We start from the raw sequence: 123,998 nt of genomic DNA on the forward strand, positions 1-123,998 counted from the left end.
ACAACGAAAGCAAAACATTAGATTATGTTAGGAGAGTACATCGACAAAAATAACCACACAGACATTTTCCAAGCAACTAGCATGCATCACAAATACCCAAAACACAGCTAAATGCAGCACTAACCTTTGACGATCTTCATCAGATGACACTCCTAGGACAACATGTTACACAATTCATGCATTTTTTTTGTTCGATAAAGTTCATATTTATATATAAAAACAGCATTTTACATCGGCGTGTGACGTTCAGAAAATATTTTCCCTCAAATACTGCCGGTGAATCAGCGCCACAATTGACAAAAATACTTGTCATAAACGTTGATACAAAATTAAACTGTCATTCAAAGAATTATAGATGAACATCTCCTTTATGCAAACGCTATGAAAGATTTCAAAAAAGCTTCACGAGGAAAGCACTCTGCAATAATCTGAGTACTGAGCTCATAAAAATACACTAGGCAATACAGATAGCCGCCATCTTGGAGTCATCTAAAATCATAAATTGCATTAGAAATATTCCCTTACCTTTGATGATCTTCATCAGAAGGCACTTCCAGGAATCCCAGGTCCACAGCAAATGTTGTTTTGTTCGATAAAGTCCATAATTTATGTCCAAATAACTCCTTGTTGTTCGCGCGTTCAGTAAGCTACTCCAAATGTAGGAAGCGCGCGGACGATGTCACGACGAAAAGTTTAAAAAAAAGTTGTATTTACGTTCGTTCAAACGTTGTAAAACATCAATCTTTAGGGCCTTCAGAACGTGAAGTTCAGTAATATTTCAACCGGATGGTTCCTGTGTCTTGAAAAAGGTTTTGGAACAGAGGATCCACCCTCATGAACGCGCGCCAAGAAGTGATGTCATTCCTTGCCTCAACAAGTTCCCCTCCTTCTCATTCGGTGTCTGTTCATCGTAGATGCTTCAAACAACTTTGTAAAGACTGTTGACATCTAATGGAAGCCGTAGGAAGTGCACAATTATTACTACGTCACTGTGTATTCAAAAGGAAACGACTTGAAGAGAGCCCATGCATTCAGATTTCCACTTCCTGGTAGGATTTCTCTCAGGTTTTTGCTTGCCATATGAGTTATGTTATACTCGGACACCATTCAAACGGTTTTAGAAACTTCAGAGTGTTTTCTATCCAAATCTACTAATAATATGCATATCCTAGCTTCTGAGTTTGAGTAGGAGGCAGTTTAATATGGGCACACATTTTTTTCCGAAATTGTCAATACTGCCCCCTATCCTTAAGTAGCTGGAAGAGGTTTTAACTGAAGTTCAATTTCAATAGGCGAACAACAAGTTGCTACCTAGCTAATACTTACAAGGATTCCTAAATCATTGCTAAGAATAATTAAAATGACTGCAGTTTCTACTGGTCATTGTTTCAGGCTGGTTGTATTGGTGCTAGCTAGGTACCAAGCGAAAGCTAGCTAGCTACCCCAGAAGTTGCGGTGAACAGATAATGCTTTATTACCAACGCTGTATTGTAAACACATCGTGGGTGGCCGGTGTTTGCAGAATTTTTTGTAAAGCTTTGACAGTGCTACTGATGGTAGTGGTGGCGCTTGGCTTGCACGTGCAAATTCAGAACACACAACATTCTATAATATAACTGTGTTATTTGACGTGTCAATTTAAAAGCTAATTTAGCGCGTCAAATTGTGTTATTTGGTGTGTATTTTTTTTGGACACGCAAAGACCCAAACGGCGTTCCATAAAATACATAGCAAAACGACAATCTGTTTCAGTAGTTATAGTTAACTAGCTAACTATCTAGCTAGGTGTCATCATCTAAAATAACCCTAATTTATAAGACAGTTTTTATTTGATTAATGGTCGGACCCATCTGTGTGAAGCTAGCCACAATAAGGATTAGACACAATAGTGGAATTTGCGGTTAGACTTCAAAATAAAAGTATGTAATTGACTGTGATGCAAATGAATACAAATAGTGGAATTATGTCATTATTTAATAGATCATGCTAAAACGAGGTTAGAATGTTGTTATGTGAAGTCAACAAAAGACAATTTGTTAATTTGACAAATCTGTTTTAATCACACTGGATGTATTAGACTTTAGAATTGCATTTGGGGCATATTTATTTCACTGTACAGCCTTACCTATGGATTGTGGATCAATGACATGGGGTATCAGTCTACTCAGTGACACCCAGAGAACATTAGTGTCGTAGCTCTTATTGTGGGACTCAAACCACTGTGAATTGAGCCACATTTAATGTACCAGTCAACCAACTATGTGTATTGAACACTATTCCATAGGAAAAACAATGCAATGGGGATGTTGGAGTCTAAGAACTCTGAACTCTTATCTTGAAAGCAAACCGCAAATTCCACTATTGTGGCTAGCTTCACAACACATAACCCGGTAGTTTTTTTTTCATGAACTGAAGTTCAATTTCAATAGCCTTGCAGAAGCACCCCCAGATCATCACTGATCCTCCACAAAATTTCACAGTGGGTGCGAGACACTGGCTTATAGGCCTCTCCAGGTCTCGCACACACTGTGAAATTTGGTGGAGGATCGGTGATGATCTGGGGGTGCTTCAGCAAGGCTGGAATCGAGCAGATTTGTCTTTGTGAAGGACGCATGAATCATGCCACATACAAGGTTGTCCTGGAAGAACTTGCTTCCTTCTGCTCTGACAATGTTCCCCAACTATGAGGATTGGTTTTTCCCGCAGGACAATCAAGGTGTGGATGGAGGACTACCAGATCAAGACCCTGTCAGGGCCAGCCCAATCTCCAGACCTGAACCACATTGAAAACCTCTGGAATGTGATCTACAGGAAGATGGATGGTCACAAGCCATCAAACAAAGCCGAGCTGCTTGAATATTTGCACCAGGAGTGGCATAAAGTCACCCAACATCAATGTGAAAGACTGGTGGAGAGAATGCCAAGACGCATGTAAGATGTCATTGAAAATCTGGGTTATTCCACCAAATATTGATTTCCAAACTCTTCATAAGTTAAAACATTAGTATTGTGTTGTTTAAAAATTTATATGAACTTGTTTTCTTTGCATTACTCGAGGTCTGACAACACTGCATCTTTTTTGTTATTTTGACCAGTTGTCATTTTCTGCAAATAAATGCTCTAAATGAGAATAGTTTTATTTGGAATTTGGGAGAAATGTTGTCAGTAGTTTATAGAATAAAACAAAAATGTAAATTTTACCCAAACACATACCTATAAATAGTAAAACCAGAGAAACTGATAATTTTGCACTGGCCTCTTAATTTTTTCCAGAGCTGTATGTATTGTTACACCATGTAGGAGCAGTATAGACCTAGTCTGTTCATTATATACATCTACATGATGTATTGTTACACCATGTAGGAGCAGTATAGACCTAGTCTGTTCATTATATACATCTACATGATGTATTGTTACACCATGCAGGAGCAGTAGGCTGTTTACAAAGGCAGACCATTTCAGATATTTTGGGGGGACCTAACAGATCAGCTCTGAAAAATATCTAATGTTAAAATATTACATGCCACTGGTCAAAAGACCAACATGAAAAATTAAATAAATATTTCCTTAAACTGCATTACCCGTCCCACTCCAGTGAGCCAGATGGCGATATGCGTTTTACAGGCGATGCTGCCAGAGTGTGACGTGGCATTAAATGTAGTGGACGAGACGCTTCTTCAACAACAGCTAATCAGCCATCTCAGGTATCTTGGCTAGCCAACATAGCCGAAACATTGGAGCGCTTTAGACGTTTTCGGTGTATATTAGTCATTGTGTTTTAAACATACGTCTGTCGTATCTACTAGTTAACCATTTCACCCCCCCCCCCCCCCCGTATTTACGTTGTTAGTCAGCTAGCTGACTGGTTAAGTTAGCACAAGGCTAGTCGCTTATGCTAACAAGCTAGCTAAAATCCCTGACCATGAGCTCACCAAGGTACTCCCCGCCTGTTAAAGAAGAGGATGTCTGCTGGACCGAGAAACAGGGTCTGTGGCTTAATGTTGTCGTGAAAGAAGAAGAGGAAGAGGAGGATGTCACAGTGAAAGGCAACGAGACTGGAGATCTGATTAACACCAGTGAGTACTATTTTAAAAACAGTAGCAAAACCTTGTCAAACAACAACAAAATGGCCGCCATGACGCTTAAAAAAGAAGTGTCATTTAGCAGACGCTCTTATCCAGAACGACTTACAGGAGCAATTATGGTTACGTGACTTGCGCAAGGGCACATCGACAGATGTTTCACCTAGTTGGCTCAGGGATTCGAACCAGCGACGTTTCAGTTACTGGCCCAAAGCTTGTTTTGGTAAACAGCTAAGGGATGGGGGCTGGACTCACCGGTATGTAACCACTCTCAAATTCTATATAAAAAAAAAGCTATGAATACAATGACTCACCATCCATAAGATAAATTATAGTTTTAACCAGGTTTTCCAACTATATAGTGTTTGTTTACAAAAACTCATTAAACAAGATATCAGCCTAATCGAGGACTCCAATCAAGTTGTACAAACATCAAGGATGATCAATGGAAACAGGATGCACCTGAGCTCAATTGAGTCTCAAAGCAAAGGGTCTGAATACTTATGTAAATAAGGTATTTCTGTATGATTTTTTAAAAATTTTAATTTGCATAAAAATCTAAAACCATTTTCACTTTCATTATGGATATTTAACCTTTATTAAAAACAAATTATTATTTACAATGATGGCCTAGGAAGAGTGGGTTAACTGTTCAGGGGCAGAAGTACAGATTTTTACCTTATCATCTAGCAACCTTTCGGTTACTGGCACAACGCTCTAAACACCTGCCGCCCCTGATTGATGGAAAAACACATATATATATATATATATATATATATATAAAAAATAAGCCTGTAACATAACAAAATATGGAAAAAGTCAAGGTCTAAATACTTCCAGAATGCCCTGAATTATAAAGTTAATTTCTCAGAACATTAAGAAAAATGTCCATTTCAACAAAAAACAAATGTTCAAAGAACATACTTAAAATGTTATTTAAAAACATACATTCCGTTCTCAGTGTCAACAAAACATTCTCTACCCTGTATCTTGTTAAGTGTGTTGGCCACACCTGATCTTAATGAGTGCTTGTTTCCTTTGAAATGGGGTCTGTGTGAGTAGACTGAAAATTAACAGCTTTGAATGACTTTTAAAATAATAAAAATATAGAACGTTGCATGCTAGCTCCATCCTGGTGGCGCAGTGGACGAATCTCACTAGACATTTAGTTGCCTGCTATAGGGTGCGTTTTCCATTGAACTATCTCCTGTCGATTTATATTTTTTTAAACACGTAATGACATCACACCTAAAATAAAAAGCATTTTTGGAAAAACACGGTGTCTAATAAGAATGTAGGAACAGTGGGTTAACTGCCTTGTTCAGGGGCAGAATGACAGATCTTTTTTTTTTTTTTTTTAAGTGTTTCCTATACTCATTTAGGCAAATTGTGCGTTAATACATTTGCGACAGCCTGTATGCCCTCCCAGCTATTGGTTTCATGTCACAGCCCAGCCTGTATGCCCTCCCAGCTATCGGTTTCATGTCTCAGCCCAGCCTGTATGCCCTCCCAGCTATTGGTTTCATGTCTCAGCCCAGCCTGTATGCCCTCCCAGCTATCGGTTTCATGTCTCAGCATAGCCTGTATGCCCTCCCAGCTATCGGTTTCATGTCTCAGCATAGCCTGTATGCCCTCCCAGCTATCGGTTTCATGTCTCAGCCCAGCCTGTATGCCCTCCCAGCTATCGGTTTCATGTCTCAGCCCAGCCTGTATGCCCTCCCAGCTATCGGTTTCATGTCTCAGCCCAGCCTGTATGCCCTCCCAGCTATCGGTTTCATGTCTCAGCATAGCCTGTATGCCCTCCCAGCTATCGGTTTCATGTCTCAGCCCAGCCTGTATGCCCTCCCAGCTATCGGTTTCATGTCTCAGCCCAGCCTGTATGCCCTCCCAGCTATCGGTTTCATGTCTCAGCCCAGCCTGTATGCCCTCCCAGCTATCGGTTTCATGTCTCAGCCCAGCCTGTATGCCCTCCCAGCTATCGGTTTCATGTCTCAGCCCAGCCTGTATGCCCTCCCAGCTATCGGTTTCATGTCTCAGCCCAGCCTGTATGCCCTCCCAGCTATCGGTTTCATGTCTCAGCCCAGCCTGTATGCCCTCCCAGCTATCGGTTTCATGTCTCAGCCCAGCCTGTATGCCCTCCCAGCTATCGGTTTCATGTCTCAGCCCAGCCTGTATGCCCTCCCAGCTATCGGTTTCATGTCTCAGCCCAGCCTGTATGCCCTCCCAGCTATCGGTTTCATGTCTCAGCCCAGCCTGTATGCCCTCCCAGCTATCGGTTTCATGTCTAATTGCCCAACATCAGTGCCCGACCTCGCTAATGCTTTTGTGGCAGAATAGAAGCAAGTCCCCGCAGCAATGTGCCAACATCTAGTAGAAAGCCTTCCCAGAAGAGTGGAGGCTGTAATAGCAGCAAAGGGGGACCAACTCCATATTAATGCCCATGATTTTGGTATTTATTACTTGATCATTTATGGATCTGTATTTCTCCCCAAATGCATAATTTCAATAGATATCCTGACATGACATAGCAGCAAAGGGGAAAAAAACTCCATATTAATGGCCATGAGTTTGGAATTAGACATTCGACAAGCTGGTGTCGACATACATTTGGTCATGTAGTGCACCTTCATTTATTTTGTATTGTTTTTTAAAGTAGGGGCGTGGATCAGAAAACCAGTCAGTATCTGTTGTGACCACCATTTGCCTCATGCAGCACGACACATCTCCTTCGCATATGATCAGGCTGTTGATTGTGGCCTGTGAAATGTTGCCCCAGTCCTTTTCAAAGTTTCTGGATATTGGCGGGAACTGGAACACTCTGTTGTACACGTCGAGCCAGAGCATCCCAAACATGCTCAATGGGTGACATGTATGGGAGTATGCAGGCCATGGAAGAACAGACATTTTCAGCTTCCAAGAACTGTGTCCAGATCCTTGCGACATTGTTATGTGCATTATATTCAAACATAAGGTGATGGCGGCGGATGAATGGCATGACGATGTACATTCAAATTGCCGTTGATGAAATGCAATTGTTCGTTGTGTGTATCTGATGCTTGCCCATATCATAACCCCACTGCCACCATGGGGCACTCTGTCCACAACGTTGACATCAGCAAACCGCTCGCTCACACGATGCCATACACACTTTCTGCCATCTGCCTGGTACAGTTGAAACCAGGATTCAAACATTGAGCACACTTCCCCAGAGTGCCAGTGGCCTTCAAAGGTGAGCATTTGCCCACTGAAGTCTGTTACAACACCGAACTACAGTCAGGTCAAGACCATGGTGAGGACGATGCACACACAGATGAGCTTCTCTGCGACTGTTTCCGTAATTGTTCGGTTGTACAAAACCACAGTTTCAACAGCTGTCCGGGTGGCTGGCCTCAGACAATCACGCTGGTGATGAAGCTGGATGTGGAGATCCTGGGCTGGCTTGGTTACACATGGTCTGCGGCTGTGGGGCCGGTTGGACACAATGCCACATTTTCTAAAATGACGCTGGAGGTGGCTTATTGTAGAGAAATGAACATTTAATTCTCTAAAAGCTGTTATGGGCTGTTCTGCAGTCATCATGCCAATTGCATGCTCCCTCAACTTGAAACATCTGTGGCATTGTTGTGATACATCTGCACATTTTAGTGACCTTTTATTGTCCCCAGCACAAGGCTCACCTGTGTAATGGTCATGCTGTTTAATCAGCTTCTTGATATGCCACACCTGTCAGGTGGATGGATTATGTTGCATTTTTTATATTTTTGTTCAAACAGCTTAAAGGCAAATACGGCTACTTTTCTGTTATTCTGGATACATTGTTTGATGTGACAGTGTTAGCTGTAGATGGCTAGCTAGCAAACAAGGGGATAAGAGGGTTGCCAGCCAGCATGGCAACAGGACCTTTTCAAATGAACGACTGGGTTGTGTCCATAGATGGAGAACAAAAAGATTTCACGATTGGGGCGCATCTCTAGTAACCGAACTGCCATGGGTAGCAACCCTAGATTTGTGTCGGGACTATAATAGCTCATGGAAGGATGAAATGGTATGAAATAATACATTCTTTAAAATAACATTTTTAAGGAATATATGTCAGTCATTATTTGAATATGTTGCTAACCCGTCGTTAGGAAGTGATAACGTCTTGGAAGCCAGTGTCTGGAGGATATATTGGCACAGTTGGGTGGCCCGAGGCAGAACACCTAAAATATATCCTCCAAACACCGGCTACTCTGGTATTATCACTTAAATATCATACCCCCAAGACATGCTAACATCTCACCATTACAAGAACAGGAGAGGTTAGCATTATATGTCATAGCCCCAAGACATGCTAACCTCTCACCATTACAATAACAGGAGAGGTTAGTATTATATATATATATATATCATACCCCCAAGACATGCTAAACTCACCATTACAATAACAGGAGAGGTTAGCATTATATATCATAGCCCCAAGACATACTAACCTCTCACCATTACAATAACAGGAGAGGTTAGCATTTGGTATTATCATTTTAACACTACAGTCACTCTGTGATGACGCACTCTGCTGTTCTACATTTACATTTCAGCCATTTAGCAGACACTCTTATCCAGAGAGATGTACGTTACTGAGTCATTTAGCAGATGCTCTTATCCAGAGACGCTTACAGTACTGCGTCATTTAGCAGACGCTCTTATCCAGAGAGACTTACATAGCTAGGTGAGACAACAACCTACCACAATGAAGTAGTTATCAGCGAAGTCAGTGCTCATATTAAGACTGCAAGTGTGTGTGTGTGGGGGGGAGATGTTTAAAATACTCTTTAAAAAGGTTGGTTTTCAGAAGATGGGTAGGGACTCTGCTGTCCTGACATTAGGGGGAAGATTGTTCCACCAATAGGGTGCCAGGACAGAAAAGAGCTTTGACAGGGCTGAGCGGGAGCTGCCCTCCAGTAGGGGTGGGAGGGACAAAACACCAGAGGTGGCGGAACAGAGTTTTCTGGTTGGGTTAAGAACACTATTCTTATTACACTGCTCAAAAAAATAAAGGGAACACTTAAACAACCCATCCTAGATCTGAATAAAAGAAATAATCTTATTAAATACTTTTTTCTTTACATAGTTGAATGTGCTGACAACAAAATCACACAAAAATAATCAATGGAAATCCAATTTATCAACCCATGGAGGTCTGGATTTGGAGTCACACTCAAAATTAAAGTGGAAAACCACACTACAGGCTGATCCAACTTTGATGTAATGTCCTTAAAACAAGTCAAAATGAGGCTCAGTAGTGTGTGTGGCCTCCACTTGCCTGTATGACCTCCCTACAACGCCTGGGCATGCTCCTGATGACGTGGCGGATGGTCTCCTGAGGGATCTCCTCCCAGACCTGGACTAAAGCATCCGCCAACTCCTGGACAGTCTGTGGTGCAACGTGGCGTTGGTGGATGGAGCGAGACATGATGTCCCAGATGTGCTCAATTGGATTCAGGTCTGGGGAACGGGCGGGCCAGTCCATAGCATCAATGCCTTCCTCTTGCAGGAACTGCTGACACACTCCAGCCACATGAGGTCTAGCATTGTCTTGCATTAGGAGGAACCCAGGGCCAACCGCACCAGCATATGGTCTCACAAGGGGTCTGAGGATCTCATCTCGGTACCTAATGGCAGTCAGGCTACCTCTGGCGAGCACATGGAGGGCTGTGCGGCCCCCCAAAGAAATGCCACCCCACACCATGACTGACCCACTGCCAAACCGGTCATGCTGGAGGATGTTGCAGGCAGCAGAACGTTCTCCACGGCGTCTCCAGACTCTGTCACGTCTGTCACGTGCTCAGTGTGAACCTGCTTTCATCTGTGAAGAGCACAGGGCGCCAGTGGGGAATTTGCCAATCTTGGTGTTCTCTGGCAAATGCCAAACGTCCTGCACGGTGTTGGGTTGTAAGAACAACCCCCACCTGTGGACGTCGGGCCCTCATACCACCCTCATGGAGTCTGTTTCTGACCGTTTGAGCAGACGCATGCACATTTGTGGCCTGCTGGAGGTCCTGCGGTGCTCCTGCTCCTCCTTGCACAAAGGCGGAGGTAGCGGTCCTGCTGCTGGGTTGTTGCCCTCCTATGGCCTCCTCCACGTCTCCTGATGTACTGGCCTGTCTCCTGGTAGCGCCTCCATGCTCTGGACACTACGCTGACAGACACAGCAAACCTTCTTGCCACAGCTCGCATTGATGTGCCATCCTGGATGAGCTGCACTACCTGAGCCACTTGTGTGGGTTGTAGACTCCGTCTCATGCTACCACTAGAGTGAAAGCACCGCCAGCATTCAAAAGTGACCAAAACATCAGCCAGGAAGCATAGGAACTGAGAAGTGGTCTGTGGTCACCACCTGCTGAACCACTCCTTTATTGGGGGTGTCTTGCTTATTGCCTATAATTTCCACCTGTTGTCTATTCCATTTGCACAACAGCATCTGAAATTTATTGTCAATCAGTGTTGCTTCCTAAGTGGACAGTTTGATTTCACAGAAGTGTGATTGACTTGGAGTTACATTGTGTTGTTTAAGTGTTCCCTTTATTTTTTTGAGCAGTGTATAATCCCCTATTGGAATTTGGCCTCCAGGTATCCTCTATAAGGTCAGAGGTCACCATAAAGCAGGTCTTAGTGATTGGTACATCAACCCATGGGTGTCCTGAAGTGATTCAAATGTAAAGTCTATTCAACCCCCAAGTCAGCCTTGATTTAACCTGTTCAGTATTTTCACGGCCGGATAAAAAATGTACCCGATTTAATCTGGTTATTACTCCTGCCCAGAAACTAGAATATGCATATAATTGTTTGATTTGGATAGAAAACACCCTAAAGTTTCTAAAACTGTTTGAATGGTGTCTGTGAGTATAACAGAACTCATATGGCAGACCAAAACCTGAGAAGATTCTAAACAGGAAGCGCCCTCTCTGACCATTTCTTGGCCTTCTATAGCCTCTTTATCGAAAACAGAGGATCTCTGCTGTAATGTGATATTTTCTAAGACTCCCATAGGCTCTCAGAAGGCGCCAGAAAGTGGAATGATGACTCTGCAGTCCCTGGCTGAAAAACAGTAGCGCATTTGGATAGTGGTCGATCTGAGATCAATGAAACGGGTGCGCGTGTGCACGTGAAGAGTCCATTTTACATTTGTCTTTGAACGAAAACAACGTCGCCCGGTCGGAATATTATCGCTATTTTACGAGAAAAATCGCATAAAAATTGATTTTAAACAGCGTTTGACATGCTTCGAAGTACGGTAATGGAATATTTTGAATTTTTTTGTCACGATGCGCGCCGGCGCGTCACCCTTCAGATAGTGTCTTGAACGCAAGAACAAACGCAGCTATTTGGATATAACTATGGATTATTTGGAACCAAACCAACATTTGTTGAAGTAGAAGTCCTGGGAGTGCATTCTGATGAAGAACAGCAAAGGTAATCCAATTTTTCTTCTAGTAAATCTGAGTTTGGTGAGTGCCAAACTTGGTGGGTGTCAAAATAGCTAGCCATGATGGCCGGCTATCTACTCAGAATATTGCAAAATGTGCTTTCACCGAAAAGCTATTTTAAAATCTGACACCGCGATTGCATAAAGGAGTTCTGTATCTATAATTCTTAAAATAATTTATGTTTTTTGTGAACGTTTATCGTGAGTAATTTAGTAAATTCACCGGAAGTGTTCGGTGGGTATGCTAGTTCTGAACGTCACATGCTAATGTAAAAAGCTGTTTTTTGATATAAATATGAACTTGATTGAACAAAACATGCATGTATTGTATAACATAATGTCCTAGGAGTGTCATCTGATGAAGATCATCAAAGGTTAGTGCTGCATTAAGCTGTGGTTTTGGTTTTTGTGACATTATATGCTAGCTTGAAAAATGGGTGTCTGATTATTTCTGGCTGGGTACTCTCCTGACATAATCTAATGTTTTACTTTCGTTGTAAAGCCTTTTTGAAATCGGACAATGTGGTTAGATAAAGGAGAGTCTTGTCTTTAAAATGGTGTAAAATAGTCATATGTTTGAAAAATTGAAGTTTTGGGATTTTTGAGGAGTTTGTAATTCGTGCCACGCCCTATAATTGGATATTGGAGCGGTGTTCCGCTAGCGGAACATCTAGATGTAAGAGGTTAATGTTTTGACCCAGGGAAGGATGAAACAAGGAACAGTTAAGGCCAGAGTATTTAGGTCTGCCCTCCCTCCAGGAGGGTGGCACAGTGTTACAACCATGTAGAAGAGTCATTTAGTCTCTGCGGTCTCCCTGTGCACATCTAGGTTTAATACAACTCTTAAATATACAAGTTGTTCAGTAAAACTCTTAAATATACAAGTTGTTCAGCTAATTTCTTGCATCCATCATAGCCTGGAGGAAGGGGAGGAGCAGTTCCCCTTAATGCTCCATAACCAAGCACCAGGGTCTTGAAGATGAATCATTTTATTGAGGGATCTAGTCTAGATTAAACCTTGTAGAAATACAGTTTTGTCATGTAGAGCAGTTATTCCCCCCAGGGGTATGCCAAATAAAAATGTGATTCACATTGTATGTATGTATGTATGTATGTATGTATGTATGGTATGTATGTATGTATGTATGTATGTATGTATGGTCTTCACATTTTTCCAACGGGGCTATAGATTTCGGTGAGTTTTTTTTATCACCTTAGTAGTCTCGTTTCATTACCAAAAATAAAATTAAACCATCTAGTGTTCAGCGAAATAACAACACAATGTCAAATACAGGTAGCCCAGTCAAATAATTAACATCCAATCATATTAACCATTACTCTCTTGCGGGAATTCAACTAACAGTCCGTAGGTAGCCAAACGTAGCTGCTGCTCATTCCGTTTTTAAAAAAATTGAGAAATGGTTAAAAAAAGTAAGGCCCTCGTGCAGAGACACATACCAGCTCTACTGGTAGTACTGCTACTACCAGCAGTACAACACCTGCACCTGTCGACGACACAAGTTGTTCTGCTTCCACGAGCACATCCAATGCTATCATCAGTAATTCTACATGTGTTGTTAGCCCAGCTAGCATGGACACTGACAGTTGTGAATCTGATGCAGCCGAAGAGCTACTGCCCCCTTACCCGGGAAAGCACGGAACAACAGAAAGGGATGTTGGACCATTGAAGAGGCGCAAATATAATAACTACATTGATTTGGGGTTCACTTATATTGGGATTAGTGCCTTTCCTCAGTCACAGTGTTATGTGCAAAAGTACCATCTCACAACTCGATGAAACCTTCTCTCTTGCACAGACATTTAGAAACAAAACATGCCAGTTTGAAAAACAAGGCTATGCGTTATGCAATGATATGGGCAGCGACCATGTAACGCTTTTACAACATACCCAGTGTCATGACGTTGGCCTGTGGGTAAGGTTTATGACCCCCCATAAATACCTTTCTCCCTTCCCCTCTCTCTCTGACCCTACTAAAGGACTTTTGAATAGCGTTTGTTAAATATAGAGAGTCTGGGAACATCAAACAAGTGGGGGGAAAGGAACCATATTTCGGTAATAGAACCAGTTGGAAATATGCGTTGGAACTTAATGAGTATGGATGTCAGCTCGGTTGTCATCTGAGACATTATGACTGATGACAGGACGACATAAACTGTACCTGGGAAAGTATACACCCTCTAGTTATCAGAGTAACATGGAATTGTTATGCAATTTAAATGTTTGATATTGAAACTGTTTGTTAGAAGATTAAATGTAATTTTAGCTTCCAAATGAGAGAATTGGGTTTTCATAAGGAAAGTGCCCTGCTTAATCATTGACCCATCCCTGTGAAGAGACATGGGTTATAAACGATGAAACACACCCTTCTCCCTCTCCACTATATAAGCCTTTGACGAAAAGGTAACCAGCCTGTTCCGGGTCCGTGAGGTCTGCAGCCTCTGCTTTAAAAGGACTAACATTTTAAGTACAGAACTAAGCCAACCTCAGCGTGAGCTTTGGTTGCGAATGGTATGAACCTTGAACTCTTATTCACTACAGAAGTAATACTTCCTAGCCGTTGAGTTAGCAGCGGCCACTGTAAACGTGGGCTAGGAAAGGACGGACGACGTATCCAGTCTAACACACAACAAAGATACTACAACGTATCCAATTTACCACCAGTGACATTCTTCCGAGGACAGGAAGATCTCTGTTGGCCAACATGGACCAGCATCTACGACCAACCTACCGAAGCGCAGCTCAGAGTAAATATTTATTGCATTTTCCTTTTCCAAATGGGCGGTCATTTAGAATGCATAAGATTCTGTATTTACGATAGCACAGCTTCTCCCTTTGTTCCTCAGTCTTCCCGCTCTTTCATTCAAGCCCAACCCCCTCTCTTTGTGTAACAAAGCCTCATACAGGTTCCGTCCACCAGGGACGTTTTCTGTATGACATAATTTGTATTCTGTGTATATGTAATTCTGTGTGATTAGTTTAGGTATTTGGTAAATAAATAATTAAACCCAATTTTGTATTGCTGATTCAACTTGTTAGCCAGGGTTCGTGAAGATAACCATATGAGACTGAAAATAAGGTGACGATTAATGTGGACTGCTATTGATGTAAAAGATTACTAGGTCTTTAAGAGTTTATTCGGAAGATAACAGCTCTATAAACGTTCTTCCATGGTGCCCCGACTTTCTAGTTAATTACATTTACATGATTAGCTCAATCAGGTAATATTACTTACAGAGAAAGGATTTTTTAGAATAGCATGTCATATCACTTAATCCGGCATAGCTGAAGACACGACACCAGTGTGCTGGTTATCAATGGGCAAAATATTGACTTTTTTTTTTTTCTTTACATTGGGGGACGAGCTTAAAGTTCTTTACTGACCATCATTTTCACTTGTCTGACTGCTTGCACGATGACGAGTTTCTCACACGACTGGCCTATCTGAGTGATGTTTTTTCTCACTGGAATGATCTGAATCTAGGATTACAGGGACTCTCCGCAACTATATTCAATTGTGCGGGACAAAATTGAGGCAATGATTAAGAAGTTGGAGCTCTTCTCTGTCTGCGTTATCAAGGACAACATACTGGTCTTTCCATTATTGTATGAATTCTTTTTTTATGTGCAAATTAACTCAAGCTTACAGACAATGTCGAATGTGCTATAGCGAAGCACCTGAGGTGAGTTGGGTGCGCAATTACGCAGGTACTTTCCTGAAACGGATAACACAAACAACTGGATTCGTTATCCCTTTCATGCCCTGCCTCCAGTCCACTGAACGAGAGAGCCTCATTGAAATTGCAACAAGCGGTTCTGTGAAAATTGAATTGAATCAGAAGCCACTGCCATATTTCTGGATTGGGCTGTGCTCAGAGTATCCTGCCTTGGCAAATCGAGCTGTTAAGACACTGATGCCCTTTGGAAACACGTACCTATGTGAGAGTGGATTCTCAGCCCTCACTAGCATGACAACTAAATACTGGCACAGACTTTGTGTGGAAAATGATTTTAAGACTGTGACTCTCTCCAATACAACCAACCATTGCAGAGTTATGCGCATCCTTTCAAGCACACCCTTCTCATTAATCTGTGGTGACTTACTCACAATTTTCGATTAACAAATAAAGTTTTATATGTGAGATGGTTAAATAAAGAGCAAAATTATTGATTATTATTATTTGTGCCCTGGTACTATAACAGCTCTTTGTCGCAACCCGGCTCGTAGGAAGCGACAAACTCATTCTTATGTTAAATAAATGTATTGCATAGTGTGTGTGGCAGGCTTACAATGATTTGAGAGTTTGAAAAACATTTGAGAGTGCACTGACCCTGGTGCTAGAGGGGGTACGCAGCTGGAGGTTGAATGTTTGAAGGGATACGGGACTATAAAACGTTTGGGAACCACTGATGTAGAGGTTTCTTTCAGGTCTCTCTGTTTAACCAAATATTCTGTTTGTCTTCAGCAGGTGAAAGACCAGACTCTCACAGCGGGAAAAGTCATTCAGGGGAACCTGACCCACAGAAGACCAAACCAGCAAGACCACACCACTGCTCCCAGTGTGGAAAGGGTTTTAGACTCTCAGGGCATCTAAAAGTGCATGAAAGAACACACACTGGAGAAAAGCCATATCTATGCTCCCAGTGTGGAAAGGCTTTTGGACACTCAGGCAATCTAAAACTGCATGAACGAACACACACTGGAAAGAAGCCATATCAATGCTCCCAGTGTGGAAATACATTTTTCTCATCTGGGGACCTGAAAAAACATGAGAGAACACACTTAGTAGAGAGGACTTTCCAATGCGCCCAATGTGGAAAGAGATTTATTCAGTTAGCGCATCTGAAAGATCATGAGAGAATACACCCAGGAGAACAACCATTCCAATGCTCCTTGTGTGGCAAAAGTTTTACCCATTCATGGAACCTGAAAATGCATGAGATGACACACACAGGAGGGAAGACTTTCCGCTGCTCCCAGTGTGGAAAAAGTTTTACCCAGTTAGGGGCCTTGAAAACACATGAAATGACACACACATATGAGAAGGAGAGAAGCCTTTCTACTGCTCCCAGTGCGGAGAGTTTTACTTGGTTAGGGAATCTGAAAACGCATGAGAGAACACACACAGGGGAGAAGCCCTACCACTGCTCAGACTGGAAATAGATTTACCCAGCTAGGCTACCTGAAATCACATGAGTGGACACACTCTGTGGAAAAGTTTTACCTAGTTAGGGAACTTAAATGCATGAGATGACACACACAGGAGAGATGCCTTTCCACTGCTCTCAGTGTGGAAAGAGTTTTAGAAATGCAGGGAACCTGAAAGTGCATGAAAGAAGACACTATGGAGAGAAGCCTTTCCAATCTTCTCATTGTGGAAATACATTTTCCCTGTCAGAGGACCTGAAATCACATGAGAGAATACAGGCGCTGTGTTCTGACTTATATTTTTGACTTAAGAAATTGTGATTTGGTTTATGCCACATCAAATCAATGTATATGAAAGCTTACTCAAAAACAGGGTTACTTTTGTTTTTCTTTAAGACATGATCATATCTCAAATCAAAATATATATTTTTAAATCTGTATTTTGATTATGAAGTATAGATTTGAATATTGGTATTTAAAAATAAATTATTATATAGATTAATAGAATGTGCATTTCTAGATTCTATCCTTGAAACCTCTTGGATTTGGATATTACTAAAGAAATTTGATTGGATGCATGATTTGGATATTGCAAAGTGTAAATGATTAGATCAGGATCAAAATTGGTGGAGAAACAAAAATAGCATAAATAGCTAAGTATACCAGTTTTATTTGAGTACCAGGATGTTGACAGAGGTTTTTCGGGGGAGGACTGTGTCTGGGTCTTGGATGGTTGGTGGCCTGGCGTTTGGGAGCGTGGGCCGGTGGCCCGAGTGGTCGCTGGTTTGGGTCCCCGATTCGACTGTGTGTGAGATCTGTCGATTTTCCCCTTGGCGTGGCGCTTGACCCTAGTTACTATTGTGGGTCGCTTTGGATGGGAATGGCTGCTAGATGACTGAATGCAATGTAAATATTGAGCAGCTTCACTGCAGGTAGATTGTATGATTTTTCAAATTCAATAAAATAAAATGTAACGTGCATTAATTACATTTTTCCATTTCACATGTTTGTCATTCAGCAGACGCTTCTTATCAAATCACATTTTATTGGTCACATACACATATTCAGCAGATGTTATTGCAGGTGTAGCAAAATGCGTGTGTTCCTAGCTCCAACAGTGCAGTAGTATCTAACAATTCACATCAATACACATATCTAAAAGAATGGAATATATAAATATTAGGACGAGCAATGTCAGTGGCATTGACTAAATACAGTAGAATACAGTATATACATATGAGATGAGTAAAGCAGTATGTAAACATTAAAGTGGCCAGTGATTCCATCTCTATGTACATAGGGCAGCAGCCTCTAAGGTGAGGGTTGAGTAGCTGACTAGTGATGGCTATTTAACAGTCTGATGGCCTTGAGCTAGAAGCTGGTTTTCAGTCTCTCGGTCCCAGCTTTAATGCATCTGTACTGACATCGACATTCTGGATGATAGCGGGGTGAACAGGCCGTGGTCCGGGTGGTTGATGGCCTTGATGATCTTTTTGGCCTTCCTGTGACATCAAGTGCTGTAGGTGTCCTGGAGGGCAGGCAGTGTGCCCCCTGTGATGCGTTGGGTAAACCATAACACCCTCTAGAGAGCTCTGCGATTGAAGGGCGGTGCAGTTGCTGTACCAGGCGGTGCTACAGCCCGACAGGATGCTCTCAATTGTACATCTGTAAAAGTTTGAGAGTCTTAGGGTCAAGCCGAATTTCTTCAGCCTCCTGAGGTTGAAGAGGCGCTGCTATGCCTTCACCACACTGTGTTTTGTTGACGTTGAGGAAGAGGTTATTTTCCTGGCACTACTCTGCCAGGGCCCTCACTTCCTCCCTGAAGGCTGTCTTGTCATTGTTGGTAATCAGGCCTACTACTGTTGTGTCGTCTGCAAACTTGATGATTTGAGTTAGAGGCGTGCATGGCCACGCAGTCATGGGTGAACAGGGAGTACAGGAGGTGGCTGAGCACACACCCTTGTGGGGCCCCTGTGTTGAGGGTCAGCGGTGGAGGTGTTGTTTCCTACCTTCACCACCTGGGGGGCGGCCTGTCAGGAAGTCCAGGACCAGTTGCACAGGGCGAGGTTCAGACCCAGGGCCTCGAGTTTAGTGATGAGCTTGGAGGGTACTATGGTGTTGAATGCTGAGCTATAGTCAATGAACAGCATTCTGACATAGGTATTCCTCTTGTGCAGATGGGATAAGGCAGTGTGATGGCGATTGCATCGTCTGTGGATCTAGTGGGGCGGTATCCAGATCCACTTACAGTACTGAGTGCATACATTTTTGTACTGGTCCCCCGTGGGAAACCCATAACCCGGGCGTTGCAAGCACCACGATCTACCAACTGAGCCCCATGGGACCTTGGATTCTAACTTTGAAACCTCTTGAATTGTCATTGAGTTAATTCCTGTACTAGTCTTCAAGTTAAAGGAGTATAAAAATGTGATGATGTTGTTCTGATGACATTGATAAGATGTTGACATGAAAAACATTCACCACCACATGAATGTTTACATTAGTATTATTACACCTTGTTGATTAATGCAACATTTTTATCTAAAAAAAATACAGTGAATACATAAAATATTCACCTGGAATTTGAAAAAGTATTCCAGGTGAAAAAGCATTCCAGGTGAAGCTGGTTGAGAGAATGCAAAGAGTTTGCAAAGCTGTCATCAAGACAAAGGGTGGCTACTTGGAAAAATCTCAAATATATTTTGATTTGTTTAACACTTTTGGTTACTAGATGATTCCATATGTGTTATTTCATAGTTTTGATGTCTTCACAATTATTCTACAATGTAGAAAATAGTACAAAATAAAGAAAAACCCTTGAATGATGTGTGTCCAAACTTTTGACTATTACTGTACATATTACTTCAATCACCTCAACTACCTGGTACCTCAGCACATTGACCCGGTACCAGTACTCCTTGTATATAGCCTCGTTACTACCTGGTACCTCAGCACATTGACCCGGTACTGGTACTCCTTGTATATAGCCTCGTTACTACCTGGTACCTCAGCACATTGACCCGGTACTGGTACTCCTTGTATATAGCCTCGTTACTACCTGGTACCTCAGCACATTGACCCGGTACTCCTTGTATATAGCCTCGTTACTACCTGGTACCTCAGCACGTTGACCCGGTACTGGTACTCCTTGTATATAGCCTCGTTACTACCTGGTACCTCAGCACGTTGACCCGGTACTCCTTGTATATAGCCTCGTTACTACCTGGTACCTCAGCACGTTGACCCGGTACTGGTACTCCTTGTATATAGCCTCGTTACTACCTGGTACCTCAGCACGTTGACCCGGTACTCCTTGTATATAGCCTCGTTACTACCTGGTACCTCAGCACGTTGACCCGGTACTGGTACTCCTTGTATATAGCCTCGTTACTACCTGGTACCTCAGCACGTTGACCCGGTACTCCTTGTATATAGCCTCGTTACTACCTGGTACCTCAGCACGTTGACCCGGTACTGGTACTCCTTGTATATAGCCTCGTTACTACCTGGTACCTCAGCACGTTGACCCGGTACTCCTTGTATATAGCCTCGTTACTACCTGGTACCTCAGCACGTTGACCCGGTACTGGTACTCCTTGTATATAGCCTCGTTACTACCTGGTACCTCAGCACGTTGACCCGGTACTCCTTGTATATAGCCTCGTTACTACCTGGTACCTCAGCACGTTGACCCGGTACTGGTACTCCTTGTATATAGCCTCGTTACTACCTGGTACCTCAGCACGTTGACCCGGTACTCCTTGTATATAGCCTCGTTACTACCTGGTACCTCAGCACGTTGACCCGGTACTGGTACTCCTTGTATATAGCCTCGTTACTACCTGGTACCTCAGCACGTTGACCCGGTACCGGTACTCCTTGTATATAGCCTCGTTACTACCTGGTACCTCAGCACGTTGACCCGGTACTGGTACTCCTTGTATATAGCCTCGTTACTACCTGGTACCTCAGCACGTTGACCCGGTACTGGTACTCCTTGTATATAGCCTCGTTACTACCTGGTACCTCAGCACGTTGACCCGGTACCGGTACTCCTTGTATATAGCCTCGTTACTACCTGGTACCTCAGCACGTTGACCCGGTACTCCTTGTATATAGCCTCGTTACTACCTGGTACCTCAGCACGTTGACCCGGTACCGGTACTCCTTGTATATAGCCTCGTTACTACCTGGTACCTCAGCACGTTGACCCGGTACCGGTACTCCTTGTATATAGCCTCGTTACTACCTGGTACCTCAGCACGTTGACCCGGTACCGGTACTCCTTGTATATAGCCTCGTTACTACTTGGTACCTCAGCACGTTGACCCGGTACTCCTTGTATATAGCCTCGTTACTACCTGGTACCTCAGCACGTTGACCCGGTACCGGTACTCCTTGTATATAGCCTCGTTACTACCTGGTACCTCAGCACGTTGACCCGGTACCGGTACTCCTTGTATATAGCCTCGTTACTACCTGGTACCTCAGCACGTTGACCCGGTACCGGTACTCCTTGTATATAGCCTCGTTACTACCTGGTACCTCAGCGCGTTGACCCGGTACTCCTTGTATATAGCCTCGTTACTACCTGGTACCTCAGCGCGTTGACCCGGTACTCCTTGTATATAGCCTCGTTGCTACCTGGTACCTCAGCGCGTTGACCCGGTACTCCTTGTATATAGCCTCGTTGCTACCTGGTACCTCAGCGCGTTGACCCGGTACTCCTTGTATATAGCCTCGTTGCTACCTGGTACCTCAGCGCGTTGACCCGGTACTCCTTGTATATAGCCTCGTTGCTACCTGGTACCTCAGCGCGTTGACCCGGTACTCCTTGTATATAGCCTCGTTACTACCTGGTACCTCAGCGCGTTGACCCGGTACCGGTACTCCTTGTATATAGCCTCGTTACTACCTGGTACCTCAGCACGTTGACCCGGTACTCCTTGTATATAGCCTCGTTACTACCTGGTACCTCAGCACGTTGACCCGGTACCGGTACTCCTTGTATATAGCCTCGTTACTACCTGGTACCTCAGCACGTTGACCCGGTACTCCTTGTATATAGCCTCGTTACTACCTGGTACCTCAGCACGTTGACCCGGTACTCCTTGTATATAGCCTCGTTACTACCTGGTACCTCAGCACGTTGACCCGGTACCGGTACTCCTTGTATATAGCCTCGTTACTACCTGGTACCTCAGCACGTTGACCCGGTACCGGTACTCCTTGTATATAGCCTCGTTACTACCTGGTACCTCAGCACGTTGACCCGGTACTGGTACTCCTTGTATATAGCCTCGTTACTACCTGGTACCTCAGCATGTTGACCCGGTACCGGTAATCCTTGTATATAGCCTCGTTACTACCTGGTACCTCAGCACGTTGACCCGGTACCGGTACTCCTTGTATATAGCCTCGTTACTACCTGGTACCTCAGCACGTTGACCCGGTACCGGTACTCCTTGTATATAGCCTCTTTACTACCTGGTACCTCAGCACGTTGACCCGGTACTCCTTGTATATAGCCTCGTTACTACCTGGTACCTCAGCACGTTGACCCGGTACTCCTTGTATATAGCCTCGTTACTACCTGGTACCTCAGCACGTTGACCCGGTACCGGTACTCCTTGTATATAGCCTCGTTACTACCTGGTACCTCAGCACGTTGACCCGGTACCGGTACTCCTTGTATATAGCCTCGTTACTACCTGGTACCTCAGCACGTTGACCCGGTACCGGTACTCCTTGTATATAGCCTCGTTACTACCTGGTACCTCAGCGCGTTGACCCGGTACTCCTTGTATATAGCCTCGTTACTACCTGGTACCTCAGCGCGTTGACCCGGTACTCCTTGTATATAGCCTCGTTGCTACCTGGTACCTCAGCGCGTTGACCCGGTACTCCTTGTCTATAGCCTCGTTGCTACCTGGTACCTCAGCGCGTTGACCCGGTACTCCTTGTATATAGCTTCGTTGCTACCTGGTACCTCAGCGCGTTGACCCGGTACTCCTTGTATATAGCCTCGTTGCTACCTGGTACCTCAGCGCGTTGACCCGGTACTCCTTGTATATAGCCTCGTTGCTACCTGGTACCTCAGCGCGTTGACCCGGTACTCCTTGTATATAGCCTCGTTGCTACCTGGTACCTCAGCGCGTTGACCCGGTACTCCTTGTATATAGCCTCGTTGCTACCTGGTACCTCAGCGCGTTGACCCGGTACTCCTTGTATATAGCCTCGTTACTACCTGGTACCTCAGCGCGTTGACCCGGTACCGGTACTCCTTGTATATAGCCTCGTTACTACCTGGTACCTCAGCACGTTGACCCGGTACCGGTACTCCTTGTATATAGCCTCGTTACTACCTGGTACCTCAGCACGTTGACCCGGTACCGGTAATCCTTGTATATAGCCTCGTTACTACCTGGTACCTCAGCACGTTGACCCGGTACCGGTACTCCTTGTATATAGCCTCGTTACTACCTGGTACCTCAGCACGTTGACCCGGTACCGGTACTCCTTGTATATAGCCTCTTTACTACCTGGTACCTCAGCACGTTGACCCGGTACTCCTTGTATATAGCCTCGTTACTACCTGGTACCTCAGCACGTTGACCCGGTACTCCTTGTATATAGCCTCGTTACTACCTGGTACCTCAGCACGTTGACCCGGTACTCCTTGTATATAGCCTCGTTACTACCTGGTACCTCAGCACGTTGACCCGGTACCGGTACTCCTTGTATATAGCCTCGTTACTACCTGGTACCTCAGCACGTTGACCCGGTACCGGTACTCCTTGTATATAGCCTCGTTACTACCTGGTACCTCAGCACGTTGACCCGGTACCGGTACTCCTTGTATATAGCCTCGTTACTACCTGGTACCTCAGCGCGTTGACCCGGTACTCCTTGTATATAGCCTCGTTACTACCTGGTACCTCAGCGCGTTGACCCGGTACTCCTTGTATATAGCCTCGTTGCTACCTGGTACCTCAGCGCGTTGACCCGGTACTCCTTGTCTATAGCCTCGTTGCTACCTGGTACCTCAGCGCGTTGACCCGGTACTCCTTGTATATAGCCTCGTTGCTACCTGGTACCTCAGCGCGTTGACCCGGTACTCCTTGTATATAGCCTCGTTGCTACCTGGTACCTCAGCGCGTTGACCCGGTACTCCTTGTATATAGCCTCGTTGCTACCTGGTACCTCAGCGCGTTGACCCGGTACTCCTTGTATATAGCCTCGTTGCTACCTGGTACCTCAGCGCGTTGACCCGGTACTCCTTGTATATAGCCTCGTTGCTACCTGGTACCTCAGCGCGTTGACCCGGTACTCCTTGTATATAGCCTCGTTACTACCTGGTACCTCAGCGCGTTGACCCGGTACTCCTTGTATATAGCCTCGTTACTACCTGGTACCTCAGCGCGTTGACCCGGTACCGGTACTCCTTGTATATAGCCTCGTTACTACCTGGTACCTCAGCGCGTTGACCCGGTACTCCTTGTATATAGCCTCGTTACTACCTGGTACCTCAGCGCGTTGACCCGGTACTCCTTGTATATAGCCTCGTTGCTACCTGGTACCTCAGCGCGTTGACCCGGTACTCCTTGTATATAGCCTCGTTGCTACCTGGTACCTCAGCGCGTTGACCCGGTACTCCTTGTATATAGCCTCGTTGCTACCTGGTACCTCAGCGCGTTGACCCGGTACTCCTTGTATATAGCCTCGTTGCTACCTGGTACCTCAGCGCGTTGACCCGGTACTCCTTGTATATAGCCTCGTTGCTACCTGGTACCTCAGCGCGTTGACCCGGTACTCCTTGTATATAGCCTCGTTGCTACCTGGTACCTCAGCGCGTTGACCCGGTACTCCTTGTATATAGCCTCGTTGCTACCTGGTACCTCAGCGCGTTGACCCGGTACTCCTTGTATATAGCCTCGTTGCTACCTGGTACCTCAGCGCGTTGACCCGGTACTCCTTGTATATAGCCTCGTTGCTACCTGGTACCTCAGCGCGTTGACCCGGTACTCCTTGTATATAGCCTCGTTGCTACCTGGTACCTCAGCGCGTTGACCCGGTACTCCTTGTATATAGCCTCGTTGCTACCTGGTACCTCAGCGCGTTGACCCGGTACTCCTTGTATATAGCCTCGTTGCTACCTGGTACCTCAGCGCGTTGACCCGGTACTCCTTGTATATAGCCTCGTTGCTACCTGGTACCTCAGCGCGTTGACCCGGTACTCCTTGTATATAGCCTCGTTGCTACCTGGTACCTCAGCGCGTTGACCCGGTACTCCTTGTATATAGCCTCGTTGCTACCTGGTACCTCAGCGCGTTGACCCGGTACTCCTTGTATATAGCCTCGTTGCTACCTGGTACCTCAGCGCGTTGACCCGGTACTCCTTGTATATAGCCTCGTTGCTACCTGGTACCTCAGCGCGTTGACCCGGTACTCCTTGTATATAGCCTCGTTGCTACCTGGTACCTCAGCGCGTTGACCCGGTACTCCTTGTATATAGCCTCGTTGCTACCTGGTACCTCAGCGCGTTGACCCGGTACTCCTTGTATATAGCCTCGTTGCTACCTGGTACCTCAGCGCGTTGACCCGGTACTCCTTGTATATAGCCTCGTTGCTACCTGGTACCTCAGCGCGTTGACCCGGTACTCCTTGTATATAGCCTCGTTGCTACCTGGTACCTCAGCGCGTTGACCCGGTACTCCTTGTATATAGCCTCGTTGCTACCTGGTACCTCAGCGCGTTGACCCGGTACTCCTTGTATATAGCCTCGTTGCTACCTGGTACCTCAGCGCGTTGACCCGGTACTCCTTGTATATAGCCTCGTTGCTACCTGGTACCTCAGCGCGTTGACCCGGTACTCCTTGTATATAGCCTCGTTGCTACCTGGTACCTCAGCGCGTTGACCCGGTACTCCTTGTATATAGCCTCGTTGCTACCTGGTACCTCAGCGCGTTGACCCGGTACTCCTTGTATATAGCCTCGTTGCTACCTGGTACCTCAGCGCGTTGACCCGGTACTCCTTGTATATAGCCTCGTTGCTACCTGGTACCTCAGCGCGTTGACCCGGTACTCCTTGTATATAGCCTCGTTGCTACCTGGTACCTCAGCGCGTTGACCCGGTACTCCTTGTATATAGCCTCGTTGCTACCTGGTACCTCAGCGCGTTGACCCGGTACTCCTTGTATATAGCCTCGTTGCTACCTGGTACCTCAGCGCGTTGACCCGGTACTCCTTGTATATAGCCTCGTTGCTACCTGGTACCTCAGCGCGTTGACCCGGTACTCCTTGTATATAGCCTCGTTGCTACCTGGTACCTCAGCGCGTTGACCCGGTACTCCTTGTATATAGCCTCGTTGCTACCTGGTACCTCAGCGCGTTGACCCGGTACTCCTTGTATATAGCCTCGTTGCTACCTGGTACCTCAGCGCGTTGACCCGGTACTCCTTGTATATAGCCTCGTTGCTACCTGGTACCTCAGCGCGTTGACCCGGTACTCCTTGTATATAGCCTCGTTGCTACCTGGTACCTCAGCGCGTTGACCCGGTACTCCTTGTATATAGCCTCGTTGCTACCTGGTACCTCAGCGCGTTGACCCGGTACTCCTTGTATATAGCCTCGTTGCTACCTGGTACCTCAGCGCGTTGACCCGGTACTCCTTGTATATAGCCTCGTTGCTACCTGGTACCTCAGCGCGTTGACCCGGTACTCCTTGTATATAGCCTCGTTGCTACCTGGTACCTCAGCGCGTTGACCCGGTACTCCTTGTATATAGCCTCGTTACTACCTGGTACCTCAGCGCGTTGACCCGGTACTCCTTGTATATAGCCTCGTTACTACCTGGTACCTCAGCGCGTTGACCCGGTACTCCTTGTATATAGCCTCGTTACTACCTGGTACCTCAGCGCGTTGACCCGGTACTCCTTGTATATAGCCTCGTTACTACCTGGTACCTCAGCGCGTTGACCCGGTACTCCTTGTATATAGCCTCGTTACTACCTGGTACCTCAGCGCGTTGACCCGGTACTCCTTGTATATAGCCTCGTTACTACCTGGTACCTCAGCGCGTTGACCCGGTACTCCTTGTATATAGCCTCGTTACTACCTGGTACCTCAGCGCGTTGACCCGGTACTCCTTGTATATAGCCTCGTTACTACCTGGTACCTCAGCGCGTTGACCCGGTACTCCTTGTATATAGCCTCGTTACTACCTGGTACCTCAGCACGTTGACCCGGTACTCCTTGTATATAGCCTCGTTATTCCTTTTAAATTGTTACTTTTTTCTTTTTTTTCTCCTTACTTTATAAATCTGCATTGTTGGGAAAAGGCTTGTAATTAACCATTTCACAATAAAACCTGTTGTATTCGCGCGCATGTGACATACATTTTATTTGAAAACCCATTGGATGAGAAGGTCAGACGTCCCTCCCCTTTCACCTTCTTATCCAATGGGTTTTTGAAAGAGACAAGGAGAGAGGACCTGAGGAATCAAGGAAATGAAATTGAGATTCTCCCCATGTTTCCTCCATTCCTCACCTCCCGTTCAAAGCACAAATGCACTTTCAAAACAGGAGTGTAGGAAACAAGGACAGAGGAAGCAAGCATTTGAGGGCTAGTTTTCAGACACTCACTAACACACACACACACACACTGCTTTAAAAGAGTAAGACTGTATTTCATTAGTTATTATTGTCAATGATTTTCTTGATAGAACCCATTGTATTATATTATTATATTCTATTTATTTTATTTATTTATTTCACCTTTATTTAACCAGGTAGGCAAGTTGAGAACAAGTTCTCATTTACAATTGCGACCTGGCCAAGATAAAGCAAAGCAGTTCGATTAACAATATAGAAATGCTGTAGTTGATATTTTTCCGTTTAACACGGCTAGAAATGAGAGAGACGTTGACTAAACACAAACCGATCTGGCTACTGAGCATGACAAAAACACGCGGTGTTATTTTGAATGGCATGTAAACGTTGTGTTGTTGCTAGGTGGAGTCACGGTCTCATTGTGCCTACCAAGACTTTTATTCCTGTAACTTGTCATCCGATAAAGTCTGAGGGTTAATACGCCATGAATTAGAGGGACTGATCGGTCTAAGAAACTCGAGGGTCATAATAATGAGGAGTATGGTTTGAAATCACAATGGCCTCATATGAACATGCCTGGAGGTTGGGTAGGTGTTGATGTGAACATGCCTGGAGGTTGGGTAGGAGGTGTTGATGTGAACATGCCTGGAGGTTGGGTAGGAGGTGTTGATGTGAACATGCCTGGAGGTTGGGTAGGAGGTGTTGATATGAACATGCCTGGAGGTTGGGTAGGTGGTGTTGATATGAACATGCCTGGAGGTTGGGTAGGAGGTGTTGATGTGAACATGCCTGGAGGTTGGGTAGGAGGTGTTGATATGAACTTGCCTGGAGGTTGGGTAGGAGTTGATATGAACATGCCTGTAGGTTGGGTAGGAGTGATTGTCACTGATTTTCCTCTTCCACTCATTATGACTCGCCAGTCGTTGTCCAATCAGATTCGGAGTGTAGGAATGGTCTAATATTCCTTCCGATGTGTTGTCCAATCAGATTCGGTGTGGAGGAATGGTCTAATATTCCTTCCAGTGTGTTCTCCAATATCATAAAACATTTTGGCTCAGTGCCATTATCCTTGCCAGGTGAGGTACTGAAAACAGGGGTGCCAATAATTTTGACCCTTATCTTTTTTAGATAAAAAATAATAATTGTTGAAAAAAAATCTTCATCTGAGCAATTGTATTAGTAGAAAATAAAAGAATGACCCCATTATTTTGAGCATACAATATAATTTTGGACCCCACTGAAAATGTAATATCCGTGTTATCAATAATTGTGGACCTGACTGTACATCTATGCATTGTTACACCATGTAGGAGCAGTGTAGACCTAGCTTCTTCCTGTGATATCTATTTGTTTGACTAAATATCTGTTTGTTGGACTATACTACAGATGTGCAGTAGTTTGGTTTGTTTTGAATTCTCACGTATAGAAACAACACATGTTTCTATATGTACGTTTCCATAAAATATTATTTAATGAAATAGATTAAGAATACGCTTTTTGTATGGAATAAACGTTTTCCCAACTGCGCTACGCACTCTAGTCAGCAGATTGCAGAGTGCGTATTTCAAGTGACGCTACAAGAGTGACGTATAATCTAGTGGACGGGACGCTTCTTCAATAACAAAAACAGCTAGCTTGTCAGCCACCTCCGTAGCTTTTTAGCCAACATAGCGAAACATTGGAGCTCTTTAGACGTTTTTGGTGTATATTAGTCATTGTGTTTTAAACACACGTCTGTCGTATCTACTATTTCCATATTTACGTTGTTGTTAGTCAGGTTGCTGGCTGGTTAAATTAAATTAGCAATTGCACTAGGCTAGCTAACGTCCCCGACCATGAGTTCACTAAGCTACCCCCCCCCCCCCCCCCCCCCCGCTAAAGAAGACGGGGTCTGCTGGACGTGGAAAGAAGCTCTCGTGAAAGAGAAGGAGGAAACGGTTGTCACAGTTAAACAAGAAGTCGAGGATGAGGCTGTTACAGTGAAAGAAGAAGACGTTTCAATGGAAGAAGAGGAAGAAACTTTCAGAGTCAAAAAAAAAGGAGGAAGAGAAAGAGGATACCAAATTACCTCGGTTGCAAAGGTCCGGATGGATATCGTCCTTTATCGGGCGCTGTGGTACAGCATAGTAACAAACATATTCGTCTACGACTTAGGAAACATGTTGTTAAATAAAATGTCCATTAAATGAGACTAAGAACATGAATGAATTGCAACTTCTTTCGAACATTACTGAAGAACAAAAGTGGTTGCATATGCAAAAAGTGCACTATGAACTATTAGACATGGGCTGTTAAATTAAGCTTTAAGCCATCAGCTTCTGGATGAAATTTACGTGGTTGGGAGCATCTTTGTCTCCCTGCGTTTGCACGAGAAGATTGGGGAAGTGGACAATTGCTAATAAGCCTGTACCTTGGTTCTAACCCCAGGTACTGCTAATAAGCCAGTACCTTGGTTCTAACTATAGGTATCAAATCAAATGTATTTGTCACATACACATGGTTAGCAGATGTTAATGCGAGTGTAGCGAAATGCTTGTGCTTCTAGTTCCGACCATGCAGTAATATCGTTTTTGGTGACAAGCCGAATTTCTTCAGCCTCCTGAGGTTGAAGAGGCACTGCTGCGCCTTCTTTACCATACTGTCTGTGTGGGTGGACCATTTCAGTTTGTCCGTGATGTGTACGCCGAGGAACTTAAAACTCTCCACCCTCTCCACTACTGTCCCGTCAATGTAGATAGGGGGCTGCTCCCTCTGCTGTTTCCTGAAGTCCACGATCATCTCCTTTGTTTTGTTGACATTGTGTGAGGTTACTTTCCTGACACCACACTCCGAGGGCCTCACCTCCTCCCTGTAGGCCGTCTCGTCGTTGTTGGTAATCAAGCCTACCACTGCAGTGTCGTCTGCAAACTTGATGATTGAGTTGGAGGCGTGCATGGCCACGCAGTCGTGGGTGAACAGGGAGTACAGGAGGGGGCTGAGAATGCACCCTTGTGGGGACCCAGTGTTGAGGATCAGCGGGGTGGAGATGTTGTTACCTACCCTCACCACCTGGGGGCGGCCCGTCAGGAAGTCCAGGACCCAGTTGCACAGGGCAGGGTCGAGACCCAGGGTCTCGAGCTTAATGATGAGTTTGGAGGATACTATGGTGTTAAATGCTGAGCTGTAATCGATGAACAGAATTCTTACATAGATATTCCTCTTGTCCAGATGGGTTAGGGCAGTGTGATGGCGATTGCATCGTCTGTGGAGCTATTGGGACGGTAAGCAAATTGAAGTGGGTCTAGGGTGTCAGGTAGGGTGGAGGTGATATGGTCCTTGACTAGTCTCTCAAAGCACTTCATGATGACGGAAGTGAGTGCTACAGGGCGGTAGTCATTTAGCTCAGTTACCTTAGCTTTCTTGGGAACAGGAACAATGGTGGCCCTCTTGAAGCATGTGGGGACAGCAGACTGGGATAAGGATTGATTGAATATGTCTGTAAACACACCAGCCAGCTGGTCTGCGCATGCTCTGAGGACGCGGCCGGGAATGCCGTCTGGGCCTGCAGCCTTGCGAGGGTTAACACGTTGAAATGTTAAACTCACGTTGGCTACAGTGAAGGTACAGGTATTGCTAATAAGCCTGTACCTTGGTTCTAACACTAGGTACTGCTAATAAGCCTGTACCTTGGTTCTAACCCTAGGTACTGCTAATAAGCCTGTACCTTGGTTCTAACCCTAGGTACTGCTAATAAGCCTGTACCTTGGTTCTAACTATAGGTATTGCTAATAAGCCTGTACCTTGCTAATAAGCCATCTTATTTCTGATGACTTTAGAACTCCTATCCAACCAAAATATGACCAGTTTATAACTTCCCAATAATAATAATAATGTAATGCTGTGCTCAAGCATCTCACCACAGCAATGGATGCAAATCAATCTATATATATTATACAGTACTTTACACTGCTAATTCACAATATTTAAAATAACTAAAATATCCTCAGGTCCCATTAGCTTTAACTGTTGAACATTTAGTTTGTATCTAAAAATCGCATTAGTAAAGAAATACAATTTCTAGGTCAAATAACGTATTTTATTAACTGGGAGATGGGGGAGATTATATTATGAATACAACCAAACAAGAAATAATTAGTGTCTGTCCTCCATTACCGCATCTGTCTGGAGCATACTTTATCACCAGTCTGAGGTCCCTTTTCCTGTAACTGTGGTCTGTCTGGAGCATACTTTATCACCAGTCTGAGGTCCCTTTTCCTGTGACTGTGGTCTGTCTGGAGCATACTTTATCACCAGTCTGAGGTCCCTTTTCCTGTAACTGTGGTCTGTCTGGAGCATACTTTAGCACCAGTCTGAGGTCCCTTTTCCTGTAACTGTGGTCTGTCTGGAGCATACTTTATCACCAGTCTGAGGTCCCTTTTCCTGTGACTGTGGTCTGTCTGGAGCATACTTTAGCACCAGTCTGAGGTCCCTTTTCCTGTAACTGTGGTCTGTCTGGAGCATACTTTAGCACCAGTCTGAGGTCCCTTTTCCTGTGACTGTGGTCTGTCTGGAGCATACTTTAGCACCAGTCTGAGGTCCCTTTTCCTGTAACTGTGGTCTGTCTGGAGCATACTTTAGCACCAGTCTGAGGTCCCTTTTCCTGTAACTGTGGTCTGTCTGGAGCATACTTTATCACCAGTCTGAGGTCCCTTTTCCTGTGACTGCGGTCTGTCTGGAGCATACTTTAGCACCAGTCTGAGGTCCCTTTTCCTGTAACTGTGGTCTGTCTGGAGCATACTTTAGCACCAGTCTGAGGTCCCTTTTCCTGTAACTGTGGTCTGTCTGGAGCATACTTTATCACCAGTCTGAGGTCCCTTTTCCTGTAACTGTGGTCTGTCTGGAGCATACTTTATCACCAGTCTGAGGTCCCTTTTCCTGTGACTGTGGTCTGTCTGGAGCATACTTTATCACCAGTCTGAGGTCCCTTTTCCTGTGACTGTGGTCTGTCTGGAGCATACTTTAGCACCAGTCTGAGGTCCCTTTTCCTGTGACTGTGGTCTGTCTGGAGCATACTTTAGCACCAGTCTGAGGTCCCTTTTCCTGTAACTGTGGTCTGTCTGGAGCATACTTTATCACCAGTCTGAGGTCCCTTTTCCTGTAACTGTGGTCTGTCTGGAGCATACTTTATCACCAGTTGGTCTGTCCGGTACATACTTTAGGACAAGTTCTTTCTGGTCACTAATCTGGATAATGGCGCTAGCCTTTGCGTCCCAGTGCTAACGATTTGGATATTGACTGATAATCAAGACGCGCGGCGCAACTTTTCGGTTCTGAAGCATAGATGAGAATTTAATGAAGACTTGCAAGCAATGGATTCAGAAAAACGACAAAAAATGTTATACAGAAAACAATTCGTGGGTGAAATTATGCCACCACCCAAAAGGACACTTTAGAGACAGGCAGGGCAAATGTGCATGTGCTCTACACTGGTAGAGTCTTATCTGTGCATGTGACAAAGAAAATTCACTATTTTAAGATTTGTTTTAAATAACGAATGCCATGAGAGCTGACGTCTGGTTTGAGTCATTTGGGAAGATGTTAGGCAAAATGCGTATTTTTTTGGTCATAATAAAGACTTATAAAACAAGATGATGTCGTGACCAGAATATACCCAGAATAAGATGTCAAAATGACTTTGTGTGCCCGCTGGGATAGCAGCTAACCGCTACACACGGTCTACATCGTTATCACCATATTAGCTAACGTCAAGTCAACATAGCTACTAGAACGAATGTGTTAGTAAACCCACTACAAGCAGTTTAGCAGCTACACCAGCTGCAATAAATGTATAAAACCAAAAGCTTACCTTGCCTTGGAAGAGTTCCAGTGTTGGATAGCCAGCTAGGTAAGCGTCACTCTCTGTCTGGCCGGTCAGGAAATGTATTGCTTCATTCTCGATGGGAAACCAAAAACACATGTTCCCACAACTTTCAAGGACCCGAATGTGCTTGTTGGGTTCATTCTGTAAGTAAAAAATATAATTTGACCCCAACAGTAACCTCTTATCTAACCAATGGAAAAGCATTGGCACTAAACCTGTATTTGGCACCTTTATTTGTAAATGTCACTTTAAATAATACCACTTTAATAATGTTTACATATCTTGCGTTACTCATCTCATATGTATATACTGTATATTATACCATCTATTGCATCTAGCCTATGCCGCTCTGTCATTGCTGATCCATATATTTATGGGCGGCAGGTAGCTTAGTGCTTAGAGCGTTGGACTAGTAACCGAAAGGTTGCAAGATCGAATCCCCTGAAGCCCCTGAACAAGGCAACCCACTGTTCCTTGGTCGTCATTGAAAATAAGAATTTGTTCTTAACTGATTTGCCTAGTTAAATAAAGGTGAAAGAAGTTTATATATTCCTTTACTTAGATTTGGGTGTATTGGGTAGTTGTGGAATTGTTAGATATTACTGCACTGTCGGAACTAGTTGCACAAGCATTTTCGCTACACTCGCAATAACATCTGCTAAACATGTGTATGTGACCAATACAATTAGATTAGAATTTCTTTGGCTTTTATTATTATTTATTTTTTTTATCTAGGAACCTTTAGCCACTACAGTACTAGTCATCAAAGCTGTTGACATTAAAAACAGTCACTACCTCATGAATGTTCCATCAGTATTATTCCACCGTTTCAGAGAATATAGGTGCTGATTGTAAAAAGGATCATGTAACATATGTTTATCTGAGTAAAAATGAATGACATTGTGTAGTAGATGTTCTAACTTCTCACTCATCATTTTTGTTATTTTTTTTGAACTAATCAATCAACACATGTTTTCCTTTGTACTTCTTTACGTAATATTATTCTTTAATGAATTAAATGAAAAATAAACATTTTCCTCTACTGCTTTACCAACTCCAATCAACAGATGGCGATATGCGTCTTTCATGCGCTGTTGCTAGTGTGACGTCTATTCTAGTGGACGGGACGCTTCTTCAACGAGAACAACACGGCTACTGATCCAACCAGCTAACTGTTAGGTAGTTTGCTAGCCAACATACAACCGGAACATTGACGGTTTTTTAGACCGTTTCGGGGAGTTAAAAATACATGTATGTCGTATCCACTAGTTACCCCTTAATTTTCATATTTACATTTTTATTAGTCAACTAGCTGTCTGGTTAAGTTAGCAGTAGCCTAGTCGCTAATGATATTTAGCTAACGTTACCTCGCTAACAACCTTGACCATGAGCTCACTAAGCTACTCCCTCCCTGTTGAAGAAGAAGAGGTCTGCAGGACAGAGAAAGATGAGGAAGATGAGGCTGTTACGGTGAAAGAAGAAGACGTTTTTGTGAAAGAGGAGGAGGATGTTACTGTGAAGGAAGAGGAGGAAGATAACAATGACGATGCTGTGTTGGGCGTGAAAGAGGAAGAGGAGGAGATGACTATCACAGTGAAAGAAGAGGAAGACGTTTTTGATGTGAAGGAGGGGGAGATTACTGTCACATTGGAGGAGGAAGAGGAGGTTGGAGATCTGATTAACACCCGTGAGTACTATCTATCAGTGACACAAACTCTGCAGTCTTTGAACAATGTGTGGTTTTAAATGGGGCATTCTACTGAAGTTCAACACTTGAATATTTTGTTCAGTACTGTAGGAATTGTTCAACTACACTGTAATATTAACTAGGGAAATTGTGTCACTTCTCTTGCGATCAGTGCAAGCAGAGTCAGGGTATATGCAGCAGTTTGGACCGCCTGGCTCGTTGCGAACTGTGTGAAGACCATTTCTTCCTAACAAAGACCGTAATTAATTTGCCAGAATTTTACATAATTACGACATAACATTGAAGGTTGTGCAATGTAACAGCAATATTTAGACTTAGGGATGCCACCTGTTCGATGAAATACGGAAAGGTTCCATATTTCACTGAAAGAATAAACATTTTGTTTTCGAAATGATAGTTTCCTGATTTTACCATATTAATGACCAAAGGCTCGTATTTCTGTGTTTATTATAAGTCTATGATTTGATAGAGCAGTCTGACTGAGCGGTGGTAGGCAGCAGTAGGCTCGTAAGCATTCATTCAAACAGCACTTTACTGCGTTTTTCAGGCAGCTCTTAGCAATGCTTGAAGCACAGCGCTGTTTATGACTTCAAGCCTATCAACTCCCGAGATAAGTGCCTATTAGAACATCCAATAGTCAAAGGTATATGAAATACAAATGGTATAGAGATAAATAGTCAACGCATCATAATTCCTATAATAACTACAACCTAAAACTTCTTAACTGGGAATATTGAAGAACTGGGAATATTGAACCACCAGCTTTCATATGTTCTGATCAAGGAACTTAAACGTTAGCTTTTTTACATGGCACATATTGCACTTTTACTTTCTTCTCCAACACTGTTGTTGTATTATTTAAACCAAATTGAACATGTTTCATTATTTATTTGAGACTAAATAGTTTTTATTTATGTATTATATTAAGTTTAAATAAAAGTGTTCATTCAGTATTGTTGTCATTATTCCAAATGTATATATAAAAATCGGCCAATTAATCGGTATCACTTTTTGGCCCTACAAATAATCGGCATCGGGTCTTTTTGGTCCTCCAATAATCGGTATTGGTATTGGTGTTTAAAAATCATAATCGGTCGACCTCTACCAGGTAGCCTATAGGCCTACTTTTATGCATGCGCATCCTTACTCAACATTGACAGGAGCGCTCCAAACAAAAGACAATGACTAAATTGCCAAAACTCAGAAATGAAATGAAATAAACCAAAACTTGTTTCTCACAAGTGTTTCATAGGTCGTGCAAACAATGTCTGACAATGATAACGGGAAGACTGGAATAATAATATTGAATGCATTCTCAAACATTACTGCAACCAGAGTAACACATTTTGTAGATTAGAAATGATAGGAATTAACAGCACATTGTCTACTGGTGGTACTTGTAATGGGGAATTGATAGGCACTAAAACTCAAACTATTCACAGAATGAAGTTATGGAACAATGTGCACAAATTGGCAGGAGAGAGTGCGTTCTGGAGAGAGAAGTGCGTCTGGGCACATGGTCAATCCAACGTCTGTATTGACCGTGCAGTTTTACGGTGATACGACCTCAGCAGAAGTCAGGGCATTCATACTTCTTTGCTTCGCGGAGCAGTGCTGAGCTGTTGTGAAGGAAGTGAGTTTGTGTTTATACAGGATGTACCGCCCCCACCTACCGTCAACCAATCATGTCAATGCAGAGCTATACAGAGCCATGGCGATGCGGTACAGAGCTCGATTTGGCCTCTGCATGCCTCCGGAGGCTTCATAATTGCGTCACACCCTCCATATGGAGCCACCAACCACATTTTCAGATCAAGCATACATTTGCTTTTAGTCTAGGCCTCCGCAATGGATTAGTTCATTGAGATGGGCGCAAATATACATGTGTTACTGCTTGACTAAAACCATCTCGGTCAACCAACAGCCTAATGACCAAACAATTGACCAGTCAACTAATTGGGGTCAGCCCTAACTGAAATAATGTAGTCCTCATTATCTATTATTATAGAGCTCTGTTCAGCCTGTAAACATGATATTATCTATTATTATAGAGCTCTGCTCAGCCTATAAACATGACATTATCTATTATTATTGAGCTCTGTTCAGCCTATTAACATGACATTATCTATTATTATAGAGCTCTGATCAGCCTGTAAACATGACATTATCTATTATTATAGAGCTCTGGACAGCCTATAAACATGACATTCCATGAGAGCCAGATTATAGCGGTCTGCTCAACCTCTGCAGATCCTCTCAAGCTCTGTCAGGTTAGATGGGGAGCATCGCTGCACAGCTATTTCAGGTCTCTCCAGAGATGTTCAATCGGTTTCAAGTCTGGGCTCTGGCTGGGCCACTCAAGGACATTCAGAGACTTGTCCCGAAGCCACTCCTGCGTTGTCTTGGCTGTGTGCTTAGGGTCGTTGTCCTGTTGGAAGGTGAACAGTCTGAGGTCCTTATCAAGGATCTCTCTGTACTTTGCTCCGTTCATCTTTCCCTCGATCCTGACTAGTTTCCCAGTCCCTGCCGCTGAACAACATCCCCACAGCATGATGGCACCACCACCATGCTTCACACTAGGGATTGTTGTGGACATTCTTATATAGGACACTAAAAGTCAATATTAAATGAATCACTTTTTATTGTCAGCGAGCTGGAGAGGTCACAGTCAAACTTAGATGCGTAAGTACCGGTCTGAAGTGAGCTGTGAAAGGGCCTTCCTTACATAGAGCCTTATATACTGATATCTAAACCTACATAAACATGATTCATTGGATCGGTTCACATGTGACTGGCTCCGTCTATCTTAACATAAAGAACATATTCTGGGCGTTCTGACAGATGTTCCTCTGGAGGGGCCCCTCCCCCTCATCTCTTGGCCAGACACAGACAGGAACCAAGGATTGTTTATGACACCAAAGATAAGATGCACAAAGTAAATTTAATCTGTTACATTCCATCCTTTTGTCACTTGTGTGATAACAATAATTACATGTTAAAGTAAGCATTTAGATTTTAGCTTCTATCAAAAGGAGTTTCTAGAACATGATATTATAATAAATAAACAAAACATTTAACCGTTATTTAACTAGACAAGTTAAATCAAGCTAAAAACCTACAATCAGAAAGTTCTAACCAATGTGAGTGAGTATATGACAAAGAATACACACATACATACACAAGGCATCTGTAGATTCAGAGGTGAATAACTCTCTCAATGTTATCCATTGTTTCCATACCTCTTTCCACAGTCAGGTTGGATTGACCTGTGTTTTTCACTAACTGTCCCTGGGACATAAACCTAAAACCCTGTTGTTTAACAATTCTGCTAAGACCTTCAAATGGTTGGTGCTCATCAGCTCAGTGTCCCACATAATGTAAAACGGGTTTAAGGGTTTAGATGACCTCACCCTCAACCAAAGAAAACAACCTTCAACCATTAATCATCGTCTGCATCTACAGGGGGAAATGGGACTCTCATCCAGAGTTGGCAGCTCAATAGTTTCACTGTTCTCTGTAGGAGCAGAAAACATGATAGCTGCTGAAATCTTACAAGCCAGAGAGGCACAAATCACCTTAAAGCATGTTAATAACACAATTAAACAAACTAAACAAAAAACACACACTGCAGCCCACTGGGCAATTTGGGATCCACAATTTCCAAGCAGGGATTCAAACCAAGTTGCAAGCGTCCAATCTGGTTTTGGATAATTATTTTTAGCAACAGTGGCAATGTATTCAGCAAGATCAGTCACATTAGAAGAGTGATCTGGGACAAAAGTACAACATTGATCAATGATTGCATATGTGCCCCCTTGACCTGCCATAATATAGTCAAGGACCTCTCTGTTTTGCAGAGCTAACTTACGCAATTCTTTCATTTCCCCATTTAATTCTTCCAGGGCATTTCGAGTAGCATTGCCAATTTTCTCTGCGGCTAGAGATGTCTCAAATTTGATTTAACTCACATGCAACTCCATACCCAGGAAAAAAACACCCCCAAAGAACCTGGAGGCATGTGCCTGAATGTGAGTGATGCCTGCCAGAGATCTCTTATCTCTCATCATTCCAGGAGGTCTGTAGTCTTTAAACAAAGCCTTCAGATCCCTCTCATTATTCTGAACGGTTCTCATAGCTGTCACCACAAACCCTACAGTACATGTCCCTCCCCAGTTCCATGGAATGCTATTGTAAGCCCTTTTTCCACACAACCAATAGTTTCCATTTGGAGCTCCTCTGAAAGAACACTCTTCTGATGATAATTTCCTATTGGAATTTGACCTCTAAGTACCCTCTATAAGGTCAGAGGTCACCATAAAGCAGGTCTTAGTGATTGGTACATCAACCCATGGGTGTCCTGAAGTGATTCAAATGTAAAGTCTATTCAACCCACAAGTCAGCCTTGATTTAATGTTTTAACCCAGGGAAGGATGAAACAAGGAACAGTTAAGGCCAGAGTATTTAGGTCTGCCCTCCCTCCAGGAGGGTGGCACAGTGTTACAACCATGTAGAAGAGTCATTTAGTCTCTGCGGTCTCCCTGTGCACATCTTTGTTTAATAAAACAATACAGAAGTTGTTCAGCTAATCTCTTGCATCCATCATAGAATGAAGGAACGGAGGAGCAGTTCCCTTTACTGCTCCGTAACCAAGCACCAGGGTCTTGAAGATTATGCATTTTATTGAGGGATCTAGTCCAGATGAAACCTTGTAGAAAGACAGTTGTATCATGTAGAGGTTTCATTTAGATCTCTCTGTTTAACCACATACTCTTTTTGCCTTCAGCAGGTGAAAGACCAGACTCTCACAACAGGAAGAGTCCTTCAGACTCAGAGAAGACCAAACCAGCAAAACCACACCACTGCTCCCAGTGTGGAAAGAGTTTTACCTGGTTAGGGAATCTGAAATCACATAAGCGCACACACACAGGAGATAAGCCTTTCAATTGCTCCCAGTGTGGAAAGAGTTTTACCGAGTTAGGGACACTAAAAAAGCATGAGAGGACACACACAGGAGAGAAGCCTTTCCAGTGCTCCCAATGTGGAAAGAGATTTACCCAGTTAGCGAACATGAAAAGGCATGAAGGAACACACACTGGAGAGAAGCCATGTCAATGCTCCCAGTGTGAAAATAAATTTTCCTCATCAGGGGAATTGAAAAAACATGAGAGAACACACTTAGTAGAGAGGCCTTTCCAATGCTCTCAGTGTGGAAAGAGCTTTACCCTGTTAGGGAGTCTACAAACGCATGAGAGAACACACACAGGGGAGAAGCCCTTCTGCTGCTCAGACTGTGGAAAGTGTTTTACCTGGTTAGGGAATCTGAAATTACATGAGCGGACACACACAGGAGATAAGCCTTTCAACTGCTCCCAGTGTGAAAAAAGTTTTACCCAGTTAGGGAACTTGAAAACACATGAGATGACACACACAGGAGAGAAACCTTTCCACTGTTCCCAGTGTGGAAAGGGTTTTAGACATGCAGGGAACCTGAAAGTGCATGAAAGACGACACACTGGAGAGAAGCCATATAAATGCTCACAGTGTGAAATAACATTTTCCTCATCCGGGGACCTGAAAAAACATGAGAGAACACACTCTATAAAGAGGCCTTTCCAATGCTCTCAGTGTGGAAAGAGTTTTACCCAGTTAGAGAATCTAAAAAAGCATGAGAGAACGCACACAGGGGAGAAGCCCTACCATTGCTCAGACTGTGGAAAGAGATTTACCCAGATTGGGGACCTGAAATCACATGAACTGACACACACAGGAGATAAGCCTTTCCAATGCGCCCAGTGTGGAAAAAGTTTTCCCCGGTTAGGGAACTTGAAAATGCATGAGAGAATACACACTGGAGAGAAGCCTTTCCACTGCTTCCTGTGTGGAAAGAGTTTTACAGAGTTAGGGACACTGAAAAAGCATGAGAGGACACACACAGGTGAGAAGCCTTTCCAATGTTCCCAATGTGAAAAGAGTTTTACCCAGTTAGCAAACATGAAAAGGCATGAAGGAACACACACTGGAGAGAAACCATATCAATGTTCCCAGTGTGAAAATGCATTTTCCTCATCGGGGGACCTGAAAACACATGAGACAACACACTTAGTAGAGAGGCCTTTCCAATGCTTTCAGTGTGGAAAGAGTTTTACCTGGTTAGGGAATCTGAAATCACATGAGCGCACACACACAGGAGATAAACCTTTCCACTGCTCCCAGTGTGGAAAAAGTTTTACCCAGTTAGGGAACTTGAAAACGCATGAAATGACACACACAGGAGAGAAGCCTTTCCACTGCTCCCAGTGTGGAAAGGGGTTTAGACACGCAGGGAACTTGAAAGTCCATGAAAGAATACACACTGGAGAGAAGCCATATAAATGCTCCCAGTGTGAAATGAGATTTTTCTCATCAGGGGACCTGAAAAAACATGAGAGAACACACTCTGTAGATAGGCCTTTCCAATGCTCCCACTGTGGAAAGAGTTTTACCCAGTTAAGGAATCTACAAACACATGAGAGAATGCACACAGGGGAGAAGCCCCACCACTGCTCAGACTGTGGAAAAAGATTTACCCAGATTGGGGACCTGAAAACACATGAGCTGACACACACAGGAGATAAGCCTTTCCAATGCTCCCTGTGTGGAAAAGGTTTTCCCCGGTTAGGGAACTTGAAAATGCATGAGAGAATACACACAGGAGAGAAGCCTTTCCACTGCTTCCTGTGTGGAAAGAGTTTTGCTGAGTTAGGGACACTGAAAAAGCACGAGAGGACACACACAGGAGAGAAGCCTTTCCAATGCTCCCAATGTGAAAAGAGTTTTACCCAGTTAGCGAACATGAAAAGGCATGAAGGAACACACACTGGAGAGAAGCCATATCAATGCCCCCAGTGTGAAAATACATTTTCCTCATTAGGGGACCTGAAAGCACATGAGAGAACACACTTAGTAGAAAGGCCTTCCCAATGCTCTCAGTGTGGAAAAAGTTTTCCCCGGTTAGGGAACTTGAAAATGCATGAGAGAATGCACACAGGAGAGAAGCCTTTCCAATGCTCCCATTGTGGAATTTTTTTTGCCCGGTCAGGGACATTGAAAATGCATGAGAGATTACACACAGGAGAGAAGCCTTTCCAATGCTCCCTGTGTGGAAAGAGTTTTACAGAGTTAGGGACACTGAAAAAGCATGAGAGGACACACACAGGAGATAAGCCTTTCCAATGCTCCCAATGTGGAAAGAGTTTTACCCAGTTAGCAAACATGAAAAGGCATGAAGGAACACACACAGGATAGAAGCCTTTCCAATAATGTCATTGTGGAAGGACATTTTCCCGGTCAGAGGACCTGAAATCACATGAGAGAATAGCGAGGCTGTGGTTCTGACTTATATTTTTGACTAATAATTTGTGTTTTGGTTTATGCAACATCAAATCGTATTGTATGTATGAAAGCTTCCTCTAAAATAGGCCTACCTTTGTTTTTCTTTATTCTTCTCAAGTCATGATCACATCTAAAATCAGAATATATATTTTTGTATGTGTATTTAGATTATGAATTTTGATTGATTGAATACAAGTTTAGTGTTGGATATTGGTATTTCAAAATGTAAATGATTAAATAGATTAATAGAATGATAGAATGTGCATTTCTTCATTGTAACCTTGAAACCTCTTGGATTTGAAATGATTTGGATATTAGTAAAGACATTTGATTGGATATATGTTTTGGGATGTTGCAAATTGAATTTCATTGGTTACATGATTTGGATTTTGCAAAATGTAAATGATTAAATTACAGTGCCTTCGAAAAGTATTCAGACCATTTGACATTTTGTTATGTTACAGACTTATTCGAAAATGTATTAAATAAAACACATTCTTCAGAAATCTACACACAATACCCCATAATGACAAAGCAAAAACAGGTTTTTGGAATTTGTAGTAATTTTATTAAAAATAAAAACATAAATACCTTTTTTACATAAATATTCAGACCCTTTGTTATGAGACTCAAAATTGAGCTCAGATGCATCCTGTTTCCATTGATCATCCTTGAGATGTTTCTAGAACATGATTGGAGTCCACCTGTGGTAAATTCAATTGATTGGACATGATTTGGAAAGGCACACACTGTCTATATAATGTCCCACAGTTGACAATGCATGTCAGAGCAAAAACCAAGCCATGAGGTCGAAGGAATTGTCCGTAGAGATCCAAGACAGGATTGTGCCAAGGCACAGATCTGGGGAAGGGTACCAAAACATGTCTGCATCATTGAAGGTCACCAAGATCACAGTGGCCTCCATCATTCTTCAGTGGAAGAAGTTTGGAACCACCAAGACTCTTTCTAAAGCTGGCCGCCCGGCCAAATTCGGCAATCAAGGGAGAAGGGCCTTGGTCAGGGAGGTGACCAAGAACCTGATGGTCATTCTGACAGAGCTCTATAGTTCCTCTGTGGAGATGGGAGAAACTTCTAGAAAGACAACCATCTCTGCAACACTCCACCAATCAGACCTTTATGGTAGAGTGGCCAGACGGAAGCCACTCCTCAGTAAAAGGCACATTAAATCCTGCATGGAGTTTGCCAAAATGCACCTAAAGACTCAGACCATGAGAACAAGATTCTCTGGTCTGATGAAACCAAGATTGAACTCTTTGGCCTGAATGCCAACCATCACATTTGGAGGAAACCTGGCACCATCCTTACGCTGAAGCATGGTGGTGGCAGCATCATGCTATGGGGATGTTTTTCAGCAGCGGGGATGTTTTTCAGCAGCAAGGAGTGGGAGACTAGACAGGTTCGAGGTAAAGATGAACGGAACAAAGTACAGAAAGATCCTTGATGAAAACCTGCCCCAGAGCGCTCAGGACCTCAGACTGGGGTGAAGAGGCCGGACTTAAACCCGATTGAACATCTCAGGAGAGACCTGAAAATAGCTGTGCAGTGACGCTCCCCATCCAACCTGACATAGCTTGAGAAGATCTGCAGAGAAGAATGGGAAAAACTCCCCAAATACAGGTGTGACAAGCTTGTAGCATCACACCCAAGAAGACTTGAGGCTGTAATTGCTGCCAAAAGTGCTTCAACAAAGTACTGAGTAAAGGGTCTGAATACTTATGTCAATGTGATATTTCAGTTTTTTTATATATATATATATATATATATATATATATATATATATATATATATATATATATATATTAGCAACAACAAAAAATCTAAAAGCATTTTTGCTTTGTCATTATGGGATATTGTGTGTAGATTCATGAGGGGGAAAAACTATTTCAATCAATTTTAGAATAAGGCTGTAATGTAACAAAATGTGGAAAGGTCAAGGGGTCTGAATACTCTCCGAAGGCACTGTATATCAGTAGAATGTGCATTTCTTGATTCTAACCTTGAAACCTCTTGAATTGTGTCATTGAGTTAGTTCCCGTACTAGTCTTCAAGTTAAAGGAGTATAAAAATGTAATGATGTTGTTCTGATGATATTGATAAGATGTTGACATTTAAAACATTCACCACCACATGAATGTTCACATTAGCATTATTCCACCATGTCAGATAACTAAAAGAATTTGATTAATGCAACATATTATCTTGTCATGACGTTGCCCTCTTTGCGTACAGCGAGCACCATCACCCTCTCCCTCTCTATAATCCTGACACCAGGCTCTGTAAGAGAGGTCGTAAATTCCTGGAGTAGATCCTCTCCTCATGGCCACAGTATAGAGAGAGAGAGTGAGTTTCATAGAGAGAACAAAGGAATTTCTTCCACCTCACAGAACTGGAGAACCGAACAACATTTATGTTCTGGAGAAGGTATAAAAGATCAGTGAAGAATCCAGCCACGAACTGGTCCGTTTGGTACAATTTTGTGAAACTCATGAGAGACAATACGGCCACATTACCATAACGCTGTTTATACAATAGCCTCAGCTATGAGGCTTACATCTAATTGATGTATAAAATGAGTGAGTGGGGATGGAACTGTTTGTGAAATTGTGTAATGTGATTTTGGACTGTTTAATGAAGGAAACTCCAATTCCCTTTGGAGTTGAACTAAATCAGAGGACTGCCCATGAGCACAGTTATGGTCTGGCGTCATGGGACAGGCCCTTTTCTGCTCTTCCGAATAAAACCCCCACCTGGGTTTTCCCACTTCAGACCAGCTTACCTCGATAACGAGAGGGCCAAGGTTTGAGAGGAGACCAAGCTTACCTCAATTACGAGATGGCTAAACGTTGCATTTCTCTCCAAGCATTTCTCTTGCTGAACTTTTAACCATACCACGTGGTTAAACTCTTAGACTATCGATACCGACAGTATAAGAACAAGTCTTTGATATTAATTACTAGTCTGCAGCTAGGAATTTGGTATCATTGAACGCGAAGACCGACAACCGCCGAAACATCTATCCTATAACGACATGAATGAATGTCACTCAGAACTATCCATTCTAACCACGACAGTGAGAGAGAGCGGACAAACTCTCCAACAGAAACTAACTTTTCAACAGAGATCCCGATGACACACTGAGTGTAAATATATATATTGATTGCAATTATTCCGAATTAGTGAGCTTCAGGTGCAAAGGATTAGCATTTAATTGTTAGAATTATCAACTCTGTCGTGCCTCCTCAGCTGACCCCACACTCCCCTTTTGTCTAACAAGCCGCCATGCCGGTTTAGCCCACTAGGGCACATTCTCCTATCATTTCCTTGTAACCATATCTACTGTTTGTTATGCATTTCTGTGAATTACCTAGTTAGTAAATAAATGATTTTAAGACAATTGATGTATGGATGACTCATAGTGAAGACTGGGTTCGTGCAGATAACCAACAATTTACGACGTTTGGAATGAGACTAAGGTGAGGTAAATAATAATTCATTAAATTGAAGACTAATTGATCAGATATTAAAATATCTGAAAGTTATATTAGGAAAATTATAACTTTGTAACCTGAATATTTTCCTTGGTGCCCCGACTTCCTAGTTAATTACAGTTACATGATTAATCGGTTTGATCACGTAATAATTACAGAGTAATTTAATAAATAAGTCTTCAGTTTTAATGATGCCAAAGACACGACAATCTGAAAAATAAAATACATTTTTGTGACAGTGTTAGCCATTATTTTTAACTGTGTTAGTGGATGTTCATTACATACATCTATGCACTGTTACTAGACTCCATAAAAATACCATATAGCTATGACTGGAAGTCACTTTTTCGTAGCAGGGGCCTCATGAATAAATTAAAACAACTTAGATTTATACTTGAACTTAGTTGTAAGATCATTTCCCGACGGTGTGCTTACATTCAATTCATAAAAGATACCGAGCATAAGAAAACCTTGCTTACGCAGGTTCTAAGAAGCCCATTTATAACTTAACGTACCTGTGATCTATAAATCTCAAATTAACTTAGAATTGATGGCACCTGAACATTCCTTACATTTTACATTTTAGTCATTTAGCAGACGCTCTTATCCAGAGCAACTTACAGTAGTGAATGCATACATTTCATTTCATGCATTTTTTTTTTTTTTACTGGCCCCCTGTGGGAATCGAACCCACAACCCTGGCGTTGCACACACCATGCTGGCGTTGCAAACACCATGCTCTACCAACTGAGCCACAGGGAAGGCTATTTCAGCGATTTCCCCGTATAGAATGCTAGTACAAATGACGGTTTAGTCAGGAATAGCCCAAAAAGGACCAAAAGAGAAAAGCTAACTTTTTGGAAGATGATATCACGGTGATGGTAGAGTAGATTGAAGACAGGCAACACGTATTATTAGGTGGACTCAGGGGCACCGCCAGGGATTTTGGGCCCCGTGAAAAGATATCACATTGGGCCCCACCGTCACAGGCCACACCAACCCTGCGCAATTTCTGTAACCACACACCTCCAGAACCCAATCAACCCATTCAAAGCTTTAAATAACTGTACCTGATGGTGGCGCTAGAGGAAAGGTCAAGTGGTCACAAAATCAATAGGTTTCTTCCACTTGGGGACTTGATTGTGCACGGAAACGGTGAAGTCGGCGCACGAAACCCCCATGACTGCATCACTGGATCACAGTAAGTAATTAAAAGAATGTGAAACTTGGTTGTCGGTAACTTAATATACAAAGACATGCACTGATTTATTTTATTATTTTATTTACATAGAAACGGGGGAAGCTGCGTTGCAGCCCGTGCGCCCTCCACCCAGGGATAAAGTGCGAAAGGCTCCCAAATCAGCAGGTGCCAGGAGTGAGGGGGAAGGTTTGCCCACAGTTGTCGAGGGTCCTTCCACGTCTGCATCCGTGCGCCGGGATGAAGTCCGTGAGGCCCCGTTTCCCAAGCGTTGCAGACCCACGGGGGCCAGGAGGGAGGGGGAATGTTTGGCCACAGGTGTAGAGGGTCCATCTACGTCCACGTCTACAGTTCGCATGTTGACCGCCTTAGTCCTGCAAACCCAGAACGGGGGAAGAACTCAAGAGAAGCCACCCGACTCCACTCTCACCAGCTTCTAGACGCAGGCCTACTCTGTGACGCGTAATGAATGAGTCGTGCGTTGACCCTGGCCACTTGGAGCATACATTTAGTAGTTGCATACGGGCAGATGATCTGAACATTCAATGAATGGAAATTGTTCCTGTTAACATATGCATGTTCATCGACAGACGGTGCGCGTAAGGCAATATGCTTGCAGTCAACTGCACCTATGACCCCTGAGAAATTAAATGAGCGGACAAACTCGGCTTTGCCTGTTAGTCGACTGTATGGGAAACTAATGTATCTCGTGGACAATACGTGTAGAATCGCCTCGATCACTTGTGGCAGGATGCGGCTGAATGATGGCTGTGATATACCCCGACCTGCGACCTGTCACTCATTTCGCTCTAGAATGTCCCAGTAGTGAGGAATCCCAGAGTGGACAGTACTTTGACAGATAAGGGAATGGCATGATTACAGCGTGTCTTCCTTTCCAGATTAAGTGCTAAATCCGCGCACAAATCTAACAGAACATTTATTGGGAGACGATAGCGATTTATAAACCATGGATCGTCATGCGCAAAAAAAGTCATTCCGGTCTCTGAAAACTCTCTCCCTTCTAAAAGCTCGGTTTTCAACGTCTTCCAATAACGCAAAAACAGCCATGGTTACTTTTTTCTAATTTGACACACTATTTATAGAACATCGCATTCTGTTTTTAATTCAAAACATTTTGCGTCTGGCAATTAATTCCTCACACATTTAATTGATAATTCCTCACAAATTGTTCATAAAGCTAATGCAAAGTTCACCACAGGCTTGGATGCATTTGTGTCCCAAACTCCAATACCACTACATAACCAGCAGGTAAATAATTTACGTAAAGTCTAGACTTTGCGTAGAGATAAGATCATTTCCACGTCAAAGTAAAGTTTTATAAATAACTACTTTTATAAATAACTACTTATACGTGGTTTTCTGCGTAAGTCATACTTAAGATCAAAATTGATCGTAAGTCCGTTTTATAAATGAGGCCCCAGGTTTGGAGAACTTATGCAGGAGGTTAGGATAATTCATGTTGCAGGTTAAGAGAATTAGGTTAAGGTTAGGAAAAGGGTTAGGGATAGCGAAAATGCTCTCTTACGAAAAAGTCACTTCCGTATGGAAGTCGTGCTTTTAGGGAGCATTGTTACAGACCTGGCTGCTTGTGGTATCTGTTTTCTCATTTTATTAAACAGATCGTTTTATCGAATTTATAACAAGGCTATAAAATGTGGAAAAAGTGAAAGGGTCTGAATACATTCTGAATGCACTGTATACCAGCAATAGCACGATGACTAATTGTACTCAGGTCACTTTTTATTTTATTTAACAATATACCACATTACTTCTTACTAATAATACATTTATTCTTTTAGAAACATTACAAAGCATGTTCATCCGTTTTTCTGTGTTTTGTTGGTGTAGTTTAAGCCAATTTTGGCCTGGTAAAAAATCTGAGTGGTTTGTATATATATTTTTCTATCTACCTGCCACAGTCGCTGGTGGACCCCAAAAAGTAAATTTTAGGCCCTGTTGGATCTTTACTTCAACATGATTGTGTTTTGATGAATTTCTAATACCTTAGTTAGTCTCAATGATAAACCTTTCCTAGTGTTATTTATCCAGGTTAGTCTCAAAATCAGTATGTTCAGCCCTCTTTTAAATTGTGTAATTTATTTTGATTATGGATTTGATTGATTGAATACAAGATATTTAAACATGTTCATTTTAACCTTGAAAACCTCTCGAATGTAGTTGTTTAATTGGGTTAATTTGTGTACTAGTCATCAAGCCAGACGTGTATGAAAATGTGATGGCGTTGTTCTGAGGATAACATTGATACGTTGTTGACATTAAAAACATTTACTACCTCATGAATGTTTCCATCAGTATCATTCCACCATGTCAGAGAAAACCTGTGCGGATTTGTAAAAAAGATTGGATTAATCCAATACATTTTTGTCTGAATAGTATGTGGAATGCCACTAGTGGACGTTACTTTATATATACATCTACATGATGTATTGTTACACCATGTAGGAGCAGTATAGACCTAGTCTGTTCATTATAGACATCTACATGATGTATTGTTACACCATGTAGGAGCAGTATAGACCTAGTCTGTTCATTATAGACATCTACATGATGTATTGTTACACCATGTAGGAGCAGTATAGACCTAGTCTGTTCATTATATACATCTACCTGATGTATTGTTACACCATCTAGGAGCAGTATAGACCTAGTCTGTTCATTATATACATCTACATGATGTATTGTTACACCATGTAGGAGCAGTAAAGACCTAGTGTGTTCATTATATACAGTACCAGTCAAAAGTTTGAACCCACCTACTCATTCAAGGTTTTTTCTATATTTTTTACTATTTTCTACATTGTAGAATAATAGTGAAGATATCAAAACTATAAAATAACACATACAAAACATGTAGTAACCAAAAAAGTGTTAAACAAATCAAAATATATTTTAGATTTGAGATTCTTAGTAGCCACCCTTTGCCTTGATTACAGCTTTGCACACTCTTGGCATTCTCTCAACCAGCTTCATGACGTAGTCTCCTGGAATGCCTTTCAATTATTAACAGGTGTGCCTTGTTAAAAGTTAATTTGTGGAATTTCTTTCCTTCTTAATGCATTTGAGACAATCAGTTGTGTTGTGACAAGGTAGGGGTGGTACACAGAAGATAGCCCTATTTGGTAAAAGACCAAGTCCATAATATAATGGCAAGAACAGCTCAAATTAGCAAAGAGAAACGAAAGTCCATCATTACTTTATGACATGAAGGTCAGGCAACTTTTTTTCAAGTGCAGTCGCAAAAACCATCAAGCTCTATGATGAAACTGGCTTTCATGAGGACCGCCACAGGAAAGGACCCAGAGTTACCTCTGTTGTAGCCCAAATAAATGCTTCACAGAGTTCAAGGAACAGACACATCTTAACATCAACTGTTCAGAGGAGACTGTATGAATCAGGCCTTCATGGTCGAATTGCTGCAAAAAAAACATGACTAAAGGACACCAATAAGATGAAGAGACTTGCTTGGGCGAAGAAACACGAGCAATTGACATTAGACCAGTGGAAATCTGTCCTTTGGTCTGATGAGTCCAAATTTGAGATTTTTGGTTCCAACAGCCGTGTCTTTATGAGACGCATAGTAGGTGAACGGATGATCTCCACATGTGTGGTTCCCACTGTGAAGCATGGAGGAGGTGTGATGGTGTGGGCGTGCTTTGCAGGTGACATTGTCAGTGATTTATTTCGAATTTAAGGCACAGTTAACCAGCATTGCTACCTCAGCATTCTGCAGTGATATGCCATCCCATCTGGTTTGAGCTTAGTGGGATTATCATTTGTTTTTCAACAGGACAATGACCCAAAACACACCTCCATGCTGTGTAAGGGCTATTTGACCAAGAAGGAGAGTGTTGGAATGCGGCATCAGATGACCTGGCCTCCACAATTACCCGACCTCAACCCAATTGAGATGGTTTGGGATGAGTTGGACCGCAGAGTGAAGGAAAAGCAGCCATCAAGTGCTCAGCATATGTGGGAAATCCTTCAAGGCTCTTGGAAAAGCATTCCCCATGAAGCTGGTTTAGAGAATGCCAAGAGTGTGCAAAACTGTCATTAAGGCAAAGGGTGGCTACTTTGAAGAATCTCAAATATATTTTGATATAGACTTTTTTGCTTACTACATGATTCCATATGTGTTATTTCATAATTTTGATGTCTTCACTATTATTCTAAAATGTAGAAAACAGTAAAAATAAAGAAAGACCCTTGAATGAGTAGGTATGTCCAAACTTTTGACCTGTACTATACATCTACATAATGTATTGTTACACCATGTAGGAGAAATTGGCTGCGTTCAGACTTTTTTTCACTCATTGGTATTTTGATCTGAAAAGTATCTGATTTGAAAAGATCAAAAGACCAATTAGTGTGGGGGGGGGGATGCAGAATTGGGTTGCCTGTGTAAACGCAAATGAAATAAATGAAAAATAAACGTATTTTCTGAAAATAAAATAAATATTTCCGTTAACTGCATTATCTACTCCAGTCAGCAGATGGCGATATGAGTTTTACAGGCGAAGCTGCACAGTGTGACGTATAATCTAGTGGACGGGACACCGCTTCTACAACGACAGCTAATCAGTCGCTTAGATAGCTTGCTAACCAACATAGCTGAAACATTGGAGCTATTTAGACGTTTTCGGTGTACATTAATCACACGTCTGTCGTGTCTACTAGTTACCCATCCCCCGCTTCATATTGTAGGTAACTGGTTAAATTAGCATTAGGCTAGTCGCTTATGCTAACTATCTAAGTTGGCTATCTTAATAACATTCCGGACCATGAGCTCACTAAACTACTCTCCCCATGCAAAAGAAGAGGATGTCTGCTGGACTGAGAAACAGGGTCTGTGGCTTAATATTGTCGTGAAAGAAGAAGAGGAAGAGAAGGATGTCACAGTGAAAGGCGATGAAGAAACTTCCAGAGTGAAAGATGAGGAAGAGATTACTGTCACAATGAAAGAGGAGGACGAGGAAGAAGAGTATGAGACTGGAGATCTGATTAACAGCCGTGAGTAATGTTACTATCTTAAAAACAGGAGCACAAACTCTGCCAATTTGTTGAACTGATGTGGATTTTCGAAGTGGAAATCCGTGATTCAAACAACAACAAAATGGCCGCCATGGCACTCGTTATGGTGAACAGCTAAAGGTTGGGTGCTGGAGACACCGATATGTAATAACTGTCAAATTCCATAAAATAGCTATGAATACAAGGACTGACCATCCAAATGATAAGAATAATAGTTTAAGCAGGTTCTAAAACTATACAGTGTTTGTTTACGACTTTTTTAAAACAAGCTATCATCCTAACTGACGTGTAAATTACAACACACATTTCCGTTTTCAAACTTCTAACATGGCTGTATGGCATTTCTACTAACGAGACTCAGTGCATACAATGGCGATGTCCACGATAAGTATAGGGCCCCACAGTGGAGGTGTCATATTACCCATAAAACCTAGCGATCAAACAGGGAATGCTTCCATTAGTTTTTCCGCCATACATTTTTCCCATGGGGAATTTTAGAAATGCTTAAAATAAGGGCTGTGTATTGTGTAGATTTACCCTGGCGTGACGTTTTGATGACAGTTTAAAGTTATCTCGGACAAGGTGACTTATCAATATATTCAGCTTTATTTACTCTCAAATTCGGAAATGCTTATCGACGTTATGCAAGACTACAAATCCCTGAAATATCCTGCACGTCCACTTACGAAAAAAATGTATTGGTCACATGCACATGGTTAGCAGATGTTATTGCAAGTGTAGCGACATGCCTGTGCTTCTAGTTCTGACAGTGCAGCGATAAATAACAATTCCACAACAAATACCTAATACACACAAATCTAAGTAAACGAATGGACCAAGAATATATTAATATATGGATGAGCGATGTCAGAGCGCATTGGCTAAGATGCAATAGACAGTATAGAATACAGTATATACATATGAGATGAGTAATGCCAGATATGTAAACATTGGATGTGGAATTATTAAAGTGACTAGTGATCCATTTATTACAGTGGCCAATGATTTCAAGTCTGTATGTAGGCAGCAGCGCATCTGTGCTAGTGATGGCTGTTTAACAGTCTGATGGCCTTGAGATAGAAGCTGTTTTTCAGTTTCTCGGTTCCAGCTTTGATGCACCTCTACTGACTTCGCCTTCTGGATGGTAGCGGGGAGAACAGGCAGTGGCTCGGGTGGTTGTTGTCCTTGATGATATTTTTTGCCTTCCTGTGACATCAGGTGCTGTAGGTGTCCTGGAGGGCAGGTAGTATGCTGCAAATACTGCATCAAAAACATGTTTTTTTACTGCAGTAATTTTGCAGTGTAACTGCAGTTACAGCGCAGTATAACTGCACTTTCACTACAGTTTCAAAAATGCAATCTTTTTTTTGTAAGGGTCGTCTCTAGTTGACACCTTTGCAAACATCTATTGTGTCACAGAATTGTCAATTTAAAGACATTTAGGCAAATTATTCATGACTAAATTTAGCTAACATTAGCTAGTTAATCCAGAGATTTTTTACTTTTGCCTAGATTTGGCAGTCGCGTCCTGATCAGCGGGACGTGTAGTAGTGATGCACCGATACATTTTTTGCCCATAGGGCAGCACATAATTGGCCCACCGTCGTCCGGGGTAGGCCATCATTGTAAATAAGTATTTGTTCTTAACTGACTTGCCTAGTTAAATAAAGGTTACACACACACACCACACTGACCAAGAAGTTATTTTGTTGGAATTTTACGTATGTCCCCATTACCAGTAAAGCATAATCAAAACCTATTTCTTTCACTTACTGTGCTGTTTGGTTGTTCATTTGTTCAGTCGTTTCATTCTCCACCAGGATTTCTATGGAACGCCGTTTGGGTCTTCGGTGTCAAGAAATATACTATTTAACACGATTTGACGTGTCAATTAAGCTTGTTGACCAATCAGCACCTGAATATGACTGCACGTCACATAATAATTTAACGCGTTCATTCATTTTTTACGTAGTTATTACACATTGATTACATGATCACTCGAATTTCATATGTCACAACGATTCATCGATACATATGCTATGATGCTGGTGAAGGTGTCTCGTGCACCTATAGTGCTGGTCATTTAAAAAAGCTAACTAGCTCATGGAGGCAAACAATGTTCTTCCCCAAAAACATAGCAAAACGACAATCTGTTTCAGTAGCTATAGTTAGCTAGCTAACTACATAGCAAGGTGTCATCTAAAATAACCCTAATCTATAAGACAGTTCTTATTTGATTAATGGTGGTCGCACCCATCTATGTGAAGCTAGCCACAATAAGGATTAGACACTATAGTGGACTATGCAGTTACCCTTCAAAATAAAAGTTTGGCCTAATTCAAATATTTTATAGTCATTTGCATCACTGTCAATGACATACTTTTATTTTGAAGGCTAACTGCAAATTCCACTGTTGTGCCTAATCCTTATTGTGGCTAGCTTCACAACACATAACCCAGTCTGGTCGAGCCTCACTAGCCAGATGAAGCTAGCTGTCTGCTTATAACTTTAGCTTTGGGCAACAGGGTTAAAAGTTCTTACTGACACCGAGTTTGTGAAAAATCAGAGCGCCACATTCAAAACCACAAATCTAATCATTTCAATTTCTCAAACATAGGACTATGTTACACCATTTTATAGATACACTTCTCCTGAATCGAACCACGTTCTCCGATTTCAAAAAGGCTTTACAGCGAAAGCAAAACATTACATTATGTTAGGAGAGTACATCGACACAAATAACCACACAGCCATTTTCAAAGCAACTACATGCATCACAAAAACCCAAAACACAGCTAAATGAGGCACTAACCTTTGACGATCTTCATCAGATGACACTCCTAGGACATCATGTTACACAATGCATGCATTTTTTGTTCGATAAAGTTCATATTTATATATAAAAACAGCATTTTACATTGGCACGTGACGTTCAGAAAATATTTTGCCTCCAATACTGCCGGTGAATCAGCACTACAATTTACAAAAATACTCGTCATAAACGTTGCTAAAATATTAAACTGTCATTCAAAGAATTATAGATGAACATCTCCTTTATGCAACCACATTGACAGATTTCAAAATAACTTTACTGGGAAAGCACACTTTGCAATAATCTGAGTACTGCGCTCAGAAAAATACACTAGGCAATACAGATAGCCGCCATTTTGGAGTCATCTAAAATATTAAATAGCATTAGAAATATTCACTTACCTTTGATGATCTTCATCAGAAGGCACTTCCAGGAATCCCAGGTCGACAATAAATGTTGTTCTGTTCGATAAACTCCATAATTTATGTCCAAATAGCTCCTTGTTGTTCGCGCGTTCAGTTCAGCTACTCCAAATGTAGGAAGCGGAACGAAAAGTTTAAAAAAATCTATTTACGTTCGTTGAAACGTCAAACGTTGTAAAGCATCAATCTTTAGGGCCTTTAGAATGCGAAAAATTCAGTAATATTCTAACCGGACGGTTTCAGTGTCTTGAAAAACGTTTTGGAACAGAGCTACCTCCTCACATGAATGCGCGCCAATGAACTGATGTCCTTCCCTGGGTCTACAACTTCCCAGCCTTCTCATTCGGTCTCTGTTCATCGTAGACGCCTCAAACAACTTTCTAAAGACTGTTGACATCTAGTGGAAGCCTTAGGAAGTGCACAATGATTACCATGTCACTGTGTGTTCGATAGGCAATGACTTGTAAAGAGTCCACGCATCAGATTTCCACTTCCTGGTAGGATTTTTGTCAGGTTTTTGCCTGCCATATGAGTTCTGTTATACTCACAGACATCATTCAAACAGTTTTAGAAACTTCAGAGTGTTTTCTATCCAAATCTAATAATAATATGCATATCCTAGCTTCTGAGTTTGAGTACGAGGCAGTTTAAATGGGCACGTATTTCATCCGAATATGAAAATACTGCCCCCTATCCTGAAGGGGTCAGTAAGAGGTTTTAAGTAGCTGGCTAGCTATTTATTTTCATGAACTGAAGTTCAGTTTCAGTAGTCGAACAACAAGTGGCTATCTAGCTAATACTTACTCACAAGGATTCCTAAATCATTGCTAAGAATAATGAAAATGACTGCAGTTTCTACTGGTCATTGTTTTCAGGCTGGTTGTATTGGTGCAAGCTAGGTACAAAGCTAAAGCTGGCTACCCCAGAAGTTGCGGTCAAACAATGATGCTTTATTACCAACTCGGTATTGTAAACACATCGTTTGTGGCCGGTGTTTGCTTGTATGCAGATTTTTATGTACAGCTTTGACAGTGCTACTGTATCTTTTTTGACACGCAAAGACCCAAACGGCGTTCCATGGTATGTATGTCATGAAGCTAATAGCAGTGATGCTATTACTGTGTAACTCCGGTAGGGCAACATCTGAAAAATAGCGCACTTGGTAGTGTGTACCAGTGCTCGACCAGTTGGCGAAAGCCAACATCACCCACGACAGAGAACAGTTGCTTGTCGAGGGCAATGAATTCCATTATCTTGGCTTTAATGGATTTCGCCTTTGAGTTGTCTCGCTGGAATTTTGTTACTCTTTCAAATGACTGCTCGACTTGTTGACTGCTCGATCCACACAGCAGACATTGTGGGCTAGGTTAGGAATGCTGTGTTGCACGTATAGCTCAACATTTTATGTGTCGTCATTACATCATGTGCCTACGTTATATCGGTATGGACGTCAGCTTTGACATTGGTTTTGCACATCGGCGTTAAACTAGACATCGGGCTGATGTTGGCATTTTTAGATAATATCGTCTGATTCCGATATGTTCACCGATATATCGTGCATCCCTAATTTGTAGTTATTTGTGATAGCCACATTAGCAGCTAATTAGCATAACATTTTTAGGGGGTAAATACAGGCGAATGTATTGATAAAAGCCATCTTGTCAAAACATCACTCCAGGGTAAGCCTTAGTGTTTCTAAAATCCCTTATGGGAAAAATGAATGATGGAAAAACAAGTGGAACCATTTCCTTGTTTGACCGCTAGGTTTTATGGGTATTATACTGTACTACTCTATGACATTGGGAGCTACTTTTGGATTTGTCAGCTCCAAAATAGTTACACCTCCCACATTGAATAGACAAGGGGTGCGTTCAGTTCGCTTTAACGTTTGTTACGTTGGGGAACGGTTTGTGCTGAATGACAAGTTTACCAAAACGTTCTTGAACAGACTTTGAGGTATGTTTGCTCTGTTTGGTGGGTGTGCCAGGGTGCGGGTGTGGCTTAAAGCAATGGATCGTGTTTGTCTGGTGCACCGTGGCTCAGCATAATCAAAGGCCAGTCATGTCATCAATCAATCAGCTGATGTCACAAAGTGCTGTAAAGGCCAGTCATGTCATCAGGTCGAAAGCAGGGAGGAACGACCTTCTCAAATAGAACAGTAATCTGTCAACAAGGCAGCATGGTACATCATCCAGAAACATACAACTTCTTTTCTAACTAGTTTTCTTTGGGAAGGCATGTGGAGAGAAAAAAACAAATCCCACTCATTGCTCCACATGCTCTATGTCACTTTGTTTTGAGCCGACCTCACTTTGGGGTTCCAAAACGATTGCAGTCAATTTTCACCCAGTGCAAAACATGCCCAAACACACGCCCCCTCAGTGAGGGATGTATTTATCTACTATCCCCCATAGTATAAAAGTTGACCTATTCTCTGCAGCCTGGGACAGGGATGCGATAGATCCCAAATTAATACAAGCACTAGCATCAACAACAAAAAAATGTATGCGACGTGGGTGACGCAAAACAGATCAGAACTTTTAGCTTAAAATGTTGATGAACTATTAGGCTATTTCTTCACATTATAAGCGCAGCAATGTGCACATGGTAGTAGGCTATAAGCACACATGTTCCATTAGCGGAAAACACCATTATCAAAAGTGACCGCAAATGCATGCATGTAATGCTTTTATTATAAAAACTCTTTTTAATAATGGCGCTGCTTATTAATGCCAGTTACGCTCTACACCCTTTGTAAAGCGGATTAATGTGTTATTTGGCCACTTTAGTTGTGATACAAACCTTATTAAAAGATATAGGCCTATCGGCTAGGCTACATGAGGGGGCAGGGGCAGAACGACAGATTTTTACCTTGTCTGTTCGGGGATTCGATCTTGCAACCTTTTGGTTACAGGTCCAAGAATTTTCCACGCACAGTTTGTGCCTGTATTTAGTTTTCATGCTAGTGAGGGCTGAGAATCCACTCTCACATAGGTACGTGGTTGCAAAGGGCATCAGTGTCTTTAACAGCTCGATTTCCAAGGCAGGATACTCTGAGCGCAGCCCAATCCAAAAATCTGGCAGTGGCTTCTGATTTAAGTAAAATTTTCACAGAACCGCTTGTTGCAATTTCGATGAGGCTGTCTTGTTCAGATATCGGTAAGTGGACTGGAGGCAGGGCATGAACGGGATAATGAATCCAGTTGTTTGTGTCATCCGTTTCGGGAAAGTACCTGCGTAATTGCGCACCGAACTCACTCAGGTGCTTCGCTATAGCACATTTGACATTTGTCCGTAAGCTTGAGTTCATTTGCACACACAAAAATCATACAATGATGGAAAGACCTGTGTGTTGTCCTTGTTAATGCAGACAGAGAAGAGCTCCAACTTCTGAATTATAGCCTCAAATTTTGTCCAGCACATTGAATATAGTTGCGGAGAGTCTCTGTAATCCTAGATTCAGATTATTCAGAACATCACCCAGATAAACCAGTCGTGTGAGAAACTCGTCAACATGCAAGCGGTCAGACAAGGGAAAATTATGATCAGTAAAGAACTTTAAGCTCATCCCTCAAACGTGTCGATACTTTGCCCCTTGATAACAGCGTACTTCTGTATGTTGTAAAAGCGTTACATGGTCGCTGCCATATCATTGCATAGCGCAGAAAATACACGAGAGTTCAGGGGCCTTGCTTTTACTTCTTCAGGATTGGTGTGTCCCCCACGAGACGTTTGAGCTAACGTAGGCTAATGCGATTAGCATGAGGTTGTAAGTAACAAGAACATTTCCCAGGACACACACACATCTGATATTGGCAGAAAGATTCACAAAAATGTAAGCTAACTGATCTGTCCAATTGTGAAGTAATACCATGCTATTGTTTGAGGAGAGTGCACTGTTATGAACTTAAAGTTATTAATAAACCAATTAGGCACATTTGGGCTTTCTTGATACATTTATTTTTTACAGAAATGCGATGGTTCATTGGATCAGTCTAAAACTTTGCACATACACTGTTGCTATCTTGTGGCCTGGGCTAGAATAATACATTATGGCCTTTCTCTTGCATTTCAAAGATGATGGTACAAAAAACGGTATTTTTTTTCTTTGTATCTTCTTTTACAAAATCTAATGTGTTATATTCTCCTACATTCATTTCACATTTCAACACACTTAAGTGTTTCCTTTCAAATGGTATCAAGAATATATATATCCTTGCTTCAATGCCTGAGCTACAGGACGTTAGATTTGGGTATGTCATTTTAGGCGAAAATTGAAAATAGGGGGCGGATCCTTATTATCAAAGTTAACCATTTTCACTCTAGTGTCCAAAACGTCTTTCAAGCTGTCAGACATTCCTTTGTAAGCAAGAGCCTCTTGTTGGATGCTGCAGTGTACCCAAGTGGCGTCGGCAGCAACTGCTTGCGCGCGCATTACCACTCCACTATGTCTCCCAGTCATGGCTTTTGCGCAATCAGTACAGATACCAACACATCTTGACCACCGAAGTCCATTACTTTAAAAATATCCTCTCCTGTTGTCCTGGTTTCCAGTGGTTTTCAGAAGAGGATATCTTCCTTAATTGACCCCCCATAAACCTAACGGACATATATCAGTAGCTGTGCCAGGCCCGCCATGTCTGACTCATCCATCCAAAGTCTTACTACTCGAAAGTCGTCTTAATTCTCGCTCAAAAGACTCCTGTGGCTTATTTTTCTAATTGTCTTGTTTTGTTTCTAAAAGTCTGTGCAAGAGTGAAGATAGTACCCAGGAAAACGCACTACTCCCAATATAAGTGAAATTCCAAATCAATGTAGTTATTATATTTGCGCCTCTTCGATGGTCCAACGTCCCTGTCTGTTGTTCCGTGCTTTCCCGGGTAAGGGGGCAGTAGCTCTTCGGCTGCATCAGATTCAGAACTGTCAGTGTCCATGCTAGCTGGGCTAACAACACATGTAGAATTACTGAATTATTGGATGTGCTCGTGGAAGCAGAACAACTTGTGTCGTCGACAGGTGCAGGTGTAGTACTGCTGGTAGTAGCAGGTGTAGTACTGCTGGTAGTAGCAGGTGTAGTACTGCTGGTAGTAGCAGGTGTAGTACTGCTGGTAGTAGCAGGTGTAGTACTGCTGGTAGTAGCAGTACTACCAGTAGAGCTGATATGTGTCTCTATGGACGCCTTACTAAATGGACTGTTATTTTTATAATTCAAATGGAACACACTTTGTTAACAACATATTGTCATTAAAATAAGTTGACTAGGGCTGTTGCGGCACATTTGGGCTTTCTTGATACCCAGACGGCATTGCTGTACCCCTGGGGGTGCGCGTACCCCAGACGGCATTGCTGTACACCGGTATGGCAGTAATTTGGTCACCGCAACAGCCCTATGTGTGCACCCAGGTATACCTAGTCAACTTATTTTAATGTTAACAAAGTGTGTTCCATTTGAATTATAAAAATAACTTTATTACATTAAGAAATTTTTTTTTTGGGTCATTTTGAGACTACAGGAAATAGGGTGACTGCTGTGTTAAAAAATGACAGTGTTGGGGGCCTCCCGAGTGGCGCAGCGGTCTAAGGCACTGCATCGCGGTGTTGCGGTGTCACTACAGCCTGGCGTTCTATTCCAGTCCCACAGTCCCTCATGTTTTGGGAGGACGAGACTGTTTGGGAGTTGCAGCAATGAGACAAGATCGTAATCACGAAAAAGGGGGTAAAAATGACAAAATATTAACTACGGTAATCTCAGTCACAGCCAGGCAGTCAGAGACACAGGTCAAACCATCAAACGAGAATGAGTAGAAGGGACTCGGAACCTCCAAACCTGGCAATTTCACTGGTCAACTTATGGGTACACTAACAACAGCTGCCTGGTATTGTGACGCTTTAGCCGGGGGAGGGGAGCAGGCCTGCCCTGGCTTTACGTGGGGAGAGTGGAAGGCTCAACAAATCACACAATTTAACTCAACAAATCACAGCACAGATTGAAGGGAAAACTTCCTGCTTTTACTACCTGCAATGATACACTTGCAATGGCTGCCAGTTTACTCATTATGACATCATTGACTTGAATGGCCATGTCTGTTCTATTCATTCTATTTCTGTGGGTAAAACATGGAAAGGGTTTTGATCAAATCAAGCTTTATTTGTACAGCACATTTCAGACATGGAATGCAACGCAATGTGCTTTACAGGAGAAAAAAAAGTATGAATGATAAAAGCTGAAAAATGTACTACACAAGATAAACATTAAAAAAACGAAGAATCACATCAACTGAAAAGCACCTTGAGGAAAAGCAAATCTAAAAATGTTTTGAAGATCTTTTTTTAAGTTTTAGAAGTTTCATCTCCCCTCAGTTTCTATGGCAGGCTATTCCAGATAATAATTGATAGAACACAAGAAACAAACCTCTGTCATTTTAACTTTAATATAATGTAGTATAAATAATAGATGTGGTTCTCAATGGGTTTTTCTTCTTCACTAAGAAACATTTGCTCTTCACTTTTGGCACACAAACAGAATTTAGAAGCAAAAAAAAATTCCATAGGCTTTTGTCATGTGCAAAGAATCTTGGGGATAGTATCAGATACAGTGCCTTGCGAAAGTATTCGGCCCCCTTGAACTTTTTGACCTTTTGCCACATTTCAGGCTTCAAACATAAAGATATAAAACTGTAATTTTTTGTGAAGAATCAACAACAAGTGGGACACAATCATGAAGTGGAATGAAATTTATTGGATATTCCAAACTTTTTTAACAAATAAGAAACTGAAAAATTGGCCGTGCAAAATTATTCAGCCCCCTTAAGTTAATACTTTGTAGCGCCACCTTTTGCTGCGATTACAGCTGTAAGTCGCTTGGGGTATGTCTCTATCAGTTTTGCACATCGAGAGACTGACATTTTTGCCCATTCCTCCTTGCAAAACAGCTCGAGCTCAGTGAGGTTGGATGGAGAGCGTTTGTGAACAGCAGTTTTCAGTTCTTTCCACAGATTCTCGATTGGATTCAGGTCTGGACTTTGACTTGGCCATTCTAACACCTGGATATGTTTATTTGTGAACCATTCCATTGTAGATTTTGCTTTATGTTTTGGATCATTGTCTTGTTGGAAGACAAATCTCCGTCCCAGTCTCAGGTCTTTTGCAGACTCCATCAGGTTTTCTTCCAGAATGGTCCTGTATTTGGCTCCATCCATCTTCCCATCAATTTTAACCATCTTCCCTGCCCCTGCTGAAGAAAAGCAGGCCCAAACCATGATGCTGCCACCACCATGTTTGACAGTGGGGATGTTGTGTTCAGGGTGATGCGCTGTGTTGCTTTTACGCCAAACATAACGTTTTGCATTGTTGCCAAAAAGTTCGATTTTGGTTTCATCTGACCAGAGCACCTTCTTCCACATGTTTGGTGTGTCTCCCAGGTGGCTAGTGGCAAACTTTAAACGACATCTTTAAGAAATGGCTTTCTTCTTGCCACTCTTCCATAAAGGCCAGATTTGTGCAGTATACGACTGATTGTTGTCCTATGGACAGAGTCTCCCACCTCAGCTGTAGATCTCTGCAGTTCATCCAGAGTGATCATGGGCCTCTTGGCTGCATCTCTGATCAGTCTTCTCCTTGTATGAGCTGAAAGTTTAGAGGGACGGCCGGGTCTTCGTAGATTTGCAGTGGTCTGATACTGCTTCCATTTCAATATTATCGCTTGCACAGTGCTCCTTCGGATGTTTAAAGCTTGGGAAATATTTTTGTATCCAAATCCAGCTTTAAACTTCTCCACAACAGTATCTCGGACCTGCCTGGTGTGTTCCTTGTTCTTCATGATGCTCTCTGCGCTTTAAACGGACCTCTGAGACTATCACAGAGCAGGTGCATTTATACGGAGACTTGATTACACACAGGTGGATTCTATTTATCATCATTAGTCATTTAGGTCAACATTGGATCATTCAGAGATCCTCACTGAACTTCTGGAGAGAGTTTGCTGCACTGAAAGTAAAGGGGCTGAATAATTTTGCACGGCCAATTCTTCCGTTTTTTTATTTGTTAAAAAAGTTTGAAATATCCAATAAATTTCGTTCCACTTCATAATTGTGTCCCACTTGTTGTTGATTCTTCACAAAAAATTACAGTTTTATATCTTTATGTTTGAAGCCTGAAATGTGGCAAAAGGTCAAAGTTCAAGGGGGCCGAATACTTTCGCAAGGCACTGTATCTTCGTCAGGTTAAGGGGAGTACATGGCCCACCTTCCAAACCTTGGGGATAGTATCAGATATCTTCGTCAGGTTAAGGGGAGTACATGGCCCACCTTCCAAAGCTTGGGGATAGTACCAGATATCATCATCATCAGGTTAGGGGGAGTACATGGACCGCCTTCCAAACCTTGGGGATAGTACCAGAAATCATTGTCAGGTTAATGATTCAGCAATCAAGGGGGCGAATAACTGCAGTAAAAAACAGGGCAAGGATATCAACCCCAGTGTAACTTTTAACAATGTTTACTGACATCGGCAAGATTGGGAGTCTCATAGGGCGGCGCACAATTGGCCCAGCATCGTCCGGGTTTGGCCGATGTAGGCCATAATTGTAAATAAGAATTTGTTCTTAACTGACTTGCCTAGTTAAATAAAGGTTAATATATATATTTATTTATTTATTTATTTCAACAGGTGTTTCGCGTTTGTAAATTCATCAGTTATTCTGCGCTCTGGTACACTCAGACGAGAGTTCTTGCTAGCTAACCAAATGACTCCTGCATCTCTAGCTGTGTAGCCACAAAAACTAAATGAGGGGGAAAAGTCAGTCACTCACCCACTCCACCAATGACATCCTCCTATTAGCTAGCTCCATGTTTTTAGCTTGCTAACTAAATAGAAACGCTAGCCTATTAGCCACATTATGACTGACTTGTGATCATTGCCCTTGCTAGTCTGATTGTATTGACATTCCCAGCCTTAGTTACATGCGTCTGTTTTCGTCCAAAATATTGAGTAATTGAAACTGAAACAGTGCATCCCGAATGGAGGCAGCAAACAATGTACCAGGCCAGCTGTGATTTACAACCTGAGAGCAATATTTTTTGGACTACTAAGAAATGTATTGGTGAATTATATTATTCATGCATTGAACTGTATCCATCTGTTCTGCCAACAATGCCTTAGTGTACGTCATAGAATGTTGAGTCATATATATATAATCTATTTTTAAAAACCTCTTAAAGTTGGTTTTGTAGCATAAACTGGGAATTTTATAATTTTGACTGATTTATGATTGTCTGTTTGTTTCATATCTGCAAATTAGTTAAAATGCTGTCAGTTCCACTTTAAATAAACACTCTGTCTTTGGCAGGAGAGAGACCAGACTCAGAGGAACCAGAGCCAGAGACGTCCGAACCAGCAAGACGAAATCACTGTTCCTACTGTGGAAAGAGCTTTAACCAGTTAGGGGACCTAAAGAAACATGAGAGGATACATACAGGAGAGAAGCCTCACAAATGCTCCCAGTGTGGACAATGTTTTACCTGGTTACAGAATCTAAAACAACATCAAATAATACACACAGGCGAGAAGCCTTACCAATGCTCTCAGTGTGAAAAGGCTTTTACCCGGTTAGCACACCTGAAAGAACATAAAATAGTACACACGGGAGAAAAACCTTTCCACTGCTCTCAGTGTGAAAAGTGGTTTACCAAGTTAGGGATCCTAAAACAGCATGAGAGGACGCACACAGAAGAAAAGCCCTACCATTGCTCTCAGTGTGGAAAGAGATTTTCCTTAGCAAAGTACCTGAAAGAGCATGAAAAAATACATACAGGAGAAAAACCTGGAGAGAAGCTTTTCCTCTGCTCCCTGTGCGGAAAGAGTTTTACCCAGTCAACCCACCTGAAATCCCACACAAGAACACACACAGGGGAGAAGCCTTATCAATGCTCTGTTTGTGGAAAGAGTTTTTCTCAATCAAGTTGTCTGAAAAAACATAAGAGAATACACACTGGAGAGAAGCCTTACCACTGCTCCCTGTGCGGAAAGAGTTTTACCCGGTTAGATTACCTGAAATCACATAACAGAACACACACAGTAGAGAAGCCTTTACACACAGGAGAGAAGTCATTGTAAATAAGATTTTTTTCTTAATTAACTTGCCTGGTAAATGTTTTTTTGTTTTTTTTTATGAATAATGAAGAAACCTGTGTCTAGTGATGTAGTTCACTGATGTTCAGAATGAACCGTTTTATATACTTTTTATCCCATTTGATGAAAGTGTAGTTTGTATTTTTAAATCTCAAGACATTGAATATGAAATACATTGGTTTGATTGTAGACTACCAATATGTCAGTTTGAATGTGTATGCTCTGTGCGATTACATGGTAATTTTTCAACTCCGGCTCTGTGTGTTGTGTTCATCTGTGTGTGCCATTACTCGAGCACTGTCAAGTGCCATTTACCAGTGACGCGGTTGCTCTATTGTTTACATTTGCATTCAATATGTACAGGCTTTAAGGGAATAGTATGGTCCTGTAAAGATAACAGACCAAGAAAACAATTAGTGCCACAAACGAAGACAATTGTCACAAAATGTTTGTCATTGCAGTTCTACAGTGGAAATGTACCTCTAGTTCCAACTTCTGAACAGCAACATATGTCTCCTTTTATAAATATGGATGAATTGAGATGTTTAGCTCCTTTTAAAAAAAATATGAATGAATTGAGTGAGCACACCTCACATTCCCCCCCAGTCTCTGGCACAGCCCACAGGCTCTGGGACACGTGGGCCGTCCAACAACAACCCCCAACATGAAAGCAAGTTCGCAGCACTTGTGTGGCAGTCAGAGTGGCTTTGCTAATCGCTACCGAACTCAGATCAAATATATATATATATATATATATATATATATATATTCTTTCTCCCCGTTTCACCATCAGCCCATCCAGCATTGCAGACAGAAGTAATCCACTGTAGCAACAGGTTATAAACAGGAAGTAATAAGCTCACACGTGGAGTATGTTTGTAGATGGTTATTACAAATGAACTAAACCCAGCCCTTATCAGAAACTTAGTCAAATTACTTTGCAAGTCAGTTTATCTATGTAAGGGAAAACCCTGATTTGGACAAAATAACATGGGAACATATTGGCATAGCACGAATCATACACACGATTGTAAATACCACCGAAAGCGGTCCAATTGTAACACCCCAAAATTCCTTTAGATGGCGTGCGCACTCCAACGTGGATTTTCATACAGCAAATGATACCCAAGTCAACACCCAAGGGTCAGATTTTGATAAAATGATTTTTTTTTTGAAAACTTATCACCCCTTAAAAAAGTGGTTTCTGGACCGTTTTTCGATTATTATTTTTTCTTCGATTTTTATGTCAATTACACATGTATAAGAGCTGTATGGACATACTTTTGACATATTTTATTGACAATTTTTTGGGTTGTTTTTGCTTGTGCATAAGGCATATGTTTTGTGCATTTGGAATATGATTTCATAGGATGTCAAAAGTGACATTTGCTTGTGCATAAGGCATATGTTTTGTGCATATAGAATATGATTTCATAGGAAGTCAAAAGTGACATATTTGCTTGTGCATAAGGCATATGTTTTGTGCATTTGGAATACGATTTCATAGGAAGTCAAGTGACATTTTTTTCTTTTTCTTGCAAAATGCCATTAGAAATGTGCAAATGAAATGTCCAATTCTTTTTTTTGTCAATTATACGTGTATGAAAGTATTGAATGTGCCAAATCAGAATGTTTGTCCGTTTGCCATGTACGATCATAGGAAGTCGGTTTCCAAACCCAAAAGTCAGTGAACCATGGTCCAAATGGCATTTATACTGCCCAAATGATATATAGCCCTATGTTAAGCCATGAATCAACGCAGATGGTCTACTTGTCATGTATGATGAGGGAGAAGTGGGACTCTGTTGCTTTTAACATTTTTAACGAATTTGACATGCTCAGAATGCATAATTGACTGGCCCGATGATCTCGGGATGGCCGCGCAGTGACTGTGGTTCCTCTCCATTGCTCGTTGTGTTGATTTCATCATGTCAACTTTGGTGATATTTTTGGCTGTTGAATCATATTGCAAATGTGCGTTACATTTGCAATATTGCGCGTTACGTTTGCAATATGTTTCAATGGGCCTTTACATCACGAATTTGGCATGCTCAAAAACACTGCAGAAATGCATAACTGACTGTCCTGATGAACTGGGGATGGCCGTGCAGTGACTGTGGTTCCTCTCCATGGCTTGATGGTGACATGAGAAGTGGGACTGTCGTATTTTAGGGATTTTTTTTGAAAATGTCAAAAATGACTAGGGGCGCCCCATACTGGATGGGCACTGATGGGGGGGTGCTCCGTGGACCCCTTGCACCTCCCTAAAGGCATTTAAAACCATTCTAAAAAATGAATCCTGGTAACCCATTTCGGGTCACCATGTGCACGGATGCGCATTTGCAATATGTTTCAATGGGCCTTAACATCACGAATTTGGCATGCTCAAAAACACTGCAGAATTGCATAATTGACTGTCCCAATGAACTGGGGATGGCCGTGCAGTGACTGTGGTTCCTCTCTATCGCTCATTGTGTTGATTTCATCATGTCAACTTTGATATTTTTTGCTGTTGAATCATATTGCAAATGCACGTTACGTTTGCAATATTGCGCGTTACGTTTGCAATATGATTCAATGGGCATTTAGCATCACGAATTTAGGCATGCTCAAAAATACTGCAGAAATGCATAATTGACTGGCCCGATGAACTCGGGATGGCCGGGCAGTGACTGTGGTTCCTCTCCATTGCTCATCACCCAGCAGTCAGCGTCCATCAGTTAATTAGATGTCATTCTGACACCAAACTGATACCATCTGACACCAAATCCACTTTTTCCAACTCGTATAGAAGCCAACTATCACATGTCAGGGAAGGCCAATAATTCACAGTGCTTTCAATTTTAACCATAAAAAAAACATAAAACACATAGTTACGTTATAGCTGCGGGTCCAGCTCTGACAATATGTGTAGGCCTATGTGAGGCGACCCCGAATCCCAAGTTTCGGCTCGATAGGTCATTCGGTGCCCGAACAATGGGCTTAATTGGTGCTGAAAATCCACTTTTTCAGGGCATTACTACGGGGTCCCTGAATGAGCTATCGGACAGAGACATTGGGGTCCGTCTCTATGGGCCGAGGCGGTTTCAATGCACCTAGTCTTGCGACATGTCGCCATGTCCGTGATATTCAAAATGAATTGAACATATTGCAAATGCACGAGGCGGTTTCTCGGTCTGAGAACCTTCTAGAGCCACACAATTCACCGTGCACTATCGACTTGAGCTCTAGAACAGGTTTCTAAAATTTCGGAGCTCTAGGTCTGACGGTTCTTGAATCGTTTGAACGAAAGTAACTATTGAAAGCGGTATAAGCCTCTAAGCCCCACACTATGTCCCTATGGCCAAGCTGTGTGTGTGGGTTTTTTTTTTGCAAAAGAATAGACACACGTTGTCTTTGGGGTAGACATAAACAGAATCCTGAATATGAAGCCTCTACCTTAAGAATTGACTGAATGACACATGGTTGAGTTGCGTGATTTTCACTATCTGCAGGTTGGCCATATGACAATAGCTCTAGGCTGTTTTTAACCACTTCCGGTTGTCACAGGAAGCTCTTACTCAACACACATTGTCTTTGGGGTAGACATAAACAGAATCCTGAATATGAAGTCTCTACCTTAAGAATTGACTGAATGACACATGGTTGAGTTGTGTGATTTTCACTATCGGCAGGTTGCTTATATGACAATAGCTCTAGGGTGATTTTAACAACTTCCGGTTGTCACAGGAACCTTAGAATCGACACAGGTAGACCTCACAGTAGCCTGATGGATTGTTATAGAAGACAGGTTCATAAGGCATTCATAACCCACATAGGCTTCAGGTTGAATTTAGGAGAATAGTCAATGTATTCCTATGGGGAGAGAAGTCATTGCACACTTTTTGATCTAAACACCTTCTTTTCACTGTGAAGGGTTAATGCCACAGGGTTAGGCTTGCACAGATTGGGAGGACCTCAGGAACGCTCCTGAGGTTGAATTGTGCTTCTAACCCTAACGGTTCTCTCACTGTCACCCAAAAGCACTTGACATATTGGTGCAGGCATCATTGTGGGCCTAGTATTCTCATGGTCGCTGCGCTCAGACCGAGCGAGCTACGGTCAAGCGGGGCTTCTCATTGAACTCGGCACAGCCTAGAGATAATGGTAATGCCATTGCAGGCTCTTTGTGTCTTTAAGCACCGCACTGTGTCACTCCGTCCTTGCTGTGTGTGTGTGTGAGAGAGCTTTTCTTTGACATCTGATGCGATAAATGACTGATTTACAGTTCACGAGGGTTGCCTAGTCACACATATGAAGTTGTGGAAAGATCTGACCTTTTTAACCCTTCAAAACAGCCCCTATAACACCATTTTAAGGCACTTCTGGTTGACACAGGAAGCTGAACGTTGGGCTCTTATAGAATATTGAGTTTTAGGTCTTTCTGTTAAGAACTGACTTATTTACAGAGGGTTGAACAAGTGTGTGTTGTTTCAGAAAATCACAGAAATCTCACAGAGCTCCGAAACCCGCCTTAACGGACTCATCTGAACACGCTGCAACTGGATCTGTAACTTTTTTGAGAAAAAAAAACTCCTATTGTTGAATATCACCAATGTGCCATTGTACAATTTCTCTGAAATGAACATTGGTAAATGCATGGTTATTTTTCTCCTGACACCGTAGGCTCATGTAGTTTGATGTGAAGTGGTCAAATCAGCACTCTATTTTCCTGTTTGACTTTCAATCCCAGAAAAATGGCCTTAACTCGAAAAGCGTCGAGGCCTCGACTCCATCCTGTTCGGGGCCAATTGCCCATTATGCCAAACCCACGCTGACCGAGTTTCGTCTTCGAATTCTTTTCCGTTTAGGAGAAAAAGCTGCGTCGTGATCGGTGATATACGTTACGTTTGCAATGTGATTCCATTCGCCCTCCCGTGGAATAATCCGGAACTGCAAAGAAATGACCAAAATGTGAACATTTTATTAAACGGAAACGGAAGGTCCGAGAGACTCCATTCGATGACTTCCTGGAAGATCCGGCCCCTGTGAGCGGCCCGACGCCGTCCGCGGATTTATCGGACGTAGTCGGACGTCTAGTAAGGGAGCATACATTTGCAATATGCACTTTCTCACTAACCACACAGCTGGCGCACGTGAGTTCCCTTCATGTATGAAAGACCATTGACATGGATTTCCACAAAATGAATTATTGACATAAATCGTTTTGTACAACATCACAGGTAAGCCCAGCATTATCTTTCAACTGACAGAAGTTATGTTTCTTTTTTTCTTTTTTCTTGCTAGCTTTAGCTCAATGCTTGGTGGCTTTTAATATAAGATCCCTGTCTAACTAATGTCACTTGTTGGTGGCCCATGGCCCTTAACTAGCCTGGTGAAGGCTAGCTAGCTGGAGCGATGGTCAGGTAACATTAGCTAGAGTCAGACAGATTTTACTTTGACAAACTGCTATTTTTATGCTTTTTTTTTAACTTTGGGATTTGCCCTTTTTGCCAACTTTATCACTTGGATACCGTGCTTCTACATCTACATCTGCATTGCTTGCTGTTTGGGGTTTTAGGCTGGGTTTCTGTACAGCACTTTGTAATATCGGCTGATGTAAAAAGGGCTTATAAATACATTTGATTGATTGGAAGCTGTTACACCTCACCTGGATTACAATGCTTTCTGTTACCTCTTACCATCCTGGAATCTGTGTGGATAACAATGGACATTTCCAAGATAAAACAAAGTTCTGAGAACAATATGTTTCTAAGAGCGTGGCCATCTTAAGGTTATTTTGCATTCAAACTTTCCACAACGTTCTGGGAATGGTGCAGTATAGTTGATTGGCTTTGGAATATTCTCTGCGTATTTAAGGAACTTGACGAAATAATTTTCTTGGTATTTCATTACTGTAACAGAACGTTTCCTAAAAGTTCAAACATGATTATATTTAATTAAATGTTTGGTCACGTTCTCTGAATGGTTTGACATTGGGAATGTTCTCAAATAGTTCCGAGAACGTTAACATTATTTTGTGGGAATTTCAATACTTCAACAAGAACAGCTAGTCAACATGACCAAAACATTGTACCTCTTTAGAACGCTTTCCGTATATATTAGCCACTGTGTTTAACACACTTCCATCGTGTATATACTAGTTACCCCATTTAATTTCACATTTACGTTGTTTGTTAGCTAGCTGGCTGTATAAATGAGCAGACGCAAATGCTAGCTAGCTAGCTCACATTCCATCATGAGCTCACTAAGCTACCCCTTTTAGCTGTCGCTATCACGTTTAAGGTAAGACCCAAATGCAGACTGTCAAAGTAACAATGTTTATTTCAGCAACAAGGGCAGGCAAATGACAGGTCAAGGCAGGCAGGGGTCGATAATCCAGAGTAGTGGGGCAAAGGTGCCGGCAGGGTCAGGGCGGGCAGAAAGGTGAAAACAGGAACAATAGTGACAGGAGCAGAGGGAAAACCGCTGGTAGGCTTGAAGAAACAAAAAGAACTGGTAACAGACAAACAGAGAACACAGGTATAAATACACGGGATAATGGGGAAGATGGGCAACACCTGGAGGGGGGTGGAGACAATCACAAAGACTGGTGAAACGGATCAGGGCGTGACAGTCGCACAGTTTGTCTTTGTCATAGTAATAAACTTGACCTCAGATCGAGGGATCTGATTTGGATTCAACCTCACAGGAAGACAATTTTATCATGGGGAGATTCAATTCAGGGTCATATTCATTAGTGCACACCATAGTGAAATGTTTTGCAACAGAAAACAAAAACAAGCTGTATTGGGGACATTTAAGATGAATGCAGTTTATATAAAGTTAAAGTAATTAACACAATGCTTAGCTTATTTCTATGCATCCCTGTCTGTAATACACATTATTTCCACTGATCTTAAGTGTGACACTTTAATTGTGTATGGGCTAATGGTCACTTGACTTGATACTGAATGTTCTGGAATGTTCTTATATCTGGTCTGACGCCAGACTGAAGGTACCAGGACTGAGGACACTGATTTGTTGTTGTATTTTTTATTTTTATTTAAACTTTAGTCATGCTGAGACCAAGGTATATTTTATAGATGGCCCTGTAGTTACAAAAACTATACACATCAATACTTTTTTATTTCTTTAGCATTTACAGACAAGGTCTCTTTAATAGATTAGCCCTGTGGATACAACAACTATACACATTTTTATTTCTTTAGCATTTACAGACCAAGATCTCTTTTTATAGATCAGCCCTGTGTTTACAACAACTATACACATCAATACACTAAAAGCCAACCAGAGACCCGAGACCCATTCTTCAGGGGTCTCCAACCATTCTGCCCTGGAGCAGGGGTCTCCAACCATTCTGCCCTGGAGCAGGGGTCTCCAACCATTCTGCCCTAGAGCAGGGGTCTCCAACCATTCTGCCCTAGAGCAGGGGTCTCCAACCATTCTGCCTTAGAGCAGGGGTCTCCAACCATTCTGCCCTAGAGCAGGGGTCTCCAACCATTCTGCCCTAGAGCAGGGGTCTCCAACCATTCTGCCCTAGAGCAGGGGTCTCCAACCATTCTGCCTTAGAGCAGGGGTCTCCAACCATTCTGCCCTAGAGCAGGGGTCTCCAACCATTCTGCCCTAGAGCAGGGGTCTCCAACCATTCTGCCCTAGAGCAGGGGTCTCCAACCATTCTGCCCTAGAGCAGGGGTCTCCAACCATTCTGCCCTAGAGCAGGGGTCTCCAACCTTTCTGCCCTGGAGCAGGGGTCTCCAACCTTTCTGCCCTGGAGCAGGGGTCTCCAACCTTTCTGCCCTGGAGCAGGGGTCTCCAACCTTTCTGCCTTAGAGCAGGGGTCTCCAACCATTCTGCCCTAGAACAGGTGTCTTCAACCTTTTCTAGCATTACGTCATGAGTTACATTTTTTTTTTTTAAATCTATCTTTCAAATAGGCACATTCTTCTGTCCTCCTCTACCCTGCAACTCTTCCCTGGGTCCTTATTGTATAAGATATTTTGTTTTCTATTAGTATACCTGGTCAAACTTAGCCACAAGTGGATCTTCCAGCAAGACAGTATGCCGGTTTCCATTGACCCAGGTTTATTCAACAAAAGCAATGTCGCTTTTGTGGTTTAACAGTAAGGGGGTTAAGGTGACAGTAGGGGGTAATGGTAGGGTGTAGGGAAACACTAATATGTCCTCCCCCCCCCCCCCCCATACCAGACTCCTCTTCTCTGGCACACAACACTCATACACACAAACATGGAAATAGGGGAGCGTTCCTAATTGTGTGTGGGTGTATTAGGGGCGGGAGCAGCAGGAGCCTCATGTTGACGGAAGAGCCCACCGGCACTCGGCAGGCTAGGTGCCTAAACAGGAACAGGATATGACATCACACAGGGAAAACGAGATGGCAGCAGCAGTGGTGCCCTGTATGTCCTGGGATTCTCTGGTGTTGGCCGGGTTACTGTAAAAGCACTTTGTGACAACGACTGATGTAAAAAAAATACAAATAAAATAAAAAAGGGCCATATATAATAACCATGTAATTTAGTTTGATTGATTGATTGATTGTATAATTAGCAGTGATGTCATCTTACCTGTCAGGTAGGAAGTAGCAGTGCCAACACTGCCAAGTGGCTGGGATGTCCTCCGCTGAGTCCACAGTCCTCTCCACCACAAACACCTCCACTCCCACCGTCCTCTCCACCCCAAATACCTCCACCACTGTCCTTTCCACCCCAAACACGCCCACAGTCCTCTCCACCACCTCCACTCCCACTGTCCTCACTCTCTCCACTCCCACAGTCCTCTCCACCTCAAACACCTCCACTCCCACAGTGCTCTCCACCCCAAACACCTCCACCACCTCCACTCCCACCGTCCTCACTCTCTCCACTCCGACCGTCCTCTCCACCTCCTCTCACCGTCTGCACCCCAGCTCCCTCTGACCATAGATAGACCACACATTAACCACTCAACATGGTCAATACACAGACACCTTGTCCCCAGGCTCCTGAGCACAGCGCATATAAGCCTGGGATATCAATCACTCAAAATTGACCTTACTGGGAGTGACCATATAATGCTATAGGACCTACTGAATGATAATAGAGACAGACTTTCAATCGCAAATTTTTTACTGTGTTCTTGAAATATGACACTCAGAAAACAGTGTTATTGAAATATGACAACGGGAGACATTCCAGAGCAGCAATTAATCTCAGATTAAAACAAAGGGTCAGCTTCAAGGGTCCATTAAAAAAAACATTTGGTCATAAAGTGGGTCAATTTAGAAGTGGAGCGCCTGGGCCAATCTTATACGAATCAAATCCCCCTCAGATGTCCACAAGGGCATAGGTTTTAGGGGATGATTTTGGGATTGGTACAGGCTCTCTACTTTTAAGATGACCCCCCTCTACACAAACTGTTTTTTTTAAATGTTTGACAAGATCCTTTTTCAAACTGGTTGTTTTTAAATTACTTATTTTTAAATTGTTTGCTAGAATAAACAATGTCATGAATATTTGTCGAAACTGCGTTACGGACTCCAGTCAACAGATGGCGATGTGAGTTTCATGTGGTACTTCTTGCGTGACGTATAATCTAGTGGACGGGACTGGACGCTTCTTCAACGACCAACAAGGCCACTTATTCCACCATTTCGGTAGCTTGCTAGTCAACATAAAAGCGAAACATTGAAGCTCTTTAGACCATTCTTGTGTATATTAATCCGTGTTTTAAAGACAATTATGTGTACGTATTAACGTAAAAGTAATTTGCTTGTAAAAATTTACCAATTTGTCAAAAAAGGTATACCAGCACCAGGCTAGTCGCAAATGCTAACTAACTAGCTAGCTAACAAACATCCCCGACCATGAGTTCACTAAGTTATTCCCCCCCCTGCTACAGAACAGAAGCTCTGCTGGATGGAGAAAGAAGCTCTGGGTCTGAACATTGTCGTAAAAGAAGAGGAGGATATTACAGTGAAAGAAGAGGAAGAAGCTTTCAGAGTGAAAACGGAAGAAGAGGAGGCTATCACATTGAAAGAAGAAAATTATGTTACAGTGAAAGAAGAGAAAGAACCTTTTGGAGTGAAAGAGGAAGAGGGGATAGAGGCTGTCACAGTGGAAGAGGAGGTAGAAGCTTTCAGAATAAAAGAGGAAGAAGAGGATTTTACAGTCCAAGAAGTGAACGAGCCTTTTGGGGTGAAAAAGGAAGAGGGGGTAGAGGCTGTCATAATGGAAGAGGAGGTGGTAGACGCTTTCAGAATTAAAAAGGAGGAAGAGGAAGCTATCACATTGAAAAAAGAAGAGGATGTTACAGTGAAAGAAGAGAAAGAACCTTTTGGAGTAAAAGAGGAAGAGGAGGCTATCACATTAAATGAAAATGAGGATGTTATAATGGAAGAACCTTTTGGAGTGGAAGAGGAGGATATCTCAAAAGAGAAAGACGTTTTGGGAGTAAAAGAAGACGGAGATGATGAGGAGGAGCCTGAAGATCCGATTAACACCAGTGAGTACCGTCTTAAACAGGGGCACAAACTATGCAGTTGTTGAACTAATGTGTGGTTTTAAAGGGGCATTCTACTGAAGTTCTACACTTGAATATGTTGTTCAGTACTGTAGGAATTGTTAAAGGAGCAATCTGTGATTGTTCCATACATTTGGGGATTTTTAAAGTAATGATATATATGCCTTGCTCGAACTTAGACGCCTTTATTCATTATTTCATGTATTAATAAGATTGGGTCTCTGGCGTTCCATAGCAAATGCGTTGGATTCCATAGCGACCAAATCTGTATCCGTGTAGCAGCACGTGTTCCATGTCAGAATGAATATTCATAGTCAGTATGCAGTGTTTCTTTAAAAGGTCGTCCCTTACATCAACGAGCAGTGCCCAGGAAATAATTAAATCAAATTGTTAAATGCTACCACCTCCCGTGGTATACGTTTGGGCTAATAATTAATAAAAAGGGGTCTACGTTTGGGCTAATAAAGGCATATCCATGGATTCTTGGAGACTATAATGTATTAAAGCCCAATACATTTCAACTGTCGTACCCTATTTGATGGGAAACTACGTAGCGAGATAGTTAGCGAGCTAACTTTGGTCAATTCTGAATTTAACTAATTTGAATTGTTTTGCCCTTTGATTGTTAGTGTCTATCAATTCCCCATTACACAAATCACCAGTAGTAGCCTACAATTACCAATAATTTCTCATCTACAATGTTTGTTTATGGTAATTTCTGTTTAATACATTTAAAATATTATTTACAGTCGTGTACCATTGTCGGTGTGGACACGTTTGCAAGTTTTGGATTATTTCATTATATTTATGAGTTTGGTCAATTTATTAATTGTCTTGTTTGGAGCGCTCCTGTCAATGTCGACTAATGTAAATCAGACCCTTTGACTTTTGCCACATTTTATTATGTTACAGCCTTAAACCTGTTTTCACTTTGTCATTATGGGGTATTGTGTGTAGATTGATGAGGAAAATAAATAATTTAATCAATTTTAGAATAAGGCTGTAACGTAACAAAATGTGGAAAAAGGGAAGGGGTCTGAATACTTTCCCGAATGCACTGTAGTCCGGAAATAAGCCAGTATTTAGTTATATTTTCTGAGGTTTAGAGACAAAAGCACTGGTTGTCCCTTCTATTGGCATAGTTTCTAGCCAAGCACACTGGTTGTTCGAAACAGAAATGGTTGCTATGCAGGCTGGCTAACGTGCATCTCCATTGCTAGCTAGTTAACACAATCACATCAAACTCTGAAGCTGGAATGACAGCAAACCAGATGCAATTTCGTTGAACTTTTTTTCTATTAAAATTTCTTTAAATGTATCCATAATAGTGATGATGATGATTGATTTCGAGTGGCTCAGAAAAGGTTGCTCTCATCCGGTGATGTTTATTCTCTAAGGCAGGGTGTAGATCGCATTTCTAAATTGCAACATTGTTGGAGAGGCAGATAGTTTATACAAATGTTGCAAACCAAATGTTGGACTAAAAGCATGGGGTAAAAATGTCAAGATACTTTTTTCCAGTGGAGATTAGTTTATGAATTGCCTGCCTGGGCTGTGGATGCATAGAATGGAAATGTCAACAGTCAAACAGATACCAAAATGAGCAGCTAGGTCTAAAGTGCTCCTACATGGTGTAACAATACATCATGTAGATATATATAATGAACAGCTAGGTCTATACTGCTCCTACATGGTGTAACAATACATCATGTAGATGTATATAATGAACAGACTAGGTCTATACTGCTCCTACATGGTGTAACAATACATCATGTAGATGTATATAATGAACAGACTAGGTCTATACTGCTCCTACATGGTGTAACAATACATCATGTAGATATATATAATGAACAGACTAGGTCTATACTGCTCCTACATGGTGTAACAAAACATCATGTAGATGTATATAATGAACAGACTAGGTCTATACTGCTCCTACATGGTGTAACAATACATCATGTAGATGTATATAATGAACAGACTAGGTCTATACTGCTCCTGCATGGTGTAACAATACATCATGTAGATGTATATAATGAACAGACTAGGTCTATACTGCTCCTGCATGGTGTAACAATACATCATGTAGATGTATATAATGAACAGACTAGGTCTATACTGCTCCTACATGGTGTAACAATACATCATGTAGATGTATATAATGAACAGACTAGGTCTATACTGCTCCTACATGGTGTAACAATACATCATGTAGATGTATATAATGAACAGACTAGGTCTATACTGCTCCTACATGGTGTAACAATACATCATGTAGATGTATATAATGAACAGACTAGGTCTATACTGCTCCTACATGGTGTAACAATACATCATGTAGATGTATATAATGAACAGACTAGGTCTATACTGCTCCTACATGGTGTAACAATACATCATGTAGATGTATATAATGAACAGACTAGGTCTATACTGCTCCTACATGGTGTAACAATACATCATGTAGATGTATATAATGAACAGACTAGGTCTATACTGCTCCTACATGGTGTAACAATACATCATGTAGATGTATATAATGAACAGACTAGGTCTATACTGCTCCTGCATGGTGTAACAATACATCATGTAGATGTATATAATGAACAGACTAGGTCTATACTGCTCCTACATGGTGTAACAATACATCATGTAGATGTATATAATGAACAGACTAGGTCTATACTGCTCCTACATGGTGTAACAATACATCATGTAGATGTATATAATGAACAGACTAGGTCTATACTGCTCCTACATGGTGTAACAATACATCATCATGTAGATGTATATAATGAACAGACTAGGTCTATACTGCTCCTACATGGTGCAACAACACATTATGTAGATGTATATTGAACAGACTAGGTCTATACTTCTTCTACATGGTGTAACAATACATCATGTAGATGTATATGGATTGATGAGGAATTGAAAAACTGTATGGTTGAAAGAGATAGGGCAAAAGGAGTGGCTAATAAGTCTGTACATCTGACTAGTTTACTTACTGCAAATTGAGAAATTATGACTAAACTCAACAAACATAATAAACGTTATGAGGCCAAGATCAATGATATAAAGAATGATGGAAAAAAACTTTTGATTACTTTAAATGAAATTATGGGCAGAAAGACAAATTCATCACAAAACCATTTGATGTTGCCAATTATTTTAATGATTATTTCATTGACAGAGTGGGCAAACTTAGGCAGGAAATTCCCACGACAAACAGTGAGCAATTATATTCATGCATAAAAAACAAATAATGAAAGAAAAGCAGTCCAAGTTTGAATTTTGTAAAGTTAGTGGGGGAGGTGGAAAAATTGTTATCATTCAATAATGACAAACCTCCTGGCATTGACAACTTAAATGTACTGCTACTGAGGACAGTAGCTGACTCTATAGCCACTCCTATCTGTCATATTTTTAATCTGAGCCTTGAGGAAAGTCTTTGTCCTCAGGCCTGGAGGGAAGCCGAAGTAATTCCACTCCCCGAGAGTGGTAAAGCGGCCTTTACTGGTTCTAACAGCAGACCTATAAGCTTGCTGCCAGCTCTTAGCCAACTGTTGGGGGAAAAATGGTGTTTGACCAAATACAATGCTATTTCTCTGTAAACAAATTAACTTTCAGCATGCTTATAGAGAATAGAGGTTGACCGATTATGATTTTTCAAAGCCGATGCCGATTATTGGAGGACCCAAAAAATCCGATATCGATTAATCGGCCGATTTTTTTTTTTTTTTTTTTTTTTTTTTTTTTTTATTTTTTTTTTTTATAATAAAAAAAAATCTTTCTTTTAAATTGAACAATTTATTTTATTCATTTTTTGTAATAATGACAATTACAACAATACTGAATGAACACTTATTTTAACTTAATATATAATACATCAATAAAATCAATTTAGCCTCAAATAAATAATGAAACATGTTCAATTTGGTTTAAATAATGCAAAAACAAAGTGTTGGAGAAGAAAGTAAAAGTGCAATATGTGCCAAGTAAAAAAGCTAACGTTTAAGTTCCTTGCTCAGAACATGAGAACTTATGAAAGCTGGTGGTTCCTTTTAACATGAGTCTTCAATATTCCCAGGTAAGAAGTTTTAGGTTGTAGTTATTATAGGAATTATAGGACTATTTCTCTATACGATTTGTATTTCATATACCTTTGACTATTGGATTTTCTTATAGGCACTTTAGTATTGCCAGTGTAACAGTATAGCTTCCGTCCCTCTCCTCGCCCCTACCTGGGCTCGAACCAGGAACACATCGACAACAGCCACCCTCGAAGCATCATTACCCATCGCTCCACAAAAGCCGCGGCCCCTGCAGAGCAAGGGGAACAACTACTCCAAGTCTCAGAGCGAGTGACGTTTGAAACGCTATTAGCGCGCACCCCGCTATCTAGCTTGAAGTCATAAACAGTACAATGCTTGAAGCATTGCGAAGAGCTGCTGGCAAACGCACGAAAGGGCTGTTTGAATGAATGTTTACGAGCCTGCTGCTGCCTACCACAGCTCAGTCAGACTGCTCTATCAAATATCAAATCATAGACTTAATTAACATAATAACACACAGAAATACGAGCCATAGCTCATTAATATGGTCAAATCCGGAAATGATCATTTCGAAAATAAAACATTTATTCTTTCAGTGAAATACGGAACCGTTCCGTATTTTATCTAACGGGTGGCATCCATAAGTCTAAATATTGCTGTTACATTGCACAACCTTCAATGTTATGTCATAATTACGTCAAATTCTGGCAGATTAGTTCGCAACGAGCCAGGCGGCCCAAACTGTTGCATATACCCGACTCTGTGTGCAATGAACGCAAGAGAAGTGACACAATTTCCCTAGTTTAATATTGCCTGCTAACATGAATTTCTTTTAACTAAATATGCAGGTTTAAAAATATATTCTTCTGTGTATTGATTTTAAGAAAGGCATTGATGTTTATGGTTAGGTACAGTCGTGCAACGATTGTGCTTTTTTCGCAAATGCGCTTTTGTTAAATCATCCCCCGTTTGGCGAAGTCGGCTGTCTTTGTTAGGAAGAAATAGTCTTCACAGTTCGCAACGAGCCAGGCGGTCCAAACTGCTGCATATACCCTGACTCTGTTGCACAGAACGCAAGAGAAGTGACACAATTTCCCTAGTTAAAAGAAATTCATGTTAGCAGGCAATATTAACTAAATATGCAGGTTTAAAAATATATACTTGTGTATTGATTTTAAGAAAGGCGTTGATGTTTATGGTTAGGTACACAGTGGTGCAACAACAGTGCTTTTTTCGCGAATGCGCTTGTTAAATCACCCGTTTGGCAAAGTAGGCTATGATTCAATGATAAATTAACAGGCACCGCATCGATTATATGCAACGCAGGACAAGCTAGATAAACTAGTAATATCATCAACCATGTGTAGTTAACTAGTGATTATGTTAAGATTGATTGTTTTTTATAAAATAAGTTTAATACTAGCTAGCACCTTACCTTGGCTCCTTGCTGCACTCGCATAACAGGTAGTCAGCCTGCCACGCAGTCTCCTCGTGGAGTGCAATGTAATCGGCCATGATCGGTGTCCAAAAATGCCCGCACCACCCTCTGGAGAGCACTGCAGTTGCAAACGGTGCAATTGCCGTACCAGGCTGTGATACAGCCCAACAGGATGCTCTCGATGGTGCATCTGTAGAAGTTTGTCAGGGTTTTAGGGTCTTTAGCCTCCTGAGGTTGAAGAGGTGCTTTTTCGCCTTCACCACACTGTCTTTGTGAATGAACCATTTTAGGTTGTCGGTGATGTGCAAGCAAAGGAACTTAACTTTTCACCCTCGACTATGGCCCGTCGATATGGATGGGGGCATGTTCTCTCTGCTGTCTCCTGAAGTCCACGATCAGCTCCTTAGTTTTGTTGACGTTGAGGTAGAGGTTATATTCCTGGCACCACTCCGCCAGGGCCCTCACCTCCTCCCTTTAGGCTGTCTCATTGTTGCTGGTAATCAGGTCTACCACTGTTGTGTCGTCAGCAAACATGATGATTTGAGTTGGAGACGTGCGTGGCCGCGCAGTCATGGGTGAACAGGTAGTACAGGAGGGGGTATTATTATAGAATAATATTGTAACCAAAAAAGTGTTAAACAAATCAAAATATATTTTATATTTTAGGTTCTTCAAAGTAGACACGCTTTGCCTTGATGACAGCTTTGCACGCTCTTGGCTGTTGCATCAGATGACCTCACCGGATTCCAGTCCTATCAGCTAAAAACATTTGTCACGTCCCTAGTTTATACAAACCAAATGTTAGAATACTGGAAGCTAAGGGGTAATAATGTCAAAATATTTTTTCAGAGTGGAGATTAGTTTATGAATTGCCTGGCTGGGCTGATGGGACAGTGGATGTGTAGAATGGAACTGTTCAACAGGCATTACCTGTGGATCATCGTGATTAACAGCTATCAACCATTCAGCATTCAAGATCCAAATGTACCATTTTTATGAGGGATCTAGTCTGGATTAAACCTCAGTTTAATCATGTGGCGATTTCAGTTAGGGCTGTTTAAACAAATACTCTGTTTGTATTTGGCAGGAGAGAGGCCAGACTCTCACTCTGACAGCGGGAAGAGTCCTTCAGGGGAACCAGACCCAGAGTTGCCCAAACCAGCGGGACGACACCACACCTCCCATTGTGGAAAGAGTTTTAAGCGGTTATGGACACTAAAAGAGCATGGGAGAACACACACAGGAGAAAAGCCTTACCACTGCTCAGACTTTGGGAAGAGGTTTTGCCAGATAGACAGCCTGAAACGACATGAGAGAATACACTCTGGAGTGAAGCCTCATCACTGTTCCCAATGTGGAAAGAGTTTTACCCATTCAGGGAGCATGAAAAAACACCCCAAAACACACTCAGGAGAGAAGCCCTACCACTGCTCCCAGTGTAGAAAAATATTTATCAGTTTATGGCACCTGAGAACGCATGAGAGGGCACACATAGGAGAGAAGCTTTATCACTGTTCCCACTGTGGAAAGAGTTTTACCCGGTTAGGGCACCTAAGAACGCATGAGAGGGCACACACAGGAGAGAAGCCTTACCACTGTTCCCATTGTGAAAAGAGTTTTACCCGGTGGGGGAGCCTGAAAAAGCATGAGTGGATACACACGCGTGAAAAGCCCTACCAGTGCTCCTTGTGTGGAAAGAGTTTTACCCAGTTAGGAAACCTAAACCAGCATGAGAGGACACACACAGGAGAGGATAACACCTATCACTGCTCCCAGTGTGAAAAGAGTTTTACCCGGTTAAGGCATCTGAATAAGCACAAAATAATACATACACAGGAGGAGAAGACATACCACTGCTCTCAATGTGGAAAGACATTTTCCCAGTCAGAGGACCTGCAATCACATGAGAGAATAGAGAGGCTGTGTTCTGACTTATGTTTTTGATTGAGAATGTGTTCTTGTTTATGCCACACAAAACCAAATTGTATGTATGAAAGCTTTCAAAAAAAGAATAGGTCTACTTTTCATTTTTTATTGAGACCATGATCATATATAAAATCTGATTTTAACATTTTGTTTTGATTAGGAGCTTTGATTGATTGGATAGTATCAATCCTTAGATGTTCATTTTATGATTTGGATATTTCAAAATGTAAATAATTAAGTAGATTATTGGAAGTTGCATTTCTTTGTTTTAACCTTAATCTCTTGAATTTAGTTGTTTCATTGCATACATTCTTGTACCATTCATCAAGCTAAAGGTGTATGAAAATGTGATGACGTTGTTCTGATAACATTAAGTTGTTGACATGTAAAACATTCACTACCTCATAAATATTCCCATTAGTATTATTCCACCATGTCAGAGAAAACTCAGGTGCTGATTGTAAAAAGGATTTGATTAATGCAAAATATTGTGTTTGAAAAAAATAAAATGTGGAACACCAATAGATAATTATATACATCTACATGATGTATTGTTATACCATGTAGGAGCAGTATAGACCTAGTCTGTTCATTATATACATCTACATGATGTATTGTTACACCATGTAGGAGCAGTATAGACCTAGTCTGTTCATTATATACATCTACATGATGTATTGATATACCATGTAGGAGCAGTATAGACCTAGTCTGTTCATTATATACATCTACATGATGTATTGATATACCATGTAGGAGCAGTATAGACCTAGTCTGTTCATTATATACATCTACATGCAATCTGTTTTCCGCTCAGGTTATGGATGTGTTACTGCAACTTTAAAGGTTATAAATGATGTCACCATTGCCCTTGATTCTAAGCAATGTTGTGCTGCTATTTCTGTTGACTTGGCCAAAGCTTTTGATACAGTAGACCATTCCATTCTTGTGGGCCAGGTAAGGAGTATTGGTGTCTCTGAGGGCTCTTTGGCCTGGTTTGCTAACTACCTCTCTCAAAGCGTGCAGTGTATAAAGTCAGAACATTTGCTGTCTCTGCCACTGCCTGTCACCAAGGGAGTACCCCAAGGCTCGATCCTAGGCCCCACACTCTTCTCAATTTACATCAACAACAAAGCTCAGGCAGTAGGAAGCTCTGTCATCCATTTATATGCAGATGATACAGTCTTATACTCAGCTGGCCCCTCCCCGGATTTTGTGTTAAACACTCTACAACAAAGCTATCTTAGTGTCCAACAAGCTTTCTCTGCCCTTAACCTTGTTCTGAACACCTCCAAAACAAAGGTCATGTGGTTTGGTAAGAAGAATGCCCCTCTCCCCTCCGGTGTTATTACTACCTCTGAGGGTTTAGAGCTTGACGTAGTCACCTCATACAAGTACTTGGGAGTATGACTAGACGGTACACTGTCCTCCTTTCAGCACATATCAAAGCTGCAGGCTAAGGTTAAATCTCGACTTGGTTTCCTCTATTGTAATCGCTCCTCTTTCACCCCAGCTGCCAAACTAAGCCTGATTCAGATGACCATCCTACCCATGCTAGATTACAGAGACATAATTTATAGATTGGCAGGTAAGGGCGCTCTCAAGCAGCTAGATGTTTTTTACCATTCGGCCATCAGATTTGCCACCATGCTCCTTATAGGACACATCACTGCACTCTATTCTCCTCTGTAAACTGGTCATCTCTGTATACCTGGCGCAAGACCCACTGGTTGATGCTTATTTATAAAAACCCTCTTAGGCCTCACTCCCCCCTCCCCCCTATCTGACAAACCTACTGCAGCCCTCATCCTCCACATACAACACCCGTTCTGCCAGTCACATTCTGTTGAAGGTCCCCAAAGCATACACATTTCTGTGTTGACCTCTTTTCAGTTCGATGCAGCTAGCGACTGGAACAAGCTGCAACAAACACTCAAACTGGACAGTTTTATCGCCATCTCTTCATTCAAGGACTCAATCATGGACACTCTTACTGACAGTTGTGGCTGCTTCGTGTGATCTATTGTTGTCTCTACCTTCTTGCCCTTTGTGCTGTTGTCTGTGCCCAATAATGTTTGTACCATGTTTTGTGCCGCTACCATGCTGTCATGTGGTGTTGCTACCATGCTGTGTTGTCATGTGCTGCTGCCTTGCTATGTTGTTGTCTTAGGTCTCTCTTTATGTAGTTTTGTGGTGTCTCTCTTGTCGTGATGTGTTTTGTCCTATATTTTTATTTAATTTGTTTTTAATCCCAGCCCCCATCCCCGCAGAAGGCTTTTTGCCTTTTGGTAGGCCGTCACTATAAATAATAAGTTGTTATTAAAACTTCTTACGGATAGCTGTCCCGTTAACGGGACAGTTGTAAATCATGCAGCACCTTGTGTCACGATCGCAGATTTGAGAGAAATGACAAATGTCGGTACATATAAGTGTCTTATGTCGGCTGAAAGCTTAAATTCTTGTTAATATAACTGCACTGTCCAATTTGCAGTAGCTATTACTGCAAAAAAATGCCATGCTATTGTTTGAGGAGAGCTCCTAACAACAAAACACTTTTTTCACTGCGATAGTTTTGATCAATTCACCTCTGAAGGTGAAATGTGTACTTACATTCTGAAATCTTGCTCTGATTTAACATCCAAAGGGTCCCAGAGATAACATGAAGTGTTGTTTTGTTAGGTAAAATCCTTTTTCATATCCTAAAAATGTCCATATAGCATGCACGATCGATTTTGTATTTCCACTCGTTCAATTTGCAAAGATAGAAATCTGTGAAAATCTAACCCTAAACGTTGTTTCAACCAGTCAAATCACGTTCGTATGTATTCCTCAGAGATCCTAGAACATAACCAGACTTAACTATATCATTAGTGGTGTAGTATATCCTATAGAACACCATATTTGGTCAGAGAGCGATGCCTTCATGGCACGCCGATGACGCGGCCAGTCTTAATTTGATCGACTGTATCTTTATCAAATAAGCACCAATCGGGGTCAAACAAAGCTAGCTAGATAGCCAATGATTAACCTTGTGCGACAGCATGCCTTTTCCTTTTGGACAAAAATGATAAGAATATAGAGTTATGAAAACTGGTTGTTTTGCAAATGTTGAAGTTATAATATGGCTACTAATACTAGAAAAGCTCAATCAAAGTCCAAGTATACAGATTTGACGATGTTCTTGCAGAAAAATATAATATGAATGCAAATGTCTCCGTTACGATTTGCCCAAATGTACCTGGGTGACTTCACACTAAATGTCATGTAGTTCGCTCATACTTCAAGTTATCCATCTCAAACGTTGCACATACACTGATGCCATCTTGTGGACACCATCGGAATTACAACCAGAGTGATGGCTAGAACTGGGACCTTTCTTTTGCATTTCAAAGATGGTGGTAGATTTCTTTTTTTTCCCTTTTGTATTTTCTTATACCAGATCTATTGTGTTATATTCTCCTACATTCTATTCACATTTCCACAAACTTCAAAGTGTTTCCTTTCAAATGGTACCAAGAATATGCATATCCTTGCTTCAGGGCAAAACTATGAAATAACACGTATGGAATCATGTAGTAACCAAAAAAGTTTTAAACAAATCCTAATATATTTTATATTTGAGATTCTTCAAAGTAGCCACCCTTTGCCTTGATGACAGCTTTGCACACTCTTGGCATTCTCTCAACCAGCTTCACCTGGAATGCTTTTCCAACAGTCTTGAAGGAGTTCCCACATATGCTGAGCACTTGTAGGCTGCTTTTCCTTCAATCTGTGGTCCAACTCATCCCAAACCATCTCAATTGGGTTGAGGTCGGGGTGATTGTGTAGGCCCGGTCATCTGTAGGCTGCGAAAAAAATCACATGGCAGTTATCTTTCCAAGGGAATGAACTTAAATATGATTAGACAATAGTTTACTACAGTGTCTGTAAATAAACATTGCTAATGGAAATAAGTGGAGGAGAAACAAACAACTGGAGTCGGTGCAGTTAAAAAAAACTGAATTGAAAAGGAAAATGTGTGCACAGGCTACCCATGGTGAGCACACATTGTGCCTTCACGTTTTCAATAAAATATCGATTACCCATTTATTTGTTTCTGCCTGCAAATCGTCCTCTTAAAAGCTAGGCTATATCCTGTATGCCAGAGAAAGTGCAAGCGTCTGCTGTCATCATTCTGACTGCTTGTCATGCTGAAACCGGAAAGGGCCTTTCCCAAACTGTTGCCACGAAGTTGGAAGCACAGAATCGTCAAGAATGTCTTTGTATGCTATAGCATTAAGATTTCCCTTCACTGGAACTAAGGGGCCTATTCCGAACCATGAAAAACAGCCCCAGACCATTATTCCTCCGCCACCAAACTTTACAGTTGGCACTATGCACTGGGTCAGATAACGTTCCCCTGGCGTCCACAAACACAGATTTGTTCGTCGGACTGCCAGATGGTGAAGCGTGATTCAACACTCCAGAGAACATATTTCCACTGCTCCAGAGTCCAATGGCGGCGAGCTTTACACCACTCCAGCCGACGCTTGGCATTGCGAATGGTGATCTTAGGCTTGTGTGCGGCTGCTCGGCCATGGAAACCCATTTCATGAAGCTTCCGGCGAACAGTTCTTGTGCTGATGTTGCTCCCAGAGGCAGGTTGGAACTCAGTAGAGAGTGTTGCAATCGAGGACAGACAATTTTTATGGGCTACGCACTTCAGCACTCGGAAGTCCCGTTCTGTGAGCTTGTGTGGCCTACCACTTTGTGGCTGAGCCATTGTTGCTCCTAGGCGTTTCCACCTCACAATAACAGCACCTACAGTTGATCGGGCCAGCAGGGCAGAAATTTGACGAACTGACTTGTTGGAAAAGGTGGCATCCTATGACGGTATCTTGTTGAAAGTCACTGAGCTCTTCAGTAAGGCAATTCTACTGTCAATGTTTGTCTATGGAGATTGCATGGCTGTGTGCTCGATTGTATACACCTGTCAGCAAGGGGTGTGGCTGAAATAGCCGAATCCATATATTTGAAGGGGTGTCTACCTACTTTTGTATATATATAGGCTTTACAACGAAAGCAAAACATTAGATTATGTCAGCAGAGTACCCAGCCAGAAATAATCAGACACCCATTTTTCAAGCTAGCATATAATGTCACATAAACCCAAACCACAGCTAAATGCAGCACTAACCTTTCATGATCTTCATCAGATGACAATCCTAGGACATTATGTTATACATGTTTTGTTAAATCAAGTTCATATTTATATCAAAAACCAGCTTTTTACATTAGCATGTGACGTTCAGAACTAGCAAACTTCCGGTGAATTTACTAAATTACTCACGATAAACGTTCACAAAAAACATAACAATTATTTTAAGAATTATAGATACAGAACTCCTTTATGCACTCGCTATGTCCGATTTTAAAATAGCTTTTCGGTGAAAGCACATTTTGCAATATTCTGAGTAGATAGCCCGGCATCACAGGGCTAGCTATTTAGACACCCACCAAGTTTAGCCCTCACCAAAGTCAGATTTACTATAAGAAAAATGTTATTACCTTTGCTGTTCTTCGTCAGAATGCACTCCCAGGACTTCTACTTCAATAACAAATGTTGGTTTGGTTCAAAATAATCCTAGTTATATCCAAATAGCGGCGTTTTGTTCGTGCGTACAAGACACTATCCGAAAGGGTAAAGAAGGGTGACGCGCCCGACGCGTTTCGTGACAAAAAAATTCTAAATATTCCATTACCGTACTTAGAAGCATGTCAACCGCTGTTTAAAATACATTTTTATGCCATTTTTCTCGTAAAAAAGCGATAATATTCCGACCGGGAAACCGTGTTTTAGTACAAAGAGAGAGAAAATAAAAACATGGGGTCGCCTCGTGCACGCGCCTCAGTCTCATTGTCCTCTGATAGACCACTTACCAAAGGCGCTAATGTTTTTCAGCCAGGGGCTGCCTCGACATCATTCAGCTTTTTCCCGGGTTCTGAGAGCCTGTGGGAGCCGTAGGAAGTGTCACGTTACAGCAAAGATCCTAAGTTTTCAATAAAAAGAGTCAAGAAGCCCAAGGAATGGTCAGAGAGGGCACTTCCTGTACAGAATCTTCTCAGGTTTTTGCCTGCCATACGAGTTCTGTTATACTCACAGACACCATTCAAACAGTTTTAGAAAGTTTAGGGTGTTTTCTATCCAAAGCCAATAATTATATGCATATTCTAGTTTCTGGGCAGTAGTAATAACCAGTTAAATCGGGTACGTTTTTTATCCGGCCGTGCAAATACTGCCCCCTACCCTCAACAGGATATATATATGTTGTTATTTTGAAATTACTTATGATCAATGATGTGTAGAAACCCTGGATTACTGACAGGGGGCGCTGTATTGCAGACACTGCGCAGCCATCTTGGTACGCCTCAGTTGTAAAAAAATAATATTTTGGAAGCTATAGAATTGCATTCATTAATGTCTACATTCGTTTTTGACACATTTATTCAAGTACAGACACCTGAATTGATACTTTTAAATTATATTATGTGAGCAAAATATACAAATATATATTTTTAAACAATTATAAAAAAAAATTCCATAACGCATTTGTTTTGAGAGTACTAATGTTTTGGAGTTCCCACTCCAAAAGGCTTTCGGAGCCATCATCGACTCAGTGGGTTTTGTCCAACATGTCTCCGGACCTACTCACTGCCACAGTCATACTCTGGACCTAGTTTTGTCCCGTGGAATAATATACACTGCTCAAAAAATAAAGGGAACACTTAAACAACACATCCTAGATCTGAATGAAAGAAATAATCTTATTAAATACTTTTTTCTTTACATAGTTGAATGTGCTGACAACAAAATCACACAAAAATAATCAATGGAAATCCAATTTATCAACCCATGGAGGTCTGGATTTGGAGTCACACTCAAAATTAAAGTGGAAAACCACTACAGGCTGATCCAACTTTGATGTAATGTCCTTAAAACAAGTCAAAATGAGGCTCAGTAGTGTGTGTGGCCTCCACGTGCCTGTATGACCTCCCTACAACGCCTGGGCATGCTCCTGATGAGGTGGCGGATGGTCTCCTGAGAGATCTCCTCCCAGACCTGGACTAAAGCATCCGCCAACTCCTGGACAGTCTGTGGTGCAACGTGGCATTGGTGGATGGAGCGAGACATGATGTCCCAGATGTGCTCAATTGGATTCAGGTCTAGGGAACGGGCGGGCCAGTCCATAGCATCAATGCCTTCCTCTTGCAGGAACTGCTGACACACTCCAGCCACATGAGGTCTAGCATTGTCTTGCATTAGGAGGAACCCGGGGCCAACCGCACCAGCATATGGTTTCACAAGGGGTCTGAGGATCTCATCTCGGTACCTAATGGCAGTCAGGCTACCTCTGGCGAGCACATGGAGGGCTGTGCGGCCCCCCAAAGAAATGCCACCCCACACCATGACTGACCCACCGCCGAACCGGTCATGCTGGAGGATGTTGCAGGCAGCAGAACGTTCTCCACGGCGTCTCCAGACTCTGTCACGTCTGTCACGTGCTCAGTGTGAACCTGCTTTCATCTGTGAAGAGCACAGGGCGCCAGTGGCGAATTTGCCAATCTTGGTGTTCTCTGGCAAATGCCAAACGTCCTGCACGGTGTTGGGCTGTAAGCACAACCCCCACCTGTGGACGTCGGGCCCTCATACCACCCTCATGGAGTCTGTTTCTGACCATTTGAGCAGACACATGCACATTTGTGGCCTGCTGGAGGTCATTTTGCAGGGCTCTGGCAGTGCTCCTCCTGCTCCTCCTTGCACAAAGGCGGAGGTAGCGGTCCTGCTGCTGGGTTGTTGCCCTCCTATGGCCTCCTACACGTCTCCTGATGTACTGGCCTGTCTCCTGGTAGCGCCTCCATGCTCTGGACACTACGCTGACAGACACAGCAAACCTTCTTGCCACAGCTCGCATTGATGTGCCATCCTGGATGAGCTGCACTACCTGAGCCACTTGTGTGGGTTGTAGACTCCGTCTCATGCTACCACTAGAGTGAAAGCACCGCCAGCATTCAAAAGTGACCAAAACATCAGCCAGGAAGCATAGGAACTGAGAAGTGGTCCGTGGTCACCACCTGCTGAACCACTCCTTTATTGGGGGTGTCTTGCTTATTGCCTATAATTTCCACCTGTTGTCTATTCCATTTGCACAACAGCATGCAAAATGTATTGTCAATCAGTGTTGCTTCCTAAGTGGACAGTTTGATTTCACAGAAGTGTGATTGACTTGGAGTTACACTGTGTTGTTTAAGTGTTCCCTTTATTTTTTTGAGCAGTATATATTGATTATCTTAATGTTTTTCCTCATAATCCTGGACTATCGGACCACCATTTTATTACGTTTTCAATCGCAACAAATAATCTGCTCAGACCCCAACCAAGGATCATCAAAAGCCGTGCTATTCATTCTCGGACAACCCAAAGATTCCTAGATCCCCTTCCAGACTCCCTCCAACTACCCAAGGACGTCAGAGTTCAACAGTCGGTTAACTAAATTTAACCTTGCGTAATACTCTAGATGCATTCGCACCCTTAAAAACAAAAAAACATTTTTCATAAGAAACTAGCTCCCTGGTATTCAGAAAATACCCGAGCTCTGAAGCAAGCTTCCAGAAAATTGGAACGGAAGTGGCGCTACACCAAACTGAAAGTATTCCGATTACCTTGGAAAGACAGTACCGTACAGTATCGAAGAGCCCTCACTGCTGCTCGATCGTTCTATTTTTCCCACTTAATTGAAGAGAAAAATAACAATCCCAAATGTATTGTTTATACTGTTGCAAAGCTAACTAAAAAGCAGCATTCCTCAAGAGAGGATGGCTTTCACTTCGGCAGTGATAAATTCATGAACGTCTTTGACGAAAAGAGCTAGCTAGCTAGCAAACATCCACAACCATGAGCTCAATAATAAACGACTCGCCTACTAAAGAGGTCTGCTGGACGGAAAAATAATCTCTGGGACTGAATATTGTCGTGGAAGAGGAGAAGATGACTGTCACAGTCAAAGAAGACGATAAAAAAGCTTTCGGAATGAAAGAAGAACAGGAGAAAGATATCACATTAAAAGAAGAAGAGGAGGAGAAAGATATCACATTGAAAGAAGATGATGTTACAGTGAAAGAAGAGGAAGAAGCTTTCAGGGTGGAAGAGGAAGAGGATGTTTTAGCGAAGGAAGAAGAGGACGTTTTTGGGGTGAAAGAAGAGGGGGAGACTGGAGATCTGATTAACACCAGTGAGTATTGTCTTAAAAACTAGGGCACAAATTCTGCAGTTGTTGAACTAATGTGTGGTTTTAGAGGGGCATTCTACTGAAGTTCTACACTTGAATAATTTATTTTGTACTGTAGAAATTGTTAAAGCTACAAAGACTGGGGGCCACCAATAAAAGTTAAACAATGAAAAACAGCGTCTCTACAAGGAGAAGGAGAAAGCCAAGATTAGAGAAAAGGCCTGGAATATAAAAACTGCAGAGAGGAAATGCACTGCCAGATCAGCCAAGGCTGAGGCAGTCGAGGAAGACGCAGAGACCGAAGATAGGGAATGGAAAGTCCCAAGGAGGAGGCTGAAGTTGTTTAACATGCACGTAATAACAGACATCTCTGAATATCTCTTTCTCTAGTGCTTTGTTCGATCTCAATACTCAACATCTCATGAGAAGAAAATTACGATTTCAAAAAAAAACATGATTTGAAAATCTCAATGGTGTTATTAGTTTTTTTTAGTTTTAGTTTTGTTGTAAAGTCCTGTCTTATTTTGTGACATTTGGTTGAAATCTTGCCTTTCGGTTTCTTTTCAAATAATGAACAGGAGAGAATCAAGACAGGGAAGGATCATTTTGATCAGGCTTAAATGTTCTATTGTTCTATTGGCCACGGGTGATTGAATTTAAGCAGTCAGGCACTCAAACCCCTGTATTATCGTCAATACCTCACAACTAAGGGCTGTCCATAGCCCTTTACACTCGCACCCGTGTACCAATTAAAAAAAAAATCAGATTTGGACACTGATAATCTCCTAAATTGGAAGACGGCGGCTGTACAGTAACATGCTATACATGACGTACGTCGGAGCTCAGGCTCTCCGCTTCACAGCTCTGTGAATGGGTTTAGAATGACAGCCGTTCTGAACTGGAGCACTGCGCGACAAGAAGTTGCCCCCATCCCTCCAGCTGATTGGACAACTTTTGCTAATGTTTTGTTGTCTTGAGTGAGGGAAATGCTGTACATTATGAGTACTCTATGTATTTTGAAAGATGAGACGTTGAGGATTATAATAAATGCCGCTTTGATGCCACACAATGTAAACCAAAACACCCGTGAGTCCAAAATGCGCACTTCAAAATGTCCATATCATAAAACTTGTGTATTGTACAGTTACAAGACGACATGGTGTTAATACCCTGGGTTGTCCTGAACAGAATGAATGAACATTACCGGTCGGCCATATTGGCACTCGCCAGTAGGAGCAGTCCTCCATAGGAATGAATGAAATTCTACAGAATGTTCAAGAAAATCTCCCGCAGACAACACATCTGAATGCACTCATGACTCCATTCTATGCCCACCAACATTACCATCTGCTTCTCTGAATTGCCTTGTGAAAGCCGAACACTGTAAGATCGTATTTTAGTCATTTAGCTTGTCATGTTGGCAATAGAACAAGGGTACCAGTACCAAGTCCATGTGCAGGGGTATGAGGTAATAACTTAGTTATATACACGGGGTACGAGGTAATAACTTAGTTATATACATGGGGTACGAGTACCGAGTCCATGTGCAGGGGTACGAGGTAATAACTTAGTTATATACATGGGGTACGAGTACCGAGTCCATGTGCAGGGGTACGAGGTAATAACTTAGTTATATACATGGGGTACGAGTACCGAGTCCATGTGCAGGGGTACGAGGTAATAACTTAGTTATATACATGGGGTACGAGTACCGAGTCCATGTGCAGGGGTACGAGGTAATAACTTAGTTATATACACGGGGTACGAGGTAATAACTTAGTTATATACATGGGGTACGAGTACCGAGTCCATGTGCAGGGGTACGAGGTAATAACTTAGTTATATACATGGGGTACGAGTACCGAGTCCATGTGTAGGGGTACGAGGTAATTGAGGTAGATATGTACATGTAGGTAAGGATAAAGTGACTAGGCAACAGGATAGATAATAAACAGTAACAGCAGCGTGATGAGTCAAAAGAGTCAATGCAGATAGTCCAGGTAGCTATTGGTTAGCTACTTAACTACTTAGCAGTCTTATGGCTTGGGGGTAGAAGTTGTTCAGGGTCCTGTTGGTTCCAGACATGGTGCATCGGTACCGCTTGGGTGCAGTAACAGAAAGAACAGTCTATGATTTGGGTGGCTGGAGTCTTTGACAATTTTTAGGGCCTTCCTCTGACACCGCCTGGTATAGAGGTCCTGGATGGCAGGGAGCTCGGCCCCAGTGATGTGCTGGGCCGTAGGCACTACCCTCTGTAGCATTTACCCTCTATTTAATTGTGTAAAGGCAGGATGCAGGGCTGTGTTCCAAACAAAACAATTACAAGTGTGCTTGCTTTAGTTCCTGAATGGCACAACTAGAAAAACTCAAAAAAGCACCTTATAGCGGAAGACTTCTTTGAGTGATAAAAGTGCATTGAAATGACTTAGGAACTGTGCCCAGTTTAGAGAGGTGTGTGTCCACTTGGAGACACCAGTTAGACCTCTCACTCAAACGCTGTCATTTTTGTTTTATCTTGTACCTACCCCAAATTCAGATTTTGTTATCAACAAATGCAGCGAAAAGTACAGTAAATGTAAAATGCACATGAAATATTCAGTCAGTCTTCTCAGGAGAATTGCTGTCCTCACCCTTAGTCTAATAATTTTCCCCATATCTCCAAACTGTTCCTTTTTAATTGCTATCATGGTTATGCATTCCATATTTCTTTTGTAAGAAACCTGTCAGTTTAGCCCTGTCCATATAGGCCAATTCCCATGAGTGTAAAGGGTTAAGCATGATTTGTGTAAGGAGTTAAGTATGACATGGGTAAGGGGTTACGCATGACGTGGTTGAGAGGTTACGCGTTACGTGGGTGAGGGGTTACGCGTTACGTGGGTGAGGGGTTACGCGTGACGTGGGTGAGGGGTTACGCGTGACGTGGGTGAGGGGTTACGCGTGACGTGGGTGAGGGTGACATGGGTGAGGGGTTATGTGGGTGAGGGGTTACGCGTGACGTGGGTGAGGGGTGACGTGGGTGAGGGGTTACGCGTGACGTGGGTGAGGGCTTACGCGTGACGTGGGTGAGGGGTTAAGCGTGACGTGGAGAGGAGCGCCAGGAAACAGCCGTTAAGAGTGTGTTATTCATAGTGATCCACAGGGCTGAGGGCCTTGTTGCATTTGTAAAATGGTTATTATTATATTATTTATAAAATTGCAACATTGTTGCGGAGGTCTGAGATAGCGAAGTTGATATAAATCTGCTCCATTGCAAACCAAATGTTAGGCTGGAAGCATGGGTTTAAAATGTCCATATGTTTTTTTTTCAGTGGAGATTAGTTTATAAATTGCCTGGCTGGGCTGTGGGACAGTGGATGTGTAGGTTTAATTCAAATGGAACTGTTAACAGGTATTACTAGTGGATTATTGTGAATAACTAAGAGCTATCAACCAATCAGCATCCAGGATCCAAACTAACCTTTTTATAATGAGGGACCTACTGTAGTCTGGATTAAACTTCATAGACAGTTTTATCATGTGAAGATTTTATTCAGGTCTCTCTGTTTAACCAAATACTCTGTTTGTCTTTGACAGGAGAGAGACCAGACTCTCACTCTGACAGCAGGAAGAGTCCTTCAGAGGAACCAGACCCAGAGACGTCCAAACCAGCAGGACCACACCAATGCTCCCAGTGTGGAAAGAGATTTATCCGCATAGGGCATCTGAAAGAACATAAGAGAACACACACTGGGGAGAAGCCTTATCACTGCTCCCAGTGTGGAAAGGGTTTTGGACACTCTGGGTATTTAAAAGTGCATAAAAGAAAACACACTGGAGAGAAGCCGTATCACTGCTCCCAGTGTGATAATACATTTTTCTCTTCAGGGAACCTGAAATCACATGAGAGAACACACTCTCTAGAGAGGCAATTTGAAAGCTCCCAGTGTGGAAAGAGATTTATTCAGTCATCACATCTGAAAGATCATCAGAGAATACACACAGGAGAAAAAACGTTCCAATGCTCTCAGTGTGGAAAGGGTTTTACTTGGGTAGGGAGCCTGAAAGCACATGAGATGAAACACAGCCTTTTCAGTGCTTTCAGTGTGGAAAAAGTTTTACCCGGTTAGGGAACTTAAAACTCATGAGGTGACACATAGGAGAGAAGCCTTTCCACTGCTCCCTGTGTGGAAAAAGTTTTACCCATTTATGGAACCTGAAAATGCATGAGAGGACACACAAAGGAGAGAAGCCTCACCTCTGCTCCCAGTGTGGAAAGGGTTTTGTTCAGTTAGTGCACCTAAAAAAAACATCTAAGGACACACACAGGAGAGTAGCCTCACATCTGCACCCAGTGTGGAAAGGGTTTTGTTCAGTTAAGTGGCCTGAAAGAGCATGAGAGAGAATACATAGAGATTTTAATGAGCAGGGAAAGCGTCATTCCGGCAGGACATATGTAGGCTGAACAGTAGGACATAGGACAGGTAGAGGCTGCTGAACAGTAGGATATAGGACCGATACAGGCTGCTGAACAGTAGGACATAGGACAGATGAAGGCTGAACAGTAGGACATAGGACAGGTAGAGGCTGCTGAACAGTAGGACATAGGACAGATGGAGGCTGAACAGTAGGATATAGGACCGATACAGGCTGCTGAACAGTAGGACATAGGACAGATGAAGGCTGAACAGTAGGACATAGGACAGGTAGAGGCTGCTGAACAGTAGGACATAGGACAGATGAAGGCTGAACAGTAGGACATAGGACAGGTAGAGGCTGCTGAACAGTAGGACAGATGAAGGCTGAACAGTAGGACATAGGACAGGTAGAGGCTGCTGAACAGTAGGACATAGGACAGATGAAGGCTGAACAGTAGGACATAGGACAGGTAGAGGCTGCTGAACAGTAGGACATAGGACATATGAAGGCTGAACAGTAGGACATAGGACAGGTAGAGGCTGCTGAACAGTAGGACATAGGACAGATGAAGGCTGAACAGTAGGACATAGGACAGGTAGAGGCTGCTGAACAGTAGGACATAGGACAGGTAGAGGCTGCTGAACAGTAGGACATAGGACAGATGAAGGCTGAACAGTAGGACATAGGACAGGTAGAGGCTGCTGAACAGTAGGACATAGGACAGATATAGGCCTCTGAACAGTGGAACATAGGACAGATGTACTGATTTTCCAGTGTTATTCATACAGCATGTATTACAGTGTATCGTGTTTGACTTCACAAAATGCATTTCCATGTAAATGGACAATAAAGTATATAATTTTTGCAATTGGAATTACTTTCTGAATTGAAATGGAATTGACCCCAACCCTGGTTTTGACTGAGAATGTCTGTTTATGCCCCTTTAAAATCTAATTGTACATATGAAATCATACTCAAAAATAGGACTACATTTGTTTTTATTTTTTTTATCTTTAGACATGATCATATCAAACAGACCTTTGGTTCATATACTAGTTCAGGTATTTCTATTACTTTTCAATACATTTCAAAACAAGTGTTAAGATTACCATTATTTGAAAAAACAAGTAATTGAAAATTGGAATGCATTTGAAAATACCACTTGGAAAGTATTGGCATGTATTTACAATTACTTCAAATACATATTGTTTTAAGTATTTGAAGTACAGTACTTTCAAATAAATATTTGAATTATTTGGATGTATTTAAAATAGTTGTTCATGTAAAAACAGCTTAACATGTCAGGTCTTATTTCACCCTGTAATCACAGCTGGGCCCTGCGTATACATGTTTACACATTCAGTTTAGGTACAATGATTAAGAAATTACACAAGACAAACAAAAACATCACAGATAACACACAAAAAATACAGCTGCAGATTGTTACATTTACACATAGGTTATTCCCCTAATAGCACAAGAACTTGCATTACCCGAAGCAGTTACAAGCAATACAAAATAAAAATTCTCCAATAAATGTTTAAAATGGGCAAGGGGGACAAGAGACTCAAGTTTAAGTTTAGTCTGCAAGCTATTCCATAAGCAAGGAGCGTAACAGGAAAAGGCAGCCATACCCAACTCTGTGGAGATCACAGGGGCCTCAAGTGTAATCCATGCTTGAGACCTGGTTTTATGAATTATAATTCTAATGTTGATGAGAGATAAATACGTTTATTCAGAAGTGCTTTATAGACAATCACGAGAACATGTTGTTCTCGTCTCATGGACAGCGAAGTCCAACCCACATTTATATATCTAAAAAAAAATTAACCCCTTTTTTCTCCCCAATTTTGTGATAGTTAGTCTGTCCCATCGCTGCAACTCCCGCACGGACTTGGGAGAGGCGAAGGTCGAGAGCCATGCGTCCTCCGAAACACAACCCAACCGAGCCGCACTGCTTCTTGACACAATGCACATCCAACCCAGAAGCCAGCCGTACAAATGTGTCGGAGGAAACACTGTACACCTAGCGACCTGGTCAGCGTGCACTGCGCCCGGCCCGCCACAGGAGTCGCTAGTGCGCGATGAGACAAGGATATCCCTGCCGGCCAAACCCTCCCTAACCTGGACGACGCTGGGCCAATTGTGCGTCGCCCCATGGACCTCCCGGTCGCAGCCGGCTGTGACAGAGCCTGGGCTCGAACCCAGAATCTCTGATGGCACCTGATGGCCTTAGACCACTGCGCCACCCGGGAGACGTCCAACCCACATTTTGATATAAAACACAGTGGTGAGTTCTGTAGCTAGCACCTGTAATAAACCTAAGTGCGCAATGATAAGTAGCATCCAGCAGTTTAAGTGTGGATGCCGTAGCATGCATATGGAGAATATCCCCATAATCTATAACAGACATAAAAGTAGCTTTCACAATTTGTCTTCTATTTGTAGAGGACAAACATGTCTTGTTTCTACACACTATACCCCATAACGACAAAGCAAAAACAGGTTTTTAGAAATAAAAAAATGAAATATCACATTTACATAAGTATTCAGACCCTTTACTCAGTACTTGGTTGAAGCACCTTTGACATAGATTACAGTCTTGAGTCTTCTTGGGTATGACGCTACAATCTTGGCACACCTGTATTTGGGGAGTTTCTCCCATTATTCTTTGCAGATCCTCTCAAGCTCTGTCAGGTTGGGTGGTGAGTGTCGCTTTCCAGCTATTTTTAGGTCTCTCCAGAGATGTTAGATTGGGTTGAAGTCTGGACTCTGGCTGGGTCACTCAAGGACATTCAAAGACTTGTCCTGAACCCACTCCTGTGTTGTCTTGGCTGTGTGCTTAGGGTTGTTGTCCTGTTGGAAGGTGAACCTTCGCCCCAGTCTGAGGTCCTGAGCACTCTGGAGCAGGTTTTCATTAAGGATCTCTCTGTACTTTGCTCTGTTCATCTTTCCCTCGATCCTGACTAGTCTCCCAGTTCTTGCCGTTGAAAAACATCCCCACAGCATGATGCTGCCACCACCATGCTTCATCGTAGGGATGGTGCCAGGTTTCCTCCAGACGTGACACTTGGTATTCATGCCAAAGTCTTCAATCTTGGTTTTATCAGACCAGAGAATCTTGTTTTTCATGGTCTGAGAGTCCTTTAGGTGCCTTTTGGCAAACTCTAAGCGGGCTTTCATGTGCCTTTTACTGAGGAGTGGCTTCTGTCTGGCCACTCTACCATAAAGGCCTGATTGGTGGAGTGCTGCAGAGATGGTTGTCCTTCTGGAAGGTTCTCCCATCTTCACAGAAGAACTCTGGAGCTCTGTCAGAGTGACCATGGGGTTCTTGGTCACCTCCCAGACCAAGGCTATTCTCCCTTGATTGCTCAGTTTGTCCGGGCGGCCAGCACTAGGAAGTCTTGGTGGTTCCAAACTTCTTCCATTTAAAAGTGATGGAGGCCACTGTGTTCTTAAGGACCTTCAATGCTGCAGAAATGTTTTGGTACCCTTCCCCACATCTGTGCTTCGACACAATCCTACGGACAATCCCCTCGACCTCATGGCTTGGTTTTTGCTGAACTGTCAATTACGGACCGTATATAGACGGGGGTGTCTTTCCAAATCATGTCCAATCAATTCAATTTTCCACAGGTGGAATCCAATCAAGTTGTAGAAACATCTCAAGGATGATCAGTGGAAACAGGATGCACCTGAGCTCAATTGTGAGTCTCATAGCAAAGGGTCTGAATACTTATGTAAATAAGGTATTTATGTTGTTTTAAAATATGTCTAAAAACCTGTTTTTCCTTCATCATTATGGGGTATGACACATTACTATGGCATAATCAAGCATGACCCAATACTATGGCAACACCAAGCATTAACCATTACTATGGCAACACCAAGCATGACGGATTACTATGGCAACACCAAGCATGACAGATTACTATGGCAACACCAAGCATGACAGATTACTATGGCAACACCAAGCATGACGGATTACTAGTGCTCTGGAAGAATCAGAACGCTTATATGGGGAAACAGGAGTGATAAATGTAGAGGAGATGTGATTAAGGGAGTGGGAACAGGTGTGGAGGGAAGGAGTGTGGCCTTTGGTAATTGGAGACAATTAGAGTCATGTATGTAGGGGTGCCATAACCCTTCACAACAGTAAGTGTTTAAGCTAATGGACCTATGTAATTAGTGCTGCACTCTCATGGAAGCAAATTGACATTATATTGTCAACATTGGCTTAACTACGTTTTTTTTTGTATCAATTACTATTCTAGTTCATAATGTACATATTCATATTCAGGTCTAAGTCTGTGTATAGGAAAATATTGTCTGTACATTTTTATGACATTGTTTGCGTTTGTTTCTAAACTCCGTTACCCACAACAGTCAGCAGCAGGCGATGTGAGTCTTTCAGGTGGCGCTTCTTGGGTGACGTATAATCTAGTGGACGGGACACATCTTCAACAACAACAACAACAACAAAGCTACCGATTCAACCCCTTCGGCAGCTTGCTAGCCAACATAAAACCGAAACATTGAAGTTCTTTTTAAACACAATCCTGTTAACGTATATACTAGTTAACTTAAAAGTAATTTGCTTGTTCAATTTGTTGAAATTGTTACTCAGCCTAGCACTAAGCTAGTCGCTAATGCAAACTAGCTAGCTAGCTGACAACCCCAACCATGAGCTCACTAAACTACTCCTCCCCTGCTAAAGAAGATAATGTGTGCTGGGCGGAGAAAGAAGCTCTGGGGCTGAACATTGTCGTGAAAGAGGAAGAGGAGGATATTACAGTAAAAGGAGAGGAAGAAGCTTTCAGAACGATAAAGGAGGAAGATCATGTTACAGTCAAAGAAAATAAAAAAACATTTGGAGTGGAAGAGGAGATAGAGGCTCTCACAGTGGAAGAGGGGGAGGTAGAAGATTTCAGAATAAAAAAGGAAGAGGAGGAGGATGTTATAGTGAAAGAAGAGGAAGAACCTTCTAGAGTGAAAGAGGAAGAGGAGGCGATCTCAATAAAACTGGAGGAGGAAGACGTTTTGGGAGTGAAAGAGGAGGTGGAGACGGATCAAGATCTGATTAACACCAGTAAGTATAGCTTATTTTGTCCTGCAGGTGTGCACAAAAAAGGAATAACTTGTGGGGGACTTTTATTTTGACATGAGGTAAGCAGAGAGGAAGTGTGTCTACAAAATACCCATGTTTCTAAAGTATGTTTAATAATATACTATGTATACAAAAGTATGTGGACACCCCTTCAAATTAGTGGATTCAGCTATTTCAGCCACACCTGTTGCTGACAGGTGAATAAAATCGAGCAAACCGCCATGCAATCTTCATAGACAAACATTGGGAGTAGAATGGCCTTATTGAAGAGCTCAGTGACTTTCAACATGGCACCGTCATAGGATGGCACCTTTCCAACAAGTCAGTTCGAAAAATGTCTGCCCTGCTAGAGCTTCCCTGGTCAACTGTAAGTGCTGTTATGTATTTGTATTTAATTGGGGATCCCCATTAACTGCTGCCCAGGCAGCGGCTACTCTTCCTGGGGTTTATTATGGATCCCCATTAGTTCCTGCCAAGGCAGCGGCTACTCTTCCTGGGGTTTATTATGGATCCCCATTAGTTCCTGCCAAGGCAGCAGCTACTCTTCCTGGGGTTTATTATGGATCCCCATTAGTTCCTGCCAAGGCAGCAGCTACTCTTCCTGGGGTTCATTATGGATCCCCATTAGTTCCTGCCAAGGCAGCAGCTACTCTTCCTGGGGTTTATTATGGATCCCCATTAGTTCCTTCCAAGGCAGCAGTTACTCTTCCTGGGGGTTATTATGGATCCCCATTAGTTCCTGCCAAGGCAGCAGCTACTCTTCCTGGGGTTTATTATGGATCCCCATTAGTTCCTGCCAAGGCAGCAGCTACTCTTCCTGGGGTTTATTATGGATCCCCATTAGTTCCTGCCAAGGCAGCGGCTACTCTTCCTGGGGTTTATTATGGATCCCCATTAGTTCCTGCCAAGGCAGCAGCTACTCTTCCTGGGGTTTATTATGGATCCCCATTAGTTCCTGCCAAGGCAGCAGCTACTCTTCCTGGGGTTTATTATGGATACCCATTAGTTCCTTCCAAGGCAGCAGTTACTCTTCCTGGGGGTTATTAGGGATCCCCATTAGTTCCTGCCAAGGCAGCAGCTACTCTTCCTGGGGTTTATTATGGATCCCCATTAGTTCCTGCCAAGGCAGCGGCTACTCTTCCTGGGGGTTATTAGGGATCCCCATTAGTTCCTTCCAAGGCAGCAGCTACTCTTCCTGGGGTTTATTATGGATACCCATTAGTTCCTTCCAAGGCAGCAGCTACTCTTCCTGGGGGTTATTAGGGATCCCCATTAGTTCCTGCCAAGGCAGCAGCTACTCTTCCTGGGGTTTATTATGGATATCCATTAGTTCCTTCCAAGGCAGCAGTTACTCTTCCTGGGGGTTATTAGGGATCCCCATTAGTTATACTATAAAGTATAGGGAGACACGTAGTCCTTTATTAGGTCCTTAATATTTCAGCTATAAGGTATAGGGAGACACGTAGTCCTTTATTAGGTCCTTAATATTTCAGCTATAAGGGAGACACGTAGTCCTTTATTAGGTCCTTAATATTTCAGCTATAAGGTATAGGGAGACACGTAGTCCTTTATTAGGTCATTAATATTTCAGCTATAAGGGAGACACGTAGTCCTTTATTAGGTCATTAATATTTCAGCTATAAGGGAGACACGTAGTCCTTTATTAGGTCCTTAATATTTCAGCTATAAGGTATAGGGAGACACGTAGTCCTTTATTAGGTCCTTAATATTTCAGCTATAAGGTATAGGGAGACACGTAGTCCTTTATTAGGTCCTTAATATTTCAGCTATAAGGTATAGGGAGACACGTAGTCCTTTATTAGGTCCTTAATATTTCAGCTATAAGGTATAGGGAGACACAGTCCTTTATTAGGTCCTTAATATTTCAGCTATAAGGTATAGGGAGACACGTAGTCCTTTATTAGGTCCTTAATATTTCAGCTATAAGGTATAGGGAGACAAGTCACCCTATTGGCTCCTGTGAGTCTCTCTGGATAAGAGCTAAATTACTAAAATGTTAGACTGTTCTGATTTGAAATCTCTCCACATTTTATGTCCTTTATTATTACAACTATTGTCTGATTTCGTGACATTTGGTTGAGATCTTGACTTTCAGTTTCTTTTGAAATGATGAAGAGGACAGAATCAAAACAACAAATTATCATTTGGATTTGGAATAAACAACCTAAAATACTGACCTCAGGTTATTGAGGGATCTAGTCTGGATTAAACCTCAGAGGAAGACAGTTTTATCATGTGCAGGTTTTATTCAGGTCCCTGTTTACTATTTACCTAAATACACTGTTTGTCCTTGGCAGGAGAGAGACCACACTGTCACTCTGACAGCAGGAAGAGTCCTTCAGGGGAACAAGACCTAGAGACGCCCAAACCAGTGAGACCACACCAGTGTTCCCACTGTGTAAAGAGTTTTAAGTGGTTATGTTACCTAAAAGAACATGAACGAATACACACAGGAGAAAAGCCTTTCCAATGTTCCCAGTGTGGAAAGAGTTTTACCCAATTAGGGAGCCTGAAAATACATGAGAGATCACACACAAGAGAGAAACCTTACCACTGTTCCCACTGTGAAAATACTTTTTTCTCATCAGGGGACTTGCTAAAGCATAAAAGAACACACTCTGCCGAGAGGCCCTACCAATGTTCCCAGTGTGGAAAAAGTTTTATCCAGTTAGGGAACCTGAAAAGGCATTTGAGAACACACACAGGGGAGAAGCCCTACCACTGCTCATACTGTGAAAAGATATTTACCCAGCTAGCGAACTTAAAAAGGCATGAGAGGACACACAAAGGTGAAAAACCTTTCCAATGTTCCCAGTGTGAAAAGAGTTTTAGAGAATTTGGGAGCATGAAAAGGCATGAGAGAATACATACAGGGGAGAAACCTTACCACTGCTCCCAATGTGAAATGAGATTTTCCTCATCATGGTGCCTAAAATCACACAAGAGGACACACTCAGGAGAGAAGCATTTCCAATGCTCTCAGTGTGTAAAGAGTTATACCCGGTTAGGGGACATGAAAAGACATGAGAGGACACACACAGAATGAGCTTCATCACCGCTCCCAGTGTTGCAAGAGTTTTATCTGGTTAGGGAGCCTGAAAAATACACTCTGGAGAGAAGCTTTACCACTGCTCTCGCTGTGGATTTAAACTTACCTGGTTAAAGCAACTGAAAGAGCATGTAAGTCCACACTTGAGAGAAACATTATCAATGCTCTCAGTGTGGAAAGAGATATGAAATCAAATTCTAAAAAGCAGACTCAAAAATAAATGTGTGTTTTTATTTCAACACATGACCTGAATATGGAGTATGTCAGAAAGAATGTAGATGCTCTGTGATTAAATTGCCCATTTTAAACTCACTCTCTTTGTGTGTCATTCCTGGAGCCCTACAGAGGGGTATACTACAACACGAGATAGAGGAGATAGATGGAGGGGGTAGAGGAGATGGAGGGGTAGAGGGGATATAGGAGATGGAGATAGATGGAGGGGGAAGAGGAGATGGAGATTTCCGGCTGGGATTTCCTTGTCCCATCGTGCTCTAGCGACTCCTTGTGGCGGGCCGGGCGCAGTGCACGCTGACTTCGGTCGGCAGCGGGATAGTGTTTCCTCCGACACGTTGGTGCGGCTGGCTTCCGGGTTAAAGCGAGCAGTGTGTCACGAAGCAGTGCGGTTTGGCAGGGTCGTGTTTCGGAGGACGCATGGCTCTCGACCTTCGCCTCGCTCCCGTCCGTACGGGAGTTGCAGCGATGAGACAAGACTGTAACTACCAACTGGATATCACAACATTTGCGACCAAAGGGGTAAAAGTTAAAAATAGAAAATAATTGTTGATGCCTGGCCAACTTGTAAATGATGTAGAACTGTAGAATGTAGAATGTAGGCATTCTAAATACATATGTAAGCCATCTTGCCTATGTGCAAACGCCCTCAATACTACATCTGCCTGATGTATCACACTTTGGGCAGACGTACACTGAGTGGACAAAACATTAAGGACACCTGCTCTTTCCATGACATAGACTGACCAGGTGAATCCAGGTGAAAGCTATGATCCCTTATTGATGTCACTTGTTAAATCCACTTAAATCGGGGTAGATGAAGGGGAGGAGACAGGTTAAAGAAGGATTTTTAAGCCTTGAGACAATTGAGACATGGATTGTGAATGTGTGCCATTGAAAGGGTTAATGGGCAAGGCAAAAGATTTAAGGGCCTATGAACAGGGTATGGTAGTAGGTGCCAAGCGCACCGGTTTGTGTCAAGAACTGCAACGCTGCTTGGTTTTTCCACGTTCAACAGTTTCTCATGTGTATCAAGAATGGTCCACCAACCAAAGGACATCCACCCAACTTGACACAACTGTGGGAAGCATTGGAGTCAACATGTGCCAGCACCCCTGTGGAATGCTTTTGACACCTTGTAAAGTTCATGCCCCGACGAATTGAGTCTGTTCTGAAGGGGGGGGGGGGGGGGGGATCCTTAATGTTTTGTACACTCCCAACTGGTAAAAAAATCAAATTAAAATAACATTAGCTGATCACCTGCAGTACCACCGTGGACCACAGGTTAGTACTCTACGTTATGCAACTAGGCTACAGTTCAATCCAAGGGAGAAGATAGGCATTTTTGACATCGTACTTTTACATAATGTTTTTTTTTTTTTTTTTTTATAAACAAGATGAAATGACATCATGTGATTGTTCTGGGGAAAAATACAAAGTTGGTTCAACCCTTTAGACTGGTGGAAATTGTCCTGTGTAGATTGGGCCAGATGGAAATGTTTCTAACAGAAGAAATATAATAAGCATATGCCCATGGTAGCAATTAAAAGACAACAATTTGGAGAACATGGGGAAATTATCAGACCAAAGGTGAGGACTCGACGCTTCACCTGACACAAGACTGAATCCAAACATTACAGTGGTGAGGACTCAACGCTTCACCTGACACAAGACTGAATCCAAACATTACAGTGGTGAGGACTCAACCCTTCACCTGACACAAGACTGAATCCAAACATTACAGTGGTGAGGACTCAACCCTTCACCTGACATAAGACTGAATCCAAACATTACAGTGGTGAGGACTCAACCCTTCACCTGACATAAGACTGAATCCAAACATTACAGTGGTGAGGACTCAACCCTTCACCTGACACAAGACTGAATCCAAACATTACAGTGGTGAGGACTCAACCCTTCACCTGACACAAGACTGAATCCAAACATTACAGTGGTGAGGACTCAACGCTTCACCTGACACAAGACTGAATCCAAACATTACAGTGGTGAGGGACTCAACCCTTTACCTGACACAAGACTGAATCCAAACATTACAGTGGTGAGGACTCAACCCTTCACCTGACACAAGACTGAATCCAAACATTACAGTGGTGAGGACTCAACCCTTCACCTGACACAAGACTGAATCCAAACATTACAGTGGTGAGGACTCAACCCTTCACCTGACACAAGACTGAATCCAAACATTACAGTGGTGAGGACTCAACGCTTCACCTGACATAAGACTGAATCCAAACATTACAGTGGTGAGGACTCAACGCTTCACCTGACACAAGACTGAATCCAAACATTACAGTGGTGAGGACTCAACGCTTCACCTGACACAAGACTGAATCCAAACATTACAGTGGTGAGGACTCAACCCTTCACCTGACACAAGACTGAATCCAAACATTACAGTGGTGAGGACTCAACGCTTCACCTGACACAAGACTGAATCCAAACATTACAGTGGTGAGGACTCACCCTTCACCTGACATAAGACTGAATCCAAACATACAGTGGTGAGGACTCAACGCTTCACCTGACACAAGACTGAATCCAAACATTACAGTGGTGAGGAATCAACACTGGTGATTTCGTGTGCCTTTTACATTTACTGTAGTTTTTGCAGCATTTGTCAATAACAACATCTGAAAATACTGTGGATACCCGTCAGTAACATAAGAATATTCATGAACATTTTGGGGTAGGTGCAATGTTAAAAAAAATAGACTGCAAGGGTTTGAGTGAGAGGTCTACCTGGTGCCTCCAAGTGGCCACACACCTCTCTGTGCACAGTTCCTAAGTCATTCTATTGCACTTTTATGACTCAAGGAAAGAGCCTTCAACTATGAAGTGCTTTTTGGAGCTCTCCTAGTTGTGCTGTTGAGGAACTGAAGGGAGTACACTTGTAGTTTTCTGTTTGGAACACAGCCCTACGTCCCCAGAAACACACAATATCTGTTGTTTACGCAATCCCAACAAAAATTCCATTATGAAATCGTAATCAGGTAGGCCACTATTGACAACTTATTCTATTGCCAACATGACCAGCTAATATATAAAATATGGTCTTACAGTGTTAGGGCTTTGCTTTACAGCATGCCTCTTGATTTACAGCATTCCCCTCACTCAGAAAACACATCAAATGCAAATGTTTACGGGAGGGATCATGTAGAGTTTTCATTCAGGTCTTTCTGTCTAAACAAACACTGTTTGTCTTTGGCAGGAGAAAGATCAGACTCAGTGAAACCCCAGCCAGAGACATCCAAACCAGCTAGACGAAACCACTACTCCCAGTGTGAAAAGAGTTTAACCATTAAGGGGGGCCTGAAATCACATAAGAGAATAAACACAGGAGAGAAGACTTTCCAATGTTCCCAGGAAATAATTATGGAGTTATGGAGCCTGAAAACACATGAGATGACACACACAGGAGAGAAGCCTTGAAAGAATCCACACAGCAGAGAAAAATATCTTTCTCCCAAAATATATTTACCCAGTCAGGGAACCTGAAATATCACTAGGGAAGAGTGTGGAAAGAGATTTTGCATATCACATACAGTGTCCTCAAAGTATTCACACCCCTTGACTTTTTCCACATTTTGTTGTGTTACAAAGTGGCATAAAAAGGGATTTAATTGTTTAATTGTTGTTTTTTCAATAAAATACATTTCTTGATTAGATAAGTATTCAACCCCCTTAATCAATAAATGTTAGAATCACCTTTGGCAGTGATTACAGCTTTCAGTTTTTCTGGGTAAGTATCTAAGAGCTTTGCAAACCTGGATTGTACATTATTTGCCCATTATTTTTTTATTTATTATTCAAGCTCTGTCAAGTCTTGCCATAGATTTTCAGGCCGATTTAAGTTTAAACTGTAACTAGGCCACTCAGGAACATTCAATGTTGTCTTGGTAAGTAACTCCAGTGTATATTTGGCTGTTATTATCCTGCTGAAAGGTGGATTTGGCTCCCAGTGTCTGCTGGAAAGCAGACTGAACCAGGTTTTCCTCTGGGATTTTGCCTGTGCTTAGCTCTATTTCTTTTCTTTTGTATCCTAAAAAACTCCCTAGTCCTTGCCGATAACAAGCATACCCATAACATGATACAGCCACCACAATACTTGAAAATATGGAGAGTGGTACTCAGTGATGTGTTGTATTGGATTTGCCACAAACATAATGCTTCTTATTCAGGACAAAATGTTAATTTATTTTCCTTTTTTTTGTTGCAGTATTACTTTAGTGCCTTATTGCAAACAGGATGCATGTTTTGGAATATTTGTATTCTGTACAAGCTTCCTTCTTTTCACTCTGTCATTTAGGTTAGTATTGTGAGTAACTACAATGTTGTTGATCCATCCTCTGTTTTCTCCTATCACAGCCATTAAACTCTAACTGTTTTAAAGTCACCATTGGCCTCATGGTGAAATCCCTGAGTGGTTTCCTTTCTCTCTGGCAGTTGAGTTAGGAAGGACGTCTGTATCTTTGTGGTGACTGGGTGTATTAATACACTCTACAAAATATAATTAACAACTTCACAAGGCTCAAAGGTATATTCAATGTCTGCTTTTTAATATTTACCCAACTACCAGTAGGTGCCCTTCTATGCGAGGCATTGGAAAACCTCCCTGGTCTTTGTGGTTGAATCTGTGTTTGAAATTCGATGCTCGACTGAGGGACCTTACAGATAATTGTATGTGTGGGGTACAGAGATGAGGTAGCCATTCAAAAATCATGTTAAACACTATTATTGTACACGGAGTCCATGCAACTTATTATCTAACTAGTTACTCCTGAACTTATTTAGGCTTGCCATAACAAAGGGTTTGAATACTTATGGACTCAAGACATTTCTGCTCTTCATAATTTATTAATTCGTAAACATTTAAAAAAACATAATTCCACTTTGACATTCTGGGTTATTGTGTGTAGTTCAATGACACAAAATCTACATTTAATTCATTTTCAATTCAGGCTGTAACACAACAAAACGTGGAAAAAGTCAATGGGTGTGAATACTTTTGGAATGCACTGTAAACTTGAATTAACACACACACAGTGCTCCAACACTTGTCTATTTTTGACTGAGAATGTATTTTTGTTTGAAATGAAATTGTACAAGGTGTACTCAAAGATACATTTGTAACTTAAAATATGAATTTAATATGGATGTCAGTTTGAATATGGAGTACGTCAGTTTGAATATGGAGTAGGTCAGTTTGAATATGGAGGACGTCAGTTTGAATATGGAGGACGTCAGTTTGAATATGGAGTACGTCAGTTTGAATATGGAGGACGTCAGTTTGAATATGGAGGACGTCAGTTTGAATATGGAGGACCTCAGTTTGAATATGGAGTACGTCAGTTTGAATATGAAGTACGTCAGTTTGAATATGGAGGACGTCAGTTTGAATATGGAGTATGTCACTTTCAATATATACGCTCTGTGATTAAATGATAATTTTCAAACTCTGGCTTTGTAAATTTTCTCTGTGTGTGTGTGTGTGTGTGTGTGTGTGTGTGTGTGTGTGTGTGTGTGTGTGTGGGTGGTGTGTGTGTGCGTGTATTAATGGTTTGTTCCTCCAGCACTACAGATAATCAAGAGTGTGTGTTAATGGTTTGTTCCTCCAGCACAACAGATAATCAAGAGCGTTCTGCATCTGATGCCTCTTCCTCTATTGTTTCCATTTGGATCTCATAATATAATAATATAATAAAGACTCTTTTATCTAAAGTGACTTCCGGTCATGTGTGAATACATTTGACATATTGGGAATGGGACCCACTGTCCTGGCGTTGGAAGTGCCATGCTCTATCAGCTGAGCTACAGAGGACCACAGAGTGTGGCTTTAAAGGGACAACATCAAATTAAATGTTATTGGTCACATACACATGGTTAGCAGATGTTAATGCGAGTGTAGAGGAAATGCTTGTGCTTCTAGTTCCGACAGCGGCAGCAATATCAAACAAGTAATCTAACAGTTCCACAACAACTACCTAATACACACATGGTTTCCACAACAACTACCTAATACACACATGGTTTCCACAACAACTACCTAATACACACATGGTTTCCACAACAACTACCTAATACACACATGGTTTCATGTAGAGGTGAAAAAAAGACAGATCAATATTGTCCAATTCCATATTCAAATGAGTATGCTACTAAGCAGGATCAATAAGTTATCCAGCTGACTTTAATAAAGAACCAGAAGTTACTATTGAATTTCTGATTTATAAAAAAAAAAACAATACTAAACTTAGATATGCGTTTTTGGTTGTTTTGGTTATTCAGTTAGAGACCATGGAAATTTCAAGTTTATTTTGAAAAATATATTAAAACATATCCCCATAATAATTAGGCAAGTTAGCTAATTATCTCATTGATCTTGCTTTGTTGAATCCCTTTCAGGTCTAAATCTGCATAGAGGAAAGTATTACCAATTCAGAACAAATTCTTATTTACAATTACTGCTGGCTAACTCATTGATTCTGCTTTGTTGTACCCCTCAGGTCTAAATATGTCTAGTGGAAAGCATATCTGTAAGAAGTAAGAGAACACATGTCATCTGGTTGTTTTGAAATGACTTCTTATGACATTATTTGCCGGAATAAACAATGTAGTGAATATTTTCTTAAACTGCGTTACTCACTCCAGTCAGCAGAGGGCGATGGGTGTATTTCAAGTGATGCTTCTTGCGTGACGTATAACCTAGTGGACCGGGCGCTTACTTTTCAAAAAACAACAACATGGCTACTGATTCAACAACCTCCGTAGCTTACCAGCAAACATAAAACCAAAACATTGGAGCTCTTTGGACCATTATATAGGTATTAACCTCAGCGTTTTAAACACACTGTCTGCGTATAAAGCTGATTCATTTCATATTGACGTTGTTAGTCAGCTCTGGTTAAGATAGCCGAGCACTATAGGCTAATCGCAGTTCTGCCCCTGAGCAAGACAGTTAACCCACTGTTCCCCGGGCGCAGAAGACACATTTCAGTTGAAGTCATTCAGTTGTACAACTGACTAGGTATCCCCCGTTCCCTTTCCCTAATGCTTATTAGCTAGCTAACATCCCAGACCATGAGCTCAATAAGCTACTTCCCCCCTGCTAAAGAAGAGGTCTGCTGGCCCGAGAAAGAAGCTCTGGGACTGAACATTGTCGTGAAAGAGGAAGAGGAGGATATCACAGTGAAGGAGGAGGAGGAGATGACTGTCAAAAAAGAAGATAAAGAAGCTTTTGGAATGAAAGAAGAAGAGGAGGAGAAAGCTATGACATTGAAAGAGGAAGATGATGTTACAGTGAAAGAAGAGGAAGAAGCTTTCAGGGTGAAAGAGGAAGAGGCTGTTTCAGTGAAAGAAGAGGAGGAGAAAGCTATCACATTGAAAGAAGAGGAGGAGAAAGCTATCACATTGAATGAAGAAGAGGAGAAAGCTATCACATTGAATGAAGAAGAGGAGAAAGCTATCACATTGAATGAAGAAGAGGAGAAAGCTATCACATTGAATGAAGAAGAGGAGAAAGCTATCACATGGAATGAAGAAGAGGAGAAAGATACCACATTGAATGAAGAAGATGATGTTATAGTGAAAGAAGAGGACGGAGCTTTCAGGGTGGAAGAGGATGTTTTAGTGAAAGAGGAGGAGGAGGAAGCTTTGAGAGTGGAAGAGAAGGAGGAGACTGGAGATCTGATGAACACCAGTGAGTACTGTCTTAAAAACAGGGGCACAAATTCTGCAGCTGTGTGGTTTTAGAGGGGTATTCTACTGAAGTTATACACTTTAATAATTTTATTCTGTAGGCATTGTTAAAGCTAGAAAGACTGGGGGCAACCTAGCCCTATAATGAACTAAAGCAGTCTGTTACTCCTTACAGTCCAAGGACATGTTCTGTTATCCAGGCAAATTGGCTCTGGAAGCCAAAAAGAACCAAATACTCAATTGAAACGTGAATCGATTCTCAATTGCGGTACGGTTCTAGAAACACAAGTCTCTCGACTTTCATATCATCACATCAAAAATAATTTCACAAATGTGAAATACACACTTACTGTTTTAACCGGTTACGTTTGTGGCTTCAGTCTTCCCGTTTACACACTGGTGTTCGGAGATGCATATAGCTAACTAGAGCATGTAGTCCACGCTGTCTTCCGTCTGTTTTCTGTAAACACGCTGCTGTAACATGATATGATATGGCCGTGTGGGAACACAAACCCTATAAAGGTGTGTTTCTATTGAACCTTTTAGTTGTTTTTAATTTATTATTTCTTGCTGATATGAAAGATATGGTCCTTATTTCTACCAAAACCAATGTGTGTTAGTGTGAGCATCAGGGCTCTTAACAAAACTCAATTACTCTTATGTGTAATGTAATGGAACTGAGTCATGATCAAATGGCTCTTATGTGTAATGTAATGGAACTGAGTCATGATCAAATGGCTCTTATGTGTAATGTAATGGAACTGAGTCATGATCAAATTACTCTTATCTGCAATCTATTGGAACTGAGTCATGATCCAGAGCTAGGGGCAATTCACAAACATTAACAATGGATCTAATTCTCCTATTTAGGATATATTTTTCACATTTAAGCCAAAACATCTCTGAATATCTATTTTTGTAGTGCTTTGTTCAGTCTCAAAACTCAACATCCCATGAAAACATTATTATTATTTTTAAAACAAACATGATTTGAAGCTCTATATTATTTGTTTTTAAAACATCTATGGTGTTGTTAGGTCCTTAATATTGAGTTAGGCCTATAAGGTAAGACAGACTGAGTCAATAGAAATATGGAACTTTGAGGGTTTATGAAATAGCCTCTCTAGTAATTTAATAGGTCGTTATCAATAAAACGTCACAATATGGTGCCGAGTGTTCAATTTGGCTGCTGGGAGGTAAGGAGACCTCAGCTCCACTAAAACCCTTGACAACTACGTGCCGTATTCAGGGGATTGGTAAATAAATGTTATAACTATTTGGTTTTAATATCATCACCTCTTAAGCGCCTAGTCAGAACTACACATTTCTGATTATTCCACATGTATCTCTATCAGAGTTAAACAGCAGTAACGGCATGCTTTTCATGATCAGTAAACATCAATGGATCATGTATTTTCAGATATGTGAGGGTAGCCAGATCCATTAGCTAAGCAAACAACGTGTCATTTAGCTTGCTTCATCAGAGATTAGGCTTTTGGAAAGAGTTTGACATCGGCAAGTCCTCCTGGTAAAGTTGTCAGTCGGACCAACTGTCATCACCACTATAGATGGCAAGCAAATATAGCCATCTAGTTTATCCCCTGAAAGTTAGCTAGTTAACTAGCCATATTGACGTAAGCTGTTATTAGCTTGTTAACTAGCCATAATGACATAATCTGTTATTAGCTAGCTAGCTATCCATATTGACATGATCTGTTATTAGCTTAGGTAGCCAATTTGACGTGGTCAATAAATCTATTTAGCCTTTCATGTTTTGTCAGCAGCCATTGCGATTAAACACTATTAAGATACAGTATATAGTTTAAACAGATTTTTATGTGGATTTTTTTTAATGCTAATTCGTTTTCCGCTGGGCTGTGGAAATTGACTCAGGAGTGTTTTTAAAAACAATGCTGAAAAGGGGCTAATGTTAGCTAATTTCGCTAGGTAGGCCTACGTGTGTTGGAGAAAAAAGTACCATAGGTCTACTCGCCACTATTTCTAGCCAACTGTACAAAGTTTCCTCATATACATTTTTACATTTTAGGAGATACTATTATCCAGAGCAACCTAATCTAAAGTTTGTAAATCTAGATTTATAATTAATCAGAGATGTGTTGCACCACTTAATTTTAAACCTGGATTAGTTCATGTAAGGTTAAATCACTAAACTATGGTTAGTGACACGTGTCAATGGATTCACCATAGCAACATGTTCTAATTCTTTTTCCCTGGAAACAAACCAGCATGGGTCATTGCTAGCTTACTAGATAGTTAGCAAAGTGAGTTTTAGCTGGCTAGTTAGCTGGCTAGTTGAATTGTATCATGTGGAGGTTTCATTCAGCTCTCTTTTTAACCAAATACTATGTTTGTCTTTGACAGAAGAGAGACCAGACTCTCACAGTGGGAAGAGTCCTTCAGAAGAAGCAGCCACAAAGACATCCAAACCAGTAAGACCACACCACTGCTCCCAGTGTGGAAAGAGATTTATCAGGTCAGGGCACCTGATAGAACATAAGAAAACACACACAGGAGAGAACCTTTTCTACTGCTCCCAGTGTGGAAAGGGTTTTAGACACTCAGGCCATCTAAAAGTGCATGCAAGAACACACACTGGAGAGATGCCATATCAATGCTCCCAGTGCGATTTTTTCTTTTACTCATCAGGGGTCCTTAAATCACATGAGAGAACACACTTAGGAGAAAGGCCTTTCCAATGCTCTCAGTGTGGAAAGAGATTTACCCGGTCAGGGAATCTGAATATGCATTTGAGAACACACACAGGGGAGAAGCCTTTCCACTGCTCCCTGTGTGGAAAGAGTTTTACCTGGTTAGGGAACTTGAAAATGCATGAGAGAATACACACAGGAGAGAAGCCTTTCCACTGCTCCCTGTGTGGGAACAGTTTTACCTATTTAGTGACACTAAAAAAGCATGAGTTGACACACACAGGAGAGAAGCCTTTCCAATGCTCCCAATGTGGAAAGAGTTTTACCCAGTTAGTGAACCTGAAAAGGCATGAAGGAACACACACCGGAGAGAAGCCTTTCCACTGCTCCTTGTGCGGTAAGCGTTTTACCCAGTTAGTGAACCTGAAAAGGCATGAAAGAACACACACTGGAGAGAAGCCATATCAATGCTCCCAGTGTGGAAATACATTTTTCTCATCACGGGACCTGAAATCACATGAGAAAACACACTTAGCAGAAAGGGCTTTCCAATGTTCTCAGTGTGGAAAGAGTTTTACCCGGTTAGGGAACCTGAATAGGCATTTGAGAACACACACAGGGGAGAAGCCTTACCACTGCTTAGACTGTGGAAAGAGCTTTACCCAGCAAGGGGACCTGAAATCACATGAGCGTACACACACAGGAGATAAGCCTTTCCCATGCTCCCAGTGTGGAAAAAGTTTTGCCTGCTTAGGGAACTTGAAAATGCATGAGAGAATACACACAGGAGAGAAGCCTTTCCACTGCTCCCTGTGTGGGAAGAGTTTTACCTATTTAGGGACACTGAAAAAGCATGAGATGACACACACAGGAGAGAAGCCTTTCCAATGCTCCCAATGTGGAAAGAGTTTTACCCAGTTAGTGAACCTGAAAAGGCATGAAGGAACACACACAGGATAGAAGCCTTTCCAATGTTCTCATTGTGGAAAGACATTTTCCCAGTCAGAGGACCTGCAATCACATGAGAGAATAGAGAGGCTGTGTTTTGACATACAGTACCAGTCAAAAGTTTGGACACACCTACTCATTCAAGGATTTTCTTTATTTTTACTGGCAGAGCTTGAGAGGATCTGCTGTGAAGAATAGGAGAAACTCCCCAAATACAGGAGTGCCCAACTTGTAGCGTCACACACAAGAAGACTTGAGGCTGTAATCGCTGCCAAATGGACTTCAACAAAGTACTGAGTAAAGGGTCTGAATACTTATGTAAATGTCATATTTTTTTGTGTGTGTAGATTGATGAGGGAAAAAGCTGGTTGAGAGAATGCCAAGAGTGTGCAAAGCTGTCATCAAGGCAAAGCGTGGCTACTTTGAAGAATCTCAAATATAAAATATATTTTGATTTGTTTAACACTTTTTTGGTGACTACATGATTCCATATGTGTTATTTCATAGTTTTGATGTCTTCACTATTATTCTACAATGTAGAAAATAGTAAAAATAAAGAAAAACCCTTGAGTAGGGTTTGAATGAGTAGGTGTGTCCACACTTTTGACTGGTACTGTATACAGTTGAAGTCAGAAGTTTACATACACTTAGGTTGTAGTCATTAAAACTCATTTTTCAACCACTCCACAAATTTCTTAACAAACTATAGTTTTGGAAAGTCGGTTAGGACATCTACTTTGTGCATGACAAAAGTAATTTTTCCAACAATTGTTTACAGATAGATTATTTCACTTATAGTCAGAAGTTTACATACACTAAGTTGACTGTGCCTTTAAACAGCTTGGAAAATTTCAGAAAATGATGTCATGGCTTTAGAAGCTTCTGATAGGCTAGTTGACATCATTTGAGTCAATTGGAGGTGTACCTGTGGATGTATTTCAAGGTCTACCTTCAAACTCAGTGCCTCTAAGCTTGACATCATGAGAAAATCTCAGAAAAAAAATTGTAGACCTCCACAAGTCTGGTTCATCCTTGGGAGCAATTTCCAAATGCCTGAAGGTACCACGTTCATCTGCACAAACAATAGTACGCAAGTATAAACACCATGGGACCATGCAGCCGTCATACCGCTCAGGAAGGAGACACGTTCTGTCTCCTAGAGATGAATGTACTTTGTTGCGAAAAATGCAAATCAATCCCAGAACAACAGCAAAGGACCTTGTGAAGATGCTGGAGGAAACAGGTACAAAAGTATCTATATCCACAGGAAAACGAGTCCTATATCGAAATAACCTGAAAGGTCGCTCAGCAAGGAAGAAGCCACTGCTCCAAAACCGCCATAAAAAAAGTCAGACTACGGTTTGCAATTGCACATGGGGACAAAGATCGTACTTTTTGGAGAAATGTCCTCTGGTCTGATGAAACAAAAATAGAACTGTTTGGCCCTAATGACCAACGTTATGTTTGGAGGAAAAAGGGGGAGGCTTGCAAGCCGAAGAACAATATCCCAACCATGAAGCACGGGGGTGGCAGCATCATGTTGTGGGGGTGCTTTGCTGCAGGAAGGACTGGTGCACTTCACAAAGTAGATGGCATCATGAGGAAAGAAAATGATGTGGATATATTGAAGCAACATCTCAAGACATCAGTCAGGAAGTTAAAGCTTGGTTGCAAATGGGTTTTCCAAATGGACAATGACCCTAAGCATACTTCCAAAGTTGTGGCAATTTCGTCCCACCTAGCCCAGAGAGGTTCAGGACAACAAAGTCAAGGTATTGGAGAGGCCTTCACAAAGCCCTGACCTCAATCCTATAGAAAATGGTGGGCAGAACTGAAAAAGCGTGTGCGATCAAGGAAGCCTACAAACCTGACCCAGTTACACCAGCTCTGTCAGGAGGAATGGGCCAAAATTCACCCAACTTATTGTGGGAAGCTTGTGGAAGGCTACTCGAAACGTTTGACCCAAGTTAAACAATTTAAAGGCAATGCTACCAAATACTAATTGAGTGTATGTAAACTTCTGACCCACTGGGAATGTGATGAAATAAATTAAAGCTGAAATAAATCATTCTCTCTACTATTATTCTGGCATTTCACATTCTTAAAATAAAGTGTTGATCCTAACTTACCTAAGACAGGGAAGTTTTACTAGGATTAAATGTCAGGAATTGTGAAAAACTGAGTTTAAATGTATTTGGCTAAGGTGTATGTAAACTTCCAACTTACATTTACATTACATTTAAGTCATTTAGCAGACGCTCTTATCCAGAGCGACTTACAAAATGGTGCATTCACCTTATGATATCCAGTGGAACAACCACTTTACAATAGTGCATCTAAATATTTTAAGGGGGGGGGGGGGGATTAGAAGGATTACTTTATCCTATCCTAGGTATTCCTTAAAGAGGTGGGGTTTCAGGTGTCTCCGGAAGGTGGTGATTGACTCCGCTGTCCTGGCGTCGTGAGGGAGCTTGTTCCACCATTGGGGTGCCAGAGCAGCGAACAGTTTTGACTGGGCTGAGCGGGAACTGTGCTTCCTCAGAGGTAGGGGGGCCAGCAGGCCAGAGGTGGATGAACGCAGTGCCCTTGTTTGGTTTCAACTTCAACTGTATATTTGATATTTTTTACTAAGAATTTGTGTTTTTGCTTTATGACGTATTAACTCAATTTGTATGTATGAAAGCTTACTGAAAAATATGCCTACAATTTGTTGTTTTTTCTTCTCAAGACATTATTTTAATTATGAGGTTTGATTGATTGTGTTCATGTATTAACCCTTAGATGTTCATTGTAGGATTTGGATATTGGTATTTCAAAATGTAAATACTTTTTTCCAGATGAATAAAATGCATTTCTTGATTCTACCCTTGTGCATTTCTTGATTTTAACCATGAAAACTCTTGAATTCAGTTGCATTTCATTGAGTTAATTTGTGTAGCAGACATCAAGGTGAAAATGTAATGACTTTGCAACATTTATATCTGAGTAAAAGTGTAAATGAATATTTGTTTAACTGTGTTAGTCACTACTGAACGTTCATTATACATCTACATCTATTTATTGTTTTTGTAGGAGCAGTATAGACCCAGCTGCTTATTGTTACACCATGTAGGAGCAGTATAGACCCAGCTGCTTATTGTTACACCATGTAGGAGCAGTATAGACCCAGCTGGTTATTGTTACACCATGTAGGAGCAGTATAGACCCAGCTGCTTATTGTTACACCATGTAGGAGCAGTATAGACCCAGCTGCTTATTGTTACACCATGTAGGAGCAGTATAGACCCAGCTGCTTATTGTTACACCATGTAGGAGCAGTATAGACCCAGCTGCTTATTGTTACACCATGTAGGAGCAGTCTAGACCCAACTGCTTATTGTTACACCATGTAGGAGCAGTATAGACCCAGCTGCTTATTGTTACACCATGTAGGAGCAGTATAGACCCAGCTGCTTATTGTTACACCATGTAGGAGCAGTATAGACCCAGCTGCTTATTGTTACACCATGTAGGAGCAGTATAGACCCAGCTGCTTATTGTTACACCATGTAGGAGCAGTATAGACCCAGCTGCTTATTGTTACACCATGTAGGAGCAGTCTAGACCCAACTGCTTATTGTTACACCATGTAGGAGCAGTATAGACCCAGCTGCTTATTGTTACACCATGTAGGAGCAGTATAGACCCAGCTGCTTATTGTTACACCATGTAGGAGCAGTATAGACCCAGCTGCTTATTGTTACACCATGTAGGAGCAGTCTAGACCCAGCTGCTTATTGTTACACCATGTAGGAGCAGTATAGACCCAGCTGCTTATTGTTACACCATGTAGGAGCAGTATAGACCCAGCTGCTTATTGTTACACCATGTAGGAGCAGTATAGACCCAGCTGCTTATTGTTACACCATGTAGGAGCAGTATAGACCCAGCTGCTTATTGTTACACCATGTAGGAGCAGTATAGACCCAGCTGCTTATTGTTACACCATGTAGGAGCAGTATAGACCCAGCTGCTTATTGTTACACCATGTAGGAGCAGTATAGACCCAGCTGCTTATTGTTACACCATGTAGGAGCAGTATAGACCCAGCTGCTTATTGTTACACCATGTAGGAGCAGTATAGACCCAGCTGCTTATTGTTACACCATGTAGGAGCAGTATAGACCCAGCTGCTTATTGTTACACCATGTAGGAGCAGTATAGACCCAGCTGCTTTTTGTTACACCATGTAGGAGCATTATAGACCCAGCTGCTTATTGTTACACCATGTAGGAGCAGAATAGACCCAGCTGCTTATTGTAACACCATGTAGGAGCAGAATAGACCCAGCTGCTTATTGTTACACCATGTAGGAGCAGTATAGACCCAGCTGCTTATTGTTACACCATGTACAGTGAGGGAAAAAAGGATTTGATCCCCTGCTGATTTTGTACGTTTGCCCACTGACAAAGAAATTATCAGTCTATAATTTTAATGGTAGGTTTATTTGACCAGTGAGAGACAGAATAACAACAACAAAAATCCAGAAAAACGCATGTCAAAAATGTTATAAATTGATTTGCATTTTAATGAGGGAAATAAGTATTTGACCCCTCTGCAAAACATGACTTAGTACTTGGTGGCAAAACCCTTGTTGGCAATCACAGAGGTCAGACATTTCTTGTAGTTGGCCACCAGGTTTGCATACATCTCAGGAGGGATTTTGTCCCACTCCTCTTTGCAGATCTTCTCCAAGTCATTAAGGTTTCGAGGCTGACGTTTGGCAACTCGAACCTTCAGCTCCCTCCACAGAGTTTCTATGGGATTAAGGTCTGGAGAGGCCACTCCAGGACCTTAATGTGCTTCTTCTTGAGCCACTCCTTTGTTGCCTTGGCCGTGTGTTTTGGGTCATTGTCATGCTGGAATACCCATCCACGACCCATTTTCAATGCCCTGGCTGAGGGAAGGAGGTTCTCACCCAAGATTTGATGGTACATGGCCCCGTCCATCGTCCCTTTGATGCGGTGAAGTTGTCCTGTCCCCTTAGCAGAAAAACACCCCCAAACCATAATGTTTCCACCTCCATGTTTGACGGTGGGGATGGTGTTCTTGGGGTCATAGGCAGCATTCCTCCTCCTCCAAACACGGCGAGTTGAGTTGATGCCAAAGAGCTCCATTTTGGTCTCATCTGACACAACACTTTCACCCAGTTGTCCTCTGAATCATTCAGATGTTCATTGGCAAACTTCAGATGGGCATGTATATGTGCTTTCTTGAGCAGGGGGACCTTGCGGGCACTGCAGGATTTCAGTCCTTCACGGCGTAGTGTGTTAACAATTGTTTTCTTGGTGACTATGGTCCCAGCTGCCTTGAGATCATTGGCAAGATCCTCCCGTGTAGTTCGGGCTGATTCCTCACTGTTGTCATGATCATTGCAACTCCACGAGGTGAGATCTTGCATGGAGCCCCGGGCCGAGGAAGATTGACAGTTCTTTTGTGTTTCTTCCATTTGCGAATAATCGCACCAACTGTTGTCACCTTCTCACCAAGCTGCTTGGCGATGGTCTTGTAGCCCATTCCAGCCTTGTGTAGGTCTACCATATTGTCCCTGACATCCTTGGAGAGCTCTTTGGTCTTTGCCATGGTGGAGAGTTTGGAATCTGATTGATTGATTGCTTCTGTGGACAGGTGTCTTTTATACAGGTAACAAGCTGAGATTAGGAGCACTCCCTTTAAGAGTGTGCTCCTAATCTCAGCTCGTTATCTGTATAAAAGACACCTGGGAGCCAGAAATCTTTCTGATTGAGAGGGGGTCAAATACTTATTTCCCTCATTAAAATGCAAATCAATTTATAACATTTTTTAAATGCATTTTTCTGGATTTTTTTGTTGTTATTCTGTCTCTCACTGTTCAAATAAACCTACCATTAAAATTATAGACTGATCATTTCTTTGTCAGTGGGCAAACATACAAAATCAGCAGGGGATCAAAGACTTTTTTCCCTCACTGTAGGAGCAGTATAGACCCAGCTGCTTGTTGTTACACCATGTAGGAGCAGAATAGACCCAGCTAGTTATTGTTACACCATGTAGGAGCAGTCTAGACCCAGCTGCTTATTGTTACACCATGTAGGAGCAGTATAGACCCAGCTGCTTATTGTTACACCATGTAGGAGCAGTATAGACCCAGCTGCTTATTGTTACACCATGTAGGAGCAGTATAGACCCAGCTGCTTATTGTTACACCATGTAGGAGCAGTATAGACCCAGCTGCTTACTGTTACACCATGTAGGAGCAGTATAGACCCAGCTGCTTATTGTTACACCATGTAGGAGCAGTATAGACCCAGCTGCTTATTGTTACACCATGTAGGAGCAGTATAGACCCAGCTGCTTACTGTTACACCATGTAGGAGCAGTATAGACCCAGCTGCTTATTGTTACACCATGTAGGAGCAGTATGTTCTCAGGGTCCCTAACTGGGTAAAACTCTTTCCACACTGTTTAAAACACTGATGTTAATACACACAAAATGCTCCAATGTTTAGGTCTTATGTTGGCTAGCAAGCTACTGAGGTCGCTTCTTCTTATTTTGTGTGGCTTTCCGGCAGACTAGACGCTGTATTGTCTATTGCTGCCTTTTGCCGGTCGGAGTGCAGATTGCATATTTTGGTCACCCCCCCCCCCCCCCCAAAGGGACAACTTAAATTGCACCACCATATTGTTCCACAAGAGGCTGGTGGCACCTTAATTGGGGAGGACAGGCTCGTGGTAATAGCTGGAGCAGAATCAGTGGAATGGTATCAAATACATCAAACATATGGTTTCCATGTGTTTGATGCCATTCCCTTCCCTCCATTCCAACTATTATTATGAGCTGTCCTCCTCTCAGCAGCCTCCACTGACCTATACACTATCCCCGAAAACCCACCACTCCATGTCACTACTTTGGCCTGGGATGGTGGAACACTTTCTCTTAAACTTCCTATATAGATCTAAAATATTCCTATAGCACTAAAATCTCTCACACCAAATATTTCTCTGCTGCTACAACTACCACATGTATCGTCTGTGATTTTTCCGCTCCTTCACCCTGAAAGCTTCTTCCGCCACACAATGAATCATTTAGCTATTTGATTTTGAATTTTAAGACCCCTAAAATTACATATAACAAATATATACAGTAACAGTCAAAAGTTTGGACACACTTACTCATTCCAGGGTTTTTCTTTATTTGTACTATTTTCTACATTGTAGAATATTAGTGAAG

At 42.1% G+C, this 123,998-nt stretch overlaps 4 protein-coding genes and 1 long non-coding RNA gene across 8 annotated transcripts; all 5 read left to right on the forward strand.

Moving 5' to 3' along the window:
- Positions 1–3,440: 3,440 nt before the first annotated feature.
- LOC106564052 (uncharacterized) lies at positions 3,441–19,540 on the forward strand. The gene is made up of 2 exons (XR_014379580.1): positions 3,441–4,076; positions 16,033–19,540. It is a non-coding gene; the product is annotated as an uncharacterized LOC106564052 (long non-coding RNA).
- A 14,715-nt stretch (positions 19,541–34,255) lies between these two features.
- Positions 34,256–65,658, forward strand: LOC106564049 (uncharacterized). Of its 3 annotated transcripts, none has more exons than XM_045690588.2 (2): positions 34,256–34,873; positions 39,678–42,697. In XM_045690588.2, the coding sequence occupies exons 1-2, from the start codon at positions 34,573–34,575 to the stop codon at positions 42,176–42,178; spliced, it is 2,802 nt and encodes a 933-aa protein (XP_045546544.1). In that variant the 5' UTR covers positions 34,256–34,572; the 3' UTR covers positions 42,179–42,697. The 3 variants fall into 3 exon arrangements, with proteins under 3 accessions (XP_045546544.1, XP_045546545.1, XP_013985503.2); XM_045690589.2 differs by having other exon boundaries at positions 34,259–34,873; positions 39,681–42,697; XM_014130028.3 differs by lacking the exons at positions 34,256–34,873; positions 39,678–42,697 and adding exons at positions 51,525–52,021; positions 64,623–65,658.
- A 9,358-nt stretch (positions 65,659–75,016) lies between these two features.
- On the forward strand, positions 75,017–97,873 carry LOC106564042 (uncharacterized). Of its 2 annotated transcripts, none has more exons than XM_014130020.3 (2): positions 75,017–75,904; positions 96,184–97,873. In XM_014130020.3, exons 1-2 carry the CDS (start codon positions 75,319–75,321, stop codon positions 96,714–96,716), a joined length of 1,119 nt encoding a protein of 372 aa, XP_013985495.3. In that variant the 5' UTR covers positions 75,017–75,318; the 3' UTR covers positions 96,717–97,873. The 2 variants fall into 2 exon arrangements, with proteins under 2 accessions (XP_013985495.3, XP_013985494.3); XM_014130019.3 differs by lacking the exon at positions 96,184–97,873 and adding an exon at positions 82,506–89,654.
- A 3,443-nt stretch (positions 97,874–101,316) lies between these two features.
- Positions 101,317–105,506, forward strand: LOC123725390 (uncharacterized). Its single transcript, XM_045690598.2, has 2 exons — positions 101,317–102,094; positions 104,431–105,506. The coding sequence occupies exons 1-2, from the start codon at positions 101,689–101,691 to the stop codon at positions 105,177–105,179; spliced, it is 1,155 nt and encodes a 384-aa protein (XP_045546554.1). The 5' UTR covers positions 101,317–101,688; the 3' UTR covers positions 105,180–105,506.
- Positions 105,507–112,179: 6,673 nt separating this feature from the next.
- LOC106564084 (uncharacterized) lies at positions 112,180–119,108 on the forward strand. The gene is made up of 2 exons (XM_082958531.1): positions 112,180–113,133; positions 115,515–119,108. Exons 1-2 carry the CDS (start codon positions 112,515–112,517, stop codon positions 116,759–116,761), a joined length of 1,866 nt encoding a protein of 621 aa, XP_082814657.1. The 5' UTR covers positions 112,180–112,514; the 3' UTR covers positions 116,762–119,108.
- The last annotated feature ends 4,890 nt before the right edge of the window (positions 119,109–123,998 follow it).

Source organism: Salmo salar, chromosome 12 (assembly GCF_965601325.2).
Source record: "Salmo salar chromosome 12, fSalSal1, whole genome shotgun sequence".
NCBI classification, from domain to species: Eukaryota; Metazoa; Chordata; class Actinopteri; order Salmoniformes; family Salmonidae; genus Salmo; species Salmo salar.

Bases quoted from the DNA above. Each gene is read 5' to 3' on its own strand.
- LOC123725390 (XM_045690598.2), top strand. From the start codon at position 101,689: ATGAGCTCACTAAACTACTCCTCCCCTGCTAAAGAAGATAATGTGTGC. The intron at 102,095-104,430 runs GTAAGTATAGCT...TGTCCTTGGCAG, and splicing joins TCAAGATCTGATTAACACCA to GAGAGAGACCACACTGTCAC.
- LOC106564084 (XM_082958531.1), top strand. From the start codon at position 112,515: ATGAGCTCAATAAGCTACTTCCCCCCTGCTAAAGAAGAGGTCTGCTGG. The intron at 113,134-115,514 runs GTGAGTACTGTC...TGTCTTTGACAG, and splicing joins TGGAGATCTGATGAACACCA to AAGAGAGACCAGACTCTCAC.
- LOC106564042 (XM_014130019.3), top strand. From the start codon at position 75,319: ATGGAGAAAGAAGCTCTGGGTCTGAACATTGTCGTAAAAGAAGAGGAG. The intron at 75,905-82,505 runs GTGAGTACCGTC...TGTATTTGGCAG, and splicing joins TGAAGATCCGATTAACACCA to GAGAGAGGCCAGACTCTCAC.
- LOC106564049 (XM_045690588.2), top strand. From the start codon at position 34,573: ATGAGCTCACTAAGCTACTCCCTCCCTGTTGAAGAAGAAGAGGTCTGC. The intron at 34,874-39,677 runs GTGAGTACTATC...TTTTGCCTTCAG, and splicing joins TGGAGATCTGATTAACACCC to CAGGTGAAAGACCAGACTCT.